At 50.1% G+C, this 143,243-nt stretch overlaps 3 long non-coding RNA genes across 8 annotated transcripts; 2 read left to right on the top strand and 1 right to left on the bottom strand.

Annotated features, from left to right (window-relative positions):
- Positions 1-37,706: 37,706 nt before the first annotated feature.
- On the top strand, positions 37,707-46,522 carry LOC123637938. 4 transcript variants are annotated; one of them, XR_006735100.1, is made up of 3 exons: positions 37,707-38,024; positions 45,092-45,301; positions 45,491-46,522. It is a non-coding gene; the product is annotated as an uncharacterized LOC123637938 (long non-coding RNA). The 4 variants fall into 4 exon arrangements; XR_006735101.1 differs by lacking the exon at positions 37,707-38,024 and adding an exon at positions 41,946-42,061; XR_006735099.1 differs by lacking the exon at positions 37,707-38,024 and adding an exon at positions 41,946-42,239.
- Positions 46,523-58,076: 11,554 nt separating this feature from the next.
- LOC123637937 lies at positions 58,077-107,757 on the bottom strand. 3 transcript variants are annotated; one of them, XR_006735097.1, is made up of 6 exons: positions 107,639-107,757; positions 107,261-107,321; positions 64,316-64,491; positions 63,961-64,073; positions 62,467-62,603; positions 62,331-62,343 (listed from the first exon to the last, which is right to left on the bottom strand). It is a non-coding gene; the product is annotated as an uncharacterized LOC123637937 (long non-coding RNA). The 3 variants fall into 3 exon arrangements; XR_006735096.1 differs by lacking the exon at positions 62,467-62,603 and having other exon boundaries at positions 62,126-62,343; XR_006735098.1 differs by lacking the exons at positions 62,331-62,343; positions 62,467-62,603; positions 63,961-64,073; positions 64,316-64,491 and adding exons at positions 58,077-59,286; positions 59,441-59,612.
- An 8,483-nt stretch (positions 107,758-116,240) lies between these two features.
- Positions 116,241-118,205, top strand: LOC123638870. The gene is made up of 3 exons (XR_006735497.1): positions 116,241-116,369; positions 117,586-117,655; positions 118,176-118,205. It is a non-coding gene; the product is annotated as an uncharacterized LOC123638870 (long non-coding RNA).
- Positions 118,206-143,243: the final 25,038 nt, after the last annotated feature.

Genomic DNA, 143,243 nt, shown 5'->3' with positions numbered 1-143,243 from the left:
TCCCCACTGATCCCTGCGGGCCTGAAAGAGAACATCTTCCTGGCCGGGCTGAGTGGCTGCCTGTCATTAGAGCTGAGACCATGATACACTTGAGGAAACAGTAATGGGCCCAGGAAAAGAGCTCATTAGCTAATGTAGGAAAACATATAAACAGAGAAACCCAACAAATTTTGAGGCTTTCAGGGCTTGTGGAGGTTGAGGTGACCCTGGGGTTTGGTGCCACCAAGGCCCTTTGTGAGGATTTGATGCGCCCAGGCTTCCGCTGCTTGGGTCTCAGTTGGGAAGGGGCTGCAGGGCAGACTTGCTGGTGGCAGCCCTGAGTGGGGACGAGTGCCTTTGGGAGGTGTCTTAGGTTGAGTTTCCCAGGAAGCGGATTCTGAGACAGGCGGTGTTTTGGGGAGCGGGCTGGGAAGCATGCCTGTGGGGAGCAGGGGGGAGGGGCCGAGGGGCAGTTGGGCTGTGATGCAGCTGTGACAGAGCCCGCAGCTGGCCCCCCGGGGAGCTCAGCAGCTGGGCGGCCCTGTGGAGGTGGCATAAACAGAAGCAAAGGGTCTCAGTTTTTTTCCTCCTCCGTGATCAGTCCCTGGTCACCGTCTGGCCCTTGGGCAGGGCCAGAACGTAAGGCCACACAGGGCTCTTCAGCCTAGTGCGAATCCCAGAGAAGGACTCTGCCAGGGCCACTGGCAACTCACACTCGTGGAACACAGAGGATTCCAGGTCCCAAGGCCTGAGTCCCCGTGGGGGATCTGGATGGTGCACCTTAGCGAAGCCCACACAGGGCCATCGGAAGACATCTGAGGATGCAGGGAGAGAGGGATTTGAGTGAAAGCATGAAGGAGCCTAGAGATAGCAGAAGCTTCAAGTTTCATTTTCAAATGCGACAAGTATTGTTTTACTGAAATCAAAGGAAACATAGAGGGCACTCAATGCTTATCTGTTAAATGAATGCTTGAATGAAAGAATCACTAAATAAACGAAGTAGTGTGCGGGAATCCAGTATATACAAAGGATAGAATTGCTCTTGGTCAGGCATTAACCATGCTGTGCCGCAGTTTTCACTCATCTGCAAAATGGGAACAATAACGGCAACATCATCATTAATATTTTTGTGATGATTAAGTACTTTAATGCAGGTAGATGCCTAGGGCAGTGCCTGGCGTGTACGAAGACCTTTCTAAGTGCCGGCTGCTCTGGTGGCTGCTGCTGCTGCTGTGGTGCTTGCCGTCATTACTATTACGCAAAGCGCTCACCCACCATGGCAGCCCCTAGACAACCACAAGTCACAGAGCTTAAGGTCTCCAAAGAGCACAGTGCTATCACCCACAGTGTGACAGGACTACCACCACACATGTAGTTGGCGGTTTGGTCTCAGGTTTTGGCTAGGACTCAGTTTCCCGATTGGGGGAATGCTAGTAGTATCTAGGGTTTCTTTAGGGGGGATGCAGATAAGACATTAAAGAAAGTATTTCTGTTATTTTAGTCCTCTCCCCATCCTTCTCAGGCCGGCGCTGGGGGGTCCCTCACGCCTCGTAACACTGGTGATTTTCTCCGCCAGACGGAGTCCAGGCTGCGCGCTCAGTGTCTCTCTGGGGCGGAGAACCTGGCTGCCTTTCAGTGGCATCATTTCGCTCGCAGTGTTCTTATTTTCATGGAGACCGTCTATATATAGCAAGTGCAACCTGTTTTCCAATTACTGCTGTGAGGCAAAGATTCTTCTTCACATCAATTTTACAAAACAAAAATCGATGAGTTGACTTAAAGAAAATGGTGAAATGAATAAGGGCTCAGGTGTGTGTGAATGTGGCAAGCACCAGGAGGGGTTTATGGCCATGACGGAGGTTCGGCAAGAGCGAGGCTTACATGGGACAGACGGGAAGTGCAGGGACAGAGAACTGGTGGGAGTAACTAGAACCCGCTGCCTTCCTTCACCTCACAGTGTATGTCACAGAGAATGCCTTGACTTGTCATCTCTGGGTGGCGCAGATCTGACACCCCTTTCCCACCCAGCTCCAGGGCTACCTCCTTCACAGGGTTTTCCCCGAATCCTCTCCAGGTGAAGGTCACCTCTTTTCCTGCTCTATTCCCCTGGCACGTTGGGGCAGCAAGCCTCTCTGATTCGATTAGAACAGTGCACACCAAATTCCAGTCATGTGAGCCTTGAACAGTGCAGAGCAGACAGTAGGTATTCAGTGCATGTTCACTCTGAATCTGCACCTCACTAAACCATGGCCAGATGGCGCGTGTGTGCACAGATTGACCCAAATACAGTCAGAGAGATGGAAACCACAGCAAAGTGCGAAGGAGCCCTCAGCTGCCGACAGCACGGGCTCCCTGTGATTTAAGACCTTGCAATTATAATGCCGGACTCACGCTAAACTTGCTGGGCAGGGGGCATGGGGGCTGTAGGGCAAAGGACCATGTTTCTGTGAGGTGCTGTGGGCTCCTCACGGCAGGTGGGAATGCATCAGAGCTGATGTCAGCTGTGGTGGCAGCGGCTCTTGTCCTGTCCCCAGGAGCCGTCCGCTTTTATCAAATCTCTCCCCCTCCCCCTCCCTCAGGACGTTGTGCATCATCTTCCTCCATCACAGAGGACCAGCCACTCCACTCGGCTCCGCGCTGATTGCAGGAGAGAGCAGCTCAGGACCAGGAGTCTGCTGTCAGCGTGATGGTTACCTATCTCCTCTTTCCACTAGCAGAGAGGCAGTTGACTCAGTGGAAACCTTCCCAGGGGGCTCTGCTGTTGCACAGACTGGGGTTTGAACCCCAGCTCCTCCACGGACAGCTTTATGACCTTGGGCAAGTCACCTCCCCTCTTGGAGCCTCAGGCTTCTCATCTGTGAAATGGGTATCGCAACCCCTTCCCTTCAGGTTGTGCAGAGAGAGACAGCTGGCACAGGGGTGGTGAGGTGGCAGGTGCTCCTGTCCCACAAATCTCCGGTCCCCTCGCCTGCTAAGCTCTGAGGTCGTGGAGGGGGTGGCGCTGGGGGTGGGATGGTTGGGGAGAAATGCTAAAGGGTGCTCCCATCCCCATTGTAATGGGTGCAAATGGAGGGTGAGACTCTACTACAATGGGAAGCCTAGGATTTGCAGTTCTCACCTTTCAGTGTGCATAAACATCATCTGAAGGTGCCTTCTAAAATGCAGATTCCTGGGTGCTGCTCCAGAGGTTCTGGCTGGGGCTAGAGAATCTGCATTTTAAATAGCCCCTCAAGCATTCCACTGCAAGTGGTTCCCAGAAAAACCTTTGAGAAGTCCTGCACTGGATTGCAATGTGGAACCACCACCCAAAATTGAGAGATTTTCTCATAAATATCCAAGTTTCTTGTTCTTTAGCAGTCCTAGGCTTGCTCTCCTGCCTGACAGCAAAGGGTAAGAGCTGAGTTGCCCCTGTTCCCTTTAGATGAGGCCGCTGACTCTGGGACCCCATGTCTTTAAAGTCCTAGCACAAACTCTAGTGGTGTTCGAGTTTGCAACCTTTGTCTGTTTCAGTCTTCTAATCCCACAGATTAGGAAACTGAAAACTGGAGCCGGAGTGGTGCTGGCGTGGAGAACTGGCTTTGGATGGCTAGGTCTGAGGCAGCCTCTGGAGAACTTCGCAAACAGCGGTGGAAGCTTGGTAGGCAAGGGCTGCCCTGGGGCAGGGCGGGCTGGGCGCAGAGTGGGATGGCAGGGAGACAGGCAGGGGGGATGTCTCCTGAACATTCAGGAGCAGGGAGCCCCTGACGGCTATTTTTGTCCCCGCAAGGAATGAGCCTCCCTGAGGCTGCAGAAAGCAAAGCCCAGAGACAGGAGTTGGGGAGAGAGAGAGAGAGAATCCTCATCATGTTACTTCAGCTCCTGGGTCCAGCTCATTTCATGAGTTAGTAAGTATCCGCCCATCTAGGGTTGCCAGAGAAAACTCGCTGCCCAGTTAAATTTGAATTTCTAATAATGAGTAATTTTTAGTACAAGTATGCCCCGTGCAATGTTTGGTATATACCTATACTAAAAAATATTATATTGGTTCTTTCTCTGAAATTCAAACTGGGCATCCTATATTTTTATTTGCTGAATCTCGCAACCCTCACCTCACCCCTCCTTTGGGCTAGGGCCAGCCTGCTTGGGTTTCCAAGTCTTGCAACCAAAGCGATCTCAATAGAAGCAGGCAGTTGTGCAACTGGGGCTCAGAGAGGTGAGCCCAAGGTCACAAGGCCACACTTCACAGTGGCCAGACTAGAACTCAGGTCTGTGACTTGGGACCATGTGATCCCCCTGCTACCTGGTCTCCAAGAAGAGAGGCCTTCTGACCCCAGGCAGAGAGGAACTGAAGCTGATGCCACAGACCAGAGTGCGGTCTGAACAGAATATGGGGCAGGGAGGAGAGAAGGGGACTGGGCCTCATAGCTTTGTTGACTAAGAGGTGATGTTATTTTTTGTAATATATTATTTGTTAATTCACTCACTAAATATCATAAAGCACCAGGTGCAAGGCCCTGTGCTCATTACTTTGATATCTGAAACGGGTTGATAGCATCAGTATTTACCCTTCCCATTTTACAGAATGGAAGAGTGAGGCTCTGAGCAGCCACAGGCCTGGGGCCTCGGGCTGGCATTGCATGCCGGGCCTGCTGCCCGGGCTCCAAGCTGCTGCCTGCCAGCCCACACGGAGGCCTGTCTGCTCCAGTGCTTGCTGCATATTCAAACCCAACCCCCCTCCCCCACCTGACTAAGCAATGCAAATTGGAATAGCTCATGAATGTTCAGCCTGTGTCCACCTTTGGCAGGTGTGTCTGTTGTGACACATGTGATGTTTAGCCCTGTGGCCGCCCCTGTGCCCTGCACCCTGGCCATGGCCCTCTTTGCAGTGGCCCAGCCATGTCTCCTTTCCACCATGCAGGATGAAAGATGCTTAGGGGGGGACCTGGGAGGCCATGACAGGAGCTCGGGGCCTCAGCAGAGCCGGAAGTAGGATCCAGGCCTCTGGTGCCATGGTGACGGTTGCTATAGAAACACACCAGCTGCACTCAGCGTGCCTGCTGGGATCTGTGGGGGTTTTTCATAGACTGGAGCCAACAGCGAGGGGGAACTCTGTAGTGGTTACAGCCCTGGCATGAGAGCCAAGTCTCATCTAGGGGTTACCCTTCCATGAGTCTCCACCTTCATCCCCCGCCACTCCCTCTACCATCTCCTCTCCTTACCCCTGCAGCTGCAAGTGCTGTCAGCCTGTGATGCCCTTTCTGGCTTCTTCACTGGGCTAATTCCTATTCACCTCCAAGCCTCCTCTCGATGCCTGCTTTCATTCAGCAAACACTGACTGTCTATGAAGCCAAGCTCACTGTTCTGGCCACTGTGGACACAGTGGTGACCAAAGAAGACCAGGTCCCTGCTCTCATGGAGCTGTCAGTCTAGGTTGGAGGGACATGGCATCACCGGAGCACCCAGGCAAATGAATGAGGACACATTCAGACAGCGCCAAGAGGAAATGAAGGAGGGTGACGGGACAGACACTAGTGGGGATTTATTTGGTGGTCAGGGAAGCTGTGTCCAGGGAGCAGTCTCTGTCCTCCTGAGCCCTCTGGCCCTCCTCACCACTGTATCTGGTCCCACTGCATGGCTTTCACCCCTGACTCACAGCACTGCTGACCCTATAATGTCTCTGCCTGTCTTCCACCCTAAACTGCTTTCTCTTTGAAGGCGGGAGCGCAGTCTGATTTGTCTTTGTGTGCCCAGTGTGGCGGAGAGCAGGAACTTGGTAAGGCACACACACTCATGGGGTGTGTTCTGGGGGTCAGGCAGTGTCACAGATGGGCTCTCATTTCCCATCTGCGTTGATTCCATCACATAACTATGATTTGATCACATTTTGTCACGTAAGAGATTGAGGCACCAGGGCTCAGCCAGGGTAAGTGACTTGCTTCAAATCCCAGAGCTAGTGTGTGGAAGAGCTGAAATTCACACCCTGCACTGTGCTCTCTATGCGCCTGGATGTACCGCGGTCACACCTGTACTGAGTTACCATTCACATACCAGACAATTCAGTCTTTTAAAGTTTACATGTGAATGCCTTTCAGTCTATTCAGAGTTGTGCAAACATCAGAACAATTCATTTTAGAACAATTTCATCCCAAAACAAAACAAACACCCCCCTCATTTCTGTAGCCAAAACCCCGACCTCAGCTTTGTGGGAAGACTTGAAGTTCAGAAGTCGGCTGCAGCTATAAATTCAGAGCTGAAGATTTATGCGTGGGTTGCCTGCCTCTCTCTTGGCATATCGATAATTAGCTTTTTGCTCATTGGCATTTTAAATGTATAAACTCAGCTTCTCTGAATTAAGACCCCAATTCTCCACTATAAATTTCAAAACAACCTACGGGCAAATAATTTGAATTCCAGGAGGGCCTTCAACGGGCTTTCCTAGCGGGAATGGGGCATGCTGACCATGTGGCCTCTCAGAATGTCTGGAATTCCCCTGACCCGGTGTTTGTAAAGCCCAAAGCTTTCTGGAAGCCTGACTTTGTGGCATGTGCTGGCATAGAAGGGGCTGTAGCCAGGGAGCCCTGGGGTGGGGGGTGTCTTTGAACCCCAGTACCACTCTGCCCTCCCCTTCTGCCCAGCCCAGTTTACCCGTACGTTCATAGTTGAGAAAATCACTCAGTCCCAGAAGCAGTGGGTGAAGTTGGCGATTAATGTATCCTCTCCTTAGTGCTGGGGCATGGGCCCCGTTGTCCGAAATTTTCACATCCTCCCACTCCTTGCTTGAATTTCACCTCCGAAAATGTATTTCCTAAAGTGTTGAAGAGTAACTAGAATAACTTTTTCCCCAGCTTGGAACCCAAAAGAGGTCACTTGTCTTTTTAACAGGTGCACTGAAGCCCTCAGTTGCCTAATTTAGCAAAATGTTCAGCATCTCTCTACTGGCCCCGTCCCTCCCTCCATTAGAGTTGTGCAGGAAACTATCCATCTCCAGGGGTCAGGTAGCAGCCAAAGACAGGTGACAGCCCTGGAGAGCCTCATCAGTCTCGCACCCTTTTGCCTGTGTCTGGCTTTGCATTCTCTGTCTTTGTTCAGGATCCTTGTGCACGTGACAGCAGCCAAACCTGGCCAGTGGAAGCAGAAGAATTTCTTAAAGGTTGTTTATTGGGAAGCTTCCAGAGTCTTTGAGAGGGCCAGAGACCTAGGCTTTGAGGTCACCCAGGCAGGAACAACTGCCCAAACTATCCCTCAGAACCATTCTGTGAAGACACAGCTGTCCCTTTGTTGGGCAGAGACACTACCACCTGCACCACCAACAGCACTGGACCCTGATCCAGGGGCTGACACTGCCTCTGCAAACCTGGCTCAGCTCACAGCCACCATCCTTGCCAGAATGAATTCCATGCTGTCCCTGATTCTCTGTGTCACTGGTGCACACATCAGTGTCCTGAGTGGAGCGGGGGGCATGTCTGATTGGAGAAGCCTCACTCACATGCCAGCTCCCAGCTACAAGGGAGTCTGGGAGGTGAATTTCAACTTTTGTAGTAGGAGGAGTCTCTCCCTCCCAGGCCAGCTCATGAAGTAGAGAATTCCCCTCAAATGAGCAGCAGAATCAGTGACCATGATGGCTGCCAGGCAAATTTGCACACCCACTCCCTGGTGCCCTCTGACCTCTGTATGCCATGGGATTTGGAGAGGGACAATCATTGGCTCCCAAATAAATCCTATTCTCTCCTTCCCCCAGGGCAATGGGTGCATACTTGCCTGCATTTCTATAACTAAGATGAGTCACAGGTGGCTCTGTGTAAAATAAAGACACCTGCTCCAAGATGACCACACAGCCTACATGGACACGAGCAGGAGGGGCTGTTCCCCAAGGGAAAACGGGGGTGCTATTTTTAAAAGAAGGGACTCTAAGCAGGAAAAACAACATATGTTCAGCTGGAGCATCCTGAGGCCAAGAGATTAGGAAACAGAAATAGCACAGAGAGGACCCAGTGGGGTTAAGGGTTGGGGTCTTCTCTGAAAGGAGCCCTAATGCAAATGGCCCTCGGCCTGTCCTTGACTCCTGTTCCCCTGGGGCATTCCCTTTGCTCTCCTCTCTGGCTGGCAGGGGAGGCCTTTCCTCCTTCCTTCCTACATGGCCTGGGGAAGGCTCTGACGCCTCATCCTGGACAGATGGTGTGCTCTGGGGACAAGAGGGTATGCTCTAGGGATGGGGGTGTGGCAGATCTGGGTTCTGCTTCGGACTCGGACCCTTTTTTGCACGTTGGGCAACTTTATCTTTCTCAGTCTTGATTTCTTCCCCTTTAGAGTAAATAAAATGAAAGTACTTCTGTCATACAGTTTTTGTGAAATTTGAATGAGATTATCCAGGTAAAGTATATATGAGTACAGGGCCCAGAGTAACTCTTGATAAAAGGCAGCTATTTTAATAATACTGACAACAGTACAAATAATCGTTATTATCATTACCTTTTCTAGCTTTAATAGTTAGGGCAAGTTATTTACTGTTTCTCAACCTCCGTTTCCCCTGCTGTAAAGTTATGCCTGTTCTCAGAAAGTTATTGTAAGAATGTTTTTTAAATGTGTGGAAGCAATCTAGCAGAACACAGTGGGTACACATAACCAACCCCCGCTTCCCGACTCTGTGTCTATTTGGCTGGGAAAAGTGACCTCAGAGCATTTATTCTGTGAGGAGACTCACATCAAAACATCAATGGAGCCCAAAGCCAGGACAGACTTTCCAGTCTAGATGATATGGGGGGAGAACTATTCTCCACACAGATGGAACTTGGGCCCAGGAAGGTGGGGCCACGAGAGGGTATTATTGTTCTAAAATGTTCCCTTGTACTCCTGTCCCGTTAACTTCAGTCTTGGCCGATTGACTTGATATGGCTAATGAAATGTGGGAGGAGCCAAGAGTGTTACTTCTGGGGAAAAGCTTTAAGAATCATCTTGTGGCTTCCTATATTCTTTTTCCCTTTGCCACAAAATTGGCAGATAAAGGCTGCTCCATCATTCTGTGTCCCTGGGTAAGGCAGGCGTGGAGCAGAGCCACAGCCAACTCACAGTGGGTATGTAGCACGGGTGAGCAATGAGCCATTGTTGTCGTAAGCCACTGAGAATTTGGGGTGGCTATTGCAGCATGACCTACACCATCCCAACTTATGCAGGCCACATATCCCAAATAATCTTCTCCCTCCCATACCATCTGTGGCCAGATTCTTTGCTTTTAGTCTTGGATACCGCTTGGGAATGGGAATCTTATCTCATTCCACCCCAGGGGAAGCTTTATGCAGTAAAAACACCATGTCCATGTGTGGAGTTGTGCTCAAGGTTGTGTATGGAATGCGACTTGCTCTCAGCAGGTCGCACCCAGCAGCAATGTTGAAGTGTGGTGTGATGAACACTGTGGGTTGCCTACCCAACTTCCTTTTTGCCTTTCCGCCTTGTCAACAAATCCCTGATTTTCTGTGGTCTCCACCCCAGCTTCATGTGAGTCATGGGAACTGACCTCATCTTAGGTGTAGGAAGAGAGTCTGTGCTACTCAAAATGTGGTCCATTGAGCAGGTTCTGTTCTGCAAATTATTTTCTACTGGTGCATAAGGAGATAAGTACAGAAATGGAGAGTGCTTAGAAACTCTTATAGCCCTTTGACCCTCCTACAGCATCCAAACATGTGAGCGTTGGACTCCTCTTGTTTAACAGGTAGAAACCATTTCAGGTGCTGTCAGAATTGCCTGGTAAGTTTCATGTGATAAAACTCCATGCTAGTCACATGCAAAAAGGAACACATATTGATCCATGGATGATCTCGGCCAATGGTGCTAATCCTCTTCCACTTACCAGTGACTGGTCTAGGCTTGAGCATGTGACCCATATCTGACCAATGAGACATGACAGGAGGTCCGATGGGGGTTCTGAGAAGGGTTTCCTTATTTCTAAGAAAGCAACGCAGAAAAAACCATTTTACATGTTCTCTGGGGCACTTTGAGTGTGGATGAGATGCCGGGAACTGTTGCTGCCTTCCCTCTGGGCGTCCAGTTATGTGAGAATATATTCCCTCCCTGCTTAAACAGGCGAGAGTCTGGCTCTGATGTCATTTGCTGCACTCTGACCGATGCAGTCACTCAAGGCTATTCAGAAGATCAAATCCCTGGACTTTCTAAATCTCTCTTCTATCCAACTGCCATCAGAGAGAGACTTTCTTCCCCCTTCTCAACTAAGAAACATTTATCAGTGACCCATTATGAACAAGGCACTTTGAAGATACCCAGTTATATAAGACAACATTTCTTTTTCTACCCTAGAGCACCTCACAATCAAATCACAAAATATAAAAATCTATGAAGATAAAGCCAGCTAGATAGTGGTGCCTGTTATGGAAAATCTACAAACAAGTGAATATGCAAATATAAGGCAGAAATAAGTTATTTCCAGTGGATTGTAATAATATGTTGTTAGCATAAAAATCACAAGGTACTAGGGCACATATCTGAGATTGTAGCTTTTTTCCTGTATTCTTTATTATAAAACTCTACTAAATAAGGAAAATTCAAGCTAAAAACTATTCACTATCTCATCATCTTTCATTTCTCCATTTTATCTTCAATGTTCATATTCGAGTTTATTTTTTTTTAGAACTCTAAATTTTTTTTTAATTTCAGAACATTACAAGAGTACAAATGTTTTGGATACATGGATTGCTTTTATACTGCTTGAGTCAAAGGTGTAAGTGTGCCCATCACCCACATAGTGATCACTGTTCCTATTAGGTATGATTTCACCCATCCCCTCCCCCCGCCCCTTGCTTGATTTCCACTGAATTTTACTTCCGTCTGTGCACATGAGTGCTGATCAGTTAGTTCTAATTTAATAGTGAGTACACGTGGTGTTAGTTTTTCCATTCTTTAGATATTTTACTTAGGATAATGGTCTGCAGTTACACCCAAATTGTTGCAAAAGGGATTAAGCCATCATTCTTCATGGCTGAGTAGTATTCCATGGCTGAGTAGTAGTAGATTTAGAAAGTGCAGGGATTTGATCTTCTGAATAGCCTTGAGTGAGTGCATTGGTCAGGGTGCAGCAAATGACAACAGAGCCAGACTCTCATGTGTGTGTGTGTGTGTGTGTGTGTGTGTGTGTGTGTGTGTGTTCAGTACCTATAGGCCTGTATCTTAAAGTTGAAATCTCTGGGTTAAATGTTACATGTATTTTAAATTTGAATAGATATTACCAAATTACTTTTCAAAAAGCTGCATAATATATTGTGTGTCCCACCTGGATGCCCCTTTTCTTCTCCCCTGCCTGGTTGGTCCTACTTGGCTTTCAGAACTTAACAAAAATGCCCTTTGCTTCGGGAGGCTTCCCTAATGCACCGTGGCGTCAGCTTGCCTCCATTCCTGCTGCATCTCCTCCCATTGTGGTCCTCCCTGCCAGCCCCATCATGGGGCATCAACAGGATTTGAGTGTCTAGAAGTCTCCCTGCAAGACTCTAAGCTGGTAGAGAGCAAGGGACATGTTACAGTCTTTTCTGAGTGCCCTGTGCCAGTTAATGTTCATTTATTAAGTGACATCATAATGAAGCTTTCCCACAAATATTTGCTGAATGAGCAAAGGGATTTTTTTTAAAAAGGCTTAGGCTTGTACGGTGAGATGGGAAGAGTGTTCAAGTACAGAATCTATGGGCAAAACATCTCAGGGCCGGGAGGGCCCCTGAGGGTGCTGTGTGGGCCTTGATCAGTTTAGCAATTGCTACCATTCTGACATCCTCTCTCTGTCCTTTCCGGACTCGGGCGCCCAAGGTCACCTCGTTATGGCTCTGTGCGAAGACTGCACCCCAAAGGGGCCATCGATTTGGAACATCTGATCGGCTCTCTGAGTCAGATCCACTAGCTCATAAAATACAATAAATGTCAAAGATATGTCAGGCCCATTAACCTCTGGAGGTCTATTAAAAGACTCTGCTTTTGCTAAGGAGATTCTGTTACTGTCATGAGGACACCAGGGCGGCCGATTCTAAAACCCCTGAATTTAGGCAGTTAGAAAGGGGTACGATTTTATATGGAAACTCCTGGTCTCTGCTACTTTTGTGATAAGAAACTGTCATTTCTTCTACTGTTACAGAGCATCTGCTATATCACCAGCTCTATTATAGGTATGTAGGGGGAAACATTCTAGAACTTCTTTACCTGCCTCCCAGAAGATTAACCCAATCCCTCTTTTTGTAAAACCCCATGTACATCTCTGCCTTACGCTCCCTTACGACACTGAAGCATAATTATTCGCTTGCATGTAGGTCTCCTCCAGTAGACTGTAAGTACCTTAAGAACAGAGTGTTTGTCAGGATTCTTTTTGGTAAAAAGCAAGGAAACCTTAACTCAAATTACCCCCAGCAAAAAGAAACTTGCTTGGCACTTGGAACCAAAAAGTCCCAAGGCAAAGGCCAAGAGGAGTCGGACTCAGGAGTCCCACAGGTGTTTTTAGGAGTCTCTCCTCTGTCTGGTGACTCCTCTGTGCTGGCTTCATCTGCGGGCGGGTGATGGCAGATCATGTGATCCAAGCCTGCCTTCAGTGGCTCCATGCACCCTGCTGCCAGCCTAACATTCCTGTGAAAAAGAACTTTTCTTTCCCAATAAAGCCAGCAGATCTCCCAGGATAAGCCTGGGTCCAGTTGCCAATCCCAATGCATCGCTCTTGCAAAGCAGTTATTGCGCTGTCCTGTAATTGCTGCCTTACTTGCCAGTTTTTCACCCAGAACTGTGAGTTCCATGATGGTTGCAACCAACTCCATCTTCCCAGTGCCTACTTTAAGGCCTGGCACACAACAGGTGCTTAATAAATCGGTGTGGAATGAACAAATAAAACTGACATTGTTGCAGTCTCCCGTGTATTAGGCACTGTTGAAGTTCATTTGTGAAACATTGTGTTTCCAAAGTGGTTGCTGGGTTCCTGACTCAGTCTGGAGGGTTGTCCCGTTCTCAGCACACATGTGGCCCCAGGTCACCATCCCAGGCAGTGGTGAGGATAGCAGAAAACAAGCCACTGAATGACTTCACTCGCTGGGCCTGGCCCCCACGGTGGAGACCTCCCCATAGAGACCAAGCCAGGCCTACAGCAGCCACAGAGGCTCTTGGAGAGGCCATGTCCCTGTCCTTGCTTGGTGGCCAGCCTCAAGCACACAGCCTTTGTTTCTCTGTGTTCCCTGTTCTTTCGCACGATGGTAAAAGCATGGGCTGCTGCTCTCTGCCCTGTGCTGCTGCCTGCATGGCCTTTGAGAGCTCCGACAGGTGTCTCCCCTCCACCCACGCATTCCGCGTCTGCTGGGCCCCCCATGTTGTAGCAGCGCCTGACTGAGGCCCAGAGATGGTGAGCGACTTGCTCAAGATCATGTGGTTAGTGAACAACTAGCGTAGACCCAGATATTCCATCGTGATTTATATTTTTCACTCAGCAGATTTTTAAAGGTAATAATGCCTGTTGATCACCAAAATGTCAGGATTAGCCAGGTGCCAGGGCCACCGCTTGACTATCATTGCCCCTCAGAGGGGGCCAGGCCTGTGTGCAGGGGCACCAGCCATGCCCATGCAGAGCCCCTCTCCCAGGTGCTGCCAGAGAATGGACTGGGCAATAGTGGGCCTCCTCTGCTTTTTCGGGAGAAAGAAGAGAGTGTCTACGGAACACACACGAACAGGAAACTGCATTGTAGGCCCTGCCCAGGACTCCGTGCCCTTTCACACGTAATGTCATCAAGGCTCTGGTTGGTGAGTGCTTACTCTTGGCCACCACGGAGCCAGGCACCTTCATGGGCACTGGTCCTCTGAATCTTACACCACCATATTGTCCCCATTGTACAGATGGGACAACCGAGGCTCAGAAGTCAAGTCACTCACCTTTGAACCTAGATCTATCTGACTGCAGAGCAGGCCCTGTGTCCCACTACACTTTTCGTGCCCCAGTAGTCTCCTGTGGCCGTGGGGCCTGCTGCCTTGGGGTGCCATGTTTCCAGCGTTCTTTCCCACCTTCTCCTCTCTCAGAGCCCCAGGGAACCAGCGCCATTGGGTTTAGGTGCCCTGCACTCTCTCTGCCCAAGCTCAGTCACTCCAGCCAAGTGTGGAGGCAGAGATATGGCAGAACAGTGCAGGCCCCTCATGGCAGACACACTCAGCACACTGGGTGTGTGACCCCCAGTCAGTGCATGAGCCTCCCTGGGCCTCAGTTTCCACGCCTACTCAAAGGAAACCAGAATTGCGTCTGGCGCTCAGGTTCCATGGAGGACAAAGCAGTTAGTGCACTGCATTTGCTGGCTCCAAGCCTGACATGGAGTAAGAGCTTCAGGAGTGTTGTGGTCTCTCCTAGAGTTAATGTTCAGGCTGTAAATTTGCTGTAACACCAATTAACCCTTCACTTATTCCATGCCTTACCCTTACCAGGTAGAATAGTGCCTGGTACATGGTAGGCACTCAGTAAGTATTTGTTGCCTAAATGACTTATTTGCTGGAGCTGCTGCTGACAAACTGGGTGACTTTGGGCTGGTCACTTCTCCCCTACTAGCCTCAGTTTCCCCATCTCCAAGAAAGCAGGTCCCTTCCGCCAGGCCTCAGCCCACCCAGCCTGATCTCATCTGAACCAGTCTTCAGGGATCTGTGAGCAGCTCAGAGCAAGTTGCCCTTCTGTTTCCCTGAATATTAACCTGCAAATTAGACAAGTCCATGCTGGAGTGTTCAGCGTTGCCATGGTATCACGACTGCTTCAGCTCCCTCTCCCAGGCGGCAGAGAAGTCCCTTCTTCTTCCCTGCCCCCACCCCTACCGCTCCACCCAAGAGGCAGCCCACTGGCCTTGAAGGGCCAGTTCCGCAGGCCCCGGAGAAAGGCGCTTGCTGGCGTTGCTGCTTCCTGGCAAGGTGCTCATTTGGTTTCGACATCTGGGGAGGCCGACTGCGGCAGGAGCTGCGGAGCCAGGGCTCTCCGAAGAAGCGGAGGCTTCCCCCAGGTTGCAAGTGGTGACTAGCTCTGTGCCTGCAAGGTTGGAACCTCGTGCTACCTGTCCCACTCTCACAACAACATGACCCCAGAAACGGGCCTGCTGGGAAATGCACTGATCTCCAAACGGGCCCACGTTCCAGAGGAACCTGGTTCTACAAGAGGCCCGAGCTCCGCAGCCGTGCGGCCACTCCTGCAGGACATTACTTAATGTTGTTTAAAACTCCAGATTTAAATTTAGTCATGGCTGCCCTCAGAGGCCACTGCCATGGGCTTTGGGGGTAGAAATTTAAAGGCACTGCCATGGTAAGAGGGAAGGGCCAGAAGTTTCCATAAATACTTAAGATTCTGGCAAAGGTTAGTAAATGACAGAGTGCTGGGTGTGGGCTGGGTCCTGAGCTGAGCATTCACGTCTCCATCTTGCGGATGAGGAAACAGAGGCTCAGAGGGGTCACACTTGGCCATGGCGGTTGCGCTGTGTTGACGTGGTTAGGCCAGAGCCGTGTTGTCCAGAGTCCCCTGTCCCATATGGCTCTGGGTCTGAGCTGGCCGAAAGGGGCACGTGTGTGACAATCCGGAGGTGGAAGTGAGCCGCGGCGCCCACATCTGAAGGATGTTGTCGCAGTGAGACACGGAGCCGTCAGCGGGTGCCTGGGGGCCTTCGGTCCCTCTGCCCCGCGTCTCGTGGAGCTCTGCGTCCCTCTGCGTCCCTCTGCATGCTGGCAGCAGACCCTGGAGGCAGAGGCTCCTGCCGGCCCCCCTGGGCCGTCCTACTTGGCTTCCAGACAAACTGACTGTTTTCGACCTTGAACCCTCCACTTCCCAGTTCAGAACTTCCTTCTCCCACACTGTGTGAGGTCAAATTCCAGTAGTAAGTCCCTTATCCCACACGCCCCAGGGGCCTCTTTCCCGAGTGAACCCTGACCATTGCCTTGCCCAAGGCACAGCTACTGAAAGACAGAACCTCAATTTTCTCCACGGCAGTTTCCACTCAGTCTGTCGACTGGTGAGTCTGTATCTTTCCACGACATCCTTTCAGAGTCCAGAAATCAAGAGCAATCGGGCAGCAGGTGCTTAGCGGTCTGGCAGCATGAAAAGAAGCCAGCCTTGCCCTCAGAGAGCTCTTCTCTGTTTAGAGACGGAAAATGAACAGACATGACACTGAGAACATATATATGTCAGGGTTACTTCTAGCAGAGACAATGCCAATTCATAGAGTTCAGTTCCATCAGCTTTTGTCTAAGGCACAATGCCACGCCCTGGAGGGTTGCCGAGGTGGGCAAGGGACGGGCACTGGCAGTGTAAGGGGAGCACGCAGGGATGTGGTTTGAGGGGCCGATGGATGTCAACTCTGCATGACCAGCCAGCATCCAAGGCCTCCTGTTCCAGAACCTTGCTCCTCTGGGGAACCCTCCCCCAGGCTCACTCCATGTGTTCTGGGTGGGGCTGATCCTTCTCACAGCCACAGTGAGTGATTATGAAGTGAACACATGGCCCAAGTCAGCCTGCGGAGGGTCACTTGGAGGACTTTTGCTGGTACCATTGGGAAGAAGGCTTCTCCCTCCATGGGGCCTGCCCTGCTGGCAGGCTGTGGGCCTGGAGAGACACCGCCCAACGGTGAACAGAGACATCTGGACCAGAGACGGGGGGAGAGAGGCGGCCATCCTTACACCAGCCCAGGTGTCTGAGCTTGTCCTCCACACCCTCCATCCCAGATGTGATGGCCGAGCTGGAGGATTATGTGATAACTGTCTGTCTCTCTCCGATGCTGACCGGGGGGTCTACGTTCACCCCCACCCTCCCCCCACCCCAGGGATGCTGTCCTGACCTGCCACACTGGGGCCTGTCTCCTGGTTGTTCCCATTCACAGGATAATGTGCTCACACGCTCCCTGGTAGTGTTCAGTGAGTGACCATCTTACATTTATTTGTGTGTTTATATGGTGTTTTAGTCGATTTAGTGTTGCTCTACCATTACACCTGAGGCTGGGTAATTTGTAAAGAAAGGAAGTTTGTTTGGCTCACTATTCTGGTGGCTGGGAAGTCCAAGAGCATGGCGCCGGCATCTGCAGAGGGCCTGGTGCTGCATCACAGCTTGGCGGAGACGCAGAAAGGTGGGCAAGCGTGTGCAGATAGACACACACGAGAGGCCAGGCTCACTGTATAAAAACCTTCTCTCTCCAGAACGAATCTATTCCCACAAGAGCAAGAACTTATTCCTTCCTGAGAGATGACATCAATCTATTCAAGAGGCATCTGCCCCCATGATCCAAATACCTCCCACTAGGCCCCCTCTCCCCACACTGCCATATTGTGGACCAAATTCCAACTTGAGTTTTGGCGTGGACACACACAAACCATGCCATAGGGTCAAGGTCATCTTTCCCATAAGCTCCAGAAGGGCTGGCGTGGGGTCTGGCTTTGCTCACCAGTGTCTCCTGGTGTCTAGCCTAAGCTGGCACACAGTGGGCGTACAACAAGTATTTATAAGATTGAATCAACCAATGAGTGCAGAATAGTAGTCTCTTCCTCCCCTTCTCTTTCCCTCCCTCTTTCCTCTTTCTTTGACCTTGCCCTGACTTCCACCCCTGCCTCCACCCCCATGAGATCAGGGCTGTCTCATGCTGGGCCTGTGCTGGGCTCACTGTCCTCTCGGGGTGGGATGAAGCTGGGAGCCAGAACCCAGAGGAGAAGCGTGAGGACAGGTCTGAGCCCCCTGAGGCTGTGCAGTATGGCTAGTGTCTGCAAATTGCTGGTGCTTCTTTATTTAACTGATGGCTGCTGTCACTTTTCACACCTCTGAACACCCTTGAGAAATTATACTTTCTTTCTTTTTTATCCCCAATGCTCATTATTATTTTTATGACTTTTAAGATCTCGTTCTTTATTTTAAGCATCCTAAATGAAGCCTACTAATTTACATTCTGCCGTAAAGCAAAGTTTTCTATTAATAACTGGTTAATCATCGTTGGACTTTAACCTGTTAGGAGATTTTATCAGAAAGTATCATTTTGCCTGGAGAAGCTTTAAAACTGTCAAAGAATTTGTTCCTTCCTGTGAGTCCTGTCAAATAAAACACATGCAGGAAACCTGGCTGCCTCTTACATTGTCCTGAACATCCTACTGCTGCTATCTGAGGATTGATATGCATCCTCCGAAATAAAGTCACTCTCTCCCATTATCCTCAGGCACTGAGGCTGAAGATGTTAATACGGCAAACAAGGAGCAGCAAGCAGTTTGATACCCCTTTTTTTTCTTCAGGAAATTGCTCTCTTATGCAAGAGCGATGCAAGTTCACCCACAGTGGATCAGTCATATGATAAGAAATCTGTTTGCAAGAGAGGGAAGCTCATTTCCCCGTTGAGAAGCTGCATTTGTTTGAGGGAGACAAGGAGAGAGGAGGCATTTTTGCTGGGGCACAGGGAAGGGATTAAGGCATCATGACAAGCACATTGCTTAGAAATGAGCCCAATTAAAAAAACATGAACCCATCTGACCCTTATATGAAAAGCCAGGGCTGTCACCGTCCACTCCCTGATTTGAGAGACCAGCACAATTATCCTGGAGATCATTAGGATTCTGGGGGAATGAGTTTTCTGTCTTGCTTGTGATTTCCATTTTCTCATTACTGACAGAAGCTGCATTTATGGATCTTTCTCTTTTAAACAGGAACTTCTTGGTGTGTTTTCTTTCTTTCTTTTTTTAATTGGTCTCCTCAAAAGGCATAAATGTCAAAAACTTAAATGGGCTCATCTGGGCTGGTTCCACAATAACTACAACCCCCCCACCAACTTAAATTTTTTTTTTTTAATTTTCTTTTTTTTGCCTTTGGAGATGGGATTCGCAGCCGTGGGTAGGCAATTAGATTTCAAAGCAGAACGCCATTGCACTTTGCCAGCAACTGCTCAAGCAAGCAGGGGAGCCCGCAAGCTTTGAATGCCTGGCACAGAAGCAGGCCCTCCCAGCGCAGTGCTCCTAGGATGGGCTGGAGGAGCGTGTTTGCCTTTGTTCTGGACAGGGAAATTTAATTTCATCCCCTGAGCACTGTCTGCGTGGTAATTCCACAGCTAGCCGACACCAGCTTTCAAAAGGCTGGGAGATTGCCTGGTTTGTGAAATGTCACCAGTTGGCGTGGTCCAGGGGAGGGTCAGCTTCCAGTGGGCAGGTCAGTCCTCCGGCTCGATGCTGAGCGTTCGTCTGCGGCCTTGTTCCCAGGAGTGCTGCTGTGTCTCTGAAGACCCAAGGACCTTTTGTCCCCAAGCTGGCCTTCTCACATGCTGCCTGCTGAGTCATGGGGCTGTGGGCTGACATCTGATTTCCAAAGCCACCGAGAATGAAATGCCAACACTTGTTCAAGAGACAGCCTGGTGCTGTGGCTAGAACTCTGGACTGGCCGCCTGGAAATGGATTTGGATTGGTGGATCCTCTCTGTGGGTCCCCAGAGAGCGTTGCTGCTCTCACGGAGCTTATCTTCTCACGGGGGAAGGAAAGTACATGATTGAATGACCAGAAAGATACTGAGTAGTGATAAGATGTGATAAACATGAGACTGAGTGATGTGAAAGAGAAAGACCAGAGGGCTTCTCTGCAGAGGTGACGTTCAAGATGAGAAGTGATGAAAAGGAGCCAGACACGCAGAGATCTGAGGGAAGAGCACCCAGGTAGAGGGAACAGCAGGTACAAACCCCTGAGCAGGAGCAAGCCCAGCACATCTTCGGAACAGTGAGGAAGCCAGCGTGGCCCGAGCACCAGGAAGGGCGATGGGATGAGATGAGGTCAGAAAGGAAGGCTCGGTTGCCCGGAGCAGCTTGGCCGAGACGCTGACTATAGTGTCGTGGTTTGGAGGAGGGGAGGGAGGGCGGCCTGATTTGTGTTTCAGGAGGATCACTTTGCTTTCTGCATGGAGAACTGATGGAAGGAGGCGGGGCTAATCACCAGAAAACTGCTGCAGCGCTCCATGTTATCTCCCAGTGACAGAAGCCACCTTCCACTAAAGGTGTCCCTTGTTTAGGACGACGTTTCTAGGGGTTTTGCTTATTCTGGACATTAAGCAGAGAGCCAGCTGGGTGGAGGTTACGAACACTCTTGAAAGTACCGTTTACTAACTGGGCCCTAGAAACTTACCTGTGTGTAGGAGTACGATTTCACCAGCATGGGCAGCCCTGCAATGACAAGCTAGTGGCAGTGGGCTTGAGCACGGGGTATAGTCAAAGCAAACCCCCACTGGAGTACCGAAAAGGTACTGGGGGCACCTGTGACAGGTTGTGATGTGTAAGGCAAAATAACATAACCAACGTCTGATTTTCAGGGACGCCTTCCAGACCAAAGGTCAGATGCCTAGCTGTCCACAGAAATCAACACAAACGAACTCATTTAACACGTGCTACGTACTTGTGCCCTACGTGGTTCATAGCATTCCAAAGTGACCATCAATCACAACTACAAAGTACAAAAGGGAGACAGATTATGCCCATCTCATTGCACGTGGTGCTCTATGCCATGCAGACTTCTTAAATTCTCTTTGATTCTTGACTTTTCATAAGTTAAAAAAATATCACCAATGTCAAATAAGCAAATAAACAAAAAAAAAAAAAACAGAAAAATTTCTTAGGGAAGATTTTGACAGCCATTCTCCCAATGGTTGTGTGACTTTGAGCAAGTTAATCAACCCCTCGGTGCCTTCATTTGCTCCTCTGTGAAATGGGGATGAGATGGTGTCTCCTCCTTGGGGCTGTTGTGAGGACCAAATCAGATCTCGAACACACAGGCTTCTTAGACCACGTTGGGGCCATGGTACCTGCTTGAAACGTGTTACCTACTCCTGATGAGACGGACAGCTTGTCTTCATTTGCGTACGGCTGTGTTGAACATAAAATGCCACTGTTACGAACAGAAAAGGGATATACTGATGACTCTGAAAATCAAAATTCCAGCAAGTCAAGGGCTGTGCCTACAATTTCACACGAGCATATGGACAACAATAGCAATACTAGTAAATAGACTGTGAGTAGAGATGGTGCTACTATTATAAGGTATATCCGTCAGGGTCCTGGTAGAAGCAGAGCTTCACTCCAGTGATTCCATAGGAGAGATTTTAATGAAGGGAATACTTACATAGGTAGGGAAAATTCAGAGAACCATGGAATTTGAGTACCAAAAAGCAATAGTGCTAGATTGCAAGTTTTCATCATAAACTCTTCCCATCCCAGTATCCAGTTCCCTTTGCAGTATGACTTTGCAGCTGCTCCATTAAGAGATGGAGTCAGTTTTCCCACTTCTTAATCTGGTCTGGTCTTGCAACTGGCTTTGGACAGTAGAATGTGCCAGAAGTAGCATTGTGAGGTTTCCAAGGCAAGGCTTCCAGAAGCCTTGCAACTTCTGCCTTACCCTTCTTAGAAGGTGCTCTGCGATTTCCATGTAAAGAAGCCTTAGGTCTAGCCTAGGGGAGGGTGAGAGACCAAGTGGAAGAGAACCAGGAAGGCAGGTGACAGTCAGCTGCCGACCAGTCCCTTCACCCTGGTCAAGCTGTCACTGCAGCCACATGGGTGATTCCCTCAGACCCATGAAAAAACTGCCCAGAGGAGCCCAACCCAACTGCAGAATCATCTGCAAGTAAATGGTTGATTTAAGTCACTAGGCTTGGAGTGGTTTGTTACACAGCAATAGGTAACTGATACAACTAATAATAGGGAAGCCATGACCATCCCTGGGCCTGAAGGGATGCACACCTGCTGGATGCACACTGCCTTAGGAAGGTGGGCACAGGGAAAAGTGCCCTCCTGCCTCCATACTTCTTTTCAGTGCCTCCTTCTGGGCAAACCCAACCAGAAACAGGAAGTTGAGGGAGACTGGGTGACGCAGCCGTAGGAGTCCCGGGTCAGGTGGCGGGTAGGCGCTGCTCTCCCGCCTGCCCCCTCTCCACGACCCTGCACCGCGCCCGGGAGCTCCGCTCTCAGGCCTGGGCGGAGCCAGGGCTTTCCTGCCCGACCCACGCTGTGGCAGGAAAAGCGAATCCACGTTTTCCAGACCGCCCTTTCATACACGGCCGCCAGAAGGGCCATTATGGGTTGGTGATCATTTAAATTTCATTCTGGAAAGCTGTAAGGGACAGCACTTTTCCTGCTCTTTTACCCTGACATGACATGAACAGATGACAGAGCAGTCCGGCTTTGGAGACCAGCGGGACAGCGCTCCGACAAGCGGGTGGGGGAGAAAAAGGCCAGAGAAGATTCAAAGCAGGTCGACTGATTGAGGAGCAGGAGAGTTTGCAGAAAACTGGATGAGAATGAAGACAAAGGGACGCTTTAGCTTCTCACAAGACAGCCCAAAGGGGATGGGGTCAGGATGGCGTGGCGGTGCGGGGACACTTCCTGCTGATGAGAGCTGAGAGGTGCCCCGTGGACACCCCACGCGGGGGAAGCCGTGGAAGGACGGCGACAAGGAGCCGCTGTCCTGGGAGGCGGATCTAGCAGGCCGGTTCATCTCGGGCCCTGTGGAGCGAGGTTCCTGTTCCCAGTGCCGAGTCCCCCCGGGGCAGGGGTGGCCGGCTGCCGTCAGGGGTGTGATCTATCACACAGCCCGTACACAAGGCAGCGACTGTTCCCTGTTCTCTGCGACAGAATCCAGGCTCATCCCTCCTATGTGACCACCCATGTCCAACACCCCGCTTTTCCCATCTACGCCTGGAGGATAACGATGCCGGTTTTCATTGTGCTTTCAGAACTTGGGACACAAAGATAGGCTTTCTTTCCCGCCAGAGATAGGGAAAGGGAGGTTGGGGGGGGGGGCTCCAACAAACGCTTCGTCTTCCTCCAGTTGAATAGAAGTAGGGAGGGACGAGGGAAACGCAGAGAGGCAGCTCCGAAGCTCCTGAAACCAGGCCAGGAGGAGCATTCAGTCGGAGGCTGACATTGCCCAGTGACCTCTTATCGGAGTTGCTAAGTCACTGGGGGCTTTGTGCTGCAGAAGCGGGAAGGAAGGGCTCGCCAGTCCTGCGGGCTCTCTGCCCGGGCGCTCCCCATTAGCATTTACCTGACAGCTGACTGAGATCTTCATTTCACTTCGGTAAACAGGTCACCTCAAGGCCAAGGTGACAGTGACCTCTGGCGCTGCATGCCTACGGGATTCTCCCTGGGGACCCTGGCAAAGCGCTTTCACATGGGCAAGGGCTCTTATTTCCCCTCCCACCACTCTGATTAGTGCTGAGCAAAAAATAGAAAAATAACTATCCAACAGAATAGGCAGCGGACAGAGAGAGAGAAGTGGGGAAGGGTGTGAGGGAGGCTGGGAAAGGCAGGCGGGGAGTCGGGCCATTGCCGCCTCTGCTTCTCTGCCACCAAGAACAATGCGGCTACCCAGGAAACACACCAGAGCTAGAAATAGGCTCGAGCACGCCAGGCTGCCGCATTTCTGATGTTTAGAAAGAATCTCCAGTGTGGAGTTGCTTGGAGGCTCTGATTTTGCAAATGCAATTAAATATAGATTTCTTTGGGGCGAGGGTTGGGAAGACTGTGGGTGGAATGCATGTCCATGCCACGATGCAATTTATCCCTGAATTTTCAGCGGACCTATTCACATGGTGTAAACCAGATGCCCCATATCTCCTCCATGTGTGCTGACTTGGGCTCATCCTGGACTCAGAACTCAACCCCCTTGCTGCTTTTCACAAAAAAATCCATTTGTGTAGGTTTTACCAAAGATTTGTGTGATCACAGGGCAGGCAGGGTCCCACCCCATAGTTCATAGCCTAATCTTAAAGAATCCCACGCCACTACCAAGTAGTTGTGCCCACTCTGCCCTTTCTCCCTTCTGTCAAAGGGAGAAAGGAATACTGCTTCCTACACTGAACTGACATTGCTTCCAGACTCTACTGATAGAGATTCATAAATTTGGGGGGATCTGTCAACTCAGGGCCCTCTGGGAAACAAGGCCTACCTTTGCCAGAGGGCAATGTAGGTACCACATTCTTTACCAAAGTGTGCCATTCAGGGCTCTCCTCAGTACCTCTGTGCCGCACACCTCCAGCGGGCAGTAGTCACAGTGTATTCTGGAGTTGCATGGTAGTAGCCCTGGCAGCCGCACCCCTTACCCACTAGCTCCCCAAGTATTTGTTCCAAATCCTGCAGTGCATTCCCCGAAATAAATCCTGCTGGATTATATCACTTTGTTTTAGCCATAGACATGAGCCTTTCTTCTTTGTCATGGATTTTTATATTGGATGGCATCTGATATCCTTCCAGCAAGGAGTGAATAGCTAATAGCCAGACACTCCCTAAGCAGATGAACCATGAAAAGCACTTTGTGAGAGAGTTGCTCTAAATTCTCAAGAACGGCTAGATTGCGCTGTGGATTTGGCAACATTAGCCAGAGAGCCTCCTGTCTCCAGGTGACTGGGTCCAGCAAGCTGGGACACAGCTTCTCTTAACATCAGCCAAGGTGGATTCACATCCATATGTTGGATTCAGTAACGCCAACCATTTTCCAACTTTTGGAAAAATAAACCAAGAGTCGCAGTATTGTTATCACTGAGTCCAACCTCAAAGTGCCAGCAGATATTGGAGCCACGTGGGATTCAGCCTACCTGGAACAGGGCCATGCCATGTCTCAACTGACCCAAGCTTGAGGGCTCCGGACGTTCCCCAGATCCTCTTTGTGACAGGATTGACTTTATTTAAAACTGTAATATGTGGGTGGTTTTCAAAGTACTTGTGTCCTCTCCTCTTCTAATGGGGGCAGTTTGGGGACTGGACGTAGCGTTTGAGGAAGTGGCATCACAGATGAGTGATGAGGCCCCACCCTCACTCTCACCCAGGGTCCCACTGCTGCTCTAGTGGATCACAGAAATATGCAGGGCCCCAGTCATTTAAACTGCACATGTGAAGCCTTGGAAAGTTCTGAAAAGTTTTGGGGGAAAGAGGAGCAGGTGCCCCACTTAGGTTGGCATAAAATTTAATATGGACCAAATAGTCTGCTGTTAAAAGTTTGAAACCCACTGTAACACACCATACAAATGTTAGGAGGCCCTACATTATCTATCCATATTCTATATTGTGTAAAGTGTTGCATATATAACCACACTGGTGGCCCCCATCCTCCTCTTGAAGCTCCCCCTAAAGAACCCACTCACACAATGTGGAATTTACTGATGGTTTCATGAGGAAGCAAGAAGAGAGAGAAGTTTCTATTGAGCAGTAAAGTTGCTTAGAAACTGCCATTAGAAATAACACTTCTACTAATTCACCAAGCAGCGCTGGCTCTCTCCCTCCTCTCTCATTGACCCGTCCTCATTTCGGCACTCAGCCTTGGCGTCTCCATTCTCCTCCCCTCTGCAGAACAGTTACGCTCTGCCTCACACTTGCACACCCCCAGCCCTTTGCTGCTCAGCTCCGTGGTTAGCACAGTGCCATCTTCTCAGCAGACCGTCCATCTCTCACCTCTAGAGCCCACTCTTTCAGAGGTCTCCTGCACTCGACTGAGGTGGCTTATGAAGTGATTTCTTTCACACATACATAGTTTTTTAAAGAGGGGTTTTGGTAATGAAATTGTCACTATCAAGAACCGACATTTCCTGGGTGTTATGGGCCGAATTGTATCTCCTCAAAATTCCTATGTTCAACTCCTAACCTCCAGTGCCTCAGAATGTGACTGTATTTGGAGATAAGGCCTTTATAGAGGTGATTAAGGTAAAATGGAGCCACATGGGTGGGCCCTAATCCAGTACGACTCATGTCATACAAGAAGAGGAGATTAGGACCCATACACACTCTGAGGGAAGACCACAGGAAGGCTCTGGGGGAAGAGGGCAACCCACATGCCAAGAGAAAGGCCTTAGAAGAACCCAGTCCTGCAGACCCTTGACAATAAATTTCTGTTGTTGAAGCCACTCAGACTCTGACACTTTGTTATGGCAGCCCAAGCAAACGATTATGCCAGGTCTCTGGTGCTCTGCTAGGTCTTGGTAACTCTCTCTGACACCCAAAATGTTCCAGTAGATATGCCAGAGTAATATAAATCACACTTAGAATCCAAACTCCTCCTAGCCTGGCCTCTCCAGCCCTGGAGCTGTTTTCAGGCCATTTCCTGCCTTGTTCTTGCTTGTTTTTTTTTTTTTTTTTGAGACAGAGTCTCACTCTGTTGCCCAGGCTAGAGTGCCCTGGCATCAGCCTAGCTCACAGCAACCTCAGACTCCTGAGCTCAAGCAATCCTTCTGCCTCAGCCTCCCGAGTAGCTGGGACTACAGGCATGTGCCACCATGCCTGGCTAATATTTTCTATATATATTTTTAGCTGTCCACATAATTTCTTTCTATTTTTAGTAGAGACGGGGTCTCACTCTTGCTCAGGCTGCTCTCGAACTCCTGACCTCGAGCGATCCTCCTGCCTCGGCCTCCCAGAGTGCTAGGATTACAGGCGTGAGCCACCTCGCCTGGCCTGTTCTTGCTTGTTATTCAGGTTTTGTAGAAACATCACCTCCTCCAAGAGGCCTTCTTGGGCACTCATTCCCCCAAATTCATTCTTTATCATGTCACCTCTTGTTTTCATGGTGAGTAACCTAATCCTTCCTTGCTCATTTATTTACTCAATTCTTGTCTCTATCCACACTGGAAGTGCAAGTTTTGTGAGAGCGGGACCCTTGTCAGTTGTATTAGTTTCATGTTGCTGCTATAACAAATTAACCCAAATTTAGTGGCTTAAAACAATATAAAAATGGTGCTGGGAAAACTGGATATCCATATGCAGAAGAATGAAACTAGACCCTTATCTCTTGCCATATAAACAGTCAAATCAAAGTGCATTAAATAATTAAATCTAAGGCCTGAAACTATGAAATGACTAAAAGAAAACATTGGAGAAATGCTTCAGGACATTGGTCTGGACGATGATTTCTTGAGTGATAGCTCCAAAGCGCGGGCAACTAAAGCAAAATTGGACAAATGGGATCACATCAAGCTTAGAAGCTTCTGCACAGCAAGGGAAACAACCAACAAAGTGAAAAGACAACTCACAGAATGGGAGAAAATATTTGCAAGCTATCCATTTGACAAGGGATTAATAACTAGAATATATAAGGAGCTCCAACAATTCAATAGGAAAAAATTAAATAATCCAATTAAAAATGGGCAAAAGATCTGAATAGACATTTCTCAAAAGAAGACATACAGGTATGTGAAAAAATGCTCAACATCATTAGTCATCAGAGAAATGCAAGTCAAAACTACAATGATATATCATCTCCCTCCAGTTAAAATGGCTTATACTGAAACAGGCAATTATGAATGCTGGTGAGGATGTAGAGAAAGAAGAACCCTTTTATACTGCTGGTGGGAATATAAATTAGTACAATCACCATGGAGAACATTATGGAGGTTCCTCAAAAGACGACTATAAATAGAACTACCATATGACTCAGCAATCCCACTGCTGGGCATATATCCAAAGGAGTGGAATTCAGTATATAGAAAAGATATCTGCACTCCCATGTTTATTGCAGCACTATTCACAACAGCCCTTTGGAATCAGCCTAAGTGTCCATCAGTGGATGACTGGATAAAGTAATTGTGGTACATATACACAATAGAATATTATATAGCCATAAAAAGAATAAAATCCTGCCATTTGCAACAACATGGATGGAACTGGAGAACATTATGTTAAGTGAAATCAGCCAAGCACAGAAAGACAAATCTCACATGTTCTCATTCACATGTGGGAGCTAAATATTAAAAACAATTGATTTCATGGAGACAGAGTAGAATGATGGTTACCAGAGGCTGGGAAGGGTAGCAGGGAGGGGATAAAGTGGGGATGGTTAATGGGTGCAAAAATATGCTTAGATAGACAGAATGAACAAAATTTGACAGCACAACAAAGTGACTATAATCAACAAGTTAAGATATACTTTAAAATAACTAAAAGTGGATTGGAATGTTTCTAATACAAAGAATGATAAATGCCTGAGGTGACAGATGTCCCAATTACTCTGATTTGATTAATTCACATTGTATGCCTGTATTGAAACATCCCATGTACCCTATAAAGATACACAACTATTATGTACCCATAATAATTAAAAATAAAAAAATACGATATAGATTCATTATCTTTCAGTTCTAGAGGTCTGAAGTCCAACCCTGGTCAAACTGGGCTATGCAGATCTATATTCCTTTCTAGAAACTCTAGGGGAGAATCTACTTTCTTGCATTTTTCAACTTGGAGAGGCTGCTACATTCCTTGGTTTGAGGCCCCACCTCCATCTTCAAAGTCTTTGCATCTCTCTCTGACTATGGCCAGGAACGTTTCTTTGCTTTCACCTCCATGTGAATACACTGGACCTACTTGGATAATCCAGGAGAATCTCCCATTTCAAGGTCCTTAACCTTAATCACATCTGCACAATCCCTTTGCCATATAAGGTAGCATAGTCACAAATTCCAGGGAGTAGGACATGGACATCTTTGGAGGGCATTGTTCTATCATGTCAGGTTTTCCCCTTTCTATTTCTAGTATATAGAACAGACCAGGAAGTTAGTAGGTGCTCATTATATTTGCTGAGTAAATGAATAGCTACCATTTATTGTGCAGGTACTAGGTGCTGGGCAGGTGTGACATGTTCTATGTGTGTTTCCTCATTTGCTCTTTACCATAACCCTGGGTGGCAGATTTTAACCCCACTTTACAGACAAGAAAAGGATGGCTCAGAGGGGTGACATGACTTGCCCAGGGCCATTCAGCTAGTAGGCAGCAGAGCTGGGATTCGAACTTTTATCTTTCCACCTCCAAAGCCAGAGTCTATACTCCCCTCTTTCCTAGCTCGGGGAGGCTGTCTCAAGGCTGGGCATGTCTTGCTCGCAGTTGTCTTGTTTCTGTCTGCCCACCCTGCCATGTCAGCACTGCCTGTCATTTACACAAAAGTGGATTACAGATTGCTTAAGGACTGTCTGCCTCCCTTTTGGAGGGAAAACTCCTCAGCTTCTTTTAATAAAGCCAATTCTGCAAGCAGACATGAGGACTGACTAGATGACATGGGGGTACATGCCTTGCCTCTCGACGTGTGGCCTAGGAACCGGCAGTGCTGGCGTTACGCGGGTGCTGTCAGGAATGCAGATTCTCAGGGCTCCAGAGCTGCTGAACCAGGCGCTGCGTTTCCACAAGAGCCTCGAGTGGTCTGCACACACACCGGCCTTGAGAAGCCCCGGCGTGAGGTTCCCACACAGATCCAGGCACCCACTGATGATGGCGGGAGGTTGGACCTATTGTTTTTATGGTGAGAAAGAACCTCAAACTCTTCTGTTCGTAAATGGTCCCAAAGGCCCTTTGAAGTCACTGCTTTATCTCAATCAGAAATAGGGAGAGAGAGAATAAGACATGGGCAGATTAGAGAGACTCACAGTCTTCTGGGGGAAGAAAAAGAAGAAAGAAAAGAAAAATACATTGAGTGTTTCCTAGGCCATCTGCGTGAAAAAATAACAAAACCAGCCTTGAAATACCAGCGGGGAAGAACACTGGAGAGCTTTACTTGACAGAATCGTTGGAAACGCCTCTTCCTGGTTCAGGGGGAAAAAAATTCAAATAGATTTGTAATATTTTTCTTCCTCAGCATGCTTGCAACTCCTAGTACAGCCAGCAACCAGTTTGCAAACCTTTTGACTCTACTCATCCCGTGGTTAATAATTTCCAGTTTACCCAGCAGGCTACGTAACATCCCCTTTCCTGGGAAAGAATTCTGTGCTCGGGCTGGCAGCGAAGTCCTGCTGCCGCTGACCTCTTCCTCCTCCTCCTCCTCCTCCTCGGCCGCCTCTTCTCCAACAGGGACCCTCCCGGTGGGTGTAAGGAACAGTGACTTAGTGTTCCACACGGGAGAGGGAGAAAGAGAGGGCTGTCTCCCAAAAGGGTGAGCCTCTTCTTTTGTAATCTGGTGATGAGAAGAATTTTCTCCCTGTTTCCTGGGAAAGAGCTGATAAAGGACATTTTGTCTGCTGCTATTTATGTATACCTAGGTGGAACAAGTCCCCAAACTCTACCTTCCCAGCCCCCTCTGAAGCTGGCACTCTGAAAACATGGGACAATAATGAAAGCCAAGAGCAGGCAGCCTGATACAATGGGGCTGGGCCCGCCTCTTCCCTGCTCCCCTGTGCCCACTGCTGAAACCCACGCCAGCGGCCGCACTGTGGAGAGGTTGGCTTCTCCACCCTTCAGGGTCCTGAGAAATGCTTGGCGGGGAGGGGGCAACAGGAGGGGACTTTGGGGACGGTAAGTGTCTCCCTGCAGCCTGTAGCTCCAGCCACCCCCCCCCCAGATCTTCGCCCAGAGGCTTGGCATCACCTACCCTTGCCAGGGCAGGGGTGGCTGTGAACGGCTCAGCGAGTTTCTGACAATTCTCTCCTCAGTTTATCTGAATGAGCTGAGTGGCTGCAAAACAAACCCCCCAAACCCCAGGGTGTTCCTGCAAGTGTACCTGCACTTCCTGTTTACAAGCTCAGGCTGAGAGGCCCCTGGGACCCTTTCTGTGTGTCAGTTTCTTTCTGCTTCCTCTGAGATGCCCCATGTGTGAGGGCAAAGGTTTTCCCTCCTGCCACCTGGAAAAATAATACCCTGGCTGGGAACATGGGAAGGCTGCCTGGACGCAACACGCTTGCAAGTTGGGGGAGTGTGGAGTGGGGGATGGGAGAAGGTGGCTGCAAAGGCATAAATAGCTAAGCCCCCCCATCCTTGCCTCCCCGTCCCCTCCCTCCCTCCCCCGTGTGTCCCTTGCTTACCACGTTTCCCTGGCCTGGATCAAAATGAAACACTGGGCCATTCCAAGCAAAGGGCATCCTATCTTCAGCACAAGAGGTGACATCAAGAAAGAGGTGGGTCCCAAGAAAACCTGAATGACCTGGAAGACATTCTGTCCAGGCAAGCTGAGGTGGTGGCACTGCCTCAGGAGATGGGTGACCTCAGTGCTAGGGCTCTCTATCCTGTTGCAAGGATGTCACAGAGCCTTGCCACTGGAAGCGTGTCCAGGGACCAGCTGCGTCGTCCTCACCTCACCTGGGAGCTCGTGAGGAACGCTGAGTCTCAGCCCCTGCCCTGGAACCCCTGCATCCAAATCTGCGTGTCAGCAGACGCCCCAGGTGACTCCGGCTCTCAGTCAAGTTGGAGAAGCGCTGAGAGGACCCGTCCCTCTGTCCTCGTTATGAGGACGCCTGTGCTGACTTTGGACAGCTTGTGCTTTTTAAAATCTCACGGGCACTATGACTCTTGAAATTAATCTTGTTTCTCTCTTTGCTAAGAAAAGCAGGTTTAATTCAATTTAAGTGTTGGCTTTCCTGGCCTCCTGTACATGGCATGCCACACCTCAGAGACCAGACAAACACACACTTAAATGGAGGGTTTCCCAGATGAATTCTGTGTGTCCTGACACAAGACAATTCAAACCTCGGAGGGGCCAGGCAGGTGGCAGAGCTGAATGAAGTGGGCTGGCGGGGCCTGAGACGGCTGATCAACAGGTGCCTTGGCTGAAGGCACAGCTGCTACTCAATCAGCCTCAGCCTACCCTTGTCATTCGGGGACCGGGCCCAGGGTGGCCAGATCCTGATATTTTTAAGAGAAGCTGAATTTGAATTTTTATGAAATTACCCAATATTAAAATATTGGCAATTAATTAAAACATTACAAAAAGAAAAAAGAAAACACTGGGTAAGCCTAACCAAGCGTGTGGTGCAGCATCTTGGGCCAAGGGTCTGCAACTTCACATTGAATCTCTCCACTCTTAATGAGTTTCTGCCCTACTGAGTTCGACCTAAGGGCTTCTTCAAATTGTCCATCCACTTATTCAGAAGTATTTGTTGGTTCCCTTGTATGAGCCAGGCTTTATGCCGAGGCTAGGGATAAAACATTGGGCAAGACAGACACAGTCCCTGTCCTCAAGGAGTGTGCATGCTGGGAAGGGGGACAGAGAGACCAGGAAGGTGGGAATGGCATTTCCAGCAGGGAGACCTACATGTGCAAAGGCCCTGAGGTGCAAACAACATGTTGTAGGTGGGGAGCAGCAACCAGGTCAGTGCCAGGGGAGCTCAATGCACGATTGAGAGAGGGGTAAAAGCGGGAGGTTGAGGCTGGAAAGCAGGGAAGCAGCCAGGTGACAGTGGCATACACTGTGCATACAATTAAGGAGCTTGAACTGGTTCCTCCAGGCCTGGAAGGTTGAAAAGCAGGGGGATGATATGGCTGGAAACCAGTTTTCCTAAATTCATACCAGCTGTTGAAAGGGGGTGGATTTAGCCAGTAGGAAGTTAGGGAGATATCGGAAGGCCAGAGAGCAGTCAGGGAGGGCTTCGGCGGTGGTCCAGGAGCAAGGTGATGAAGGCTTGAACTGGGGCATCAGGCGGCGAAGGTGTGCCTTTGAGGGCTGTGCAGCAATGATGGGGGCCGGGGGAGGGAGAGCCGGGGTTCCTGGCCTGGCTGCCTGGTGGCAGAATCGACGTGCGTGTGCTCGGTTCTGGGCGGTTGGGCTGGAGGCTCCCTGAGTCCTCCCTGTGGAGATGGGGCGCAGACAGCGGGGCACTCGGGCCCCACTCAGTGCTGGCGCCAGGGCCAAGCCGGAAACCGGGCTGTCCTGAAACACATTTCTTTTTAGTGTTAATAATTCTCTCTGCCTTTGTAGCTTTCGCACCCTATTCTTCTCTCCCTTTGATTTCCTTGCTTTTGTTTGTGGTCATGTTACATTCTATGTACTGTTTTTTTTGTCAGCCTGTCAGTGGGAGTAATGGTAGTATCTACCTTGCAGGGTGCTTGCCAGATTAAATGAGATAGTACGTGGAAGGTACACAGCACAGTGTCTGGCTGTAGGACGCACTCTTATCACACTATATGTTATAATAACATAACCATCGTTAACTGTGATTATTGTGATGATTAACAATGAGCTATCATTATTGTAACTGTGCAAGGATGTCACCTACAAGGCCTTTTGTCACATGTGGCCATTAGTTGTGTCCTCTCCCCCACAACCGCAGGCCTGCCCTTATCTGTGGAAGGCAGCAGATAGCAGTGGTTATGAGCACAGCCTGGGAGGTCAAGGCCTGCCAGAGTGACCTTGGCCAAGTAACTTCATCCCTCTGAGCCTCAGCTTCCCCATCTGAGGAGTACTTGACTTGTAGAGGTGCTGCGAAAATAAAATGAGACAAACTGTAAAGTACTCAGCACATGGCCTGGCACGTAGTAGGTGCTCAATGCTTATGGGCTCTTGGTCTCCAGGCCACCAGGCCACCACCGCCGGCACATCAGGGGGAATGCACTCTGAAATCTGTCGGCCCCCAGCAATAGATTGTGGTTCAAAATACACTAAAACGGTTTGCGTGGTGTCTGTAGTGTGCTGAATGGTGATAATCCTTCCCCAAAATGATCCTAACCCCTGGAACCTGTGACTGTGACCCTCTTTGGAAAAGGGGTCTTTGTAGATGTAATTAAGGATCTCGAGATTATGAAATCATCCTGGTTTATCTGTGCGGTCCCCAAATCCGATGACAGTGTCGTTGTGAGAAACACACAGAGGAGAACAGACAAGAGAGGGGAGAGAAGGATGGGAGGCGGAGACTGGAGAGGTGCAACACAGCCAGGGAGTGCCCACAGCCCACAGCTGACAGCCCACAGCGACAACAGAAGCCAGAAGCCACCAGAAGCCGCTGGGAGAGGCAGAAAGGACTCCCCGCCCCGCCCTCACAGCCCCGCCCACACTTGATTTCGGACCTCTGGTCTCCAAAACTATGAGATAATAAACTGCTGTCTTGAGCCACCCAGTGTGTGGTAACTTGTTACAGCAGCCACGGGACGCACATCAGTGCCCTTCCAGAGCTTTCCACCAGAAACCACGTGAGGGGTAGGTGAACTAGGTGGGCAGGCCTGGCCACCCCCATTTTACGGATGGGAACACGGGCTCAGGAGCGGCTTAGAGCCAAAGAGCCAGTGAGCTTCGCTAGTGGCAAGCTGGGATCCAGCTCTCCCCAGTCCTCCACACACTGTCCCTTCTGGAACATCCCGCCATCGTCCCTGCACCAGGCGCCGGTGGGCTACGAGCTGCAGTTGTGTCTGTGACCAGGATGGGTTCCCAGGGTCCCAAAGCAGCTTCTCCCTGGACCAGGCAAACAGCGGGTGGGGGCGAGGGCCCTTCTGCCGGAGGGCATGAGCCCTGCCCGGCTTCTCAGTGCCCAGCTCCACGGCATGGCTTGAAGAGGAGATGCCCCTTTTAGCAGCGAGGAACCAAGGGGAAGCACTCATGTCTGCTGGCGAAAGGTGCTACTTTGAACAGCTGAAGAAGAGATAGTTGTGATGCAGATACACCTGGCAGTCTTCCATTTTTCCTACAACACAGTGGGGTTGAACCAACACCAACAAGCAAATACAAATAAATAAATACATAAATAAATGTGATGGTCTCGAACATTTGTGGCTGCATTTGCCTTAGCTAAATGCTATCATTGGTTGGAAGGACCCATATGGTAAGCAGCCCTCATTTATTGAGTACTTAGTATGTGCTGAGCCTCACGTGTTTATCTGCCGGCTTATCGGATCTCCACATTGTCCTTGTGAGGATCTATGATTACTCCCCAGGTTTGTTTGTTGTTTTTTTAACAAATGAAAAGATCAAGACCTGGGTGGGTTCAGTGACTCACACAGGGCCACAGTGATGACGGACAGAGACAGGGCTCATCACAGGCCGTCTGTCCCCAGGCTTGTCCTTTCCATTCAAGCAGCTGGTTCTCGAGTGCTCCCCAGTAAACAGGTCCACCTACTCCCGAAGGTTGAGGGAGTGAAGGAGGAGGGCGAAGAAAGGCCGACAATTTCATTTTCTCAGAAAGAAACATTCAACAGGGACTTAGGAACCAAAGCCATGTGTTGGCCGTGCGAGAGGGTGGGTCCCTGCACAGTCAGCCCCAGCCGTGGGGGCTGCTACACCACAGGGAAGGGTGTGTGTGCTTCCCACGGACTCTGCCTAAGGGCAGGGTTTACAGTAAATAGTGAAGTGGAAATCTTAGAGGCATATTATAGCTCTGACAGCAGATGATGAGACAGGTTCAGAGAGGTGGAGGGAGCTGTCCAAGACCCCAGCAGGCAAGTGTCAGAGCTAGACTTTGCAGCCAGGCCTTCCGAGGGAGGGGCAGTGGCTGGGGAGCCAGGCGGGAGGCAGTGCAGGCTTGCTGCAGGAGGGGGCAGGGGCTGCAGTGGCCTTTGGTGGGCTTTGCCTCCATCCTGGGGCGAAGGGTGGAGTCACCGCGCTGGAGTTGGGGGGAGGGGTGGGGGTGGACTGGTGGGTGAAGGGAGGCCATGGAAACATGTGTCCCTGATGTGGGACCACTGGAGGGATGCCCAAGAATCCAAGGAGACCACACTGAGCACCTGCCATCTTCTGAGGAGGCGGTTCCCACCCACTGAAGCATGCCAGGGGTCACATGGCTGAGCACAGCATTTCTTAGGAGTGTCACCAGGTCTGTATCACTGGGCAGGAGCAGGGAGGGGCTGAGACGGGAGGAAGGGTTCAATAGCCTGTTGGTTCACATCTGGCCACTCCTATTCCTCCTAAAGAGTTGATGAATTCACAGCACTGAAGAGTTTACAGTCAGCCCAGATTACTGGGGCAGCATTTCCCAAAGCATGGGGTCTGCAAGCACAGGGAGGCGGTGCCTGTGCCCGGGACGCGAGGGTGCCTGGTGGGGATTGCATTTCCTCTTCACTTCTTCAACCCCTTACGCAGGGAGAGAGTCTCGCCTTGGCGCCTTGGCGCTGGAGTGTCTTTAACACTCCTCCTAACACTTGCCACCCTCCTTCCATCCTCCACCCCCAAGTCTTCAGGGAGTGACAACACCTAAGTAAAGGGGTGGGACCTTGTTTAGTTTTCATTTTATTTGTACTGTTACCTTCTATCCATGGCAAATGGTACTGGCTCTTCAATGATGGCAGCATCATAAAATTTTTCTTTGAATTAGTGATTTAAGTTTTAAGAGAAAGCTGTTTAGGAGACAAGTATGAAGTCACGAATACTGTAGGCTTCTGTGGCTGCAGCAACGTCATGGAGTGGAAAGAAAGTCGCTGCATGCGGGAGGCGATGACCCTCCACTCCACAGAAGGAGCCGTGGGGACGGGCCGGGGAGGGCCCACCCGGCAGCGTGCAGGGAGGCCGGTGCTCCAGGCTGCAGCGGGCACCTGCCACGCCTCCTTGTGTTTCCCGAGCCCCTGCACTGCCTCCCTCGACATCCTCCATCCTCTCCATGCCTGGAGCCAACATTTGCTGATGCAGTTCCCCAGGAGAACCAGCCCCTGCAGCCCAGCCTCTCTGGACAGTGCTGTATGCTCTGGTCTTGCCTCAGACTTGAGAGCCCCCCATCTTTGAGCAGATCACCCCGCTGGTGTGAGCAGGACGGTAAATGCCCTCAGTTTCCACCCCAGGGGACCCCCACATCCCGGTGTGAGCCTGTCTCATGCTCCAGAACGCACCTGTGTCATGGCCTCCTCTAGGACCATCCTGAGGCTGGGGACCCCCACTCTGCTCTCAGCCCCCTGGCTCCAACCACACCTACCACGCAACAGCGTTATTACACCATTGTGCATCCATCGCCCTGTTTTACTTTGCGCTCCTTGAAGGCAAGGACAAAGTCATCCTTCACTCGACATTCCCAGGGCCTGGTGCCCGGCCCGTGGAGGGTCCTCGGTGAAGTTTGCTAAACAATAGTTATAACAACTGCCGATTAGTGAACATTCATTGTGTCAGACAGTATGTGATGGATTTTATGTATACTTTTTCATTGAATCCGCACGGCAGCCTCAAGACTTGAGACCAAACACCGTCTCCATTTTATGAATGAGGACATGGAGCTCGGAGACGTTCAGTGTCCTGCTCAAGGACACACAATAAGCCATGGAACTGAAGCTTGAACCAAAGCAGCCTCTGGAGCTAGGGGAGGTGCACGGGGCTGCTTCTCTCTCCCAGCCCCCACCGGAGAGACGGATGCACAGGTGTGGCCTTCCTGTCCTCCCCCTCTGCTTGCTGTTTGCTGACTTGCCCTCCCTGCCGCCCTTCTCGCCCCGCAGACTTGCCAGGCAGCCCCACCAGGGCCCCCCGCCCACCCGGAGCCCATTAGTCAAGTCATCCTACAGCAGGATTATGCTGCCGCGGTGGTGATATCCAGGCCCAGCTGCTGGGCTCGTGTGCAAATTTGTGCTGATTTGATTAGCTTGTTTAGTCATTGCTGCTGATGAGAGTGGGCCTCGGCCACCAAATGACATTCTGCTGCCTGCGACTCTGTAATCGCTTTTGGAAGGGATATTATGTTAATATCTCACACGAGAGCCTCTGATCACGCTGGACGGTGGGCGGCCAGGCCCAGGCCATATGGTGCATCGAGGCCCTTCTTTGTAATCCTGGGTAATTGAAATCCTCTGCCTTATTCAAACTCGGAAAGTCTCCCATCTGATGGGCAGCAGAGGCCCTTCGGCAATTTACTCGCCAGTCCTTATGGGGATGTTATTTGGGGCATGATGGCAGGATGGGTGGGGATTTATGCCAGAGAAACTTGACCATTTTTAGAAACAAAAATCTCCAGCACCTGACATTTAAGAAGAAAACAATGACCACAACAACAATAGTAACTTTCAGTTACTAAGCAGTTCTGCTATTCCCTGCACTGAAATAAGGGCTTTGGGGCGAGCTGCCGGTCCAGTCCTACCCCCATTGGAAAGATGAGAAAGCTGAGGCCCCCCGGCGGGAAGTGGTGGTGCCAGGACTTCTCCCACGTCTGTCTGACCCAAACCCTGCTGTCATCAGACCCAGCTGGAATGTGTTTTTGAGAATATCAACAACCCCAGACAGCTACCACTTAATGCAGTGCTTGGCAATCTTGAGCAAGTGTCGGGAACCCCAGGAGGTCTCATTAAAACAAATTGCTGGGGCCCACCTCCAGAGTTACTGATTCAGTAGGTCGGGCAGAACTGGAGAACGTGCGTTTCTAACAAGTTGCCAGGTGCTGCCGGCACTGCTGGTCCCAGGACCACCCTGTGAGAACCGCTGGCCTGGCAAGTCCACACTGTACGCCCGGCATTGCCCAAGTATGACAGGTAGGTCTTTCACCCCCATTTTTCTGATGAAGAAACTGAGGCTTGGGTAGGTGAACTTGCTTTCCTAAAATCACCTAGGTAGGATGTAGGATGTGAAAGGAGGTGACTGCGTCCACAGCAGGGAGGTCACAGAGCCAGGATTCAGCCCAGGCCTCCTGATCTGTCATCCAAAGCTGTGGCCCCTGGGAGGTGGAGGTTGCATTTTTATTTTGCCTCCACCAGAAAACGGGAGGGTGTGTCTGTGCCCACTCCTAAAGGGTTTCCTCACCACCCTAGAAGGTTGCTCACGTTCTGCAGGCCTCGGTGTGGCTGGCACGGCTGGGGCCTGTTGAGTGGCAGGTCAGCCTGTCCTTCCTGGGGCTGGCTGGCACCTCGCCTTGAAGTCGCCCCATGCTTGCATGCAGGGACACTAAACTGGGATAGACAGTGTGAAGGGCCTGAACCCTGGGCAGGTGAGGAGCTGGGAGGCTGGGGCAGTGTGCACGGGCTGCTCCAGGTGGCTTGTGCTCTGCGGGGAAGCGGGGGACTGATCATTAGAGGTCCCCCTTCCTTACCTACTGGCCCAGGTCTGCCCAGGCTGGCCAGACACACAGCCATTGTTCGACCTCCCGCCTTTCCCTCCCTCCCTGCCCTCCTCCATATTCCCACCAGGTGAAAGGAAGGGAAAGTCAGCAATTCACTGAGCATCACCCCAGGCGGCCGCAGACCCACGCTGCGACATGCGTAAGTCGTGGTATTTCCTGTCGTTCCCGTTTCAGACGCACAAACTTAGACTCAGATATATCTATATATATATTGGTTTGTTGGTGGCAGATGTTTATATCTCATAGTTCAGCCAGCCAGCCTTGCTCTCTGACCTGGAGAAATAAATGTCTTTTCTGCCAGGCAGCTTGGAGCCCGAGGGTATAGGTGGAAACAAGGGTCTTAGATCTGAGTCCCATGTGGCCCTGAGAGTGGTGGGACCTTGGGAAGGGGGGTTCTCCTCCTGAGCGTCCCTCCATCCCTTCTGGGCTTTTGTGCCAATTCAGGGGGCATTCAAGCCTTGGGACAGTGGGCCATTCTATGGAGGTGAGCTGTTACGGCTGCATTGGAGTAAAAATTTGGACTAAATGTGGAGAGAAGTCGCCCCATCTTAGGGAAACACATAAGTCTGCACTGTCCAAGGCAGTAGCCACTTGCCACATGTGGCTATTTACTTTCAAGCGATGACATGACATGATATGAAATGAAACACAGTCCCTTCAGCATAGTAGCTACCTCTCAGGTGCCCGGCAGCTGTGTGTGGTGAGTGGCTGCCATGTTGGACAGCATAGACGGGGGCGGGTCCGCCATGGCAGAGAGTCCAACTGGATGGCGCTGAGTAGGTTGTGCCATGTTTATTGTTTTCCTGTCCTAACACTGCTAATGACACATAGCTGATTGGGAGTCCTCTTGGACCTGCTTTTAGGAGAAAGAGATAAGCATGCATTTGAAATCACCTGCTACATGATTTAATTAGCTCTTGTTTTAAAAAAAAGATACCTGAAATACTGGAAGAGGCAGCTGAAACAGGTTAGGCATTCTCCGTCCCTCCCTACTCTGTTACTTCCTCTGTAAATCTTCTTTAATGCCCAGAGCAGCCTGGACCTCCGCTCAGCCCAGGTCGGGGAACCATGTCCCACAGCATCAGTGACATCTGGCTGACTGGGGCTTTTACTGTATTTCCTGGGCTGGCCTTTCTCTTTCCAGGTTGTATCAAGATCACAGGTTCCTCACTCTCCTGGAGCACAGCCCCACTACAGAGGTCTCACTGCCATTGTCCCACACATGCCGAGAAGGCAGAGGGTGGCCCACTGACCAGCTGGCTGTGTCCGTGAGTTCCAGTCTCCCAGGGAACGCCCCGCTGTCCGCCAGAGCCCTCTGCGCAACCTATTAGCAATGATGGCTGCTGCATGTGTACGTCTATTGGGGGTTCAAATTCTGCCCCTGCAACTTACTGGCTGTATGACATAAGATGTGACATAAGTGTACTGAGCTTCAGTCGACTCCTCTGGAAAGTGGGAGTCTGTTGTCTTGTTTCCCGTGTGGCAGTGAGTTCACATGGGACAGTACAGTGTTTCTCAAACTTTTCTAACACGTGTCCCTTTTGCTAAACACAAGTCTCCTGCCTTCCTCCTCAAAGTCTTCACTCCCCATGCCCCGAGGATGAGTATTTTATGCACATCTACCAGCCAGGAGCGCTTTGTCCAGCTTTCCCACAATTTATATTATGAAATGAAAGGCTTTTTTGTGTTTTCCAAAAATATAAAATTATATTATTATGCTGGCTCTATTATTCCGAACTATACCCATTCCTCTCTCCTTGCCTTCCGCGTCTAGGTTCTCGAAGATGAATCCCCCATCACAAATGTACCAGGTGGGCAGGGCCTGGTGACGAGCTGCCTGTGACAGGCACTCACTGAATGGCGGTCCCCTCCGCTCTGCCGAGGAGACTCGCCCTGCAGTGAGACCGCGCAACCGAGGCAAGTGGCGGCCAGCGTGCAAGTTCACGCCCCGAGGACCCCCAAGCACAAATCAGGCTCCCTGTGGCAGTTCCTCCTGGTTTTCTTCACTTATTTTTTTAAATTGCCTTAATTTTTGAGAGCAGTTTGAGGTTTGCCGAAAAATTGCACAGAAAATACAGAGTGCCAGTATCGCCCTCCCCTGTTACTCTCTCCCGGCTGCCCTGCTATTAATGGAAACACCTGGCATTGGTGCGGCACGTGTGTTACAACGGGTGGGCACAGACTGATACACTGTTATTAGCTGGAGTCCACAGTTTACACTGGGGCTAATTCTTTGTGTTACAGCTCAATGGGTTTGACACGTGCGCTCTGTCCATATTCCCCATTATGGTGTCATGGGGAGTAGTTTTACTGCCCCCAAATGCCCTCTGCTCACACATTCATCACCCTCTTCCCACCCCCAGGCCAAGTGTTCTTCACTCCTTCCTCAAAGTGCTTGTTGCAGTTGTAATAATAGAGTTGTGGGATTACTTGATTAACGTCCGCCTTCCCTGCTGGACTATAAGAAACTTTTTCAACGTCACATTTCCCGGGGTGCATCAGAGTGCGTGCCATATGCTGGCCGCCTGTAAACGTTACTGAATGAATGAATGGATGCAGGGATGAGAAGTGAAGTGGAGGGAATGGGGGAGGCGCAGGGAGGCAGTGTCAAGGCGAAGAGGAAGTCCCACCCAAATCAGCTTTGCCCGTCCCAGGAACCTCCCTTATAGGACAATACTGTTCCTGAGCAAAGTGGCTGATACACATGTTGGGAGTTATCCTGGCCGTGGGGGTGGCCCTCCCGGCCCCATCAGGATGACAAGGACAGGAGCAGGGAATTGATGTCAGCAGAGCCAGGCCCTGAAATGACTCGACAGGGCTCAATCTGTCACTGTCTTAATCATTGTGACTTTTGGAGTCACCTCCAGATTTTTTGGCCCAGTAAATGATTAAGCAGTTAAATAAAGACAGACTCATTAAGGAAACATGCTTCCCTGCGTATCTGCCCCAGTTACTCCTAAATTTAATCTGTCCATGAGCCAATTTCCAGGACAAACAGGCACTGGCTTTTTTATCTCCAGAGCCTTAACCTTAAAGGCATTCATTGGCTGTGGCTTATCCCCATGTCCCTCTCCCACACCCTGTCTCCTGTGACAGCCGTTGGAGGGGTTCTGCCCCCACGCCCACCCCCAGTCCTGGCGGGGCGGCAGGTCCTGTGGGGCCACTGGAGAGGGGGCAGGGTGCTGCGGGGCCCGTTTTGCCAGCAGGCAGGGCAGGGCCCATGAAAGCGCCCTTTCTTCTCGGTCACACGGCTGCTCCCGGCCATGGAGGGCTCCAGGGCGTAATCGGATTGAGTTTCCTTGGCCAACAGGTTGGCTTTGTTCTCTTGTCTAGATTTCCATCCGCTTGGCTCCCCACGGCACTGCTCGACCGTTCTCTGACCTGGATTCACCGAGGCCGCAGCAGGCCCTTGCCTGTGCCCACGGGGCAGCCAGAGCCCAGCGCCCGCTGACGGTTGGCTGGGTCTGAGGAGACGATGTGCAGTAGGGGCCAGGCCAGCCCATGCAGGACTTTCAGATGTCACATCACCTGTCCCATGTCCGGCTTCTGGTTCCCTCCCCTGTGCCCTCAGCCCCATCGCCCCGGGAGAGTGAGGACATCCACCTCCCTGGGTGTCCCCAGCACGGCCTGAGTGAATGGCTCCCCTGGCACAAGGTTTCTAATCAGTGGGCCAAGAGGAGACCCTCCTGCCCTTCTCCCAAGACTCTACTGCCCCTCTGAGCAGTCCCAGCGAAGCATCCACGCTCTTTATGCCGGTCCCAGGGAAGGAGGTTGTGTTGGTTAAAAATACCGGGTGGAAATCTCTTTTCCCTGAATGTGCAGAATGCTATTAAAGGGATGCCTTTCAGTCTAGCTGGATCCTGGGTGAAGACCCAGGCCTTGCTGAAGAAAAAAGAGAGGCCCATGCATGCCATTGTGAATTTCCAGACAGGGAGCTCGCACCTTCGGTTTCTTCCATTCCTGGGCACAGATGGGGCCTGATCGTGCTTGGAACTTGGGTCAGTTGTCCTGCTCACAACCTCTCATGGTCTCCTGCTGCCCCTGGGGTTGTGTCTGTGATGTCCCTTCCCAGGGACAGATGTAGCTTCCAGGTATGCTGGGGGCGGGGCTCATGGTCCTCCCTGCACCAATACCAGTGCCCAACTTCCCCAGGCCACTGGGGTCGCTCCAGGAATGGTGTTGCAGTCAGCCTGGTCTGCTGACAAAATCCCATAGACTGAGTGGCCTAGGCAGGAGGAATTTATTCCTCACAGCTCTGGATGCTGGAAGTCCAAGATCAAGGATCTGGCCGGTTTGGTTCCCGGTGAGTTCCTCTTCCTGGCTTGCAGACAGCTGCCTTCGCTTGGTGTCCTCAAAAGGTGGAGAGAAAGTACTGGTGTCGCTTCCTTTTCTTACAAGGGCATTAATTCCATCAGGGAACCCTCCCCCTGTGACCTCATCTAAACCTAATCACCTTTCAAAGGCCCCACCTCTCAGTGCCATTGTGTTGGGTGTTAGGCCTTCGACATACACATTTTGGGGGAAGACAAGCATTCCGTCCATGGCAAATGGGCAGGCGGCCCGGGGTAAGCCAAGTCGGCACCCTCCCTAGCATCTGTCAGGATTCTTCTCTGGCTTTTGGTCTGGTTGGTTGGTTGGTTTGTGTTTAACAGGGATTGGCAGACCTGTTAGAAGGTAAGGTGAGAGCTGCAGACGGCCACCTTCTTGCGCAGTGGCAGAAGCCCTTTTGCGACAGGAACAAAGGCCGCACATACAGGGACACCGAGGTGGCAGATGGGGAGGTTTCTGATAGCTTTGGCCTCCCTGGACCCAGTAGGCCCTGAGGTCTGCCTCCTACCTGTCTTTTCTGTTTTATTTTTGTCAGCCAATAAGTCCCCTTTTATGCTCATTCAAGTTCTGTTTCTTTTCCTTGCAAGTAGGAGAATGTTGACTACTTCAGGATCGGGTGACGCGTTGGTTCTTGTCCTCTCGGGAGTTGGGGTAGCAGAGTGGTAGGGGGCGGAGCAGCCAGGCAGCCTGGACCGGAAGCCTGGTCCCCTCACACAGAAGCACGTGCTACTCTGGGCAAGATCCTCAACTTTCTTGCCTCAGTTTCTCATCTGTAAATTGGGGATAATAATAGCACCTACCTAGTGTAGTCGGGTGCGAGGGTTAAGCGAGTGTAGACGTAAGGTGCTTTGAACAGTGCCTGGTGTGCAGCCAGCTGAGTCTGTGTTAGCTGTTGTGATCGCAGTCTCCCCTGGTGAAGACTTGCACGTGAACAGAGCCTGCCTTGCCCCCAGTGCTGCAGGAAATGGAACAAACCCCGAGAGAGAGGGCAACAGTCTCGTGACCTGGTTAGTGGCCAGCAGGCAGATTTCTGGTCTTGCTTGCTGACGAGGGGCCTCTGGGTGCCTGCTGAGTCCTGGGAAATGCCAGGGGTGCTGGCCTAGGTTTGTCTGCTCTGGGGTGCTCTGCCCTGAGCTCCCGGCATGGCAGCACCAAGGCCGATTTGGGGCCAGTTGGGCCCTGCTCGGGACAGAGGAGTGGAAAGAACCCTGGGCCTGCAACCCAGCAGTTCCACCCTAAGGTTTCCTAGAGGAACTCACACACATGTGCCCAGGAGGCGTGCTTGGGAATGCCGAGAACAGCCCCGCTGAGATGCCCACCGGCGATACCACCCAAAGGCCCCCAGTGGGAGAACAGATACACCAATGGGGCATGTGCCTACGGTGGAGCCCAGTATGCACTGGTGAGAGGGAGAAATTACAGGCGCTTGCAACAACAGATGCATCTGAGATGTGTCCTGTTGAATCTAGAATCACAAGTGGCAGAAGGATCAAAGATGCATTTTTAATAAAGCTTGAAAACAAGCAAATCAAGCACTATATTGTTTAGAAACGCGCTCACATTTGGTAAAGACATAAAGCAAAGCAAGGGAACGAGACGAAAATGAAATTCGGATGTGATCAGGTGGTCAGGTCTTGGCGGCGTCAGATTGGTCCCACCTTGGCTTCCACTGCTTTGGCACGTTCTTGTTCTGCGATGGTGGGTCCACAGCTGTTTGATTTATTACTATGCTTTATAACTTAACATAAGCCACATATGTTCCTTAGTATGAAATGTTTCACAATACACACTTTAAAATAAGGACATTAGGCTTATCTTTGTCACCAGAAGTATTTTTGTTTCCATTTCCTATTTCCTTTTCTTTATTTTTTTAATCATTTTGCCTCTGAAAATATAAATTAAATAAAATTTAAGAGCACTGGACTTGGAGTGCAAAGCGCTAGATTTGGAGTAGCCCCTTCCCACAACCGCTGCCATCCCCAGGCGCCTGCAGCAGCCCCTCCTAGCCTCCAGCCTCGCCCTCCTCTTCAGCCTCCACTTGGCCCTGAGGGATCTTTGTAACCATATATGGCATTAGGCCACTTTCCTGCCTAAAACCTCCTGCTTCCTGAGGCCGGAAGCCCTCTGAGCTGTGTCTGTCCCTGTCCTCTGTAGCCAATGGGGAGTTCCGGGAACCGAAAACCTGCCTTCTGCATCTGTGCCTTTGCTCAAGCTGTACCTGGGAGAACAAGCCAGATCTCACCAGCTGTGTCTGCGACTAAGCCCAGCACCCAAAAGAGAACAGGTTTGGGCTCCATCCCCTGCTGTGATTTCTACCTGGAATGACGTTTCTGTCCCTGATTGATCCTTCAGGACTCATTTCAGGTATCACCTCCTCCAGGAAGTCCTCCCTGATGCCCACCCTTTGTTCTCATAGCCCCTCTGCTAACCCCTATCAGAGTACCCAGAACTTTCCATGGTGCTTGGAAATTTTCTGTACATGTGTCTCCTCCACTAGACTACAAACTCCCCGAAGAGAAGAACTGAGTCTTATTTTTTTGTTTGTTTCCATAGCAACTGCACAGGCCCTGGCACACTGGCATTCAAATGGCAGCACCATGAAGGCAGGATTTTGTCTACTTTGCTTATCTATGTATTCTGAGCGCCTAGAATCCTGCCTGGCACAGGGTAGACATGCCGTCAAGGGTTACTGAATGAATGAATAAATGAACGAATGGATGTTAACCTGTACCGAGTGACATTCTACTACTTAGAAGCTTTGTGAGCTTGGGTGAAACACTTAACCTCTCTGAGCTTCCCTTTCTTCCTCGCTAAATGGGGATATTAATAGTGCCATTCTTGAAGGGTCACTATGAGGCTTGGTGAAAAGCTGCATGTGACAGGGCCTAGCAAATGTCACACACGCAGCCCAAGCTGGCTGCATATGAGTCTACGTCTGACCCCAAAGGCCTCAGACAAATTCCCAGGGGGCTTTGAGGTTGTCCATCTGAGCTCAGAGTCCTATTGCTGCCGCCCTGTGTGGTCCATGGGAAACGAGGCTCACAGGTCTGTGCTCCTTCCCCTCGGCCGAGGGATGGTGACCTCTGGGGGTCAGCTCTGACTCTGGGGTCAGCAGATCTATTGTGTAGGGGCTGCTGAAGGCCGGGCAGCTTCATCGAGTCCCTAGAGCCCAGCTGGCCGGTGCAGCCAAGGTCATGGTCCTCATTCCCTGAATGGCTCTTTCTTTAAATAGAGGCAAACTCTTCTTTGGCAGCCACAGGCGGCTCCTAACTCAGCCAGCTGTCTGATGACTCTGTCAGGTCCCTTTGGGTCCTAAAGGCTACAGAGGGGGCAGCACAGAGGTGGGATGACATAGAGCTTGGCCCCGGTGCAGCGTCTTCCCACTTCTGGCTGTGTGACACTGGGAGAGTGACTTCACATCTCTGAGCCTCAATCTCCACATGCGTGAAATGGGGAAACAAAACCTACCTGGGGAGGAAGTTATAAGGAGCCGAGATAATGCATGTAATTCTCCCAGTTAAGTGGCACTCGCTGAAGTATCACTTCATCATTATAATTTTTAAATACATGATAAAATGTAAAAATGTAAGATGGGATAGTTGTATAATTATGGAGTCTGATGGTGGTGACACTGCACTTCAGTGGACTTGCCTTATGTGGGACCAACCGTCAAGGAGGTCTGTGCACGTGTGCTTGTGCGTGTGTGTGCATCTGTGCATCATAAATAGACGTATACACTGTAGAAATAGACACTCTGTATTATATAAGAAAATGATATCACAGGAAAAATGCACAGATATTGAGTATGTTACTATAAATGAGTGAACAAAGAGACACTTGGGATGCCAGATCAGGGGTATAAGTGACCCAAACACAGGCCCCCGCCTTACTGTTGCTAACACATGAAGACAGGGCTCAGGGACTCGGCCCCATGCCCTTCAGTGTCTGCTCGCGTCTACCGCACGCCCCCGCATTCTTGCTGCTGCTGCCATGCTGGGCTTATCTTGTCCCTCACCTCAGGATTAATCTCCCTGTAACAGGCTTCCATAGCACTGCTGATTTCTCCTTCACAGCACTTGTCACAGTTGATACTTTATGTTTATTTGTAATTGTCAGTTTACGTGTGTCTTCCACCAGACGGATGGTTAGCTGCACTGAGGCCAGAGGTCCCATCTGATTTCACTCTCTGTTTTCCCTGCAGCCACCATTAGGGTGTGTGGTGCAGTGTAGGTGCTTGATAAAATAATCAAATAAACGGATGGTTGAATGGTCAGATGGATGGACCATCCATCCATAATAATCAAATACGTGGATAGATGGATGGGTGTTTGACTGGACGAATGGTTGAATGAATGGTTGGATGGATGGATGGTTGGATGGATGGACAGATGGATGGATGGTTGGATAAATATCACAGACGTGCCCTTAAGGAGCTTACTATTCATCTGGAGTCACAAGATCTAGATACAGAAAATGGTCAATGAAGACATTTTGTGGTCAAGGGTCCTGTGCCCTGTGGTGGGAAGACCTGTTCCTGTAGGAGGAATAAAGAGGAGGACGGATCCTGGCAAGGGTGGAGGGAGGCCCATGATCACCTCCTTAAAAAATGGCCCTTGTTTCTATGAAGCAAGAGATACATTTTCAAAAGACCCAAGACCAGCCTTTTCTAATTGTGAACGACCTCTCACGTCTTTGTTGAAATTCAGTACTGTTTCATTTCAATTCCTCAAGCTTTCACTAGGCTGTCCTCACGCTAGGCCCTGTGCTTGGTTCTGAGGACACGGAGATGAGCCAGAGGGTCTCTGTCTGAGAGCCAGAGACTCTAGGGGAGATACATCCATAAACAGGACAATCAGGCAGGCCGCAGAAGAGGCATGAGCAGTGGAGAAACAAAATGACCTAATCACTCAAGTGGGTGCAGTGGTCAGACAAAGAGGGTGGAGGTGGTGTTTAAATGGATTCCTTAAGGCTTACTGGGAGTGTTCCCCCAACCCCATCCTGGTGAGGGACGTGTTCCTGGTAGAGAAAAAAGTACAGGCACAGCAGAGGATCAGGTGAGAGCTTCCTGGCTTCCTGGCCTGAGTGCTGATGGCAGGAAGCTGGGTGGGCCCCACCTGGTCCGCCAAGGGCGTAGGCTTCATTCTGAAGGTGACAGGGGTTCTTGATGGCCTTTAAGCAGGGGGGAGACATGGTCAATCTTGTGGCAGGTGGAAAAGGAACAGAAGGGGTGTGTTGGACCCTTGGCAAGATCCAGAAGAAGGGGGATAGTTGGAACGCAGAGAAAGGACGTGGCTACAACTGCGGGCAGGATTGCTCTTTGCAAGTGAATGTGGGGAGGCAGTTTCATAGGGGATGGATCTGCCAGCAGAATGTTGAGAGAAGTGACTCAGGGTTCCACGGCAACAGCTAATATGGTACAGATGCACTGGAACATGTACATATCTTTATCTCCTAAGACATTTTTTTGAAAAGGTGACACTGGAGGGACAGAATCACAAACTCATGCCTACAGGACAGAGAAGGTTGCAGAAATGAGGGAAGCCGGATCACATGTTCAGAACACAGTAGCTCAAGCATGGTGGTCGACTGCAGGTGACACCAGGTTGTAGCGTCCAGGAGACAATAGAGAAGAGTGGGGTCTGTGGCAAACTGGAGAGCACAGACCCACAAGGGCACAGAAGCAGGTCAGCTCCCACTGCTGCTGCCTTGTGGGACTACAGGGCTGGTACCCATGTTTTCTGCTTTCTTAAAAAAAAATCAGAAATTTGGATTTTTGTAGGAAACCTCCTAATTTATAAATTGTGGCAGCTAGTTCAGGTTTTTTTCAAACCATTGTGCTATCCACCCTGTGCAAACGAACAAAACCCATCCAACCTGTGGCACACCAGTGGGTCCCTCTGCTCCCCGCAGTCCTTGCAATCAGCTGAAAACACAGGTGGAGTAGGGCCCCCCGTCTTCACTAGTGTCCGCAGCGCCTACAGGAGGGCTGGAGAGAGAAGTGGGCTGGGAGTCAGGTGTGGGGTTCATTCCTGGTGGGCTTGCACCTCTAATGTGGGTCCTTGAGCAAACCCGGCCATGTCTGCAGGCCACACTTTACTCCACCTACTAATGGCAGGAAGACTTCTAAGCCAAAATTCTCTTCTTCATCTTCAACTTCCCCAAATCACCACCACCTTCCACTGATAAAGGCCCTGCTCTGTGCCAGGCCCTGAGCTCCTTGCTGTAAGTCCCTTGTCCAAGATCACACAGCTGTTGATGTGGCAAAGCCTGGATTCCAGCCCACACCTGACTTCAAAAGCCGTTGGCTTAGGCACTATATTGTCTCCAGAGAAAGCAAATCATTAAATAATTCAGATAATGCTCAGGGAGAGAGCAGTGTGTTCAGGTCCTCTTAATGCTGCCCCCCCCGACTTCTAGAAGATCTAAATAGCTATTTTTTTGTAGCTCACAGCCAGTACATATTTTTGAGGATTCTCTTTGACCTTGCAAAAAGCAGGGGACTAGAAGACTTAACAGAAGGCAAGAGGAGTTAATAATATTAAGTGCACTGAGGGGTCTCGTCCAAGGCTGCAGACAGGCCCGGGCATGCCCACTGGGCATCCGTTGGCAGAAATGCAGAGGCACTCGGGAAGGTGGGCAAGAGCTCACCGCCCAAGAAAGAGCGCGAGGTGCACACGCATGCCAAGAACGTGGTCTCTGCGGGAGGGCGGTGCCGACTCCCCGTGCAGCTTAGTCACTCCTTCCTCAAGTGCGGGGCTGGTGCGAAACCACAAGGTCTGTCTCATTGTCTGTTAGACTTTGAGAATGCCCATGGCTCTTTTCCCTCAAAATGCTCTTCCTTTGATTATTTCAAATGTCACCACTTTCTACTCAATTGTAGAAGTCAAAAACCTGGGGTTATCCTTGACTCCTTCTTTTACCTGGAGTCTCAAGTTCAACCCATTGCCAAATTCCATGCCATGGCTGCATTAGTGTCCCTCTGCCTGCACCGTCTGACCCACGGCCCTCTGTCGGCTTCCGCCTTCCCTCTTGGTCCTCTCGACAGGGCAGCTAGAGAAATGTCATACCATGCAGATCTGGGCCTGCCACTGCTCTGTTTAAAAACCCTTTGGTGTCTCCCCAGGGCACTGGTAATAAAACACAAGCTTCTCCCCATGACCCACAAATCCTTCCGTTATCTGGTGCTCACACACTGAGCTCCAGCCACCCTGACCTCGTTCCAGTCCCTCAAATACGTCACGTTCTTTCTGGCTTTGGAGTCACACCGACCTAAATTTTAATCCCAGGCGACATTGAGCAAGTGACGTCACCTCTTTGAGCCCCACTCTGCTTATCTCTGAAATGGGTATAATTGTGTAGCTTATTTCAAAGCATAAACAATATAATGTATGTGGAACAATCTTTTGCTTTAAAGCTACAGTCCCATGGAAACAGGAGAGAGAGCAATTAATGTAGGCTACCAACAATTTTACCTTCATTCTCTACTTTAGCGGCAACAAAATGTTGGACATTCATGAATTTTGGCTTCTTGTTAAGTGAGTTGTACAATCAAACATCAATTATTTTCACTTAAAAAAAATTACCAACTCCAGGCCGGGTGCAGTGGGTCACGCCTGTAATCCTAGCCCTCTGGGAGGCCAAGGCGGGTGGATCGCTCGAGGTCAGGAGTTCGAGACCAGCCTGAGCAAGAGCAAGACCCCGTCTCTATTAAAAATAGAAAGAAATTATCTGGACAACTAAAAGTATATATAGAAAAAATTAGCTGGGCATGGTGATGCATGCCTGTAGTCCCAGCTATGCGGGAGGCTGAGGCAGTAGGATCGCTGAAGCCCAGGAGTCTGAGGTTGCTGTGAGCTAGGCTGACGCCACGGTACTCACTCTAGCCTGGGCAACAAAGTGAGACTCTGTCTCAAGAAAAAAAAAAAAAAAATTACCAAGTCTATAGCACCTTATTTTGAACTTGGTGTTAATCATTCTTTTGCTTCTCTTTGTATTTTTATAGCCTGCTTATGGATTCCTAAACAATGTATAGGTAGTTTTGCCTGGTTTGGGACTTTGTATAAATGACTGTGACTTGCTTCTCTTATTCACACTAAGATTTGAGATTTGCCCAAGCCCATGCATGCAGTAATCGTTCATTCATTTTCCCTCCTGGGTTGTATTCCTCTGGAGGCACACAGCCCAGTTTTCCCACACGTTCTGCTCTCTGTAGACATAAGGGTTGCTTCTGCTTTTGCTGTTGTGAATAGTGCTTCTGTGCCCATGCCTGTGTGTGTCTCTTGGCACTGGTGTGGAAGAGCTCGTGGAGGAAACACACCTAAGGGTGCAGTTGTGGACCCTGGGTGTGTGCATGCTCAGCTTAACTAGGTAATGCCAACTGTTTCCAAAGGGATCATTTCACGAGGATTCTCCACCAGCAGTGGATGACAGTGCCCACTGTACCACCTCCAGTGGTACCCCACTGTGGCTTAATTTGCAAGAGTGATCAGAGTGTTGTTCATCACCTTAGTTCCTGCCTAGAGCCCACGAGGACCTCTGCTGAACGTCTGTCTGCTGGACCCTTCAGTACACGCCTAGACTGTCGGCAGTCTTCAACAAGTCCAGGAATGATAAAGCCCACCTTTGTGGGACAAATTCCTTTGAATAAAATTCAAAGTCCTTCCTGTGCCAATATAGTACCATCTCCTGCACCGACCTTCTTGTCCTCTGAACACTTCAGGTGTGTTCTGCCCCAGGGCCTTTGCCCTTGGAGGCGCTCCGCAGAGACACTCTTTCCTGGGTCTTCCCTCCTCCAGCTCCTCTATCCCTCAGTCCACTCAGGGCTGTGCTCAGGGTCTTCTCTGACCGCTCTGTCTAAAAGACAGGCCACCATCCCTCACTCCCTCCCCTCCCCCGCTGTTTTTCTTGCAAACATGACCTCACAACGCCTTGTACATAGATGTGTTTGTGTGTTCTCTGCTTCTCCACTAAAAGGTGAACGCCTCGGGGCAGGGGTGCATCTTGTTTCCTGCTGTGTGGGCTGTGCCTGGGTGTGATCGTGGTCAGGCCCACGTGCATCTGGGCCAGTAGGAAGGTCTCTCTCCGACTCCCCCAGCCTCTGATCTCCGCGCGGCTGGGGCAGGGAGAGCTGACCAAGGGGGCAAGGTGGCTTCTTCCCTGCAGCCGGGTGCCTGGCTTGGGCCCAACTCCGCAGTCATCCTCTGTGGCTGGGAGGCTGGCAGCAGCCAGGGAACACATGGCGAGGCCGTCCCTGTTATGTCTGATGTGACATTCCCAAGCCAAAGCTGGGCTGTCTCCACTACATCTGGAAGTTTACATTTGCATCCTCTGCATGTGTGTGTGCACGTGTGTGTTTGCCTGTGCGTGTGTGAGTTTGCCCATGTGTACTTATCCGACGTGCCACAGTGGGCCTGTAGATGCGCAAGGGGGAAAGTGATCCCCGCGTCTTTGTGTCTCGGTTTGCTTTGTGCATGTGGGGTCTTTCTTTCTCTGTTTGCTTCTGTGTTTGACTGTACAGGCAAATGTGTCTGCACGCATGTCTGTATCTGATTACGTTCATGCTGTGTGTCCATGTGTCCATGTCTGCGTGGGTGACTGAGAGCTGCGGTTGTTGCATCTGTGTGTGTATGAAGGAGTGTGTGTCTATGTGTGTGCACATGTTAATATGTGTCGTGTTTTTACGTATATACATTTTGGGGGCATTGTGTGTGTGTACACATGTCTCTGGTTTGACTGTGTAGTCAGTGTGACTGCACGTGAATGTGAGCTGTGTGTCTTTGTGTACATGTGTATGAGGCGACCAGGTGCAGCGATTGCTCTGTGTGAGAGACGGAGAGAGAGACAGGGGACTCTAGGATGTTGCCAACATGGAAGAAGCTGCAGACATGGCTCTTTATTTGTTCCTTTCCGCATCCAGGGATCTCGGCCCCTCTGTAGGTCGGAAGAGATAAGCACCGGGAGCGAAGCTGGTCCCAGGCTCTCCCTCCCCTCCCTTCGCCCCAGCCTGCCCCCACGGCGCCAGCTGTCAGGGCCTCAGCCCTTGCCAGCCAGTCGCTGAGGCTAAACATTTACCGAGGCCTGAGGCCATGTTTGTTTAAACCTCAGGGGTCAGCGCACGCGGCTGTCCCCGGCGTTTCTCTCCCGTGGCTGAGCAAGCAGGTGCTGCCTGGCGAGGCTGGGCTTGCAGCGTCCCTCCATGCCATGGGCGGGCTCCCTCAACGGTGGCATCACCTCAAGAAGAGCTTAACCTTGGCAGCCTGTTCACTGCCTTATTCTAGACTCGCGTGTCCTAAATGCCAGGCTTCCTGCCAAGCACTGTATACCTCCTGTAACTGTTATTTACTTAGCATTTTTCTGTAAACTGACCCACTTTTAAAAATGGAAATGCCCATTTTAGCGTTATTCAAAGCAATTATATTTTATGTAATCAAGGGTCAGATATGCTAGTTATAAATTCATATTATATATATTTTATATCCTTAACACATAGGAAAATAAAAAGCCTTGATCCCTACACTCCTTAACATCATCCTGCTCGCCCTGTGCGGGAATAAAAATGCTTCAGAAGTTGCCCCGCCTTCTGCTTTAAAGGTAGCAGTCTGTTCCAGATCTCATTTCCATACAACTTGCTCAGGAAGACACCTTTTGCATAAAAGCAGGCAGGTCTGGTGTACCTGGGAGGGAGGGAGGCTTCCAAATCCCTTGGTGGGAAACGCCTGTTTCCTAGAGCAGGGTGGGAGCCCTGGGGGAGCCTCAGGATGCTGAGGTGCTGGAGGCTGGAGCCACCTGGTCAGGATCCTGCCCTGGGGGCCCCGTGGCTCAGTGGTGTCATTGCCTGGGGATCCTGAGCAGAGTCTCAGGCACAGAGCCTCCCCCTTTGCAGGAGGAGAGGATAGGAGGGGAGGGGAGATAAGAGAAGGGGAGGGGAGGCAGATGCCCAGACAGATGGGCCTGGCCATGAGCTCTGCAGGCCTAATGAATTTCCTTCCTCGGCCCTCAGGCGGGTCAGTAAATGAGACCAGCCACAGCATCTGGGATGACTCCAGGACGAGGCTAATAAATCAGGACTAGAATGAATCCTGCTTCCCTGGAGATGGAGGAGGCGGGCGAGGTGCTGGGGAAGCTGGAAGGGTCCCCAGAAGCCAGGCAGGCAGCAGCCAGCCTTCAGATGACACTGGAAGGAGCTCAGCGCTGGCCGTGCAGGGCCGTGTCCCCAGAGCAGACTGGCGGGTGGGGTGAGTTCTCCCAGTGGCCTGGCTTGCTGACCTCTGGGCCTCAACACAGGGACACCCTCCCCCACTGTCACTTTATTCCTTTGAATCTACTGGTCTCGGCACAGGCATCACTGCCTCCTCGGGGAGGCCCTCCTGGACCCCTAGGGGCCCTGTCCACGTGCCCCTAAGTGTCCCTGAACTTCTGCCGTCAGCCCACTGACCACAGGCTGTGTTGGTTTCTCTGCTGGAATGCAGGCTCCTGGGGCAGGGCGGCTGACACCTAGTAGATAGGTGCTCACTAATGCTGGTTGAATGAAAGAAGCGAAGGTGGCAAAGGCTGTTAATTCTCTGGGGCAGCAAACGAAACCCGTGGCTGGATGCAGAAGGCTGGAAGAAGTCTGTGCCACTCTGGCACCCAGGGCCCTGGGGACACTCAGGTGCTCAGGGCCGGCACCACGGCTACTCAGGCACGGCTACTCAGGCGAGGCATCCACCTTCCTGAGCTTAGCTGCCAAAGATCTGAGAGCAAAATCCTGTGGGAATGGGATTAGACTAGATGCCTATGCGATGGCTTTGCAATTTCACTCCAGAACTTGCCAATGTGTGCATGAAATATAAAGAGAAACAGCTCGGGAAAAGCACAGGCTTTGGAACCTGGCAGAGCTGAGATCAAATCTCCACCCAGCTCTTTCCCAGGAGCTGGCTCTGTGGCCTTGGGCGAGTCAGCTCACCTCTCTGAGCCTCTGTAAAACCAACAACTGAAAGCAGCAGGGCTACGACCAGGCATTCCCAGATGAGGCCAGTTTCCTTATCCACAGCTTAGAGGTGGTCACGGAACAGGTGCAGCTGGGCATTTTCTTTAAGTCAGCCTGGGAGGGCCTTTTCCTCTGGTGACCAGATCATGAATCTCGTGAGCTATCCCTAAGCAGGAAATGAGGCTACACATTCCCCTGGGGAAGTGAGCATTCTGCTCTCCCGATTTCCCCTTTATCTTAGAGCGGAGGGCGGCTGGGAGAAGTGGAATAGACGCAGGCTTTGAAGTCAGGCAGAACCGGACTTGTATGCCACTTCTGTCACCAACTGGACATATGACCATGGGCAAGTCACTGCTCTTCTCTCGACTGATGTGTCAAGGATAGGCAATTCTTTCCTCAAAAGCTGCTCAGGAGGATTAAATGCAATAACACGCCGAGCATATGGTGCCCGCTCAATCACTGGTTTTAGAAAACCATGTCGAGCGCCTACTATTCACTCATTTATTCGCTAAGTATTCATGGAGTGCCTCCCATGTGCCAGAACTCTACTGGCTGCTCCCAGCCGCGTGCAAGACAGGCTGACTGCTTCTCATCACGCAGCTCACATTCTTGCCTATGTGATGGAGACAGACAATAAACCCATAGGTAAATCAATACCCCATGTCAAGTAGGGACATGTTCTTTGAGGGAAAACAGGGTGTGGGGATAGTGAGCAACAGGGGGCGTGTGTGGAGCAGAGGATGGGATGTGAGTTCACGTGCCTCACGCCAGCGGTATGCATGCATTGCCAGGGACACAGACAGAGTGCCTTGCTCTAGGAACCGGCACTGCAGTGGGAGACGGAGCAGACGGTGTGACTCTGACGTGGAAGGGCGCACTTCTACCCAGCGTGCGGGGGCTCATCACAGACCCATGGGCTTAGTGTACCCTGGCTCTGTCCAGTGTCCCCTTCCTCTCCTGGGAGGGAGCCAATGCTTGTCACAATCCACATGGGATTCAGAAATCCACTTAGCAGCATCCTGGTCCCCTGAACGCTCCAGGCACTTCTTCAGGTGCCCGGGGGACGGAGACAGTAACCTCCCTGCCCACTCCTCGTCCTCCTGCTACTCCTCCTGCTCCACAGTGCCCTGGGCAGAGGCAAGACCTCACATTCGGTGAGTTCAAAGTCAGACGGGGCTCTGCTCCTCACTCAGTGCACATGGGTGGGTGCTCTTGGCCGGGGCCCTCCACTCGGCTGAGCCTCATGTTCCTTCCTCATCTGTGAAATGGGGACAAGAGTGGCACAGAGTGACCCCTCCCAGGGTCAGACCAACACCAGCTTCTGCTCTCCTGCCCTTCTCCTCTCCTCTGCTGTCAAGTTCTCATGAGCTGGCCCGGCCTGGCTGGCAGGAGCAGGTTCCCCTTCAACATTCCAGAGGGTGTTGAGGACAGGAGAGGGCAGGGCACTCCGAGCGCCCTCTGGGCTCTGTCATTCAGCTGTGTGACCTTGGGCACTCCCTTCCTCTCTCGTCCCTTAACTTCGCCATCTGTCAGTCACGGGGAATAATAACCCCGTCTCCCAGGCAGGTGGTGAGGGTCATCCGGAAGAATGCAGAGGAGGGGCCAGGATCACCTCACGTGCCTGATAAGTGGTGGCTGTTGTCATTCATTTAAGTCCTCCCTACGTCATCTCAAAATGAGTCACATTCATTCAGCCTTCACCGTGTACCAAGTTTTACCTGTGTTATCCCATTTAGTCTGCACAACAACCCTGTGTGGTTGGTATTGTCATTATCTGCTTTTTTTTTTTTTTTTTGAGACAGGATCTTGCTTTGTTGCCCAGGCTGGAGTGCAGTGGCGTCATCATAGCTCACAGCAACCTCAAAGTCCTGGGCTCAAGCGATCCTCCTGCCCCAGCCTCCTGAGTAGCTGGGACTACAGGAGCGCACCACCATGCCTGGTGGTTTATTAAGAGGTTAACTAAGCTGTTTATTAAGAGGTTTATTAAGCACCTACTAAGTGCCTCATGTTTAGCAACTGTAATCTCATCTGATCTTTACAGTGATTGTGGCAATTACTACCCATAATTTACAGATAAAAAGCTTCAGCTTAGAGAAGTGAAGTCATCAGCCAAGGTCAAGGAGCTCAGGCTCAGTTCACTGCACTCCACATCCCTCTAAGGAGAGGGGGGTTCTTAAGAATGAACCTCTGCTCCTTGGTGGCCCCTACATGACACTGCCCATGCAAACCCTTTCCTTCACCTCGCTGGCTCCTTGTCTCTCACCTCCCAGGGCTGGGGCCCCAGGCACCTATCCAGGCCTCTGCTCCTCTCTCAGGGGAGCTTGTCTCTCTCAGAGCTTCCTTTAGGACCCCCCCACCCCTTATATCAGGTTCCATGTTCCTCGCTGTGATCAGCCCATTTCCCCCCAGGTGCCCAGCGACTAAGTACAATCAGGCAGGATCCCATTAAGAATTGATCGTTGTTCACTGGAGCCTTCCCCCTCTATGGGCTGCTCCTGTTTGTGTTCCTCAGGGCCACAGCCCAGCTGCTTAGCCGACTGCTTCTCTGCTACCTCCTGCGTTCCCCCCATGCAGCCAGTTCCAGCTGGTTCTAGTTAGAGTTGCTCTAAGAGTCAGACCCTCACCCCCACCTCACTCACCCAGGCCCACCCACATTATGGGGCAATCTACTTTATGGGGGTCTGAGAGAAAGCCGTCTCTCCCTTTGGTGTCAACATTCCAGCATCTCCAATATCTTACAGCAAGAAGGATCCTCACCAAATGCCGTTTTGAGCTTGCCACTTTCCTTCCTTACACACTGTATTTCTTCCTGACTCCTACAGAAAACATAAATTCATTTTTCTCCTACTTATCCAAGAAGTAGCTAATGAAAATCTGCTGTATTAATCAGGGTTCTGCAGAGAGACGGAACCAATAGGATGTGCATATATACATACATACATATATATATATATATATATATATAGAGAGAGAGAGAGAGAGAGAGAGAGATTTACTTTAGGGAATGGGCTCACGTGATTAAGGAGGCCGGCAAGTCCAAAAGCTGCAGTGCAGGCTGGAGGCCAGGAGAGCCGACGGTGCAGACGACGTCCGAGGCATCTGTGGGAGAATTCCCTCTTGCTCAGAGGCCAACCTTTCCGTTCCACTCAGGTCTCCCCTGACGGAGGAGGCCCACCCACGTTACGGAGTGCAGTCTGCTTTACTCAGAGTTCACTGAGTTAATGTTCATCTCATCCAAAACACCCTCCAGGTCGACATATAAAATTAACCATCGCACCTACTACCTTCCCAGTGCCCTGCTCCATGCTAAGGAGAGTGCAAAGGAAAAGAAAATGAGATTGCTGCCATCCAAAGCTTAAGGCTTAGTGAGGAGACCTGTAGCCAGTCTCACCCTGGGGTTTGAGCTCCTGACCTGCTCCATCTCACCTAGTACACTTGTGGGGAGGAAGGTCAGTCTAACGCTGCGTCCCACACAATCCTCCCTCTCCCGAGTCCTGGGCCTTCTGCGGCCACCGCAGGGATGGCTGTTGCTTTATCTTCCCAGCCTCCACCTCTTCACCCGAGCTCCTCCTGCTCCTACCCCATGGTCCCGGGATCCTGCCTGGCTCTGGCCCAGGAGTGACCGTGTGACCCAGGATGGGCCAATCATAGCCCTGCCCTGAGAGTTTTAAAATGAATACTAATGGGAAGGAGGCAGAGTCCCTTGCTGTGGGGCACCTGAGACCTGTGTGCTCGGGGCCCATTAGAGCCCTGGTTCCAGCCTCAGAGTAGAATGAGCTTGATGGAGAAGCAACAATACGCAATGAAGAGAGAATGTTCTGGTAATATTCTCATAACAGATTCCACTTGTCCTTGAGGCCCAACCTCATCTCTACGTTTCCCACCCTTTGGTTACATGAGCCAACACCACACCTGCCCGGCCTGCCCCACTCCTCTCTGTCTGACCCTAGCACAGTGATCTCAAAGCGGGGGCGGGGGGGTTTGGTCCAGGGGACACCTTGGCAATGTCTGGAGACATCTGTGGTTGTAATGATTCCGCGGATGCTAACGGCATCTAGTGAGTAGAAACCAAGGATGCTGTAGACATCCAACGATGCACAGCTGCCTACGACAGGAATCATCTGGCCCAAAACGTCCACAGAGGCGGATAAGCCTCTGCAGCAGACCTGCCTGCCAGGACCACACCTGCTGCCGAGCCCCTGGCCGCAGGCGCGGTCCTGCGCTGGATCCTCCGGAGCGCAGGGCTGGCCGGCCAGAAGCAAAGCGCGTCACTCAGCCACACCCCCGCCTCCCTCGTCCAGAGCCACGGCACCCAGCTGGCAGCCACCCGCTACATGTGGCCACAGAGTACTTCAGATGTGCAAGTCCACACTGAGATGTGCTGTAAAGATAAAAGACACCGGAGATTTCTGAGATTTAGGAAGAAAGAGCATATAAAACATCATATTAATCATTTGTATATTGATTCCATGGTGAAATGATAAACTTTTACATGTATTAGATTAAATAAAATACATGATTAAAATGAATTTTACCTGTTTATTCTCACTTTTACCGATGTGGCTGCTAGAGATGTTAACTGAATCGTGCGACTGCCTGGGCAGTGGCGAGGCCAGACCGGGACGACCGTGAGGCAGGTGGGATGATAAATACGGAGCCACCTTCCTGTTGCCGGGCACAGGCCCACGTGAAAAGCGCTCAACAAACCTGGGAACCGGAATTTTTATTTTATTTTAGTCTGCTGAAGACCTCCCTTCCACGAAGCCCTCCCACTCTGCGTGCCAGGGACTCCCATCTTGCTGACAGCGGGTCCCTTCTTTCTTCCCACGTCCCGGCATCTGAGCCAGAGCCGGACAGATCACGGCCGCGCGTTTGTACATATGGGAACAGTGTCCCTGTCCTCTCCATCTCAACACACACAAGTCTTGCCAATGTTTCTTTCTCTCGGGCTGGAAGCTGGGTTAGTCCTCTGCCTTTTTGCTACATTCGTGATTAACCAAGGAGGCAGGAAATATGACCACCTTCCTTATCAGCTCCCCACAGTTCCCTGGCGGAATTTTCTGCTCGTGGCTCTCACTTTGCAAACACGTTTTCAGGGGCTTTGCTGTTGTTATAGAAAATGCAGAGGTGAGCTGGAAGTTGATGCTGCCTAGTCACCATGGCAACGCCAGCTGCTTCTGCCTTCACAGCAAGGCAAAAGTGGCCACGGGGCTGACCAGATACGGTCAGAGACTCTAAGAACAAAACACACGGGGTCCTTTCCAGTCTCTGTTGACACCAACGTTCTCCTGGCCCCTCAATGCCACCCTGTGTCCCTGGCGGTGCCTACCCTACAGCCAGTCTCCCAGTATATCACAAGAGCCCCTCTCTGCCCTTGCCAGCCACCCCTGGGGTGAGGAAGACCTGCTAGGTGACATTTGCAGAGTCGTTAGTCAGTCAGCTCCTACACCTTCAAGACACTGGCAGAGAGCCCCGCCCGGCGGGCCTAGGTTTCCTTAGCTACTATCACCGGAAATTTCCCATTTTGGAGAGAGAGCGGTTTGGGAGCTAATGTGACAACATCTTTCCTCATTCGTGGATGATGAAAGAAAACTGCCTGAGTGGCTTGTGTTCTTAGAAAAGAGTAAAAGGTCGGTAGCTTGAGATCTTCAGGGCAGCTCCAGGCCGTGCCAGGTGCTTGGTGGAGGGCCGTGACACAGCTGCCCGAGCACTTCAGGTGGCACCTGGCTCATCTCGTTTTATCTTCACCACAATATTGTGAGTTAGATAGGATCACTATCCCCATTTCATAGATGAGGAAACTGAGGTTTCATGAGGCCAAATAAGGCACCCAGGGCGGCACTGCTGGCATCAACAGAGCCAGGGTTTGGAGGGACAGCCCCAGGTCTTACTCAGCTTATGAACAGTGAGGGGTGGTGGTCATTCCCGATTTACAAATGAGGAAATGTAGGCTCCCAGTGGGGACAGCAAACACCCAAGTTCACGTAGCTAATAAGTGGCAAGGCCAGGATTTGCAACTCAGCCTGTCACGCTCTCAACTTTGCTCACCTGCTTCGGACACAAGGTGCTGTCTGCTTGTGAGTGGGCATTTCGCAATTAGGAAGCCTGCTCGTGAGTCCTAAAGCATGCCCAGAATGCAATGTGAGCGCCCCTGCCAGGCTGGGAGACCTGGCCTCCAGCCAGGGCTTGGGGCGGAGGCCGTGACATGAGCACAGGAGAGGCAGCTGCACCCACAGCCCCCTGGGCAGGCCCCACGGTGAATCAGAAGCAGGTGATGCTGCCGAGGGGCTGGGAATGCGCAGCCTGCCACGGTGGCAGCTCCGTCTGTGGCACGAGGGCCCCAGCAGTTGCTCAAGGAGGTTAGTCATGGCTTCTCGGCCCACACAGAGGTATCCAAGCCACTGCTGACTGCCATCTCTTCTGAACAGGCGCCAAAGCCCAGGGGAAAAAGCATGGCTTTCTTCCTAGGGAACCACTTTCCAATGAGGAAGACGCATGGGGGAGAGGTTTTCCGAGGACTATCAGAGGGAGGTGATCTGAGACACAGTCTGGTGGGGCAGGGGTGGTTCACTTTCCTAGGGATTTAGACCTCAAAGAGAAGCAAAGAAAGGCAAAAACAAAGAAAGGAAAAATCAAGCGTCCAAACTCATACTCCTGATGTCCCTAAGCCACTCAGGTTTCTGACATGACCCTGTGCTTTAATATCCTAAATAATGCCTCAGGTTCCCGTCCCGCCCCCACGCTTGGTAGGGCCACTTCCCGTTTCTCCTGATCTCTCTCTCAGCCCCAGGACGGACCCACCTCTCCCTTCATCTCCCCCGGCAGGAAAACAGGCTACAGATTCCCCCAGACCTGAGTGTGAATCCCCCTCCATCGTTCTTAGGTATGTGAACTTTGGGCACTTTCTGGAAGCCTCCGTCTTCCCCAAATTACACCTGCTTCTCCTGGCTGGCGGGAGAATTACATGAGATAGAGGTAGGGTCCCAGCTTAGCTCTGGTGCTCGGCCAGCGTGGCGCATGTTTCTCTTTCCCGTCTCCCCTCACCCCTCTAGGGCCAACACGTGTGGTCTGGAGACAGCTAGATGCTGAGCTGGTGGCCCCACCGGAGCCCTCCTGCGGCCCAAGCGCTGACTGCCCCCTCCACCCACAGCCAGCCCACGCTTCTCATTACAGAGCCGGCCTGTAATTACGCTCTGCCTGGCGCTGGAGAATGTGCCCATCAGCACCCTGGCTCCTCTGCGTTTGTGGAGGCCCCTTTGCTTGTCGACAAGGTGTCATCTCCGTGCACAGGGACATCCATGGAAATGAGGCAATGTCTGTTGTCCCCAGGGCCCTCTTTAACTTGGGATCAGCTGAGACAAGGCCCACGTCACATGGATGGCTGGAGAGAGGGGTTCCAGAGGTGGCTCCAGCCACGCCAGGGCCTAAGACTTCAGTCCTGGCAGGGAGGGCAAGGAAAGGAACCTAGATGAGAACTTGGAAATGTCCTCCACCAGGCTGCCAGGCCACCGCATTGCAGGTTCTGAGACAGGTTAGAGTTTCTTGGCATGACTGTCCTCACCCTAATATTTTGGCCTGAGAGGCAGGAGTGGCGGGGACAAGTGTCACGGAGACCTGGTCTGAATCCTGGCTTTTCCTCTAACTAGCTGTGTAGCCTTTGGCAAGTGGCTTCCCTGTTCTGAGCCTCAAATTGTCCATCTGTAAAATGGGAAAAATGACACTTCAGAAGCTTGTTGTGAAGATTAAATGGATGCCAAACACTTGGACACACTATCACAAACGATAACTGATAGCTGTTGTTATTTCCTTTAGCTGGTTCTGCCGTTTCCTTCCTAAATAGTCTTGCATATGGCTGCGCTTTTGACAATGTAGGTCCCTCCACCCAGAATATCAATCGCCTGCATGATTTGTTTAGCAAACTATTGGCTCTCCAAGGTCCCGCTCAAATGTCACCTCCTCTGTGAAGCCTTCCTTGACTCTCCCAGCAGTTAGTTATTATACTTGGTCACCTGTTCTTCAATAGTAATTTGCTTATGCTTTTGATACAATCCAATCACATTGTGTGGTAACTATCGTAACTGTTCCCACTGTCCCCTACCGCACCGTGGCACTTGGCCAGGCTGTGAGCTCATGGAAGACTGGGCCTCTACTTCCTGGTAACTCACAGAGTGGCTGCTTTGTATTCTTTAATAGAATGACCAAATGACTGCATGAAACAAATAAGTGGATGGGTGGATGATTACAGGGAAGACTAAACATTAATAAGAGAAAAACACAGAGAGGTCCAAGAAAACCTTGTTCTTTTCATCAAATATTTCTTTATTCCAGCCCAGGCTGGGTTAAAAGTTCAGGAATTGAAAGAAAGATGTGCTTTGCCTAGCAAGAGACCACCTAGGACGGAGGATCATGGGCAGAAACTGGAGACAAAGGATGAATTCTAGACCCATCTGCCCTGGGGACCTGCTGAGTGACCTCAGGCCAGTCTCTTAACCTCTCTCTGCTGCAGCACAGAAGGCTTCATAAAGCCTCTAGCCCTGCGCTGGGAGAAGAAACATACGGTCTAAAGAATGTGAAGGCCCAGCTAAGCTTGGTCATGGCTTCTGTCCTCTCGGGGAGGCCCCAGTTGGTGACAGCAGGGACTGGTGACACGTGCTGGCTCCACCCTGAAGAGGAAAGGGCCTGGACTACAGTCACAGCTGTCTGTGAGCTGGAATGTTTCCAAGAGAGCAAGAGAGGCCCCTGGGGAAGGAGCTGGGCACGGGCTGGGCTGCTGGAGTGAGCTCCAAAACCCCTCTTCGTGGACACGGAGTGGCGGGACTCCACGCTTGGTACCACGCCGACAGGCTGCGGGTCTCCTCAAGTCCATCCGGACGGCTGGGGCTGTGCTGAGACCTCAGAGCCCCTCCCTGAGCTCGGGGGGGTCTGATTCCTGGCTGTACCCCAGCTCCCAGCACAGGGCTGGGCACAGAGAGGCTGCCCAGAGAATACGCAAGCCCGTGTCCGGCAGGGGGACAGGGTCGGATTTCCGAGGCAGGTGCTATGGGGAGGTACTTACAAGCATGACTCGGGAGTCAGGAGGTGACAGCATGGGTTCGAATCTCTGCTGTGCCACTTTCTCACTCTGTGACACCCAGAGCACGTTTCTTGCCCTCTCTGGGCCCCCATTGCCTTAAACACAAAACAGACAATAATGGTAGCTGCCCCGTGGGGATGTGTGAAGACAGAGTGGGAGGATGCCTAGAAAGTGCCGGCACACGGTAAGCACTACACACACCGACATCAGCAGCAGCCCGGCCCCTGCTGAGGGGGGCCCACCACGGTGGGCGCGGGGCGGGCGCTTGTTAAGTGAGTGGATGGACTTGGGTGACATGCGATGCCACATCCCACCTCCCTCCCAGGCCCTCCGGTACCTTCCGCAGTTGGGCCGAGAGGCCTCCCGCACCTCCCTCTCCTGCTCCTGCGCTGCCGTCTGTCCTGGGGCACAGTCACTTCCAGGACCAACCGGCTGAGGAGCACGGCGGGGACCATGTTTATCCAGTTCCCTCGGCCAGGGGTCCCCTTGGCAAGCACGGTCCAGCTGCCTACTCTGTGAGCAGCAGAAATGGGGAAAGGCACAAAATAAGTCAAAAGTGGGGAAACCGAGGCCCAGCTTGGCAAACAGACTTGCCAGCCCGCGGCAGAGCAGGAACTCGCTCCGTGACTTCTTAGCTTCCAGAGCTACAGTCCTAAAGTTGGTGCTCAGCTCAGAGAGGAGAGCTTTCAGTGTCCTGAGAGAAAGCTGGTTGTACCTGGAGACTTTTCATTTGTTTTAAAAACACTATAACTACCTTCCAGACAATCTTAAAAATAAAAACGAAAAAAGGAAGTACAAAGTCCCCAACTGGCTTGAACAAGGAAATGGAAGCTTGAGAATCGGCTGAATCCTGTGTCCACCTGTCCTTCGGTCCTTCTCCTTTCTCTTCTGCAGGGTCATTCCTGCTCTTTCTTTAGGTGCAGACCAGACCCCTCGGGGAAGGTCTGAGACCCCTCCTCCGGGCTCCACAGGCTCCTGTACAAAATCCCTTTTCCTAGCACTCAGCATTTTGGGCTGTAATTATATCTCGTTTCCCCGCTAGGCTGTCAGCCTGGTGAGGGGAACAGCTGGGTGTTTTTCTCGGTACTCTCAATGCCTAGCCCGGCGGTGCTGCAGAGAAGGCTCAGGAAACGTTAAGTGAACAAATACGTTACTTAAAGACTGATTAACTATAGCAATCAATATAAAACAAGCCTTTAAAAATCCAACTTTTACAAATTAGGATGGCTCTTATAAACACACCAGAGAAGATGTTGCCTCTGTCTTGAGAAAGGAGCCTGGTAGAATGGTTCAGCCCTGTCGCTGGACTCATGGTCTTCCTTTCGGAAACCTAAACTTTATAAGGAAGCTGGCCATAGGCCCCTGGATAACACAGCACGTGCTCTATCAAGTGTGAATGTCTGTCTGTCCTACTCTGGCCCTAACCCAGGCCAAGCCCCAGCCACCCCCACGGTTGTGTCCACCTAAGTTCTGTCCAACCTTCAGGCAGCTAAGGCAACCAGAAGCCCAGCCCAAAAGACAAAATGACACTCTAGCCAATGCCTGAAGGATGAACCAGAATTATTCAGAATATTAGTCAAGGTAGGGCAATTACTGTCACAACCCTAAATCTTAGCAGCCTAACGTTAATACAAGTTTGTTTCTTGTTCATGTCATAGTCTGCTGAAAGGTGGTGTGACTCTGCTCCACACCGTCATGCAGGGACCCAGGTTCCTTCTGTCTGGACCTTCCTCCAGATCTTCGAAGTCTCTTCCCTTCAGAGTGGATGGGGAAATAGAGCAGGACTGTGCGTGGGAGGTTTTAATGGGCTGAGCCTGAATATGGCAACACTTCACTCTCTTCCATCGTCCTGAACCCAGTCTTTCCGTCACACCTAACCGCAAGGGAGCCTGGGAAATGCAGTCCAGCCATGTGCTCGGGAAGAAGAGGCGAACGTGTCCATTGTTGTTGAAAGGGGTGCAAGAAGAGGGAGGGTACCCCACATAGATGGACCATTGTGTGCAAGGGCCCGGAGGAATGCAGCAAGGTGTGCTGGGAAAGTGCCACATGCGCAGCCTGGCCGGCCCTGGGTGTAGAAGGAGGGAAGTGACTGTCCTTGGGCATCAAGATTCTCTGGCCTTTAAAGGGGCATGGGCAGGAGCTCAGGCTCAAGACCATCACTCAGAGCCAACTTGGATCAAATGGCTAAAGTTTCTTCCAACTTAGACAATCGAATATTCTGTGAGCAGATGGTGTCAAAGGATTTTTTAAAAGAATGTTTTAAGTGTTCATGTATTGATAGGTAACACGGTCATATGACTCAACATGTTAAAAGCGAAAGAGGGTCAATCATGACAAATCTCCCTCCCATCTGACAGTGGGTGTCTCTCACACCCACCTTTCCCTGGGGGCAGCCAATGCCATCGGTTTCTTATATATTCTTTCAGTGATGTTTTACGCATGCCTAAATAATATGTATATCTATAGCCTTCCCTTCGCCCATTTTTGCACTAGTTGTAGCATGCTAAACATAATATCCTGAACCTGACTTTAGTCTGAGAGATTTTTTCATAGCAATTTACAAAGAAAACTTCACCTTGTAGATGACTGCATTCATTATACAACTGTACCACTAAGACATTCTCCTAGCGACGGATTGTTAGGTTGTTTCCAATTTACAAATAAACTTGCACGAATTAAGTTTGTACATGTTATTTCACACACGAATGGGTCTTTTTGCAGGATAAACTCACATGAATGAAACTTTGGGTGAAAGGATAACAGTCTTCTAACATGACCAGCCATGAACCACCAGGTCTCTGTACCAGTCCTCCTATCTCTGCTCCTCCCTCCTCCCACCCAGTGACGCAGACCCAGTGACACTGCTGAGGGGTGCTGTGCCCAGCCAGTAGCCTCTGGCCTGGGTCAGTGGGCGGGAACCCCCCTTCAGAAGACGGCAGCGCCCAGTGTGTTCTCCTCGAATTCTTGGACACAGACCTCTCAGGGAGGCCGTCCCACAATCCCTTTAGTGGTCCCACACCAGGGACACTGTTTCCATGGCCTCCCTTCACCCAGCAGCCCAGGCCCACCCCCACCCCCAACTCCAGCCCAGTGACTTCACCCCTCACCCCCAGGACAGAGGCAAAGCCCACCGAAGGCCGGGGCAGCTGTGGCAGCCAGAACAATGCCCCCTCCAAAGACAGCCACGTCCTGATCCCCCAAACCTGCGACTATGTTGCCTTACATAGCAAAAGGGGCTTTATGATGTAAAGTTAAGGATCTTGCCATGGGGGGTTACCCTGCATTAGCTGGGTGAGCCCAAGGCAATTACAAGGGTCCCTAAAAAGTGGGAGGCAGAAAGTGAGAGCCGAGATGGGAAGATGATACGCTGCTGGCTTTGGAGACGAGGAGAGGGCCGCGAGCCAAGGTGTGTAGGTGGCTTCTAGAACCCGGGAAAGGCCAGGGAATGGCACCTCCCCTAAAGCCTCGAGAAGGAACACAACCCTGCTGACACATTGATTTTAGCCCAGGGAGACCTATTTTGGACTTCTGACCTTCAGAGGTGCAAGATAACAAATTCGTGTTGTTTTAAGCCACTAAGCTTGTAGTACCCTCTTACAGCAGAATGGAAAACTAGTACAACAGCCCCTGACCCGCCCACCCAGGAGCCCCGCACTGCCTCTCTCCTGCGTCCCCAGCCGCCTCCCTCCACTCAGAGAGCCTGGCTCCAAGTCCCTGGCCTGTTTACCAATGGGGGGCTCTGGGGCACACATTGTCTCTGTGAGCATCAGTTCTCTCATCTGCAAAATGCAGCTCACGACCACACTGATGTCACAGGGCTGCTGTGAGGACGAAATGAGATGATGTTTGCAGAGTCTCTTAGCAACTGTGCCCGGCACCAAACTGGTGCTTGATGATATTTTTAGTTGTTGAGCATCATTCTGAAATTTTCATTTTTCCTCCCAGAACCCTCTCCTGCTCTGGCCCTGGCGAGGGTCCCGGCTCTCCCTGAGGGGTCCGCCCCGTCCTGCAGTACGTGGGCCAGCGGGGACCCTCGGGAAGCAGACTTTCTCCTTGTCACCAGCCCTGTGACATCAGTGGTGCCTTCACGGCAGAGGGAACTCCACCCAGGTTCAAATCCTTTTGTTGCCACTTCCCAGCGGGGGGCACTGGAGGAGTTGTCCTCGTTGGTGGAATGCCCACAGTGGGCCCAGCCCGGCTGTTGGTGTGAGGGTGACAGTGCTCGTGGCTGGGCACGTGGCAGTTTGGGAGACTGCTTGTCTCCCAGATTGAGCAGGTGCCACCCTCTCATCCAGGGCTGGAACCAGGTTTGGTGCACGCAGGAGCCCAGGTGACGCACAGCCCCTCTTTAGGAAACAGCATCCACACTTGCCGACGTACAGGAGGGCTTTAGGTGGGGCCTGTGCCCGACAGGCATCCCGAGGCCTGAACTCCAGTAGCTTCCCCTTCTGCTCGCAACCCCTTCTCCTCTGTGGTGTCCAGGGCAAAGAAATCCCAGGAAGGTCCCTCCCAACCACTCCGAGTCAGCCCCAGGAGCCTGCGATGTTCTGGAACTGTCAGAGGCAAGCGGCCGCCTCGGCCTTCCAGCTCCCGTGGTAAGTGAGCAAGACTTTCGACTGAACAAATGCAAACTGTCTCTCGGGTGAGGCCTGCACCTTGGAACAGAGCAAACAGTCCATCTCCCCCTTGCTTTGACACGAGGGTTGCTGGATTTAGCAAGTAAAAATCCTGACACCAAATTTAATTTGAATTTCAGATCTCCACAAGTAATTTTTTAGTATTAATTATGTCTCAAATATTGTGTGGTACATCTAACTGGCTGTCCTGAATTTTATGTGGCAGACCCGCCTGTCAGGGACAGGCAAAGTCAGGCTCAGTGCAGGAAATGAAACGTACCTTAGCAGTGGGACCTCTGGCCCCTTTTTTCCAAGCAAGGATGTGGCTGTCCAAACTCTGGGTGTGTTTTTCAGAGGTGTCCCTACTTTGGGAAGTAGCTGGGGCCCATGATCTTCAGCAGAAGAATAACGGGTGGCAGAGGAGGGGATATGGGACAGTTGCCCCTAGCAGGTTAGTGAAGTGACCAACAGCCGCGCCCGAACTCAGACGGTCAGGGTGGAAATCAAAGCTCTGGAGTTGCGGGAATCCTGCTTCTCCTCTCTGAGCCTCTGTTTCGCCACCTGTAAAATGACAGTGCCTGTACCCTGGGGTGGTGTGAGCATTAAATAGGAGAACACATGTGTAAAATACATGTGTGGAGGTAGCTATCCCCATGTTAGGTTTTTATTGACAGCCGTTTAGGAAAACAGACATTTTCCGAGACAGGCTGGGAGTCTCAGGTGCAGCCACGTGGTCCCCAGCCGGGCACGCCTCTGTGTGGAACCCGCTGCTCTGGGCTGGACACGCCGGTGTTCGTCATCCCGCAGCAGGTGCTGGCCCATGGCCGGCTGGGCTGTTTTCCAGGACTACCTTGGAGCCCCAGCCTCCTCCTGCCTCCGACAGCCGCAGGCTCCGTGGCCTCGGCGTGCAGCGAGCGGCTGCTGCCCACTGCCCACTTCCGCTCCCCCCTGCTCAGGCAGGGCTGCCGCCCGTGCCCTCAGATGCACGGGGCCCGTCCCTGCGGCTGCCTCTGCCAGCCCCTGCGCAGTGACCACGACCCCTTAGACCCGACAGCACACGGCAACACGGCTCATCACATCTTAAGCGAGCCCGGCGGCCAGCCCAGAGCAGGCACCGGCACACCCGTCTCAGATGATGCAAAAGCCAAACTCAGCCAGGGAGGGAACCCTTGGTGAACCTGCACTGTGTGCGGGCGGGTTGCGTGCATTGCACTGCAGCTTAGAGCAGGCAGATTTTGTTGTTGTGGTTGCTATTCATGAACAACCGTCAAACACCAGAAAAGCTGGATATTAAAGGTGTCTTCTTTCCCACATCCAAGAGCTCTGACCTCTCCAGGGGTGTCTCAACCTCTGCCCTGCGGGCATCTTGAGCCAGATAATCGTCGTCCGGTCCAGACTATGCATTGCGGGATGTTCAGAAGCCCCCTTGGGCCCAGCCGCTAGATGCTGTGGTAGCCCCCACTTGTGACACACACACGAAATGTCTCTAGACATTACCAAATGTCCCCCGGGGCTGGGGGTGGAGGGTGCGGGGCAAAATCACCCCTGCAAGAGCCACTGCTCTAGAATGATCACTGTTAATATTTTCTTGAGAATTTTTTAGAATATTTCTACCTTTAAAAAAAGACAGTTTCATATATATGACTCTTCCACCACTTGTTTTTTTAACTTACCTGTCTACCTTGGACATCTCTCTGTATGCCCACCCACAGGTCTGCGTTGCTCCTTTGAACACCTGTGTGGTTTTTCTCTGCGGTGCTGCTGCAGTTGATGTAACCAGTTCCCTCCCACGGGGCATATAAGTGGGTTCCAGTGTCCTGCTGTTACAGCAGCACTCCCGTCAGCGTTCTTACACACATCTCTTGATATTTCCACAGGATAAACTCCCCAAAGTGGCATTGCTGGGCCAGAGGTATGCACATTTTCAATTTTATCTGCCACATAGTTATCCAAAATAGTTTACACCAGTTCACTCCATTGGCACTCATATCTTGAGGAAGAGTACCAAGTATTTAGTGAGCATTTGCTGTGTTTCAGGCACTGTGCTAAGTAATTTGCAAATGCCATCTTATTTAATTCTCCCTACAATTCCATTTGGTGGGAACTGATATTTTCCCGCTTACAAGTGAAAGAACTTTGGCTTAGAGAGATTGAGTCTTTTCTAAGCTTGTCAGTGGAGGTACTGGAACCCAGAGCCATCTCAGACTAAAACCTATTCTCTTAACCAATACATTTAGTCTTCATAACAATCCTGTAAGGTAGGCCCATTATTCCCATGCTCTAATGGGATTGCGGAAGCCCTGGGCAGTTAAAGTGACTTGCCCAGAGCTACAGAACCCAATTACAAATCTGAGCCTGACTCCAGAATCTTTGTTTTTCCATTGAGGCTCCATTGCCACCTCCTCCAGGAAGCTCTCTGGGATTATTCCAGCCATCTTCATCACCTAACCTCCACTAGCATCTCCCAGGAGCCCTAGGAATCTGCAGCAGGCATTTTAGCCCAGAGTGGGTAGGTGTGTGGTGGGTAGGACCTCACAGGTACTATAGTCAGACCTAGATAGAAAGCTCTCTGCCATCTACCCTCTGAAGTAAACCCGGGCAAGAGACCACCCTCTTGGGGGCCTCAGTCATTCCTCATCACAATCCTTGTCACCACTGTTGTTAATGGTAGTCATGATAACAGTGGTCACCATTTATGCAACGCCTTCTCTGTACCATGCTTTACAGTGGGCAGTGTCTCCGTTTGGTCCCCCCAGAAGGAGACACTGAGACAAGGAACTGGGGCAAGGTGTTAATTTGGGAGGTGACCCCAGGAAGCTTGGTGAGGGAGTGGGGAAGTGACACAGGGAAGGGAACCAAGGCTTTGGATGGTGTATAATGAGCAGGGAGTCGCTGCCCCCAGCCCAGCAGGGCTCCATCCACTGAGGACCTGCCCCTCCGTGGTTGGAGGTGGCTCTTGCTCGATGGACTGGGAGGCCTTCCTGCAGCCTTGGAGGGGGGGGGGAACTGTCTGCAGGTGACCGATAGCACAGCCTGCCTCCGGGAAGTTTACAGTCGCTTTAGAATGAATTAATTACCACTCACATTGTGCCTACCCCTGACCTTGTGTTTTAACTACCACTGACCTGATTACCATTGACCTTGTGTTTTCTTCTGCTAGTTCCATAACCCTTCTGAGGGTCTGTGCCTTGTGCCTCATCTAGGTTTTCACATCACCATGCAGGGCATGGAGGAAACCTCTGGTTGAGGCTGACCAGTTGCTTCCTTCAGTCATTAGCAAATATTTACTAGGTGCCTGCTATGTGCCTGGTGCTTTTCTTTAAACTAGTAGACTTTTTTTTTAAACAGCTTAAGGTTTGCAGAAAAATGAACAGAAAGTACAGAGAGTTCTCAATATACCTTCTAACCCCCCCACTCCCTTTCCTCGATTATTAACATCTTGTATTCCTGTGGTACATTCGTTACAATTGATGAGCCAATACTGATGCATTGTTATCAACTGAAGTCCATAGCTTGCATTAAGATTTCACTTTTTGTGTTATACATTCTGTGCGTTTTTTTATTGTTTTATTTTTATTTTTTTAAGACAGGGTCTTGCTCTGTCACCCAGGCTAGAGTAGTGTGGCATCATCATAGTTCACTGCAACCTTGAATTCCTGGGCTCAATCAATCCTCTTGTCTCAGGCTTCTGAGTAGTTGGGACTACAGGAGTGTGGCACCACACTCTGCTAATTTTTAAATTTTTTTGTAGAGATGGGGTCTTGCTATGTTGCCCAGGCTGGTCTTGAACTCTGGGGCTCAAGCAATCCTCCCTCCTCAGCCTCCCAAAGCACTGGGATTATTGGCATGAGCCACCATGTCTAGCCCATTCTATGGTTTTTGAACAAAGACATAATGGCACGTCTCCACCATTACAGTGTCATACGAGTAGTTTTACTGTCCTAAAAATCCCCTGTGCTCTGCCTCTTCAACCTGCCCTCCTCCCCTACCCCTACCCCCAGCCTGAAACCCAGGTGACATTTTTTTTAAGTGCTGGGAATAAAGTTTGGACAAAATAGAATTTCCGTCTTCATGGAGCTGACATTTCGGGGAGAGAGGGGTAATACCCAAGCAAGCGGATAATACACAGCAAGTTCCGTGATGATAAACACTATGAAGAGAATCTGTGGGGTAGGGGAAGGGGGCTCTTTAGACAGGACAGTCAGGAAAGGCCTCTTTGAGGAGATGACACTTGAGCAGAGCCCTGCCTGGCTGGAGAGCCAAAGAAGCCAGTCTGTGACCAGCCACAGAAGCTGCCGGGGGCCTGGACCCAGAAAGGTACCCTGATCCCTCATGGTCAGGGGAGGTGTTACAGGCTGAATCATGTGCCCCCCAAATTCCTAACCCCTAGTCTCTCAGAATGTGACTGTATTTGGATCTTTAAAGAGATAAAAGAGTTAAATGAAGTCGCTAGGGTGGGTCCTAATCCAGCACGACTGGTGTCCTACAGAGAGGAAATTAGGACCCAGACACACACAGGGAAGACCATGTGAGCACACGGTGACACAGCGAGATGACAGCCATCTAGAAGCCAAGGAGAGAAGACTCAGGGGAAGCCAAGCCTGCGGGCACCTTGATCTCGGGCCTCCAGCCTCCAGAACGGAGAGGCAATAAGCGTCCGCTGTTTAGCCACCCGGTCTGTGGCACTTTGTCACGGCGGCCTGAGCAGACCAGTGTAAGAGGCAAGAAACCGCCCTTCCGTTCTCCCCTTCTGAGCAGAGGTGCTGGGGAGCGTGACCTGCTACAACCCAAACAGTTGGGGCCTAGAGTCTGCCCTGCAGTGTCCGTCCTTTGTTTCTGGGGGTGGCAGAGCTGTCCTCTCTGGCCTGGTCTATGAGCTGCTGCTGGCGTGGCGGCCCCTGGGCAGAGCAGCAGCGTGGCCGAGAGCGCAGCAACCCGCAGTCCCCCAGACGGACCGAAGTCGAGCCCCCACCCTTCCCTCCACATAGCAGTTCTGTGATCTTGAGGGGCTTACGTCACCTCCCCAAGCCTCAGTTTCCGTATCTGTCAGATGACGGATGCGAGAGCTCTGCCTGCGGAGGCTGCGGGAGAGGCGCTCGGCCCAGTCCCGCGCACAGACAGCGCCTCTTTGTCCACACGTGTTTGTCTTCGCCACAAGCCTGGAAAGGAGACATTGTTCTCATTTCACAGCAAGAAACCTGACCCAAGGACACCTCTGCCAGCCGGCCAGTCAGCCCACAGCCTTGAGGACAGGACCAGCCGCCCCTGGTTTGCTCTGCCAAAAATCCTCTGGTGGACCAGGTGGCACAGCTGGCTGGGGCCAAGGTTGTGGGCCATGGCTTGTAAATAAGTATCAAAAATCCTGACCCTACTGTCTGTCCCTCCCAAGGCCTGAAAGAGCTCAAGAACAGACTTTCTGTGACATTTCCAGCCTTTTATTTTCCTATGTCTATTCTAATTCACCTCTCTGAGCCTCAGTTTCCTTATCTGGAAAATGGAGTGGAAGAGTCCAGTGCTTTCTCAGGACTCTCTTCAGTAGCAGAACCATCCAGGGCTTGTGCCTTAAATGCCACTGGGGGATGTCACCCCATGGTGACAGTCACAGCTAATGACAGCTCTTATTGATTGCACATCTCCTGTGTCACGTACTTTGCATACATTTCATATCTGACAAAAAGCCTACGGGGTGCCTGGTATTGTCCCTATTTGACAGATGAGAAGACAGAAGCCCAGAGATGCTCAGTGATGTCTTAAAGCTCTCAGGGCCACTGCATGGCAGAGCTGGGACTTGGACTCTGGTCTGTCTGGGTGTAAAGCCTGAGTCTCCTACACCCCTCCCCTGACCTTACCCTGTGTCTCTTGCCTTGTAGTTTTAGGGTTTTGTTGTTTTGTTTGTAGGCAAAACACTGCTTGATCTGAATTACAATTCAGTTCAGGTTTATGAAACAATTCATAACAACACAGGTGACCTTCATGTCTTAGCACCAAGCTCAGTGCCTGGAGCGTGATTTTTAGAAGCCTAGCTCGTTCTTTTCTCTTCCTTGTGAGGGGAAAACCCCTATGCCACGAGCATTTGCTCTAACTTTCACTCACTCACACACACACACTCACACATCACCCAGAGACAGATAGGTTTCTCCAGCTCTCCTTTGAAATGGAGGGGGCGAAGAACCAAGATATTGTTGAAGTTTGGGGCTGAAATTAACCGGCAAACTGAAACCCCTGGAGAGGTGCCTGTGCTGATTTCCTTTGGATGTTAAAAAGCTACCAGAAGGATGCTAATTGCCCAGGCTTCCCAGGGCTCAGAGAGGCTTCCCAGGATGCACTGTAGCAGCAGAGCGCAAAGGCAAACCCGGCCAGGCCGGGTGGACCCCGTTCTCTCTGTTCTGCATGTGGGCTGCAGCAGCCTGGCATGGTGGGGACACGTACACGTGAAAACACTTCGTGCACCGGATAGGACCAGGAGGAGGAGGAGGAGGAGGAGGAGGATGTGACTCAGAAGATTGGATTCAGGCTCAGCTTTGCCACCACCAGCTAACTGTGTGGTCTGGGGGAAGTGGCTTATCTGGGCCCCAAAGTCATCCCTAAAAAATGGCTGGACACTATCTCATTGTTCCATTTGAGTCTAACAAAGATGACCCCAGCCAATACAGCGCAAAATTCTGTTTCCTAAGGTTGTACCTTAACCAGCAGCAATGATGATAAATTATAAAAGTAGCTGATATTTAGTAAGCACTTAGTATGAGCCAAGCACTGAGCACAATATCTTGTATGGCTTACCTCACTATGTCTCCTAATAAGTGCAAGAGCTGGGTACTTCTGTTATCCTCACACTAAAGATCAGAAAGCTGAGGCTCAGAGAGGCTAAGTGATTTGCTCAAGTCCCCAAGCTAGAAAGTGGCCGATCTAAGATTCAGACCAAATCTGCCTATCACCATGGCCTCCCTCCTAAGCAAAGTTTCAGGTAGCAGCAATAAGTCTGGATGAAGCAGTGGGCACTGTCAGGGCTAGTAGACAGGCCCTCACTTTGGGGTCACCAACAAGCCCGCTGTGTCCCTGACGTAGGCAGGCATGGCAGGAGTGTAATGGAATCTGCTTAGAGAGGCCTCAGCTTGCGCCATTCACTGGGCCAGAAATCCGAGCTGCTCCTGAGAGGGGCTGGGAGACAGCTTGGGGCTTGGGGACTGGTTCCCACTCTTCCAGCTCTTTCGTTGCAGGCTAAGTGGCTTTTGGCCTTCGTTAATGGAGCCATCTCAGATCGCGGGCGGGGAGGTGGTGGGTGATTAGTGCCTCTTCCTCCTCAAGAGCCCCTTGGTCCCTTTAGTTGGCCCACCATCTGCTCCAAGTTGCAACAGAAATTCCAGGTGGAACAGATTCCCCGGTCTGGAGTCCACTTCATTCCTGCATGTTCATTACTTGCAAGCCCAAACACAGCCTGCCTGAAAATTCCAGACCACGCTCTGGGAACCCAACCTGATCAAATATTCACAGAAGCCAATGTGTTGTCATTGTGATGAATCCCACGTTCTGCCTGCATTGCTTGAGCAGTATTTTATAGGAGTTAACGTCCCTCCTCTGCCCTGCACTGCGTTTTCACCACTCGCCCGCAACAAAGCCAGCTTAGAGCAATTTATAAGTCTGTGGCTTATCGAAGTTGTGCTCAGGCCTCAGCTTGGGAGAAGAAAACTAACCGAAAATTAATTTATATATCAGGCATTGATTACAGTGATAGACTTTCTTAAATATTTGTTTGTAGAGGTATATGGTGTGGTAAAAAGAATCTTTCCATCAAATAGACTAGGCTTCACGTCCCAAGGCTGCCCTTTATAATGTGATGATAATAACTCGCATGGTGTCAGGGTTCATCACGTGCCAGAGTACTTGCACAACAGATCTGCAGGCTAGATGTTATTGTTATCACCTCCATTTTCAGATGAGATGCACACGGAGGTTAAGTCATCTGCCCAAGGTCGCGTAAATTGCAAAAGGCAAATTGCTAAGCCCAGTTTCTGCTTATTTAGAAAATGAAGGATGATAATTCCTGATTTACCAGGTACTTGGGAAGATCAAATTCTGTAAGGGAGAAGAATGTTCTCCCTCCTTCCTTCCTCCCTCCTTCTTTCCCTCGTTCTTTCCAATATTGGTCAAAGGCTGCCATCACGTCAGGTCTGGCCCTAGGTCCTGGAGAGATGGCCCGAGTCAGGCAAATACCACCCTCATCCTTACTCTCTTTCAGGAACCTGTCATCCTGCAAGGGGCACAGGTGACAAATCATGACCTTCCCATTGTTATATGTTCCCTGGTACCAAGAGGGTCAATATTACCCCTCATTTGGCTTCTGCTCCTCCCTGGCTCTGGGGGAGGAATGATTCTTACTGGCAGGCCAAATCAGAGAATCTTTGCCATCCGTTACCCCTTCCTTAGTGTTTAATGTGATCAAAGCTCTGACCCAGACTGAGGTCCTGAGAAGTGGGTGTTTGTCCAAGGCCACACAAGGAGTGGGCAGCTAAGGCAGGATTTGAACCAGGCGTGTCTGCCCCAAGCCCATGATAAGGCAGTGTGCTCCAAACCCGGCAGCTGTGATGAGTTCAAAGTCTTTCCCTCCGTTGAGCCCAAAATCCCAGCCTTCCATTGGCATCTGATAGTACTCCACATGTTCAAAATGAAGTCACTCCTTTCAACAGCACTCTGGCAGATATTTGGCTTCATATTTCTGTCTTCTCGAAGGAAGCCCTATTCCTTTAACTTTCTTATTAGGAAGGATGTTGAGTTCCTTTTCCTTTCCTGTGGCTCTCACTGGACATGCTAGCCTTTGTCAAAGTCCACCTTTAAGCAAGATGCCTGAAGGTGGATGGGCTACTTCGGACGGGGGCTGACCTGCAGGAAGGAGCCTGCTTCCATCGCCCGCAGGGAACTCCTGCTACATCAGTTTCTCTGTTGGGGATACCCAGCAAGGCATGGTCTTTTAGTCAACAGGAACCACTAGTGATGGCACATCTCCTGCTATGGGTGTGTGGGCACCAGCATGCATTGAGCAGCTCATGGGTTCCAGGCTTGATTCACACACAGTGTTCTTTGAAACATCACCACATGTCTCTGAGGCAGGTCTTCTTAGCCCTATTTTGCAGATGAGGCAGCTGAGGCTCAAAGATAAGCTATAATTAGAAGCACAGAACTAAGCAAAGTCTCCTGATCATGTGGACCCCTGTGGTCAGGTGCTGAACCCCAATGGGCAGAACCTACAACTACCACAGTGTAAACCATGAGATTGGATGCAGTCTCTCATACTTGCCAGTCATAATCTTTTGGGGTTCCAGGTGTTTCAGGACCCAGAGTTGGGCTATGACCCCCAACTTTGTCATTTTCCTAAATTTGATCATCATGTCATTCATAAATGTCATAAATAGGACACTGTCCTGAAGTCTCCACCAAGGACCTGTCCCACCCCCAGCTGCTGCCATCTTGCTGACCAGCACTCTTCAAGTCTGGACCCAAGGACAACGGGAATCCCGCAAATACACCCTCACCCCATCCCCACTGCCAACTTCCTCAGCTCATCCAAATGGATACTGTGCAAAACCACTGTGGTGGGCACTGGTCCTTTTTAACTTACATGTATTTCTCCTTTGGTGCTAACGTTTTATTTTCCTTTGGGGAATATGGCATATTGGAAGATTGCTTCCAATTCTTCTTTCCCCTGTAACAGGATTATATATCCATGCCCTTTAACACGTGACTTTTCAGTGTCTCTCTGTTGATGGGGACAACTTCTATCTCCGAGGCATTAATATTGAACTTGGCCATGCAACTCTCACTGACCAGTGGAAAGTGAATGGGTATGAGGTGAGCAAAGGCTCCAAATATGCTTGTGTGGTTTGGTCTTCTACACTCCTGTTATCCACAATGAGAAAATATGTCTGCTGGTCCATACAGGATAAGGAGCATGTGGTATAGACCCAAACTAACTTTAGTCTGGAGCCAAGCCCAGTCCACCCCAGCAGGGGCACAAATTATCCTCAGATTCATGAGCAAGGAATAGAAATGCTTGTTAGCATAAACCACTGAGTCTTGTAGCTGTCACCCAGAATTAGCGCAGTTACAGCCCATTCATTCCTACGGGGAAGCGTCGCCCGTCCCCTGCATTCACCACCCAGCAGGGAGACCATGACCCAGGCTTGGTCAGGAAGCACATCTGTGCTGGTGACACTGCTTTGCCTTCCCAGCCACCTTCCACTCTCTGCCCACGCTGGCCTGGCCCAAGCCCAGGGCCCCTTCCTTGGCTGCAGCCCCCACCTGGCTCTGGGAATACTATTTCCTTTCCTCGACCCTCAAGGCAATGGGAGATAGAAGACTCTCCCTGAGGCTAGTCCCAGCTGCCTCAACACCTTGTTTGGCTCCTTAACCCATGCTCAGCCTCTGCGAATAGACACTTCATGGATTTATATTCGGAATCTCCCTGCACGTACTGTCTATTTCCAGTGGGGACTCGGCCTGGTCTCGACCACACCCCTCATTCCAAATTCTTCGTGCACTTGGGCAAGTCAGTTACACCTCGTTCCCCCACCCCCAGTTGACAGAGGAGGGATCATACTCTTGCTTTTTCCAGGCTGTCGTGAGGGAGAAGTCTGCCCATGGATGGACAGTGGCCTTGCGCCAGCCTCACGGGGGGCTGCAGCACAGGCTGCCTCCCCAGGCCCGTCTCACTATTGCTAGCATCTAAGGTGCTGCCAGGCACACACCAAAGCCTTCCTAAACATCTGTAGATTGAAAAACCCTACGGTGGCTTTTCTCCCTTTGACCTTTCGATTATTTTTTGTCTTGAAGTGGCAGAATAAGACATCTAGTACCATGGCGACGGCCTCTATAGAAACCCGTGGCTTGTTCTCAGCACACCCACGGACCAGTGGGAGGCTGGCATAGATTTGGACCAATAGATTTGGCTGGCGTGTTTAGCCTTGTCCTGGTTACAAAGAACACTCTTTTTTTCCCCCTTTCAAATGGATCTTCCTGTCCCCAATTCAGGAACACCTAGCTCTCTGTTAATGTGGGTTAATTTTCCATCAGCTCCTAGAAAGAGTGTATTTCCAGTCCCTCCCGGGACAGACAGAGGAGTTTCAAACGAGGTAAAGCAAGCGTCGGTGGAGAAGGTTTGCAGCCTGCAGGGAGTCAGGCTGCTCTGCTTGCTTTTCTGCCAGAGGGTGGGAATGTGTTTGTTTGGAACAGGTAATCCTCTCGGATACTCGAATCTGAGGTTAGAAATAGACTTGTGTCGCTACCAGAAATCCCTGTTGTTTGGCCTTTTCTTTGTTAGGCTTGCCCTGGTAGGTTGGGAATGTGTCAGCTTGGGAGTGGAGGTCCTTTACGGAAGCCAAACAGGGACCCTGCCCCTTTAAGAGGGACCTTGAGAAGGGACAGTCAGAGACTCATGGTGATGAGGGGCAGATGGCCAGTAAACAGGATGGCAGCGGGTTCAGGAGGGGGTGGCCAGCTGGGCCGCCTGCTTTATCACCTTGCAATGGAGAAGACTTTGGTCAGTGGCTGCAGGTGGAAGATTTGGAGGGTAGGGATGTGTACCCCGAGCCAGCGCCCTCCAAACGGTCCCACTGGCCCCACCTTCCGCCTCAACTGGAGCTCAGAGCTCTAGGCCTGGGAGACAGAAATAGCACGGGCTGTGGAGTCAGACAGGGCTGGGCTCACATTCCAGCTATGTCTCCCTGAACAGTGCTATCATCTGTCTGAGCTTCCATGTTCTCATCTGTAAAATGGGATGATATCCTGTCTCACAAACCCACTGTGAGGCAAGAATAGACAATTCGCATCGGGTGCAGTGCATGGGGTAAAGTAGGTGGTCAGGACATTTTAGGCCCCCTCTCCTCTGGAGAGCACACTAATAACTATTTAACTAAGAAGAGTATAAAGGAAAATCTTTTTTGAGGGCCTGGGCTCTTGGCAATTCAAAAATGAAATCTCCAAATCCTGCTTAAATAGCTTAGTAAGAACGCAAGTATCTTACTCAGGACTGGTATCAGCTACCTACAACAGAAAACCCAGACAGCAATGGCTTAAATAAAAAAAGGATTTACTTTTCTCTCATATAAAGAAATCCTGATACAAATAAATTGCCAATGGCTAGAATGGTGACTCCCCAGTCATCCCCTCTGAGAAGCCAAGGCTGCTTCTATCTTTTTGTTCTGCTGTCCTTAGAGTGTGGCTTCCATGGTCAAGGTCATCACATGGTCCATAAAAGGCTGCTGCAACTCCAGCCATCATGTCCACATTCCAGGCACCAGGGCGTTCTTGGTAGAGTTTCTTGACTGCACCCCTCAGGGAGATACTTAACATCCAGCAACACATCCAGCAAGGGCCCAGAGCTTAGTCCCTTGTCCCCTCTGACCTCCCACGGCCCACCTACCACTTGGATGTTTGTAAGTCAAACAAATACCAGTTTACATCCAACTCCATATGTTTGATTTACTTCATCTACTTCTACATATGTAGATTTTATGAATTAGGAAGGTTCAGAACCAGAAGCTCAGATGGATTACATGTGGGTACCAGGCTGAGAACCTACATGGCACCGTCTGAAACCCTAAGGGTAGCCACTGAAATCTCAAGCATTCTGCACTGTCTCCCACCTGCCTGTGTTACTGGCTGTATTAGTTATCTATTGCTGTGTGACTAATGACCCCCAAATTTAGTGGCTTAAAAAAACAGCTCAGGTTTATTATCCCACAGTGTCTGTGAGTCAGGAATCTTGGGGTCACAGGGGTGCTTTGGGTTGAGGCTTCTCACAAGGCCACAGTCAAGGCACCAGGAGGGCTGCAGTGACCCCGAGGTTTCACTGGGGGTGGCTTTGCTGCCACGCTCACGTGCGTGGCTGCTGGCAGGATTCAGGCCCCTCGGCTTCCTGCCACAGAGGGTCTCCATGGCGTAGCGCACAGCATGGCAGCCTGCTTAGTCAGGACGAGTGAGTGAGAAAGGGAGGGAGGGAGAGTGAGCAACATGGAGTCTTTGATGACCTAATCTTGGAAGTGGCATCCGTCACTATTTTTTTCTCCTCATCAGAAGCAAGTCACTAGGTCCAGCCCAAACTCAGGGGAGGGGATTACACATGGGCACGAACCAGGAGTGGGGTCCCTGGGGCTGGGGGTCCATTTTAGAAGCACCAGCTGATGTCCTACTTCCACAGACTGTGCCTCTGGGGACTTGGCCTTTGTCCCCACACCTGGCCCAGAGCAGAGGACACAGGACTTCTTCTCAAGACATTGCCATTCTCATCACTCCTCTAATTCCCTTTGCACGCTGACCTGCGAACATTCTCCCCATCTGCAGGCAGATGGGGAGAGCCTTTGCTTATAAACTCTTCCTCCAAAATTTTCTGGCTAAGCCACGCATTCTTTTCAATCTCCTGAGCACCTCATCTTGCAAGCGTAAAAGCCAAGGAAGGCTCCTTTTCTTCTCCTCTGTGCTGTCACCCGGAACAGCCTCACTGACGTGGGGGGAAGGGCCAGGCAGGAAATCGGGGAATAAAATACCAGAGGAAACCAGCAACCTTCTCAGCGCCATGTGCCCCTCACGTTCACGCCATGTGCATGTGTTAGGACGTGCCAGGGGTCAGTCACTGTGCTGGGTGCTGAGGATAAAAACGTTAAAAGACTCAGTGCCAGTCCTCAGGAATCCCAGCTGGATGTGTGTGTGAGTGTGTCGGTGTGTGGCGGGGTTGGGGGGTGGCCTATAAACAGATCGACTGGCACAGTGTGACAAGGGACTCCAGAGGGTGTGGGGGCCCAGAAGACGCACCCCGTGCAGGCTGGGCTTGAAGGACGGGCTGGAGTTAAGGGCCCGTCCAAAGGTAGGGAGGCAGGAGGAGGGCCTGGGAGCCACCGGTGGCCTGCTGGAAGGGGACGCAGCCGTGTCCCAGGAGTAGCTGCAGAGAAGGCTGGAGCGGCGGCAGGAGTCAGGTGACAAAGGTCTGGGATGTCAGGCGGAGGCGTTTGGATTTTATCGTCAGGAAATGTAGACTCATGGGAGGATTTTTGAGCACGCTGCGATATGGCTGGCTTTGTGCTTTAGAAAGTTCTTCCTGGGCCAGGGTGGAGGATGGGCTGGAGATAGGACGCCAGCGAGGAGCCTGGTGCAGCCCCCCGGGCAAGGCGAGATGAGGCCTGTCCTGGGAAGACGGAGGGGGCATCAGGGGATGGACCCCCAGACTGGAGGGTGGGGCGGCGGGACTGGGTGTCTGAAGGGATGACTCTGAGACCTCTAACGGTCCTGTTTACCAAGTTGGCACAACGGCCACTTTGAGGGAAAGGTTGGAGAGGAGGAGAGAGTTAGTTTGGTCTAAAGTCTGGTTTAGAGTCAGGATCCTGTGGACTGGGAACCTCTCGCTTCTGTAGTTCGGAACCTCAGCAGAAGCTTCCGGAACAGAAAAGCCCACATCAGAAGTAAGTGAAAGAGGCAGCCTCGGGACTGTAATACTTTTCAATAATTGCTATGGAGTGTGGCCAACTAGGAAGTTTTCAACAGCAGATGACCAAAAAAAAACAAAAAACAAAAAACAAAAAAAAAACCCCACATGACAGTGGCCCAAATAAATAAGGCCTAGGACTCGCTGAAGCGGAGAGTTCCAGGGTGGGAGTCAGCGGCTCCATATCCCATCTGGGACCCGGATTCTTTCTTTGTTTCTGCTCCACTATCCTTAGCTGTGGGCTCGTGGTCCTCTTGCTAGCAAGATAGATGCTGTGTCCGAAATTTCAATGTTTCCACGAAATAGACCAGTTTTCTCTGAAACATTACACTTTTCCTGGTTCCACCAGTGGATTAGCTTTGGCGCTTGAGAGGACACGCATTTGCAATCCCAGTGTGGGCAAAGCGCGGTGTGTCTGGCAGGACCGTAACGCACCGGGAGGCAACAGGGACTCGCGGAAAGAGCACAGCCTTTGGGGCCATACTGAGCTGTGTTTGAATCCTGTCCTTTCTGCGAATGTTGAGGAGGTCACTATCTCCTTCTGAAATGTCCCTTTCAGCATTTCTGAAATGGAGACAGTCGGGATTCCGAGTGTTCCAGGAGATGGCTTTTGTAAGGTGCCTGGCCCACACCAGCTGTCCTCTCTGTTAACGCTGACACCTCCCCCTTCCATGTCACCATACTCCACAGGAGGGTGTGTTTTAAAGAACAACCCCAGGAGAGGACCAAGTTCCATCCCAGGAAATGAACTGCTAAGGTAGAATTTCAGGGAGGTGCTGGGAGTGGCGGGGGGGGGCAGGGAGGGATTTGAGACAGTGATAATAGGGACAGTACAGATTACTTGGCTACTACATGTTTTTTAAAACTCTGCCCTGTTCACACGGGGCTACCTAGTGAATAGCGTTTGAAATTGGGAAGCAACAGAGTGATTTTATTTTATTTTATTTTAGAGACAGAGTCTCGCTTTGTTGCCCAGGCTAGAGTGAGTGCCGTGGCGTCAGCCTAGCTCTCAAACTCCTGGGCTTAAGCGATCCTCCTGCCTCAGCCTCCCGAGTAGCTGGGACTACAGGCATGCACCACCATGCCCGGCTAATTTTTTTTTCTATATATATACTTTGTTGGCCAGAGAATTTCTTTCTATTTTTAGTAGAGACGGGGTCTCGCTCTTGCTCAGGCTGGTCTCGAACTCCTGACCTCGAGCAATCCTCCCCCCTCGGCCTCCCAGAGTGCTAGGATTACAGGCGTGAGCCACCGGCCCAGAGTGATTTTAAAAAGTCTCAGATGCCACCTACGTCGTCTCTGGGCTCGAGCTACCAGAAATAGAGCCTCCCTTGCCCTCAGATGCCTCCGCTCTGCTCCTGGGGCTGGCAAGGCCGTGAGCAAGCGCGAGCCACTAGCAGGACCAGGGGACGCTCCCCTGCTCTGCCCTGAGTCAGGCGGCCTGGCCTGCGATGAGTCACTGCCGCCTGCCTTGGCCCCACGCCTACCAGGAGGCCACTATCTTGGGACATTTTTATTTTCCTTTGTGGGGAAGAATTGTGACCTCTGTGCCCTGTGTCTATATCCATTCTGCCTGCCCAGGACAAAGGCAAAGATTCTCTGTTAAACCTTCCTTTTTTTAGGGAAATGAGGGAGGGGTGGGGGAATTCGAGCAGGTCTGAGGTGTGCAGAAGCGTGGATACTGCACTTGTAGGAGGCTTTCAGGATTTGCAAGATGCTCAACCGTGCACCATCAATCACTGCCAAAAGCGGTTGTTATGCAAAATAGCTTAATTGGCCTACAGGTTGGTTGAGTTTTAAACCCACGGATTGTACCAATGCAAAAGAAATGAAAACATCTGAAGGGTTCTGGATGGGGCTGTGTGGTTTATACAAACATAGAAAAAAACATCTGGGGACAGAATGGGCCTCAAATGGAAAATGGTGTATACACACACACACACATATATATACACGGGTGTGTATACATATATATTATCTGAGAGGGAGCAGGGAAAAGTGCAGACATCGGGAGCTTTTGGATTGTGATATAAATTAAAAGACAACACCGTTGAAGGCTCCAGACAGAGACTGGAGCCTGAAAAGTCAACATGGGATTGAAGACAATGTGACAATTCACTCTCAAGAGTGACTCCACACCTGCACGAGGTGACACAGTCGGCTGTGGAAGTCATCCATTGAATTGTACCATTTTGGGAAAATATTTACTCATCCATGTGTTTGTGGAGTCCACGGTTGTTATGTTTCGAGTGTGGGTTTAGCAATCAGAGGCCTGGTTTGGAACTGCCACCCCAGGAAGCTGGGGAAGCTCGGGCAACTTATTTAACTTCCTTGGATCTCTGTTTCCTCATCTACAAGTGAGTACCCCCTTTACGGTCTGGAGGGCATGAAACGAGGTAACAGATGTGCTCGGTATATAATCAGAGCTGAGTCCGGGGTTGTGATCATAATTTTATGTATTAGTTTCTTTAACAAACTTTATTTGAGCAAATGTTTTGTGCCAAGCCTCGTGCTAGACACTAAGGATACAGACTTGCTTGATTTATTCATTTCATGAATATTTGCTGAGCACTTACTATGTGCCTGAGAGACACTGTGCTAGGCTCCCCGGCTGGCAAGGGAGACAGGCATCAAATAACTGAAAATAGGTAGGGTAGGCAGTTCCTTGGAGAATGTCAGAGCTTTGAAGGGTTCCAGTCCCACGGGCTCATCACAGGGATTACCAACTCCTTCTACAGATAAGAAGACTGAGGCTCAGAAAAGTAAAGAGACTTGCCCAATGCCTCTGAGCTGGTGAGTGGCAGAGCTGCAACTGGGACACAAACCAGCCTCACTCCCAAGTCTGTGTCCTTTCTCAACAAGGCACATCTGCCAGGGCGCGACATCTAAGCCTCAGGATGAAGACCTCAGGCAAGAAAGGGTCAAGAAAATGCCCAGGAATACCTAGAGGTATTCATTTTCCAGTCTCCAGTTTGGGAAGCATGTAATTTCAGGGATGCTGAGGACGGGGTTTGCGGAGACTCAGCACCTCCTGGCAGTAAGGGGTGGTGGGTATGTCTTGTGTACATGTTTGTGTGTGAGTCTGTGTGTGTCTGTGCCTATTTCTGTGAGTGTGTGTGTATCTCCGTGTCTGTGAGTTTACATATCTGCACACTCGAGAGGCAGGTGCACGTGTGTGCCTGTGTATTTGTGTGCTTCTCTCTGCATGTCTGAGGGTCTGCGTGTGTGTCTATACTTACATGTGTTCTTTGTGTATCTATGTGTGTGTGTGCACACAAGTGACCGTGTGAATGTCTGCGTTGGGCGTGTGTGGCTGTATTTGTGTGTGTGTCTATACGTGTGTGCCTTTTGGTGTGTCTTTCCGTGTGTTTTGCTGTTTCTCTGTGTCGGTGTGTCTGTGAGTGCCTGTGTGTGTGAGCCTCTGTGGGTGTGTGGCATGACGGGTGCCCTTCCCTGCCCCCCAGTTGTTCCCACGGAGCTGATCTAACTTGTCCTTCAGCACGAGGGGAACTGACAACGTCAGTGGCATTAGCCTTATCTCCCAGCCTGCCACTCTGTCAGAGGAAATTAAATTCACTTGGCACAACCTGCTCCTTATGATGTCACTTTGGCTGTGATCTGCCCGTTCCGCTCTCCTAGGTGTTTGTCTTTTGATTGCTTGATGAATACCTGCCAATGTGGAGATTAAGAGAACACGAGTTTGGGGGTTTTGTAAAGAATCTTACGGAGTGGAGCGTTAGCTGTCCTTCTTTGCTGTGAACTTGGGAGCTGTGATGAAGGAGGCGGGGCTTGGGCTTTGCAGTGGCGAGACCTTGGTTCAGGTCTCCAGTCTACCCTTTCAAAAGCTGTGTGACCTTGGGGAGGACACTTTAGCTCCCTGAGCCGAGGGTCTTTACCTTTTGAGAAGGTCCCTTGGATGGGCAAATACAATAATAGATGGAAATGTTCTCCGAAATCCATAAAGCCCTTAAATCATGTGCTGTCAAGACAAGGCAGCCCAGCAGGAGGACTCTGGGCTCAGATGCCGGGCAGACGTGGGTTTGGGTCCTGGCTTCTTTCTTTTTTCCAGCATACGACCCCAAGCAAGTTATTGCACCTCTCTGAACCTCAGATTACTCCTCTGTTAAATAGGACAATGTCTATAAAGCACGAAGCCCATTGCCGGCCAATGTGAGGGCCTCCAAAATGGAAGCTGTTCGTGTTTTTCTTAATACAACAGGGGAGAAGGCAATATTAATGTCTGCCCACTTGCACATTTCCAGCGAGTGTCGCAAGTCAAACCTCTGGAAGTGCAGGGTGAGATGGACGCACGGTGAGATAGAAGTGATTTACTATCATTCGCTTTTACTATTTCAAGATGCAGCCTCAGCAGACTGTTCTTGGCATTACCACATTCTTGGCAAGCACTTTGCATTTCATCTAGAACTCAGATGCTGTCCTAGTTGCAGAGAGGCGCTGAGAACGAGGTGGCCGGCAGCCCTGAGTGGTGCAGGCCAACTGGCTGGGGGGCAGACTTTCCCGGTACCCGCCCCGGTTCCTCCAACCTCGTCCTTTCCACAGGGTCCCTGTACCTCCAGCATGACCTCAGATCCCCCTGATCTTTAAGATGCTGTTCCCTCTGCCTGGAATACCCTTGACCACCACTCTGCCCACCCTCCAGACAATCTGGGCTCGGCCCCAGGCCCCTCTGCCCAGGCTAGGGCAGATGTCCCTGCTCCGTGTCCCAGCACACCCTGGATTCACCCTGCTGAGCATGACACCCAGGGCCTTTGAACTCTCGGTTTCTGTGCCTGGCTCCCGCCTGGACGGTGTCCTCTAGGAGGTCAGGGACAGGACACCCAAGAGTCCTTGGCCATTTGCAGAGTGAACACACAGAAATCATTTGTCTCCTCTCATTTGTGGCCCCCACCCCCTCAGATGGGAGCACCTTCACCTACAAATATACTCACTTCATCTGAACTCACTTCTGACAACCAGGTTGCTTAATAAAAGGTTTTGGAGAGATGTGCCTCCCTTGTGGCTTTTGATGTTGGTTTTGAAGAGATGGGCTTGTCTCCCCTGTATCTGCTGGTGTTCAGTAAAAGCGCCATGCCGACCAGAGGATGGACGATTCCTGAGTGCTTGCCCGCTTCAGTCTGTGTTTCGGGGCTGACATGTGGGTTTGCTGCGATGACTGGGAGGGTAGTTGGTGGTCCAGGTTTTCGGATTGGACAGCCCGAGTTCTAAGCCTCACTTTTGCCACTTGCTAGCCATATGGCTGTGGGCAAGGTATTCAACCTCTTTGTGCCTCAGTCTCCTTGTCTGCAAAATGGGGATATGTAACAGTACATATTTGCCTCACTGTTTTTTTTGTTGGGATTAAATAAGATCAGTTCCTGGTGTAGAGAGGGTGTTCCATGAAGGCTAGTGTTACCGTGGTGTTGCATCTGTTCCCAACGGCAGCATCAGACCAGGGCCTCTGCTCTGACTGTAACCGACTGAGCACCCGGCTGGCACTTTCACCTCCATCCTGCCAGAGCTGGCTTGCTGGGACTAGATGTTGGAATTACTCTGCAACTCCAGATGAGGCTTTTTATGGTCAGGTGGGCATCTTCAAAGAGAGATGGATAATCCCTCTGTGCCTGATAAGGTATGAGCCCCATGGGGTTCCTGCCTTTCTCTCACGTCACAGCAACCTGGCAAACCCAGCAGGAAGTCTACTTGGCACTTTGCCCACCTCATGGTATAGTGCAAGGGTCAGCAAATGATGGCCCTTGGGCCAAATCTGGCCCTGCACCTGTTTTGTTAAATAAAGTTTTGTCGGAACACAGCTCGTTTATGTGTCTATGGCTGCATTAGCAACAGAATGGCAGAGTTGAGTGGTTGTGACAGGGCTTGAAAAGCCTAAAATATTTTCTATCTGGCCCTTTCTAGAAAAAGTTTGCCAACCCCTGGTGTTAGATTAAAGGATAAAAGGCTGAAACCTAAGCTCCATCCCCACCTCTTCGGTCTCGCTTAGCCCTGGTGGTGGCTGATCACCAACACCAGATTCCTTTGCCCCTTCTGTCTCATATGTCTAATGCCCCATCTTTTCCTCAGATGTCACTGCTGGGCTCAGCTCTGTCCCAACACCTGTTGACTAGCACACACCAGGGCCACCACCAACCTGCAAGGTGTCTGTGGGTGAATTAGACAAACCCACCCCTTCTGGGTAGACGGAGCTCCGTGACACACATCATGAGTACAAGTGGACCTCCGTGCTGGGCAAAGACCACCTAACCCTGTGGACTATACCCAGTCACTGAGAGCCAATATATCCACTGATTCTTTTAACTGATTATTCTGTCTCCTTGCCTTGAGCTTCTTCCTGTCCAGGTGACCCTCACACTAGAGCTAGAGTGACATGTGAGCTAACAGGCCAGGTCCCTCTCCTGCTCAAATGCTGCCATGGCTGCCCACTGCCCTCAGGACAAAGCCCAGGCTCCTGTATGTGACACTCAAAGGCTGTCATGGTCTGGCCTTTGCCAGTCTTCCAGCCCCGTGTCTCACCATCTGCGTCACACCTGAGAACTGCCATACAATTTGGGGCTCCCTGGACCCAGACCCCCAGGCTCATTCATCCAGGACAGGTGCATGCTTGTCCTTTATGAAATTCTCTGCTGCTCTATCTGTCTAGCAAACTCCAAGTCACCCTTCAAGCCCCAACACAAGCATCTCCTCCCTGTGAGACCCTCCCCCGATTCTCCAGGCAGACACGGGCACTCCGTCCGTGGCTCATTTCAGTCTTCACAACATGGCTCACAGCCCATAAACGGGTCAGAAAAGGCATGTAGTGGATCTTGGCATGTAGTGGATTTTGAAATAAGGACTAAACTAGAAAATGCAAGAGTGCATGACTCCTTATCGGGTGTGGTTGGTTACACCATAGGACGAACAGCACAGGTTCTGGAGCCGGACTGCCTGGGTTCAAGTCTGGCTCTATAGTTAACAGCAATGACCTTGGCAAGTGACTTAGTCTCTGTGCCTCAGTTTCTCATCTGTAAAACAATAATGATAGCACTTTCCTCATGGCTTGTCATGAAGATTACATGAATAATATATATTATATCAATATCTAAACACATAATTATATCATATGTATATGTGTACACAAATATATCTTAGAAGAGTACATGTCCACATAGGCAGTGCTGTAAACATGTTAGCTAGTGTGTGCCCAGGCATGTGCTTGGTGTGTGTGCATGTATGTACACATGTGCATGTGCGTGTGTGAAACGTGGTTCACGATGAGCACCACCTGAAAGCTTCCAGTCTGGCTGGAATCTATTCTGACGTTTACTAAAGCAATTATTGTAATATATTATGATCTATTAAAATTTTGCTTTTCTCCCTGCTTGACTAGACAGGGAGCTCCCGGAGGGCAGCGAGGGTGTCTTATTTACTTCTGCATTCCAAGCACCCAGCAGCATGCTTCATAGATGTTTCTGGAATAAATGAGAAAATGAGTCCTAGATTCTGAATCTGAACCCCCACCACGATGGGGTCTCCTTCCTGCAATAGCAGGGGCCAGGATCCTCTGGTCACCTCCCCCACCCCTCCCCCTCCCCCTGTGAGAAACTCTGCTTGTGTGGGATGTGGGCGACTTTCTCAGGCTATCTGGTCTCCACAGTGAGAAAGCGTGATCACATCTCACTGTCAGTGAGAGGAAGGCACAAGGGACCTTCAAGCGAGAAATGGAGCCTCCAAACTGACTCGGAGGAAAATGGAAACTCCAGCTGACCTAAGAGATTTCTATAATGAGAGAAAACCAATTTAAATGCAAATAGCCCACAGTGTCGTTGGGAAAAGGCTTCTTGCTGCAGAGAAAGGCTGGGAAAACAAACACAGCCTTCATCACGAGGCCAGTTCACCGTTGGACAGGAGGGTTGCTTTATCCACTTAGGATTAGAGTCTAAACGAGTGACAAGGAGTCACATGCATTGCTGGCAGCATTCCCTGGCGCTTCATGGTGCTGACTGAGAAATGAGTGTCCCCGAGAGGGCCAGCCATCAGCCACTACCATTTACTGAGTCCCTAGCAGGTGTCAGGTGCTGTGCAAGGCACAGAGAACAAAAGATGTACTATACGCAGCTGCTTTGAGGGGCTCACAGCCTAGTGGATGGTTAGATCCTGAAGTCAATTCTGGACTGCAATATGAGCTGCCATTTTATTGAGCATTTACTATGTGCCAAGCCCAGGACTAAAAACTTTACGTGATGGCAACTCATTAAATTCTCACAGAAGCTCTGTGAGGAAGAGCCTATTATTCTCCTATTATTTTCCAATTTTACAGATAAGGAAACTGAGGTTCCAGGAGGGTAAGCAACTTATTTATGGTTGCTGGGATTCCAGACAGAATGGCCCTGGGGCCGTGGCTCTTTCCCTCCCTGCTGTGCTGGGAGGAGAGTTGCTGCAGAGGAGATGCTGGGACATCTGCCTGACCCTGAGTCTTCTCCGGACACTGGGTGCATGTCTGGAGGCATCCTCTGCAGAACAGAGCTACCCAAAGCCAGGATGCCATGGAACAGGGTTTGCCGCTGACCTTGGCCTGGGTAAGGAATCAAAATAATAATACTGTTCAAGGAATCAGGACATGTGGGTTGCTCTGCCACTAACTGGCTGTGTGATTTGGGGGAGTCACTTTCCCTCTCTGGGCCGCATTTGCCTATATAAGATGAAGAGCCTAAAATTATTTTGGGCTATAAAATGGTATTATTCTGGGACTCCGGCTACCCTCAAGGATAGCCACTGCCCAGTTGACACAGCCCCTCCTTCCTGCCCTCCCCCTGCCCTCGACCCTTGCTGGCCCATACCTGCTGCAATGAAGCACTTTAATTTCTTCCTTTGGTTTCATAATTCAAGGACAGCACCATCTGCCACATTAAATCCACGTGCTCTGCTTGCCTCCTTCTCAAAACAAGGGCTGGATAAAGGCTTCATCCGGTTTATTTCGTGGCTTGGGCAAGCTCTGGCAAACCAGATGGGAACAGCTTTGGCCCTGCAAGCGGCACTGACCCCCTGATCTTCTGGTAGGCCCAGAGCTCGTTCTGTTGTCCCCACTACCCCGCAGCCAAAATATGAGGCTGACGCTGACGATAGATGACGTTTACTGAGGATTTTCTGAGTCGGGCATTTTCTTAAGTGTTTGTGGATTCACTTAGCTGCTCCCCACTGCATCTCGGTGATGTGGGGGCTCATGGTAATAGCCCCACTGTAGAGATACAGAAACCAAGGCCATCCAGCCAGCAAACAGCAGAGACTGAACTTGAACTGGCTGGGGAAACACACACGCAAAGACAGCTGGCCTGAGAGAAGCTGGGCTTCCCAGCAGAGCTCTCTGACCTCTGATCTTCCAAAAGTTGAGGCCACGTCCCTTCATTCGTGTGACACGTTTTGCCAGCAGCCTGCTGGGTGCCAGGTGCTGGTCTCCATGTAGGGGAGCCTGCTCAGAGCAAGGCCCTCGGGGTCCCACTTTTGTGGGACAGGTCTTCTCATCCAAGCAAGCAACTGAACAAGCAGACATAATCATTTCAGGCGGAGACAATGTGCCTCGAGGAAGATACAGATGGGGCGTGAGAGAAAGAAACAGGTGCCGGTCAGGGAAGGCCCCGAGTGGAGGTCTCTGAACTGCGCGTGGGGCTTCGGTCCCGATGGAGGCTTTCCTGACCTTGGCACCGTGGACATCTTGGGTCCCACAACTTCACCATGCGGGCTGTCCTGTGCGTTATAGGATGTTTAGCAGCATCCTTGGCTTCTACTCATGAGATGCCAGTAGCACTCTCCTCTCCAATATGACAACCAAAAAATATCTCCAGACATTGCTGAACATTCCCCTGGAGAGCAAAATCACCCCCAGCTGAGAACCACTGAGTCATGAGACCAGCAACGCAGGCGACATGGGAGGAAGGAATAGTAAGATGGGCTGAGACGTTGCTCAGAGTGTCTGAGAAGTGGGAAGAAGACGGGTTTAGCCGGCAGGCAGTGGGCCAGGGAAGGAGGGCAGGATCATCGTGGCCATGTGCGTGGCAACACTCTCTAGGAAGTGCTCAGTGACATTCACCAAGTCTCTGCTCTGTGGCAGGCATTGTACTAGCTGCGCCAAGGACACGGCACACACTCCCAGGTGGTAACGGTCAGGGTGGCCAGATAAGACGCACAGCTGTCAGCATGGAGCTATCCCTGGTCACGGAATATTCTGGACTGAAGGCAAGCAGAGCAGTACTCCAAGGGCAATGGCCATGGTGGGGGAGACCCTGGAGAAGGCAATGTCTGCACCACTTCTTGAAGAGGGAGCAGGCAGCTGAGGCTCCCACTCTCCCTGAACTCCACCCTCTGCTTCCCAGCAGCCACTGCCCCACCCCCATGCCCACGGTTTTGGTGGAATTTCTAATTATGGTGCCCCTTAGCTAGGCTGGCATGAGACCTAAGCTTGGCCATCAGTCACTCTCTTCCTGGAATTAGAATACTGGGCAGAGAAACCCAAGGGCACTCAATGGCTAGAGTCAATTTTTCTAATGGAAGTAGAACAAAGCATGTTCTTTTTTTCTGGCATTATTTTCTGACTATCTCAACTCCCTAAGAAGCAATCGTTTCTCTCTCTTCCAAGGCCGATTTTTCAGCTTTTCCTTCTAATGCCCTTTCAACAGACATCTATGTAATTCACCAGAGTGGGTTTCTGATGCTTGAACCCCTAATTAAAATAGAAAACAGAGCAACTGAACAGGGACAAGAGAGTGTAGGTTTCTGATTCATTGCACTCACCGCTGTGTTAAACAAGCTGTGTGTCCCTCTCTCTTCTAGTGACAACCAGGGAGCTTCTCCAAGGCTGGAACTGTGTGTTTTCTTTTTCATACCCACGGTGCCCAGCTCAGGGTTGATTTCTCCCTTGCACTTGCCATGGTGTGTAATTACACATTTCTTTGTGCAATAATTTCGTGAATGTCATCCTCTCTGCTATGTTGGAAGTCCCATGAAAATAGAACACATGGAGCCTAACCTAGCAGGATGGCCAACTGTCTAGATTGCCTTGGGCTGGGGACGGGTGAGGGGTCCCTAAGACACAGACTTCTAGTCCTAAAATCACAAAGTCCAGGGCAAATCAGGACAGTGGTCACATAACCAGAGTCTGGCATATATATATAGGAAGCCTTCAAGCACCATTTGTCTCGGGCACTCAAGAAATATATGTCGAGATGAGCAAAGGTAAGCTGCGGAGGCAGCCCGGCACGAGGCATATTCTTTCATGCAGAAAACACTTCTTCATGCCTCCTGTGTGCCAGGTAATGAGCTTGTCAGAAGCAGAAGATTCAAAGAAGGAAATACTGGAGATTGGAATTGCATGGTGCAAGGTGTTGAGCGTCACGCCAAGAAACCCCGATGTGACACACAAGTGAGGCAGACCCGGCCATTTGGGAGCAGGAAGGAGACAGGAACACAGCAGTGATTTAGGAGCAATGCATTGGCGACTCCCCCCAGGCTCTCTGATAAAGGAAACATCTGCGGGAGAAATCTGCAAGGGCTGCCGAAGCGGGGACGGAACCCAAAGTCAGCAAGCTCCCGGGTTGTTTCTGTCTAAATTCTACACTGGGCAGAGAGAGGGGTTTAGCAATTTCCCTTTTCATCTCAAGCACAGCCATCTGCTCAGTTCAACAAGCAGAAAATCCACCCCCAGGAAACGTGAATTTATTTGTGGGTATGTGATGAATCCCACGTCTCTACTCCTCATGGAGATCCAGGGACACAGACCATTCCAGAGTCATCCTCTTTATGGATTTCAACCCTGCACCATCAGCGGGTGGGAAAACATTGATGTGCAGCTGCTGTAGACATGTTGGTGCCCCCCCAAATCCTTACATTGAGACCTAACTCCAAGGCGGTGTTATAAGGAGGCGATGAGGTCATGAGGGTGGAGCCCTGTTAACGGGATTAGTGCCATTATAGAAGAGGCCCCAGAGAGTGCCCTACCTCTTCTGCCAAGTGTGCCACAGCAAGAAAAAGCCACCTGTGAACCAGAAAACAGACCCTCACCAGACATTCAATCTGCTGACACCTTGACCTTCCACTCCCAGCCCCCAAAACTACAAGAAATAAACTTCTGTTGTGTATAAGCCACCCAGTCTATGGCATTCTGTCACAGCAGCCCAAATGGACTAAGACAGCAGCCAAACGAACTTTTGGATGGAGCCACACAGACTCAGGGCCTGGAAATCCTCAGAGAAGATTTCTCTAGTTCAGCTCCCCCATTGCAAAGCAGGGAAGGCGTCTGCTCAAAATGATATAATCTGCAAGAAGCATAGGCTGGGCTGTTCTCTCTTTAGCATGTCTCAATAAAGAACTGAATCACATAAAAGGGGGTCCCTTGCCTCTGGCAAGCAAGAGAAGGTTCTAGAAAGTGAAAAGACAAGGAAATAAAAACATTGAATCATGTGGGTAAGAGAGGGTTTTTTTCCTGTTAAAATTCTCTTTCAATCCTCATTATACCCAGAAGAAAATCTTACTTTGGTGCCAATAGGTCTTTAACACCTCTCTGAAACTTTAACACCTCTCTGAAACTTTAACACCTCTGCAAATCTCCCTTTTAAATTGGAATCAAACAGGCCTCAAGCCCAGAGTCTTCCATGGGCAAACCTACTCCTCAGAATTTAATAATATTGCTTTATTTTTATGGTATTTCTTTTTATGGGTAGCTTCTATTTGTGGCAGGTGGTATTGGCTTTCCATTTATGGTAGTAAGTTTTCCTTTTGAAGAAATGTATTTTAAGTTTTAAATGAGAGACAAGTTAAAGAAAAATAATGAGGGGAAGAGCAAAGCACATGGTGGGCAGCTATAGTGAAATTATTGGTGGTCTTCAAACAATTGAAGTTTTGAAAAGAGGGATGAAGGTCAGAGGGACAGTGACCCCAGGGCCGCTCACCAGAGCAGGCTCCATTCATGTCATTAAACAAATGTCAAGGCTGAAATTTAAAAGGTGGCTCCTTAAATGAATTAGAAATAGGGATGCTGGAAAATGCCAGGAAATGCTTCACGTGACCTTGAGCAGACGGACACCTCCCGAGATGAGAGAGTGCAGATGTATCGTTGACTCGGCAAAGGACCCTCCTGGAGGGTGAGGGTCTCCCCCCTCTAAAGCACGACGTGCAGTGCTCCTGTGTATGTTCCTGTGAATAGCCACTGAGGCGGTAGCAACGGCCGTCACGGGGGGGAACAGCAGCAGACGCAGCTACTGCTTACTGCGGCTCTGCTGAGCCCTGCGTGTGCTGCTGACCTTCTGCAGGCCACAGCGCTAACACGGGTAACATCTGACACGCATGGAGCACGCACTGCATGCCAACACCTATTCAAAACACTCATTCTTCTGTTTAGTCCTAACACCAACCCAGGGAGGCAAGTATTATTACTCCCACTTTACAGATGAGAAAACTGAGGTAGAAAGAATAGGTCAGAGCTAGTCGTAGGTGGTAGAGGCAGACTCAAGCCCACACGTTCTTGTTCCAGAGCCTGCACCCGACCATTACATTTCATGAAGGCGAGTGAGCACAGAACTTATCTCATTCATTACCCCACTGCTCACTGATAATCTCTCCTAGTCTGCTGGTGTATTTCCTTCTGCATAATAAGTATGAGTACAGTTGACCTTTGAACAATGTGGGGCTTAGGGGTGCTGACCCCCCACGCAGTTGAAAATCCACATGTGACTTTTGACTCCCCCAAAACTTAACTACTCATAGCCTACTGGTGGCCAGAAGCCCTACTGAGGACACAGCGTATTAATACCTATTTTTTATGTGTATTATATTCTGTATTTTTATAATAAACTAGAGAAAAGGAAATGTTAGGAAGCAAATCATAAGGAAGAGAAAATATATTCAGTATTCATGAAGTGGGTGTGGGTCACCATAAAGGTCTTCATCCTCCTCATCTTCACATTGACTAGGCTGAGGAGGAGGAGGAGGGAGAGGAGGGCCGGTCTTGCTGTCTCACGGGTGGCAGAGGCGGAAGAAGATCCACGTGTAAGTGGACCCACGCGGTTCGAGCCCACGTTGTGCGAGGCTCAGCTGTGTGATCTTTGCCTCCTTAAGACCCAGCAGCTTCCACAGCACTGGGGATGGAATTCCGGCTCCTCACCTGGGCTCTGTGGGATCTGGCCCCGCCTCTCCACCCCTTCTCTCCCCACTCACACGCTATTTCTCTTTCTTTTCCCCCTAATACTACAATTGGGTCACCCCTCACGGCCTTTGCCCCTCTGTCTGAAATGCTCTTCCCCAGATCTTCATGACGGGGACTTTTCAGCATGTAAGTCACAATCGAAATGTCACCTCCTTGGATAACGCCTCCTTCTTCACACACTCTGAACTATTGGATTAATGTACTTGCAAACTGGAATCATACTATGTTTAATGTTTTATGACTTGATTTTTTTCATCTGCTATGATGTAACCATACTGACTTATAGTGGCAGTAGAGCATTCTGTTGTATGGATGTATCATAATTTTTAACTAAGCCCCTGTGATTGGCTAGGTGGGGCATTTCTGATTCTTGTGTTTGTATGTTTTTTTGTTTTTTTGTTTGTTTGTTTTGTTTTGAGACAGGGTTTTGCTCTGTCTTCCAGGCTAGAATGTGGAATGCAGTGGCATCATCACAGGTCACTGCAGCCTCAAACTCCCGCATAGCTGGGACTACAGGTGCGCACCACCACGCCCAGCTAATTTTTTCTATTTTTAGTAGAAATGAGGTCTTGCTGTTGCTCAGGCTGGCCTCGAACTCCTGGACTCAAGCAATCCTCCTGCCTCGGCCTCCCAAGTAGCTGGGATCACAGGTGTCAGCCACCATGCCCGGCCTAATTCTTGTTTGTGAGAAAATACCATAATACATACTACAGCGACCACCCTTGTCCATACACACATTTTTTCCTCTCTTTGTGACCATTTCCCTAGGATTAATTCCTAGCAGTAAAATTGTGGGATCAAAGGGTTATGTAGTTTTAATCCTCTTCATAAACATTGCCAAACTGACCTGCACAAAGGTTGTGCTGTCTCTGAGTTTGCTTTACTGATCCTTAGCTTGTGGAATCCTCTGTCATGGAAAAGCCATTACCTCCTCTTACCCAGGAGAACTATGGTTGAAGCCATTGGGTAAAACGGATCATGCCCACATGCTCTGCAGAGACTTCCTTCCTTTCCAGTAGCAGGGACAACTTTTAGCACCGCCGATCAGGCCCAGCCTGTGCTATGTGGGACTCCTCTGAGCAGTGATGTACTGAGGCTAGAATCACTTCAACCAGGCTGACGAGCTTCTCATTCCGGGAACTAATAACAACCTGTCTCAGCCAGACATTGCTGGCTCAATCTGCCGCCTTCACCGCTCCAGAGCACACCTGGGCTGCCTCTCATTCAGCCCTGTCCACACCTGGCCAAGCTCGCGGGGGCCTCTGCTCACCCTGCCTTCTGTCTGCATCCTGCTCCATCTCATTTCTCATCCTCAGCCTCACCCGCACCTTCCATAGGAAGCCCCTTCCATGGCACAGCCCCCAGGGACCCCCTCCCCGCCCAGAGCTGCCAGAACTCTGATTACCAGCCTCTCTTCCGGCATGACCTTTGCGCATGAATAGGTTTAAATTTCCAACTGAGTGTTTTTCTCCCTCTGGGAACCCACCCATACTGTGATCGTCAGGACGTTTGGGTGACTCAGGGCTGGGACTGAGCCTCAACTCGGCCGCCTGCTAGCTCTGTGCATTTGGACAACATAGTCAACTCTTGTGAGCTTCAGTTTCCCAGCTATAAAATGGGGGTTATGATAGTACTAATTTGAAAGGATCACTCTGAGAATTCAATGCATGTAAAGTATTTAGCATCGTGCCCGGCACAGAACAATTGTTAAAAACAGTAATGACAAAATTAGAGCATTTATCTTAATTTTGTTTTTCTGTGACTGTACTACAAAGGCTGAGCCAGTCACATGCACAATGTTGCAGGTAATATGTGTGGAATGGAATGACCGATGTTGTGCAAACATCCACCGTGCCTGTGCGTATTTAGCCTTCCCAACCCTGGAGCACCAGAACCAGTCACCCCAGTACCTAGGGCAGGAGAGAAGAAAGAAATCTCTCTCCTTAGCTGAAACCTTATTAAGAGCCAGGTCCAGAGCTCAGCTGGCAGTGAAGATATGTCATCCGATTTAATCCTCATACCAGCCTCACAAAAAATATCCTTATGCTAGTAAGATCTACCATTGTTGACCACCTACTCTGTGCCAGATCTATGATGCTTTTATAAAATGTGCTTTCCTTTAAACCCTCACCCTACCTCAATGAGACGAGGATTATTATCACGGAAGAGGAAACAGGGTCAGAAAGTCTTAGTGAACTGCCCAGCGGCAAACAGGTAGTAAGAGGAGAAGAGGATGAGTCAGGGTTTGAACAGAGGTCCACTAAAAAAATAATATAAAATGAAAACCAAGAGGCTGCCCCTTCACCAACTGACTCACTGACATTCACATATGCATTCAGTTGGTGTTTAATAGGAGCTGGATTGAAACCTCGTGATGATCTCTTAGAGGTTTGGACCTTCTCACAGATGCCTCAAAGGGAGCAGTTTCTGTTTCTATTTCCAGTGCCCACTGCGATCTCGAGGGAGGCTTCTCTCCACCCCTGCGCGGGCGTCACGATGTTCTTGTTTTTCTCTGGGCCCTGTGACTCAGCACGAGGCTCCAGATGGCTTCCTGCCTCTCCAGCCTTGTTAGCTGGGCTGCCCAGGCCCTGGTACACTACACGAACAAAAACAAGTCTCAGCAACAGTCAACGCCCGCCCCCCCCCATTATGAAGACCTGTCGTCCACTGCTCATGGTGGCCGGTCCTTCTGCGGCAGCCCTTCCTCTACACTCCGCTCTCCCTTCCAGCCCCGAGGTCCACCCGGGGCTCCAGATCAGCTGTGATGCCTTGAAGGTGAGATCCAGGAGTGAGCATTCTCTCGGCAAAGGGCCCAGTTCTGTCACCTCGTGACCTATTATTGACTTTAGGCAATTTACTTTCCAAGCCTCGGTGATTACATGGGGACGCTAGTATTGCCTACCTCTGAGAATTATAGAGAATGCCCAGCTAAATCCGAATGTCACATAAGTGATGACTTCTTTTCCCAGTGTAAGTATGGCTCAAATACTGGATGCAGGTTCAACTGGGTATCCTGTAGCTTTATTTGCTAAATCTGGCAACCTTGTGTGGAGTATGGAGTGAGATAAATGCAAAAGTGATTTGTCACCTACCAAGAACTCTGCACCTAGTGCTATCTTTGCCATGAGACGAATGCGTAGGTACCCATGGCAATCAGCACCGTGTGGGGCACAGAACAGGTAGTCTTGCCGGCAGGTGATGGAGAATGTGTGCACCTCAGCCCGTGAGTTGGGATCCTTCTGTCTTTTGTTTGTCCATTGACTGATATTTGGACCTTTCACCTCTGAGCCTTCAATGTTTTCATCTTTAATTCCTGCAAATGCTTGCATGAGAAATATTGGGGTAACAGATGCCCCAAACTTTGCCTATTGCTGATTGACTGGCAGGTGTCTGGACCAAGTCTCCTTTTGGCTTTATGGCTAAAGGAGCAGCAAGTGGCCTGATTTATAAGTGAATTATGCAAGGAAGGCTGTATGAGCACAACATTTAACTCTAAGATGTTCGAAGAGCACTGCTTAACATAGAAAAACGAAAGGAAACAACTGGAAGACCATAAGTAGACTACTTGTTTATTTGGCACTTGGGGTGCCTCCTCCTACTAGAAATCCAAGTTCTGTGAGGGGAGGGATTGCTGTTTGTTTTGTTCCCCAGTGCTTAGAACAGTGCCTGGCCCAGGAAGGGTAGAATATTTGATTAACGGAAACCAGTTTCACTAGCTACATTAAAGAAAAATAAATACATTCCTAATCAATTCAAATAAGGGATTCATAATCCTTTCCTTGCTGAGGAATAGTCGTAGCCTTAAGTTGTACAGAGCAGTTTACGCCACCTCCACAGGGTCTCCACCAACCACTGTGGCACTCAAGTGTCCAGTGACTACGGCCCAAGGCCTGGGCTGCTTGGTCGGCCTTCCCCCAAATTCCCTAAAGATCTGCTGCCGTGCTTTTATTTTTTAATGGAAGTGCCGCTGACTCCCAAGGCACTAATGAATGCCAGTACTCGGTGAGTATTGGGATTCCGCAATTGTCTGGCATCACCAACAAAGCAAGGGCAGGCCGACTTCGGGAACTCCTGGGATGATTCTTTGGGCGACTCTGATGTGGGAGCCTGGCGTGGGTGGTAACTTGGGAGTGGCTCGCCAATTCCTGCTGCTGCATTTGGGTCCCCCCACTGTGCCCCTGCATTTGGGTCTGCATTAACTGTCACTGTTCAGCATTCTCCCGCGATTCTCCAAGCTGCCGCCCTCCAGCCCCATCACGGCCCTAGTCAAGGCCTCCCCACCTCTCCCAGGACTATTTTGCTTCCCGGTTTCCAGACTTTCCTTCCCTAATCCATCTCCCCCACTGCCCCAGAGCGATCCTTTTGTAAAGCCAGTGCCAGCTGCAGTCAGCTTGTCCCACCGCTCTCCTTCTGTGAGATTTAGGAAGCCTGATGTCCTTCCTCAAAATGTTTCTAAGTTTCTTTGTGGGAGATGGGTGACAGTCTCATGACCATTTCTGGCTTTGAATGCCTGCCTCCACTGAATTAGCACAGTACAGGAAGCAGTCACCTTGTGTGCACCCCCCACCCCCAGGGGGCCATCAGATCGTACTGCACATCAACCCAAATGTGGCTTTGGCTCCTTTCCCAATGCTCCACGTCAGAAAACTCCTGCCAGTTATTTTTGTGAGCATCAGACTTCCCTGAATATTTCTGGATGGAGAAATTTACATATCAGCAAGACATCAGCCTCAGTGTTTTTAATTATGTTCTTTTTAAATAAATATGAAATGCACAGATTCATTTTCTTCATTAAAAATAATAGGGAGAAGGGAGGGATATGGAGAGATTAAAGGATACAAAGTTAGAGCTAGATAGGAGGACTAAGTTCTAGTGTTCCATACCACTGCAGGACGACTATAGTTATCAATAATACATTATACAGTTCCAACTAGCTGGGAGGATATCAGATGTTCCCCAAAAAAGAAATGATACATTTTTGAGATGACAGATATGCTGCTTGCCCTGATCTGATCACAATGAATTACCTGTATTGACACATCACTGCATACCCTATGAATATGTCCAATTGTTGTTTGTCCATTGAAAAAAGTTACAGCATCAGAGATAATACTAAGGAGGTGGAACAGGAAGGAGGAACCTGTTTCTTGACAACACCATGGAGTCTCCAGCCAGCCCTAGACTGCTTACCTCTTGGACTTGCTGTTACAAGATATAAATAAACTCCTGCATGTTGGGCTACTGTGAGTCAGGTTTTCTGCTCCCCACACTGAACACAATCCCATCTGACACACTCCCACCTACCACTGAGCCTCCTCCTTCTTCCACCGTCACTTTCTAGCTTCTTACCCATCTTCATTTTTCTACCTAGCACTTCATCCCTGGCTGGAAATTGCTTACAAATTCGCTCTCCATTTTCCCATGGGAATGTAGGCTCCACTTGGAGAAGAAGTTGGTCTTGTTCCCATGGCAACCCTAGGGCCCGACATAATACTTGGCACATAACAGGTGCTTGATAAATATTTGTCAGATAAATGAATGAATGCAAATTTGATCACCTCCCTCCCCTTTTAGGAGATAAAATCCAAACTACTCAGTTGGGCAATCAAGGCCATTCCTGCCCTGGACTCTGCCCGCCCCACCCACCTCGTACCAAGCCACACTGTGCTTCTGCCTGTGTCTGCACCCTCCGCTGGGCTGTTCTCAGGTGCATTACTGAGCGCCCGCCCTGTGCCAGGCACTCTTTTAGGCATAGGAGAGAACTCATGGAACCAGGGTCTCCGCCCCTGTGGAGCTCAGCAGAAAGGGGAGACATTGGCCAAGCAGTACAGCGTGGTCAGTCTTTACAGCAGGCGGGGAACAGGGAACTAAGAGAGTCCCTCGGTCTCTAGGTAGCAAATTCCTAGTTATCCTTTAAGGCCCAGACATCCAATGTCACCTCGTCCAGGAAACCTTCTCTGAGCCCCTGAGCTGGGGCAGGTGCTCCTCGTGCCCCCACAGCGCCTTGGCCTTCTGCTGCCACAGATCTCAGCCCACACGATTGTCTTTGCCCATCTCCTGCGTGTCTCTGCAGCCAGCCTGTGAGCCTGTAGGGCCAGGAGTCCTGCCTTATTGATCTCTGTGACCCCAAGGTGCAGAGCAGGGCTCAACATGGCAGTTCTTACTGAGTTCAGCTACTGACCTGTTCCTTGCTTGGCGTGGTCCCCTCCTCCCAGCCCCTTCCCTTACTCAAGTTCCAGGCTGCCTCATCTCTCCCTTCACACTCAGCTCCCCAGAAATTTCTTCATCTGGTTCTGAATTAACCCTTCCGCTCCCGAGGGAGGCTGCAGAGTGGGGAAGTACCGACTTCCTCCTGGGCTGACTAGCAAAGCCTAGATAAAAGGCCAGAATAAGCGATCCAAATTATTTGCAATGGCTTTCCTGCTTTTATTCTTCTTTATTCCTCCGAGTAGGTCCCTCCCCACCTCCTCCTCTTCCCTGTCTTGCATTGCCACCCAGCCGTACTCTCTTCCCAGGACACGCCGGATTTCGCGTGCCTCGGCCCCCCCTGCACGTACTGTTTCCCTCTGCCAGAGGTGCTGTTCCTGCACCATCTCTTCCTGATGACAGCTGCCACACTCTCTGAAGCCCTCCTAGGACCCATGTTTCTTCCTCAGTATGGCTTCTCCCGTGTCCTCTCCCCCATCCCTAAGCAAAATGAATTGCTCCCACACTGCTCTGTGCTTCCTTGGCTGGGGCCTGATCCCATGGCTTTCTGGTGGCTCGTCCATGGTCCACTTCCTCCCAGAGGTGAGCTCCTCACTACCCGGATCACTGACGAGTCTGTGCCCAATCTCTCTTTGTCCTTCCAGTGCTCTGCCCAGAGCTTGACACACTATGGAACCAAACAGGTGACTATTGCTTTGGGTGGCTGAGGTCTTAAGCGAGGGGGTGGGACGGCGTGGCCACCCTTTCTGGGAATGGCACCTTGATCTATCTCTGAGGAACTGTCTTCCCTCCTTTCCACCCATCTGGCTTGAGTGGGGCTGAGCAAGGTGCAGGGCAGAGCACATGGCCCGGGGAAACCCGATCAGACTATGGGTGCCCCGACCTCACAAGGCTCAGCCATGGGCGTGTGACCCATGCCTGGTCAATGAGATCACGGCAACAAGATTATAGGTGAGTTTGGAAATTCTGGGGAAGGAAGATGAGGGCAGGAGAAAAATGATGAACCAAATTCAGAGTTAGTGCCCCTAAAGTGTGTGCATGATGTCCAGGATAGTTGACAGAGTCTGGCTATACACCTGGCTCTCTGTTTCCAAGGGATCAAAGTGTTCCCACCTCAGAATCTGCTATTGCTGTGGCAGGAACATGATCAGGCCTTGTTGGCGACAGTACCTAGAGTCAGATGAAGCAGAGCAAGGCTGCAAGCTGTGGAAAAAAACTGTTCAATTTGGAACCAGACAACCAGAGTTTGAATCTTAGCTCCACTGCTTGTTATAATAACTGCCCACAAGTTCCTTCTCTCCTTGACCCTCCGTACGGAGAGTCTTATCAGTAAGATGTGACCATCTTATCAGTAAGATGTGAACATCAACTTGCAAGGCCACTGTAATAAATATGAAGTGCACGTAAGTCGCAGTTAGTCATCTACTGCTGCTACTCTGTCTTAATTACAAGTTGGTGGTTTGGTACCATAACCCAGAGCAGGAGATCTCAAGGAGGATGATGAGGCTTAAACTAGGGTACAGAGAGTGAGAGCAGAGAGGAAGACAGAATAAATATTATCCAGGTGGTGTTAATCAGAAATTTTTGTTAGCATATGGCTGAAGCCCAACTTTAAAACATGCTTAAGCAAAGAAGAAAGTTGTAGTCCATGCAGCTGAAAAGTTCAGACATAAGTGGCTGGAAGGCTGAGTCGCTGCCTTGTACCCTCCTTGGTCCCGCTTTGCTGGGGGGGTGGCCTCATTATCAGGCACCACTGTGCCCCTGGAGGCCCCAGCTGCTCCAGGCTGACGTGCCCCCGCAGTTAGCAATCCCTGTAGGAAAGGAGAGCGCCTCTCCCCCAACATTTCTTACAATGTTTCTATCCTGTTCCCATGCTACCACCAATGATGATCACATGGCTAAGCCTGGGCCACGTGATCATCCTTGGTGCTGGGGGTGGGGCAGGAGAGAATCTAACCTCACCTTAACTGCATGGGCTGAGAGTGTGGACGGGGCTCTCTAAGGAAAACTGGGGTGCTGTCACTTTAAGCAGGGGGGCATGCCGGGCAAATAAAGACACCAAGTGTGCCCTCCGGAAGGGGATCAGCCTTCCAAGGAAGGCTTGACATGGAAAGCCAGGAGATCACTAACTCCCAGAGGTGGTGTTGAGCTTGCAGCCCCTGACTTTCGTCCCCAGCAGGCCTCGCCGGCATGACTCAGCAGTGAGGCTGTAACACATGCTGTTTTGCAACCAACCTTTCCCCTCAGCCCTGGGGCTGTGTTGGCGTGTCCCTGGGGCTGGCCCCCGCCACTGCCTGGAAGTGTCCCCGGCCTGGCCCCTGCCAGTCTCTGGGAGAGTCTTTGGTCTCCTCACTCCAGCCTCTCCTATTACCATCTTCCTCCTCGCCCTGGGGCAAAGTCTGGTGATTGTTAAGAAAGAGGTCAAATGCCACCTTGCACTCTGGCAGGTCATTCTGGAACACATGCTGCTGGGGCCCCCCTGTCCCCACCCAAGCCGTAAAGTCCAGGACAATGGACAGATGCCCTAGCCCCCAAAGACAAGCAACCCAGGAGGCTGGGCCCAAGGTGCCAGCTGAATCCCCTTGGACACCCGGGTCCCATTCACAGTGATAAACAGGGGGAGTAATAGCTGTCCAGGTCAGCCCTCCTCGGGCATGTAAGTAGCAATTAAGTTCATGATTAGAGAATATCTTTCCAGAGAGGAGACTCAGGAACTCAGCAGACCTTCCTGGAGACCCTCCTGCACTCCGGGTCCAGGCTGGACACTGGCACAGTGAGATGAATGAAGTGGGACCTCCAGGAGACAGGTAGGTAGCAACGAGTCCACAGTATACAGAGTCCTCTCACAGCAGGAAACTCGGGCCTTGGGGAGCGTAGAGGGAGCACAGAGGGTACAGCCTGGGGACACGTGGGCAGGACCAGGGCGCTGAGGACTGAGCTGGCTCCTGAAGGAAAAAGAACTGGTGGGTGAAAGAAGGAGGGAAGAGCAACATCCAGGGCCGAAGCAGCGTGTGCAAAAGCGCAGTGGTTGCTTAGGGAGTGTGGAGAGAGGTGACGTGCAGAGGTGAGACTGCAGCGGCAGATGGGACCAGCGTTTACAAGTTCTAAACGGGGGAGTGTCAAGCTCTGATAGAGCCCTGTGGTGCAGATGAACAGAAGCTCCTGGAGGTGAGGGTCGCACTCGCACCAGAAATCATCTTAGAGAGGACTCAGGGCTTCCTGGGCAAGAGAAAGGGAATTCTGACGTTCTGGGAAGCCATATCCCAGTATTTCTTGCATTGTCACCCCCCACCAGCCCTAATCAAACTCCTTTCTGAGAAGTCAGGTCAACAGTGGATGCTTGGACTGTAGCAGTAGCCAGGTGGACAGGTACACAGCCCCTGTACACTTGGGCTGACAGGAAAGCCTGCAGGTGCTGAACAGACCCCCCAAGAAAGCCAAGACCATCTCTCCCTGTCCCTTTCTTTCGTCATTTCAAACTTATCATCTGGGGGAAGGTGAAAGCCCTTTGGTCATATATTCCTAGCTGCGTGGCCTTGGCCAGCCTTAGGAGTCTGAGTTTCCTCAGCTGCCAAGGCGTGAGGCTGAGCCCAGACCCGGCACGCCAAGCACCTATGCTAGGAGGAGCCACACTCACTCCCTCCCCCCAAAACCCTCCTCAGCCAAGCTGAAGGTCTCCTTTCTCCCCACCAGCCCAAGGTGTGCTCTGGACAGCAGGCTCAACCCGGCAGGGTCACAAACAATATGGCCAAATATTTCAAAAGTTCTAAAGCAAAAAGGCAAACTGTTAAATAAACTATGTCTTACCTCCTAATGTGACGACAGAGCTTCCTGATGACCCGGACGGCCAGATCAGAATGGGTAGACCCTGTGGAGTTTCACACCAGCATGCGGCAGCTACTTTCCCCACTCCCTGCTTCTCCCTGCCCTGGGAGGGGCTCCGGGCAGATACTTGGTACCCAGCCCACAAGTCTGAGCTCTACCCACATCCCCCACAACCGGCTGCCCCTTGGCCAGTCTTAGGGACCACAATGGGAAGTGGAAGAGAGAGGCCTGGGAGGGCTCCGCGGGGGGCCAGGACACTCAGGCAGGGAATCCTGGGACCTGGGGTCCTGGAATGCCCCCTGGAGGGGAGGTGTGTAGGTTCTAACTGGGCACATCCCCTTGTTCCCCAAGACTCCTCACTTCTGGAGAGGGGTGGGGTCCAAGCAGGGCCTTCTGAAATGCAGGGGCCAGGGCTAGATCTCCTCTTGCCCTGGTCAGAGAGTGCTGGACAGAGCTGGGGGAAAAAAACAGGTTCTCAGTTTTGCTGTTTCCAAGTGGGATCTGACGTAAGTGCCAAAGCTCTCTGGCCCTCAGCCTGCCCCGGAGTTGATCTATTTAAGTCTCTGAACTTCCTTGTGGCACCAGCCCAGGGTCTTGAAGCTGGACCTGCCTTCCTGACACCAGTGAGGATCAGTCGTCAGCTTCTCCAGGCCTCTCTGCCCGGCACCAGCACCTCGAAAGCCACGATTCTCCGTAGAATTTAGCACTTGGACTTCCCTAAACAGCAACTCTGGAACTGAAAAGCAAACAAACCACGAAACCTCCCATTTCTTTTGTGTGTGACCTGGGATCATGAAAGCAACCGGGTCCTGAGCAGGCCCGCCCGCACAGGTTCCAGTCCCCTGCACGGCAGAGTCCCGCGCTGGGCCAGTCCCGCACTGGGCCTGTTCACGGGTCTCGCTGGTTCTTCATCAGGATCTTTACAGAAAAGAAGCGAATTAGGCAAACTGAGAGGCCAGAGGGCTCCTGACCCAGTGTAGGGAAAAGCTGGCGTGGGCCTGTGAGCTCTGCGGGGCTGGGGGCCAGCCCTGGTGGGGACAGAGCAGGCCCGCCGTGGAGCGGGGCAGGGGAGCGGGAAGGCAACTCACTATTACCACTTAGTGAGTGTGACCAGGTGTCATGTGTGGGCCGAAGTTTTACCTATGCTTTCTCAGTGATTTAAGGATTTCATAAACCAGTGCAATCTGCTCCTTCCAATGCCCCGCTTTTGGGAGCTGACATAGGGCTGCTTATTTTTCATTTTACCAAGGCAAGGTATTAAAAAACAAATATCCACTCAAGTATTTATTCAGTCAACACATATTTGTGGAGGGCCCAGTCTGTGCCAGGCTCCCTCTCAGGCCCTGGGGTGCAGATGTGAGTGAGACAGAAGTCCCTGTCCTCCCAGGAAGAGCGGGCCACCGGCCAAAACAGGAAATAAAGCACAGGTCAAGTGGGGTAAGCGCCAGGGAGGAAAAACAGGTCAGCGTACTGGGGGTGGGTGACAGTTTTCAGTAGGGTGGTCAGGGCAGGTGTCCTTGGGAAGGAGACATTTGAGTGAAGTTCTGACGCTGGTGCATGGGGGTGGGAGCCTGGCAGAGAGGCCGCCACAGAGGAAAGGAACGAAGGGGCTGCGACCTCAGAGTAAAGGACAGTCCTTTCTAAGGGAGTTGGCAGCCTATCATGGTGAGAGACATGTATATAAAACACACATATATAAAATACCTATATAGACATATCTATGCTGACATATTGTTCTTTTATGCTGTACAAGGGTAAGAACCTGTCTGGGTCAGTTTTTGTCTGCAGATAACATGCAGCCACTTACTGTCACTGCATTTTATAGATGTAGAGTCTGAGGCTCAGGGAGGGGCCAAGCCTGCCAGGGTCATGGCCGCTCGGCCCGTGAGGCTGGGGCTGGAGCCCGGGGCCTGCAGGTGCCAGGGCCTTTGGCCCTGTGGGCTCACCGTTCCAGCCGCTCCCCTGCCCCCGGCCCCCAGGCTCCACAGGTGCTTTGCCATCTGCTTTCACCTGATTTTTCCTCCTCCTTTTTCTTCCCTGAACTGTGGGCCCAGGAGGCCGGGGCTGCGTGGACAGTATCTGAGCTGTCAGGACAGGTGGGCAGGTGGGACCACAGACTTTGCTCCTTTCTGGTGATCTGTGGGCAGCTGTTTGGTGCCAGGCCTGCTGGCCTTTGCGCTGGCATTTGGCCCACTCAGGAAGCCTGGCTGTGCCGGCCGGGGGTGCCCTGGAAGACAGCCTTGCTCTAGCCACTTCATGCCTGTGAGCACGCCATGGCCACCCGCTGTGTGCCCAGCTCTGTGCTGGGAGCTTTGTAGGTTACCTCCCTGAAATGAGTCCTCTCAACAGCAGTGAAAGGTAGGCGGGAGACCCATTCATTTATTCACTCATTCACACCTTCATTTCACCAAAATTCGCTGAGCTCCATTTCATCCAGAGACATTGAGGCGCTACGATGTGCCAGGCACTTGTGCTCCCATTTTAAAAGGTATTAAATCAGAGTATGACACAGGGAGAGATTCTTTGGGGTGGACCATGGGATTGATGCAAATTAGAGGAGTTTGGAGAGGAGGGGACGTGGCATCTGGGCTGGGTTCTGCAAAGCCGGGGGCCTTGCTGAGTTTGGGGTGGGGAAAGGGCCTGCGGGCAGGGTGGCAGCCCGGGCAAAGGCAAGGCAGCCAGACACAGAAGCGTGTGTCTGGGAGCTGAGAGCTGACCCTCTGGAACGGCTTTCCCGCAGGACAGTGGAGACAGAGGTGGTTAGTCAGAAAGGAGGCTGGCAAAGTAGATTCCCCAGCTGGTCTCTCAGTGGCCTTGGCCAGTCACCTCCCCGTGTGGCCCTCTGTTTGCTGTCCTATAAGTCCAGTTTAATGATCCTCATCCTGCCTCCCTCATAGGGAAGTTTTGAATGTCAAAGGGACCACAAGGACTTTGCTATGCTGTGACAAAGGTCATTTGCTTCCTTTAGTTTAGGGCCCCTCCTTTACGTGCCAACAGCCTTGTTTAGCCTGTCAGGTGAGTGGCGGGACCTGGGGTCGCAGTGGGTTCTTCAGGGCTGGCCTCCAGCCACGCCCCACCCTGAGGTTAAGGGTGTGTCCTGCTCAACTGTGTCCCTGGGCCCAGCCCACACATGGCCTGTGCTCAGAGCACACTGGCCCTGTGGCCCCCAGCAGAGCCAGCTGTCTCTGAGCCTCGGTGTCCTCGTTGCTGAAATGGCAGTGATCACGGGGCGGCTGTGAGGCCTGGTGAGAGACAGTCGAGACGGAGCTTGCCTCCAGCTCTGTGACCAGCTGCTGTGACTGGCCTAACCTAGGTCTGCACCACCTTCCTCAGGAAATCCCGGGGACAGGAAGGCTCCTGCTGGTCCAACTCACAGGCTTCTGAGGGGCAGGAGGGGTCCCAGCTGACAGCCACTCACTCACTTGCACACTCTCTCCTTCAGCGCGTGTTTACTGACCACCCTCCAAGCACCCAGCACAGCGCTGAGTGCTTGTTGCACGGTGTTTAAGACAAGGTTTCTAATATCAAGAGAGAATTTACAGTTGAATTAAAATTAGCAGGCAATATATAACCGTGTGCCCCACAGATGGGGCAGGGGGGAGTCAACTGAGTTCAGATGGAGAAACAGGCAGAAATGGGGAAGTAGGGGTGTGGGAGGGGCGTTCACCAGGGATGACCTCTCAGAGGGTGTGGCCCCGAGCAGAGTCTGCGGAACTCAGGTGGGCGGTGAGGGGAAGGCAGGAACTCCAGGCAAAGGGAACTGCCTGAGCAAAGGCGTTCATGCCGCCACCAGACCTGCTTAGCTGGAAGGAGTGGGTGGGGCCCGTTGTACAGGTGGCTGGGGCTGGCCGGACAGGGCCAGGAGGCTGAGCCCTACCTGCAGCCTGGATTCCAGGGTGTTGTCAGGATGCAGCTGTGACATTGTCGAACTCAGAGGTGCTCAGGAAGGCCAGAAGGTGGTAAGGTGGGAGGATCAGTGGTGGGTGCACCTCCTGCCCGGCAGGTCTCCTGCCCGGCAGGTCTCCCGCCCCTTTGGATAGGACACGGGTTGGGAATAGAACAGCCTGTGCCTCCAATTCACTGTGTAGGTCAGTACTCAAGTAGGTCACTGTGTTTCTCAGAGCCTTGGTGTCTAAACATGTAAAATTGGAGCCACTGGGCCAGATGGTCCCAATTGCCTTTCCAGCCCTGAGACTCTAGAATCTTCTCATTGTTGATTCCGGACATATCTGCCATTGCAAACCTGCCCATTCCAACATCTTGGCAACCCCCGCCCCCCACCAGCCCATGGTTAGCCTATGCAGCCATGTGATCCCTTGCCTCCAGCCAACCTGATTCTGGAAGATTCCTGACCCTGGAGGGACATACTTCACAGCCAATCAGATGAATCCTTTGGAGCATTTAAACCGAGAGCCCTGGGCCCTGGGTCGATTAGATAGTGTTAGCTGTCTAGCTGCAAGTTTATAAGAAGAACTAGTATTTGCTGAGCTTTACTTCATTCTTACGTCGGCCCTGCAAAGTGAGCGCTGTTAGTATCTCATTTCACAGACGAGGAAACTGAGCTCAGCGAGGGACCATATTTGTCAGATGATGGTACACAGCTCATTGTGATGCATCCCAATTCTCCAAGAAAAAAAAAATTGGACCAAAAATCAAAATATTTATTATCTTATATATATAAAGATAGAAAATAATTATAAGGTATCTATAGAAGAAGCTATATGATTTTTGTTCATGGAAATGCCACATACTGTGGACTTATAGTCCAATAGGAAATCCCAAATAAGTTCTACTAACTCTGAAGTAAAATGTTTCTTGGAATTGACACACCAGATAAAGAACCTAAGAAGGGACGCTAACGTGGGTTTTGTGTACTGAAAGGGACCTTCCTGAGACCACATGAGCTTACATCTGCCTTCACGGCTGTTGTCTGAAGTTTTCAGCACAGGCCTCTTATTAAGGATATGGACACACTGGATATATTTAGAGGGGGAGGAGGGGTGTGGATGTAGAATTTGTCTAAATTTCTGCAATTTGGCTCCAGTGTCACTTACTGGCACATGCGGTAACAAAGTCCCGGCGATGGGACCTGCCCGGGGACGTGCTTCACTCTCCTGCAGGTGGTGAAGAGCTGGACCACATCTGTGCCCTGCACGTTAAAATCCCAGGCGGGCTGACGTCCTGGGGGGAGCAGGAGGGGAAAACCTGCGACAGTGCTGGTCTGCAGAGAGGGGACTGGAGCATGTGATCGCAGAGAAGCAGGACAGAGACCCTGGAGCTCTCGAGAGACACAGAGAGGCGCTTTGGCTCCCCAGAAGCCCAGCGCACTTCCCGCAGCCTGGATCTGTGAGATTGCTTTTCATCTGGATGGCCGGCTGCTCTTCGAGTGAACTTTTCCGAGTAAAAGGCTATTCCTAGCAATCAGACAATCCCTGATGGAGACCTCGGTGTTATGATGATGTCCTATTAATACATGTCCTACTTTTATTATGAATCCTACTCCATGAAATTGACTGTGCAAGAAATGCTACATTATTTTTTTTTTCCTTGAAGTCTAATTAACTCTGACCCTAAGTCCACATTCTTGCTGAGGTAGTAGGAACTTGGATCTCAGTTGTTGGTGAGATGAGACTAGGGGGACCCCTCTTTTATTAGGGCAGTGCACTATCTGGGAGGCTCCCACCCAAAAGGGGTCTTCAGTCCAACCTTGCAGCCGTGGCTACTGCTGCCCTCCTCCCTGTGCCTGCTGCATGGCCCCTGTGGGCAGGCGTCCCGGTACTGCTGTGCCAGGGTCTGGCCTCCCTGAGTTCAATGTGCCACTCAGCCACCTCTGCTAGACATTGCACCCTCCACCCCCTTCCCAGTCTCGGGAAATCTCCCCTCCGTCTCAAGGCACTAAAAAGACACTTGGCTCTCTCTTCCCTGCAGCATCAGAGCCAGGGAGGCAGCCTGTCACTGAGTACCCTCCGAGGAGCATGGGGCTGGTTTGCACTGGTGGAAGGAAAAGTGAGTTATGGGAGCACAAAACACAACGGCAACTCCCCACCGGCTGTCGTGACACCCAGCTCGGGTGTTCCTAATGGCCATGGCAACCTCTGCTTCTGGCAGCCTCTCTTTTCCAGGAGGGCCCTGTGGCCACGGAACTTAGGTCGCCCACTGACATCCATGTGGCTTCCCAGAGTTATTGCCCGGAGCACAAGACTCGTTTGCTCCAGGCAACAGAGATGGAGAGGGAGCAACTGGGTCCCCGTCGCCCAGACCACCTCCTAGAGACCGGTGGCTGGTGGGACACCAGCAGGTGCCCAGCAGGTGTTGCTTCCTCAGACACTTCTCAGAGTGTAGCAGCCCAGCCCGGAGTCTGCCTTCCCAGGTTCATTTTTATTGGATGTGCCAAAATCCCTTTGCTTAAGCTCCAGTCTGATCTTGTTTCCCTGTTTAAAGTCCCCAACCGTGGGATGAATCCCAAACTCCAGACTCCTCCGCGTGGCCTTCAAGGCCCTGCGTGACCTCGTCCTACTGATCCTCTTGGCCTCAAGCCTCGCCCTCACCCTCTGCACATGCCCTCTGGGCGCTGGAGTCTCACACGTACTTTTTCCCCGTTCCTCCGGCCCGTGGTTGTGCTGTGTCCCCGCCTGGCACATGCGTCCCCCGCAGGCTCTTCCACTGCCTCTGCAGCCGCCCTTCAGTGTCAGAGAGTGGAGGGAACAGCGACTTGGAGGTGCCTAGGCCCGGAGCCAAACGGCTGCTCTACTGCTTGCTGGATGTGTGACCTGTTATCCTCCAAGCCTCGAGCTTCCCGTCTGTCACCTGGGCATCACTGAACTGACTGCGCAGGGCTGAGGTGAGGATTCAGCGAGAAAACGGACATAAAACACAAAGCGGGGCTGGCAGATGTGCGCTCTGCTGTGCTCTCAGGACAGAAAACTGTCCCTTCCACCCCTTCAGGGACAGCTCCTCTTTGCAGCTACCAGCTGAGTAAGAGCAGAGGACAGTTTATGTAGGTTAAGAGGTGCCGGACAACTAGATTCTGGGTCAGGAGTTTGGTGATAAAGCAGAGAGGACGGAAGTGACAACTGTCGTTGATTAGCACTTACCATGTACCAGGAGCCATGCAAAGTGCCTAGAGATGCTGTCACACTTAACTCACAAGTCCCCTAGCAGGGAGGAGTTTTTGTTTATTTGTCTGTTTTAATGGACCACAAAACAGAAGCTCAGAGAGTCAAAGTGACTTATCCGATGTCCCTATAGTTACACACACATCCACACGTGTACATATACACACTTATATATGTGCCCTTCTACCGCACATCCATACCCATATACACACATGCTCTTACATACACACACATGCACACATGCGGACCCATATATACACACGCATACACATACTCTCTCATGCGCACACATACACACACATTTAGGGGGGCGATGGGGGAGAAGATATATAGGAGATGGGACCTTGGTTGGCTTGGCAAGAGGGAGAGGACATGAATGGCAAAGGGGACGAGTCACACCCATCCGGTCCCTAGCAAGGATGGCAAAGCAGGCTGAATTTAGGAATCCTGGCCTCTGTTCCTAACCTTGCTACACTGAGCAGATAGCTTTGTGTGTGATGACACTGTCGTTCCCCTGTGGCTTAAAGGGGCTGCTTTCTCTCCTGAACCACTCCTGCTCCTCACAACAGTCCCAGGTGATCAGGGCCTGGCAAAGAACACGTGCTGGAAACATGACAGTCCTTACGGGAGAGAGTGGTGCAGGACCCTTGTCCCAGGACATCCAAACCTTCACCTTCCCTGACGTAGGCAGCACAGACGGGCTCTGATTTCTCCAGTGAGCCTGCCCTCCAGTCCCCGCTTTGTTGACTGCACATGCACCTTTCATTTCCATGGACCCTGGTGCACATGCTACTTTTATAAATTTTGTATTAAACTTGACAAATAAAAACATTAAAAAAACAATATCTGTGGATGCCTATGAGCATTTTAGTGTTTTAGGCGTGTCCTCATTTAGAGGTGGAGACTAGTCTTGTGCCCAGTGCAGGAGGCCCATCTGCAGTGTTACTGATTCATTAGCTTAACAAATGTTTACTGAGACCTTAGCATGAGCTGGACACTATTGCAGTCTCTGTGCTAACAGTGGCGTACCGAACAGGCAAGGAGACTACAGGAGGGAGACAGAAGACAAGTTATCAAACAAAGGATGAGGCAAAATAATTTCAGGTAGTGGTGCATTATAGAGACAATACAAAAGATTGTGTAATACCCAAAAGAACTGCAAGCAGGGACTCAAACAGATAATTGTGCACAAATGTTCATAGCAGCACTATTCACAACAGCCAAAAGGTGGAAACGACCCAAATGTTCATCAACAGGTGACTGGATAAACAAAATGTGGTCTATCCATACAATGGGATATTATTCAGCCTTAAAAAGGGAGGAAATTCTAACACAAGCTACAACATGGATGAACTTTGGGAATATTATGCTAAGTGAAATAAGCCAATCACAAAAGGACAAAAACAGTATGATTCCCCTTCTATAAGTTACCTAGAATAGTCAAATATGCAGAGACAGAAAGTAGAATAGAGGTTTTTGGGGGCTGGGGAATTATTGTTTAATAAGTACAGAGTTTCTCTTTGGGAGGACGAAAAGGTTTGGAGACAAACGGTGGTGATGGTCACACAACAATGTGAGTGTACTTAACGCCACTGAAGTATACACTTAACAAGGTTAAAAAGGTAAATTTTATTATGTATGTACACTTTACCCCAATAAAAAATATATTGATTTTTCTTAAAAGTTATGTGATAGAGAGGAACTGGAGAGGGGGGAGGCGTGCTGATGACCTGAGATGGCTGTGGAAGGGACCGTGGGGCAGGGTGGGCGGGGTCAGCCCTGTGTGGGGCCTCGTGGGCGGGGGCAGGGTACGCAACGTCTATTCTAAGAACAGTGGGAAACGAAAAGATCGTAGCTGTGGGGTGACAAAATCAAACTCACACTTTGAAAAGCTCACTCAGGCTGCTGCGTAGCTGGGCAAGACGCTGGACACCAAGGGAGCCGTGGGGACGCGATCGTGGGAGTCCAGGCAAGAGGTAAGGTCTGTCCCCTTCCATATCTCAGTGGCTCGTCCCTGGCCCCCGCCTGTTCCTGCATCATTCAGTGGGTCACATGTTGGGCCAACAGGTCACATGTTGGGAAAGGAAGATGAGGAAATCAAAAGTGTTGAAATCCGCTGGTGCCTGTGTCTCGGCAAAGGCTCTGTCCTCTTGGGGAGCGGGACATGGCCCACGCTGCCCCTTGGACCTAGGCCTGCTTCACTCAGCTTGCCAGAGGAGGTGCCGGCCCAGGGATGGCAGGGCAGGGGCCAAGGGTGGGCGTGGCAGAGGTTTACAAGAGGACCAGCCTCTTGTAAAGAGTGAGAGTCAGGCCCAGCTAGCTTGAGCCCGGCTCTGTCATCAGTTGCACACTTCAAGCAAAGGAGCTCACCTTCCTCAGACTCAGTTTCCTCATGTGCAAATGGAGGGTAATAACAGCACTTACACTGCCAGGTGATTGTACGGATTCAATGAGATAATGCGTGTTACGCTCTTTATGCTTTATCCTGTTCAGGGTACACACTCAGTAAAGGATAGTTATCATCATCATCATTATTATTTTGCTATTATAAATCTAAAACACTGATTTCCTCTGCTCTGGGCACATTAAGACCATCAGACCTTCCCATGTGAGCATGAGTTTGAGTCTGTTTGGTTATTAGGGTTGGCTGCTGCCTAGTACTACGTGAGCATCTCAGGGGGAGGGGTTTGGAAGGTCTTCTCTTTCTTCCTCCTTTGGGTCACACAGTGCGCATCCCCGTCCATGGTCCCCTAACAGCCTGGTTTTTATGCACAGCACTCAGAACACCTGAAGTTACCTGTTCGGTGTCTGTGTTCCCTTCCAGAGTTGCTTGATTTAGGCAGGACCACCCTTCCCTTGGCCACTGCTGTGCTAATACCGAACAAGGTAAGAATCCAGACTTCCAGTGTGCAGTCGTCCCTCAGTTTCCGTGGGAGACTGGTTCCAGCGTCTCCCTTGGATACCAAAATCCGCAGATGCCCAAGTCCCTGATATAACAGGGTGCACTATTTGCATATAACTTATACACATCCACCTGTATACTTTAAATCATCTCTGAATTACTTACAATACTTAATACAACATAAATGCTACTTATTAATAAATAGTTATACTGTATTTTTTGGAATAATGACAAGAAATATGTCTGTATATATTAATTACAATTTTTTTCTGAATGTTTTCTACCCTCAGTGGGCTGAATCCGCAGAAACAGAGCCCACAGAGAGGGAGGGCTGCCGGTGTACCCGACAGAGTTGCAGAGGTATTTGGACACCCTGTTCACAGTGGCCTTTCTCACGGCAGCCAGAAGGTGGAAGCAACTCAAGTGTCCACTGATGGATGAATGGATAAGCAAATGTGGTCTATCCACACTGTAGAATAGTATTCAGACTTAAAAAGGAAGGAAATTCTGACACAGGCTACAACATGGATGGAATTTGAGCACATTGTGCTAAATAAAGTAATCCAGTCACAAGAGGACAAATATTATATAATTCCACTTACATAAGATATCTGAAGTAGTCGAACTCGTAGACACAGAAAGAGAATAGTGGTTGCCAGGGACTGAGGGGAAGGGGAAAATGAAGTTGCTGTTTAATAGTTACGGAGTTTCAGTTTTGCAAGATGAAAAAGTTTTGGAGATTGGTTGTGCAATGATGTGAATACAACTAATACTACTGATCTGTACACTTAAAAAATTGTTAAAATGGTAAATTTCATGTTATGTGGTTTTTTATCACCATTTTTTATTAATTAATTTTTTTTTTTTTTTTTTGAGACAGAGTCTCACTCTGTTGCCTGGCTAGAGTGCAGTGGCATCATCATAGCTCGCTGCAACCTCCAACTCCTGACCTCAAGCAATCCTCCCACCTTGACTTCGACTACCCGGAGTGCTAGGATTACAGGTGTGAGCCACCGTGCCCAGCCTTTTCACCACAATTAAAAAAAAAAGAATCTGGACTTCCGAGGAAAGAGGTCTGGGTTGTGACCTGGGCTCTGATGTAAATGGGAACAACGATTTTACCCATCGCTTAGGGTGGCCGTGAGTACTGCATGAGGTATTCATGTAAAATCCGGTGTACTTAACAGTGTACTTAATCCACTGTGATGTTATACCTTTGCTTTTATTACCATAAGTGCTCAGTAAACATCTGTTGACATAAATGAATAAAGCAAATGTTTGAGGAGGTAACAACTTTCACTCTGCAAAGAAGGCCATGTGCTGGGAGCTGTTGCTGGGCCTCCCCAGTGCTAAATACAACGGTCCCATCTTGACTGTCAGTGGCATTTGTCACAGTTGATCCTTCCTTCCTTCCCTCCTGAAACCTTTTCTCCACCTGGCTTCAGGGACATCACTCTCTTGAGTCCCCTCTACCTCCCTGGCCTCAATGTCTTAGTCTCCTGTGCTGGGTCCTCCTCACCTTCCTGACCTCTGGATGCTGGTGTGCTTAGGCCGTAGTGATTGTTTCTCTTCCCCTTCTGTCTCTGCTCACTCCCTAGGAGGCCTCAGCCAGACTCCAGGCTTCACATGCCGTTAATGTAAACATGGTACAGCTCTCCACCTGGGACCTCGCCACCGAAATCCAGACTCCCACAACCCCTCCCTGCCCGGTGCCTTCATTTAGATGTCTAACTCGACATTTTAATGCACAAGCAGAAGAGATCTGACTTAATACATTCAAAATAAATGTTCCATCTCAGTAAACAGCATCCCCCTTCCAATTGTTCAGACCAAAAATCTTTGAGTCATCCTTAACCTCTCTCTTTCTCTCATGTCCCACATTCAATCTATCAGTAAATTCCATCTGTTCAGCCTTCACAGTGTAGCCAGAATCTACCCACTTCGTTCCATTGCCATCATCTCACTCCAAGCCCCAGCACCCCTTTCCTGGGTTGTTGCTATTTCAGTGTGAGTGGTCTCTCTGCCTCCATCTTGAACAATTTATTCCCAAAACAGAAACCAAGATGATCCTTTAAACATTTAAGTAAGATCACGTTCCTCCTCTGATCAAAACCCCTCATGGCCTCTTCTTTAACTCAGGATCAAAGCAAAGTCCTTACAGTGCCCCCAGAGCCCACATAATTTGGCACAGTTGCCTCTGTGACCTTAACTCTTACCTGCTCCTGCTTCTCTGGCCTTCCTGCAGCTCTTTGAACATGCTGAGGAGGCTCCTGCCCCAGGGCCTTTGCACTCCCTTTCCTGGACCCCTCTTCCTGCTGGTATACCCATGGTGTGCTTCCTTCATGTTTTCAGCTCCCTATTCATAGGTCATCTTATTAGAGAGAACTTTCTGCCCCTGTATGAGGAGCACTGTCCCTCCACTGATCTCCCACCCCCCTCTCCACCTTTTACCTTGCTGTATTTGTCTGTCCATCCGACACACCATAGATCTCACTTTCTGGTATTCTTCATTGTCTAATTACCCCCTGAAATGTCAGCTCTATGAGTGTAGGGACCTTGCCTGACTCATTCACTGATGTTTCTCAAGAACCCAGGGTCAAGCACATGGTAGGTCCTCGGTAAATATGCGTCCAGTGAGTGCACAAGTGGATTCAGTGTAAAGACGCTGTCACCTGTGGGGGTCCCAAGCCCTAAGAGTCTACAAATGGCTGAGACTCTGCTGTGTCTTTCCTAGAGGAAAGGGCATCGCTATTGCAATTGCCTCGAAATCAGCTGCGCTGGGTGGGTTTGTGGGATAATCTCATGACCCTAGTCCCTGCTGGAGAACTAGGTCTTTTCCCCATTTCTTTAACAATGTCCTGAAAAGCCTGTCCAAAAGCCAGCCCCTCTAGCTGGTGCCTTTACTAACAGGGATGCTGTTTGTCCAGGGGACCAGGATGGGCTTCCAGATCCCCTGAGAAAAGGTCAGTAGAAGTGCAAATGCCTGTCCCTGACAGGCTGGGTTTGCTGGTCGTATGCAGCAGAATGAACAGCAAATTCTTTGCACGCAGAGAACAACCCTCCCCACTTGAGCCGGGGTATTTTCTTCCTTCTCTAAAGTGAGCCGGCCCTGGCCATGGCATCTGGCAACATTTCACCGATTCCCTGGCTTTCTCTGCACGTTGCCACGGAAATGGGCCTCTGGCACTCCAGAAAGACACATTCCAGTGACATTCATTCACCCACCCGATTGCCCTCACTGAGGGCCCGGACGCGCGTGCACACGTGCGCGCACACACACGCATACACGCACACCATGACCTCGGTGCCATGGCTCCAATTGCCTGCCCTGTGACACCACAGACATGAGAATGAGTGAGTCACATGGCAGGTACTTAAGGCTCACATGGGTTGCTCGTGTGGCTCATGTGCACAGATGAGGGGAATAACCTCGCTTCACAAATGCGATAATCTTGGCAGGAATTTCTCTTCCCCGTCACGTTCAGCTTAGAGGAAAAACCAAAAGAGAGGCTTGCTGCTTTGAGGCAAAGTCAAATCCTTGTTCTAGTTCTACTTAATGGGGAGGGGAAAGAGAAATACCTTGCCCTGCTTCAGAGCTGGCTGTCATCACTTGTCCCTCTCGGCGCGCCTGCTGCTTCCCGTGCCCGGCTGTGTCTGGCGTCCAGGCTGGCGGGGGCGCAAGCTCCTCGTGTGGGAATGGGCAGAGGACACGTCCGTTGTTTATTTTCAGCTTCTTGGGATCTCCACAAAATTATTGCAATGTTTTATTTTGCAATCATTGTAGTGCCATGTAAATGTGCTGCACATGCAAACGTGCGCTTGGTGGGTGTGGTATATAGCGCACGAAGGTACTTGTGTGTGGGTCTGTTTGCACCTGTGGCAAGGATGTGGTGTGTGAAAATGATCTCTGCAGGTGTCCGCACAGTGTGTGCAACACCCATGTGTGCACGGATGCGCAGCGTGGACTTGCGCTATGCATACACACACACAGCTCATGTGTAAATGCCAAACCCTTCCTGGTCCCGTAACTCCACTTGCTGCACTGCACGGTGCTCCCTCCACAGCCTGGCGGCCTCTATGGAGGACTTGTTATTTAGGATGAGTGACCAGAGACATCATGGCTGAGTCTCTGCCCCTCAGAGATTTCATCCCAGGCGGCAGGGAGAAAGGAGTCAAGGTAGCAGTGTGCAAGGGCAGTCATAAGAAAAAAATGAAGTGTCCTGGTTCCTGGAACCCAAGGAGTTCTGCTTTTCTATGAAAGGCTACACCTACATACGCAGTCAGCCTGACTGAGAAATCCAACAGTGAGACTGTGAGATTTCTGTTCCCAACCCGTACTGCCACCAATGCACATGCTCTGGCTCTTTGTCCTGTGGGTGATGCAATAATTTGATTTCTTCACTGAAAACACACACACATTCACCATTAAATTAACACCATGGTTTTGCTGCAAATTGACCACAGCCAACCTAGGAAAGAGGACTCCAGCAACCACTACAAAAATACATACTCTTTTCCTTTTAGATTCAAGGATAACACATGAAAACACAGCACATTCAAGGCGCCGGATGATAATGACTTATCTTTTAACAATTTGTATGTTTGGCCAAAAGAGTTGCAGTATGACCTTGAGCTGTATATTACGTTGAACCATTGAAATTGCTGGCATTCCACCATCTCTGACCTGCAAAACTATTTCATGTGGTTCAATCTAATATCATTCCTTTTTGAGACTCTGTGTGAAAAATGAGGGTAATGAGCCATACCTAGCAGGATTGCTTCAGAGAGTAAACATACAACAAATGCCAGGACCTATCCTTGTGGCCAAACCTACTTTTTCTCAAATGTATCCCTCTGCCACAGATCGAAGGCAATGAGGTTCTCTGCTGTCCAAAGCTTGCTGCTTAGTTTTCCAATGCGTTACCCTCCCTAGACTCTGGAAGGGTCAAAATGCCTTTAGAATCCCTCCTTTTTTTTTTTTGAGACAGAGTCTCACTCTGTTGCCCAGGTTGGAGTGAGTGCCGTGGCATCAGCCTAGCTCACAGCAACCTCAAACTCCTGGGCTTAAGTGATCCTACTGCCTCAGCCTCCCAAGTTAGCTGGGACTACAGGCATGCACCACCATGCCCGGTTAATTTTTTCTATATATTTTTTCTCTATATATTTTTAGTTGGCCAGAGAATTTCTTTCTATTTTTAGTAGAGACGGGGTCTCGCTCTTGCTCAGGCTGGTCTCGAACTCCTGACCTCGAGCGATGCACCTGCCTCGGCCTCCCAGAGTGCTAGGATTACAGGCGTGAGCCACGGCGCCTGGCCCTAGAATCCCTCTTTTTTATTCTCTTTTTTTCTCAAGAGCTCTTTCTTAGTCTCTGACCTTTCATTTTTATAACTTCTTGTTCTTATCAAAGGGATATAATGTCCATGCTTCTCTTCCTGAGCGTATTATTGTTGTTGTTGTTCTGTTCATGGTTTGCAGTTTTCTGCTCCCAGTATTGACTCTGTCACCTATGGGTTCCTTCTTCTGTTTTATTCCAGGGCCTTTGTTTGATCATCCAGTGTTCATATTTAAGACCTGGAAAGCTGTTTAGAAGCTCATGGATGAGGCTTGTTGACTGGTGAGCTTCACTACGTGTGGAAAAGCAGTGAACTGAGTTTGCTCTCAGACTGGTCAGCTTCCCTAGAAGGGACTTCTCCAATCTCCTGCTTGGGAGCTATTACCTGGCAGCCAGTGTGAATCTCAATATTTAAAATGAAATTTTCATTTAGTAGCCCTATAAAATAAAGTCTTTTGCCCCTATCCTGAGTAGAGCCTAGTGTCTTCTCTGGTTTGTCTTCACCCAGAGAAAAACATCCAGTGTTTTATTGTGATAGAAGAATAATTGGATTTACTGGCTGGGGGAAGGAGTGGTGGTCATGATGGTGATGGTGATGATGGTGGTGGCAGTAGTAGTGATGGTAGAGGTGGCGATATGGTGATGATTGTGGTAATGGTAATGGTGGTGATGGTGGTGGTGATATGATGATGGTAGTGATGATGGTGGTGATGGTGGCAGTGATAGTGGTGATTGATGGTGGTGGTGGTGGTGATGGTGGTGGTGGGGGCCATAGTGGTGATGGTGGTGGCAGTGGTGATTGATGGTGGTGGTGGTGGTGATGGTGATGGTGATAGTGGTGGTGGTGGTGGTGATGGTGGTGCTAGTGGTGATGGTGATGGTGCTGGTGGTGATGATGGTGGAGATGGTGGTGCTGGTGGTAGTGGTGGTGGTGGTGGTGGTGGTGATGGTGATGGTGGTGACGATGGTAGTGATGGTAGTGGTGGTGATGGTGGTGGTGGTGATGGTGGTGGTGGTGACGATGGTAGTGATGGTAGTGGTGGTGATGGTGGTGGTGGTGATGGTGGTGGTGGTGACGATGGTAGTGATGGAAGTGGTGGTGGTGGTGGTGGTGGTGGTGGTGGTGCTTTTCTAACCACTTCTACTGGTTTTAGCCCTACTCCGCATCCCACCTCAGGGATACCTGGTGTCTACAATTCCCAAGATGTTCTAGGGTCCTCTGGCTTCTCTCTTATAAGCTTAGACTTAAGCTTTCTCCAGTTAGCAAAAGGGTTACTAATCACCCATCTGATTTCCTTTTTCTAAAAATTAGTAGACATAATAAAACTCGTTTTCTCTTTGTCTTTGTAAATTTAAATATTTTTTATTCCATTTTCATTTTAATGGGGTTTGGGGAAGAAGCAGATATAAATGAATGGGTGTGATTTCCATTTCAAAATGGAGTTCCCCACCGCCCTTTTAAAGACCTAGATTTTGCTTCTTTTCATTTTATTTTCTGCTTTTGCCCTATTTAGTTTATTTTCAATATAAATAATAAGTTCTGTGTCCAAGCACATTGAGCACTCCATAAGGTGGTGGGACTGAGCAGCTTGTCTCTGTCCCCCATGAGCTCAGACTCCAGGGGCCTGGGTTTCTCAGGGAGTGAAAGGGGCCAGGGTCACCTCAAGTTTTTGAGGTTTTTGGAGTGTATTTTTTTTTTAAATGAAGACATCCTGGAACAAAATTTAGGAAAATTAAGGTATATTTAAACATTTGCATTTACCAAATTCATGCTTTCAACACTGAAAAAAAAATTACAGAGCAATATAATTATGTGCTATTCACAAGATAATTATAGGATTTATTAAAAATATTAATTCATAACACACAGGCAGAGTGGTATAGTAATGAGACTGAAGCTTAACCCAGTGTGATGAATATCTTTTTTGAATTCTATCTCAGTTCACTTAGAGATAACATCAGCCTTCTAAATCTTAGGATTTTCATGGATGTGGTGGCCACGGCATTTGCTCCTACCCACTCCTGCGTGTACCCCTGCCTCAAGGGAGCTCCCGCACCCCTGCAGTGAGACGGGAGCTGGAACAGCAGCTGTGCAGCTTCTGCAAAGGCAGTGAGAGCAGAACGGCAGGAATGGGGAGCAATGATTGTCCCTGCGCTGGGGGCCGAAGGGCCAGGCTGCTCAGCAGCACACCACGCTGTAGCAGACACCTTCCGCTCCCCCAGCCCGGGTCTTGCACAGGACTGCGTCTCTGAGCCCTGACAGGTAGACAGCAAAGGAGTGAGCTGACCGATGTGGTTTGCCTCCCCGTAAGAGAACACTCAACCCCAGAAGGACTTGGAACCCAGGGAACTCCTCTTTTTTTCAACCTGCCTTAGCAGTTAAAAAAATATAAGACAGGAAAAAATAAATCACCCCCCACCATCTTACCCTTACCAGCTAAACAAATCATCCATTTTTATTTTTCCATGTTTTCTTCCTGCCTATCTGTATCATCTTGGGCAGAATCTCTCTCTCTCTTTCTCTCTCTCTCTCAGACACACACACGTGTACCTTGAAATGAACAGAACATTGGATCTGAAGTCAGACAGACTTGGATTCAAATCCTGTCTCCCCTCCCTCGCTTAACAAATGCCTGGCCTTGGGTGTGAGACAACTTCTCTGAGCTCCAGTTTTCATCTGTCCAAAGAGGATAATAGTAGTATCAACTCTGTAGAATTCAGAATAAAAAATATGTTAAATAACCTATGGGAAATGATAATGACAATGCCTGCTGCGTAGTAGGTGCTCAATGAACAGTAGCCAAAATTATTGTCATTGATTCTCTAATTCAACAAATGTTTAGTAAGCCTTTATTAAGTGCCAGCCAGCAAGGGCTACGATAGGGTGCCTGTCCTCCAAAAATGCATCCTCTAGGGCTTGAGGTGGGCATGTAACAGACAAGTGTGCTGTGTATGAAGGACTTGCACCACGTGTGCGCTAGCAACGGTGAGGCCTGCACTGGGCTGGACCAGGAGGGTAGGGGGAATGAGCAGACAGGTCAGGATTTGCTTAACAAGGCCATGGAGTGCTTGGGAGAACTTGCAGAGAGACAATTAGATATTCTGCCTTTTTAAACTGAACATCAAATTACAAGCACTTTTGATGCTGCTACATAATCTTCCTGTCATTTTTAATGGCTGCATAATATTACACTGCTTCAAGGTACTATATTTTCCTTCCCCTTCCCCCTGTTATTTGATTTGCAGGTTACCAATTTGGAGCTATTATAGATATAGCTACAATGAACATGCATGTGACAGTTTTTGCTTTCAGGAATTATTTCTGTAGGATAAATTCTAGGTCAAAGGGTATGAACATTTTTCAATAGCTCTTGCAACTCACTGCCAACTTGTTGTCAAAGGGTTTGTATGCTGAATGTTATCATAATTTTCATGTATTTTGTCAGAATGCATAAAACTGGTGCTTCAACGTTGTTTTAATTTCCATTTCTTTGACGAGTTGTTTGGCAGGGGAAATTGAATTAAAATGACTATCTTGGATGGATACAAGGGCAGGAGAGAGCAGGAAGTTGTGCCTGCAGCAGGTCTAGGGCTTGGGAGGGGTTTGTCTCCCTCAGATTCAGGAAGAGGAGGAGGCCTACGTGCTGACACTAATTGCATTTCTTAATTGCGTTGTTTATATTTTACCTCTCTTCCCTGACTGACTACATAAATAATTAACATCATAATAACCACCACTGAATGTATGTAACAGGAGAGAAGTTGGCATCTCTAGCCCTGACTGCCTTTTCGGGAGGGTGGTGACTATTAAACAGGGACCGTATGTTCTGCTGAGCATTTTTTCCAAGCTTTGAAGGGTTTGGAAAAGCAACTGAAGCTGGAGTAGCATTTGTGGATCTTCCATTGTTGACTGGCAGGTTGCTGGTTGCTGTTGCTGTTTGCCTGAGCTTGCCTATCCCAGCCTCGGGGCAGGGGCAGGGCGCAGGCCCCCAGGATGGAGGAGAGGATCGCACTTGGAGGATGTCCTGAGCTGAGAGGAGGTGAGGAAGGGGTGCCCTGCTGCTCCGGCTCCTCCTGCTCCCCTGACATTGTTCTGCGGACAATAAGATGGAGGTGGAAGGAAGAGACCCACCACATGTGATGCTGGGTTTCCCAGATCAGGGAGGAGTCCTGGAGGACGGCATAGTGGGGACATCCAGGGAAAGAGGGTCCTGAGAACATGAGTCAAGGCAAGGCGTGGGGGGAGCACGGTGAGCAGGCTGTGCAGCTGAAGGGGAGTGCTGCACAAGGCCATGGCCAGACGGTGCAGGGACAACATGCAACCTTTGCAGAAGGGAGCAGCTGGATAAACGAGCCCGAGGCAGCATGCAGTGTGCTAGTTTGCTGCAGGTTCCCAGGGGCCCCAGTGAGGGACACTGAGACACCGAGAAGGGACAGTGGTAAGTAGACTTTAGAGCCAGAGACCACCAACAGCTGGGACCATAGACTTTAGCAATGGCTGGTCACATGGTGCCCTAAAGGCTAGTTGAGGCCAGTCACCCTCAGCAGGCACAAGTCGAGGCACTGGACTAGAACAGGTGGCCCACAGCAGGGTGGACCCCAGCAAGAACGCAGAGGGCTCATGCTCTCATAAGCTCCCACCTGCCCTGACACCAACAGCTACTTCATGCCACCCACACTTGGGAAAAGATGCCCAACTACTTTGCATCGCAGAGGGAAAAGAATTTGGAATTCTTGAGGAGTTCTGGGAAGGGAGGAGGCAATAACAGATATTTAGAAGGGAGGAGACAACCTAAGAGCCAGCAAGACAAGAGAAGGCTGTGTGCTTTGTGGCGACCCTCCTTCCTCTGAAACCTAAATGTCCAGTAAGAGCTGCTCAGTAACTAACTGCTTGATGTCAGTTAATGTTCTGTGGAAACTAAGACTGAGGCTCAGTTTCCAGTTCACATGGATGTGAAATAGGTATCAGACCAGTGTGGAGGAGGTGGGGACACTGGACACAGCCCTGGAGAAATTACAAACACAGGTGTAGAGGGGCTATGGGTTTTCAAGCCTGTGACATTAGGTCGCTCCAGTGCAGAAATGCCCATCTCCATATCTCTGGGGACAGTCTCTTGAAGTAGTAACTGAGAGGGGCTCCGGCAACACAGAGCCTGGATCCAAATCCCATTTTTCCCACTTAGGGCCTGAGTGGCACTGGGCAGGTCACTTGACTTCTCTTAATCTCCTTCTTTTTTATCTAAGATGGAGTAATAAGAGCACTAACTTCCTAGGATTGTTCTGAGGATTCCATGAGGAAATACCTGTAAAACACTGTTGAGACCCACACATGGCAAATAGCATGAAATATTAGCTGTGATGGCGACAGGGAGGATAAAGACAACAATAGTGGAGATGGTGCTCATGACTGTAGTACACACTGTTAGTTTCCTGCCTATTGTCCCTTCTCCCCCTTTCTTGCCAACAGAACCGTGCCCAGCCTCAGTGAGAAACCACTATGAGCCTGAGCCAGTTGTGACAAGTATTTCTCCAGCATCCCTTGAGGCCATGTGACATAGTTGTGACCAGTAGGGCTTAAGAAGGAGCCTTTTGTGGGGGCTTCTAGAAAAGCTTTTCCTTACCTGGTGTGTTAGTCTGCTTCCTGCTGCTATATCAGAGTGCCACATACTGGGTAACTTATAAAGAAAAGAAGTTTATTTAGCCCATGATTCTGCAGGCTGGAAAGCCTAAGCGCATGGTACCAGCATCCGGTGAGGGCCTTCTTTCTGAGTCAAAACATGATGGAGGGCATCTCATGGCGAGAGGAAAAAAGCTTGTGTGTGTGTTCAGGTCGCTCTTCCTTTTCTTATAAAACCCCAGTGCCATGATGAGGATGTTTGCTAAACAGACACCAGGCCTGGGCCCACTTACTCGGCCCCAGGCTGAAAGTCCCTGCTGACTTTTCTGTTGATGTTGATTTGAGAGTCTCAGGTATGATCTGACCCCCAGAGAGAACAACTCCCAAACTTGGATAATCATCTAGCCCTGGCCAAAAGTCAGGTCTCCCACCCACCCTGACACCAACAGCTACCGTTAGGATTAGACTTTATCAATCCTAATTACCTCCAAAAGGCCCCACCTCCAACCAACATATGCATTTGAGGAATAAGTTTCCAACACAAGAACTCTGAGGAACGTATTCAAGCCATAGCACCTGAAAAAAAAAAAAAAAAGAAAAGACAGACCTGGCTGTAACAATCCCTTCCCTTGCCTCACTCTACCTTAGACACAGACGTTGCATCTGGAGCTATGGCAGCATGATGTCATTCTGAGCGACAAATGTGAGGGAAGAGGCCAGGAGAACTGGGGTCATTAGCAAGCCCTGTCATGAGGAAGTTGCTACACCAAAGCTATCATCTATCTGCTCATTCCAGACTTCTTGTAAGAAATAAGGAGATTAAACCACTGGATCATGTTTTCAGTTGTTTGCATCCAAAGGCATTTCTAACAGATACAATGCTGACCTATCCCCAGTGAGCAGAGACACCAAGTGGACTGCTAGGTTGCATGTATGTCCTGACCCACAAACCTGTGATATATAATCACTTCCTGTTTCCCACGGCGTCATAACATCCTCACCCCAAAAAGGTGGTTCCAGGAAAATTGCCCCACTTTGCCCCATCATAACTCAGCTGATAAGTAAAGAAAGTGAGGCCAAGTTAGAATCTACAACAATGAAATGAAAGTTTTTCTTTCAGAGAAGTCAATGGTGAAGAAATGGTTACAAGCTGAAGAGGGGAGTTGAACCATAATCAACACCATCCTGAAAATCCAAACGCACAGGATCCTACCAAGAAACCCCACCACTACCAAATTCCCAATCGTTCTGTTGCCTTCAGCTCACCTCAATCCAAACTGTCCCGGGTTTGTCCTGCCTCCCTGCGGCCCAAGTCGGCTGTCCCATGAGCTCCTATGACTCAAGACCAAATGTTAATAATCTCTGTAGCTCCAGTGCCCAGGATGGGAACTGGCGCAGATTAGGAGTTCAATCTAGCATGAATGAATGAATCAATGAATGAATGAGAGAGAGATTATGACAGGCTACTTCAAAGCCAAAGTCTTCAAGCCCTCAGTAGGGCTGAAGTGGAAAAGACAGTTTCATGCTGAGCAGTTACGACCATGGGCTCCAGAGTCAAGAGCACTCAGCTCACGTCCTGTCTCTGTACTGCCATGTGCCAGCTGTGTGGCCTGGCCACGTCACTGGGCTCCACACCTCAGTCTCCTCCTCTGCAATACGGGGCAGTATGGCACCCTTGTAGGACTGGCTATGAGGGTTGCAGTCATTTAGTCAGTGACTGTTCACAGAAAGCCCCCTATGAAGGGGACAGTGGTGGTGGCATTACTACAGTATTTCTTTATGCCCAGAGCACGTCAGGATCAGCGCAATGGCTGTCACACACAGACCACTGGGCCCACCCCACAGTTCCTGATTCAGTAGGTCTGGGGTGGGGCCTGAGATTGTGCATTTCTAACAGGCACCAGGCGCTGCCGCTGCTGTTCTGGGAACTGCATTTGAGAACCACTGGCCTAACATTTTGCTCATGAGGCCACAGGGCAGGCTGTGCCTGGCAGAAGGCAGTAAAGGGGAGCAAGGAAGAGAAGGAAGAAAGGCAAAAAAAAAAAAAAAACCTTGGAAATTCCAGCACAGAACTTCCTAGTATATACACTGGGGCCAGATATGAGTGTGCCCAGAAATTGATCCCTCATCCCTTGGCAGGCCTCTGAGATAGTTGTACAGGATGTGCACTGAACAAGGGCATCTTGCTTTAGCTTCAAGGGCGATGGGGCTGAAATCCCCAGACAGGATGCCTTTTCCTAACATGAAAAAAGCCTCTGAATGCCCAGCCCCTAAGGGGGTTTGTTTGGGAGGATGAGGGATGGGAAACTGGGGTATCTGTCCTGTGGCTCTGGCCTCTAGCAGACTCAACTATTTACCCCAGGATACCATACAAATATGGTCACTTCCTATGTGTGCTGTGACCTGAAAAACTTGGTGAAGCCTTGCTCTAAAGCTGCACCGTTCAATACTGCAGCCACTAGAAACATGCAGCTATTACAAATTGAGATGACCCATACACCTAAAATGCATACCAGATTGCTAAAGCTTAGAACAAAAATAAGAAACACAATTTATACTGATTACATGTTAACTGTTAATATTGTAAATATATTGAACATGCTACTAAAATGATTTTCGACAGTTTCTTTTTACTTTTTAATGTGGCTATTAGAAAATTTAAACTGGCGTGTGCGGCCTGCAGTATATGCATGCACCGTGCTGCCCTAGAAAGCTGACATGTTGCAGAAACGATAAGTGGCTTGGTCTGTCTGCATGGATGGGTCTGGGTGCATGTGTGTGTGCGCGTGAGTGTGCACATGAGTGCGTGTAGCTGAGCGGCTTGAGGGGTGGCCGAGAGGACCCAGGAATAGACCAAGTACTTGAACTTGAACCTGAAGGAGACAGAGACTGATTCAGAAGTTATGAGAAGGAGATTGGCCCTATTAGATTGTTTAAATGACACCTAGAAGCAGAGTGGAGGAGGGACTGGAGGTGTCATAAGAGAAGAAGATAGGTGGTATGGTGGGACAGAAGGAGAGGCCATGGCCAGCTCAGGCCAGCCCCGGGGTCGAGAGTGTGGGCTCTGGAGCCAGATTGCTCAGTCTGTATCCCAGCCCTTCCACTGACTACCTGTGAGCGCTCCCCCAGGTTACCTAACTCAACCCTCAGTTTGTTCATCTGTAAAGTAGGGATCTGTGTCAATGTGTTCCCACATGGTGGGAAGAGGGTGAGACGGCTCTCTGGAGTCCCTTTTGTAAGGGCACTAATCCCATTCATGATGGCTCTGCCCTCATGACCTCATCACCTCCCAAAGGCCCCGTATCCAAAAACCATCACTTGGGTGTTAGGATTTCAACATACGCATTTTTGGGGGACACAAACATTGAGACTGTTGCACAAGGCATAAATGTATTTATAGATGTCTAAAGCAGTGTCTGACTTGCCCTGCCGGGTGGGTCACATGCTCCTCTCTGACTTTGCCAGGAGGGTGTGGTCTCATGAGTGGATTAGCCTGGATCTTGTGCCCAGCCCCCACGGACAGGCAGCTGGGGCTGTTATCCCAAGAAAGGGGAGAGGAGGGGAAGTGTGCCGGCCAACACAAACAGCAGCTGCCCCTGTCTACGCCACCTTCCCAGCTCTGTGACCTTGGGCAAGTGACTCAATCGATCAGAAGCCCAACTTACGCTTCTGTAAAACCTTCCTAGGGAAATGACGAAGATTACACAATCCCTGCCCACAGAAGGTGCCCAGCAAATGTCAATCCCTCCATAGGGCAATAATGGAAGGCAATGTGGCCGTCATTGGCAGCAGAGACCTGACTTTTGGCCAGGGCTGGATGATTATCCGAGTTTGGGAGTTGTTCTCTCTGGGGGTCAGATCATACCTGAGACTGTCAAATCAACATCAACAGGAAAGTCAGCTGGGACTTTCAGCCTGGGGCCGGGTAAGTGGGCCTGGCCCTGGTGTCTGTTTAGCAAACATCCCCCAGCCATCCTGTTGGAAATCTTTCTTCACTCACCAAGCAGTTTTGGTCCAACCTGTTCTCCTTTTGTAGCTGGATTTTGTAAGAGGCCAAATTCCAGGCTGGGGCAGGATAAACAAGAGTGCATGGCTAATGATTGGTGAGTCTGCCTGGAATGCAATTTGCTGCAGATTTCCGTGAAGGAGGCTTTACCACCCCCTGGACTGTTTACAGGGAGGTTGTTAAAACAGGAAGGAGGTTCCAGGCTCTGCAGGATGGCTGCCTGGCATTTTTTTCCTCTACCCCATTTTAAGGAACAGGGACACCTGCTACTAACTGAGAATTCTCTGTTAAAATTCTCAAATAAAATCCTCTCAGTCAAAGCTTTCCATTCATCTAACAGGTTACAGTTTACAAAAGATTCTTGATTCTACCACCACCCCAGTTTTGCCGGTGGGGATACGGGAGCTAAGTGTGGGGAAGTAACTTACCCAAAGACACACAGCCCGGAAATGGCAGGGCCAGGACTAGAAAAATGTCCACAAAGCACACCAGGCAAAAACAGTGTCTGTGCTCAATGTTCTGGACTCACAGCTAACCCCTCCCTCTGGGTGGGGATGATACTTCACTTGAATAAAGTCTAGAGGTAAAGGCAATGGGAGGGTCCCTCGTTCCAGTGTGGGGGTATTATCATAGTGGGGAAAGATTTTTCTTTTAACCTAGCTCAGAATCTTAGACATTTACTTCCTTGACCTCACACTGTCCCTTCTCTGTTCAAACATAGCTCCAGCCTCTCCAACGCCAGTGTCGACCCCAATTCTGAAGGGATGTCAAAGTAGACAGGTCGGTAAAAAGAGATCTGAGTACAGTTCCTACCCTGGCCACAATCCTGCCGTCTCCATGAGCTTAAGCAAATCATTAATCATCTGTTCCTGGGCCTCAGTTTTCGTATCTGAAAAAAGGGGGTGTAAAGTCTAGACGAGCTCAGAGATTCCATCCATGCTTCTAGAATTTTGCTTGCAGCTCTGCAGCTGAGTTGCTGGAGCTGGGTGCAACGCCTGGCCCTGCTCTGCACCCTGCTGCCCTGCCTTGCCGGCAACACCCACAGGTCTCCCCAGGCCTCTGACACTGGCCCCGGCTGCCTGCTCTGGTGAGCGCAGTGCAGCATTCGTGAGAACTGATGGCGGAGATAAAGATAGGCGGCCCTGCCCCCGCAGCCCTCCTCCCTCGAGGCAGCTGGGGACCAGCCCGGGGGAGGACCGGTTGCCATCCCAGAATGAACAGGCTTGGGGTGGGCAGGTTCCATTAGCTCATTCTCCTAATTGTTCTGGCTGGTCATTGCTTCTTCTGATTAATTCCCAATTAGCACTGGAGAGCACAGCTTGGGTTTGATTCTGCCAGTTTTCCAGAGCCAGTTCTCAGCTATTTCTGGCTTGGCCAGACCTAAGGCCTTTCTGCTTCCATGCTAGCTGCAATCCAGGAAGGGCCTTGGGGGCACCTACACGTTGCCACCCTCATGACAGCACTGTGAAATTGGCCTCATTGTCACCATTGCGCACACACAGAGACGGAGGCTGGGTGAGACGAAGCGGCTTGCCCAGCTTCCCACAGCCAGTCAGTAATTGGTGTGATGAATGCCGCCTTACAGACTTCCAAACATATGTGCTTTGTAGTCAAATCATGGTCTTCATGTGCTCCTTGTATCACCCCTAACTCATTGCTTTGCCATTGCAGAACTTAGATCATTTGGAAATAAATTATTAATTTAATAAAATAAATAAACAAACCCCAGGCCTTGTCTTTCCAATTGGAGCCCCAGATTCTGTGACATTCAGGCAATTTCTAAGCCAGCCCCGGGGAATCTCCTAGTCATGTTGGGAATAAGCAAAGCCATTTGGGTTTTAATAACATGGTGAGAAAATAGTGTGACTTTAAAGTCTTTATTAGCCCTGGAATGCATTTTCCAAAGCAGGAATTAGCTGACACAGGCAGAGTGTCAGCTGGAAAAACAAGGTCTGGGTTAGGTGGCCCAGAAAAAAACCTGCTTTGGTGCCCAGAGCCTCCCATTGATTTCAATTGCTGGTTAGCAGAGGCCAGCAGAACAATTGTCCCATCGGTGAATGTGCCATTAGAAATGACCCCACACAGCTAATGGGGGTTTAATAGTGGCTTGCTTAGTTCTTGGTATGGTTCCTGTTGTCATTTTTAGTAAGAAAATTACCTGTCTGTCATTCCCTTTAAACTTGCACAGTAATAATTAGCCAGGCCCCAAAGAGAAGCTGGTTACCCTTAACCTCAGCTAGATGAAAGCTCAGTGACCCATTAGAGTCTGTGAGATCATTTAACTCTGACTAACTAGGGAGGTAATGTTGTAGCAGATACTTGGTAGAAAATGGATATAATAACTCACATTTGTTCATCATTTCACAACTTTCAAAGCACAGGGTAACCTTGAGGTCATAAGCAAGGACTCTCATCTAGGGATCAGCAAACCATGGCCCACCAGCCAAATCTGTCCCACCTCATATTTTTGTAAATAGAGTTTTATGGGAGCACAGCCATGCCTGTTCGTTTACATGTTGTCTGTGGCTACTTTTGTGCTACAGAAGTAGAGTCGAATCATTGTGACAGAGATCATATGGCCTATAAAACCTAAAATATCTGCTCTCTGATCCTTTCCAGAAAAAGTTGGATGACCTCTGCCCTATAGCACAAAGGCCAAGTTTAAATCCTGCATCAACCACTTACCAGCTACGTGACCTTGAGCAAATTACTTTACCCCCATGCTGGTCCAGTTTCTTCACCTGTTAAGTAAAGCTAATAAGAGCATTTATGTGATAGGTACTATCAGAGCTCACCAGCAACTTCTTCAGTCACACATGCTCTTTTGAACTTTGGCATGACTATGTGACTTGCCTTGAGCCAGGAAACATAAGGGGAAGTGACGTGCATCACTTCTAGACAGAAGCATGCGTTCTCCATGCTCCATGATGACCAAGGGGATAGGCCATGTGCCTTGGATATTACAACTACAGGATGGTCAACTTGGGTTCCCAAGTGATCACAATAAATAGAGATCCCCTTAATTCACAAAGGACATTGAGCATGAGTGGGAAATAAATCTTTGGTATTTAACATATTGACTGCTGCACAAATAAATCAGAAATTTTCCTTGGGGCCATAGTGTTTTGTTAAAAAAATAGAATAAAAACTCCAAGTGTAATTTAAAGGTAAACATAAATAGAAAAATGAAATTTATTGACTTTTATTCATTTAATCCATGTTTTTAGAATTAAATTGTCAATATTAATTGTAACAATAAGAAGATCAACAAGTAAGATTTTATATATGCTGCATGCAGCCCTGGCATCAAAACCAGAGTGAGTTAAATACAACTCTCATGGAAGTTAATGTGTTTAACCACTGAGATTTGAGCATTGCTACTTCAGCAAAGCCTAGCTTATGCTAACTAATTGGCCTACTTCATAAGGTTTTTGTTAGGATTCGATGAATTAGGATTTTAAGATGTTTAAAATAATGGCTGGCACATAATAAGTACACAATGAATGCCAGGTGAAATTATTAATATCATTATGTCAGTTATTATTAACAAAATGTATATTTTGTATACATCATCTAATTTTCAACTTCACAATAACTGTGAGGTAGTGACTTATCTTCCTTTATTTATTCAATGAACATTTAATGAATACTTGTTTTATATGGTTATGTGCTAGACTCTAGGATACAGACTTAAATAAGAGACACTTTCTTTCCATAGGAGGGAGGTCCATCTAACCCAGACTTGAGAGCAGAAGTGATATTAAACAAAGGCATCCCAGAGCCGAATCTTAGAAGTTAAGCAGGGGTTTACCAGATGACGAAGGGAAGGAAGGGCATTCAAGACAGAGGGAGTTAGTATATAAAATGATATAGAAACCTGAAATTATATGTTCATTTTGGGGAACATTAAACAGATTGGTGTGATAGAGGGATAGGATTTTGGTTAGAAGACGTAGCAATGTTGCTTGGCCACTTGACAGACATTTGCAATCCAAGTCTCCCTCACCAGCCTTATACTACAGAAGAAAAGCAAGATGTGTGCTTTACCTGCCTCCCTTGCAGCTAGAGTAGCCATGTGACACAGTCTCTTTGAAAAAGATGTCAGAAGAGGTCTCCCAGGAAACTTCAGATTAAATGAAAGAAGCGCATGAAGAGAGCTCATCACTGTCACATATGGGTGTAATGCCTGGAGCTGTGACAGCCGTCTTGCAACAACAAGGGGAAAGCCAAGAGAACTGGACAGACATGGACCCAATATCTGGACATCAAGTCACTGCTGGAGCAGCCCTGGAATTGTATACCCCCAGTCTCCTCAGTAAGTAAACAGCAGACATCCTTGTGATTTAAGCCACTGCTCATCTGTTATTTGCTCCATTAATGTATTAACTAATGGAGGAGTTGTGAGAAATGAGGACGGGGACATTAGCAGGGCCTAGATCATGCAGAGACCCTAAAGGCAATCAGGGTAAGTGAAGGATTTTATGTAGGGAAAGGAAACTCAGGTTTAAAGAGGGTAAGTCACTACTCAGAACCCCAGTGCTAATAGGTGTCAGAGCTGACATTTGCACAACTAAGTCTCTTTCCACTGCTGTGTAGGGCACTCTGCCTCTTAAACTGAAAAGTTCTAGCCAAATATCTGCAGAAGGATTGTTTTGGCTCATGGGTCACTTCTAACCACATGCCAGAGAAGTTGAGATTTGGCCAAAAGCTTCCTTCTAATTTGGAACGAGATCCGTGATCTTCATAAACAAGGGGACTTGAGGAGGTGTGTGGAGACGTGGGAGGTGAGAAGGTGAGGCCGCTTAGGGCCAACCTGGACTAGAGGAAAAGATTTGCAAAGACACAAGGCACGCAGGCAGTTAGAAATGGAAGGACGGTGCCAAGTCTTCCACCACCTTGGTTTTGTTGGCTGAGAAGAAAGTGGCAACCCAAGCATCTGCTCCTGCCTCTCCAGGGCTTGCGCCTGTCTGACCTACGCTGCTCCAGCGGACATGTAGGAGACCCTGAGCTCCTCAGGGCCACTGCAGTGCCTTAGCTCTCTGTGTCTCTGAGAGTCCAGCTCGCTATGTGACACAGAATGGGCACGCCAGCAGTGTCTGTCCTATGTGGACTGAAACTTGAGACAAAGTGAAACTGGGATGAGCTCACCTCTGGGGTGGGCACCTCCTCAAAAGACAGGGTCACAGGTCATCCCAATTTTTGCTCCTCCAGTTTCTTTTAAGCCAAATAGACCCACTTGCACATCACTTCCCACCCCCCAAAACAGATCAAAGAGCAGCTGATATTCAATCTAGTTTAACAGTTCAGAGCGCTAGTTCTGAGAACCAAATGGCCTGGCTCTGCCCCTTACTAGCTGTGTGATGGTGGGAAAATAGTTTACTGTCTCTATGTCTCAGTCTTCTCATCTGTAGGATAGTTCCAACTTCATGCACTATGCTTGTGAGGGTGAAGTGAGTTACTCCATGGAAATGCTGGTATACACCACGCACTTGGTGAGTGTTCCTCTTCTTGTCGTGACTCGGGGCCTGCCCCTCACTCGGACCCCCCTCCAGCTTGTAGCACTCATCCTACACGGATCTCAGAGAGTCCTCGCCGGATTTGGAATCATTTTTCTTGCCCCTAGGAACTTGGAGCCCAGCATTCCCCTACAGGTGCTGACTTAGCCAGCGCCACAGGCCCCGGGTAGGACCAGCCTGAGCCCACACTACGCCATCACCCCCAGCCTGCCACCCTCTCTGCTCTCTCATGGGTGGGGGGCTGAGGGAGGGCCGTGCGCCCGGCAGGCCTGTCCGCCTGAGCCTTGTTTATTTCCACCTTCACGCTTCGGTTGTTGTCGCCTGACTCATCAGTTAGTTTACAAGCTCCAGAACCATTCCTCCTCCTGCGACACCACATCCAACAGCCCATCTAGCCGGGGGGGTGTAGGCTCCGCGGGATGTGTCTGCGGGAGAAGTTGTCTGTTATTCTGAGCTTCTGTCCTCCCTTCCTCGCTGCTCCGACAGCAACTCAAGGGCAAAGGCATTGCGTGTGTGAGTGTGTATGCCTGTGTATGTCTGTGTGCGCAGAATTTTGCATTTCACAGAAAGAAATCGTGGCCATCTGGCTGGCTGATCAAGAAGGTTATTATTATTAACAATAATAGCAGCAGCTCACATTTACTGAGCACTTACTATAAGCCAGGCAGTCTGCTAAGCACTTTATGTGAAATAACTTGAAGAATGTTCACAGTAACCTTGGGAAAGGAGTGTTTTCTAAATCACTGTTTTATAGACAAAGAGACTGCAGCTTAGAGAATAACTTGCTCAAGTCATGTAACTACTAGCGAGTGACACTGACAGGATTTGACTGCAGCCTGTCTCGCTCCAAAACTGTGCCCTCCAACTTTTTGGTATGTACAAATCACTGCGAGACCTTGTTAAAATGCACGTGCTGATTCAGTAGCTTTGAGCGGGGGGGCCTAAGATTTAGCGTTTTCTGAGAAGCTGTCACATGATGTCGATGTTGCTGGTCTGGGCACACACTTTAAGTCACATAGATCTAAATCACACTATAGTTCCTCCTGACCTGTTAGGTTGACTGTAGGATGTTTGATTCAATTCTTTCCTGGAAGGAATTTCCCGAAATAGAATCATGGAAAAGCTTTGCAGCTGGAAGTCCGGGGTTTGAATTCCAGCAGCTCTTTAGTTGTTATGCCCTCCGGCAACTTCCACTCTTAGAAACTCAGTTTCCCCATCTGCAGGATGAGGATAATAGTCCCACCTGAAAGGCGATTCCAAAGGATTGGATATGATAATGCCCCCGAAAAAGGGCTCTGTAGACTGCACCAAAAGTACCGCTCTTAAAGGAGTTTGTCATTAAAGTAATAAAAACCAAAATAATATTACTAATAACAACCCCCAATTGAATGGGCCATGGGTTGGGTCCTGTGTTGCAGTCGCTCCATTTTTCATTCATTCCCAAACCTTTATTTCTTAACCATCTGCCTGATGATCAAGGGAAAAGAGATTCATGGCAGTGTTTTATTGCACTAATTAGAGACCTTCACTACCTCAGCATCTGAGCCCTATGGCACTCTCTGTGAAGTGTGATTCTCTCAAGCCCCTTCCATCTTTAGAAAAATAGATGAAACAGGAGGAAAGCCTAGATTTTCCCCCATCATCAGGAAAACAGAGAGAGAGAGAGGTCACAAAGAGAGCAGGAACACCCGGCAAAGCCGACGCCACCACTGGGTTCCCAGCTATGGAAGTTCAGCACGGAGAGCAACAGATAGCTGCAGCAAGTATTGCTAATCTAACCAAATGACAGATTAGTGGAGTTTAGGTGTTTCTCATTAGCTCCCTTAATTTTTGCTTTGTAGTAAACTCAATTTGTGGGCTATAAATTATTTGCTTCTCCTCTCATTAAGAGGTGAACTCTATCTCCTTTCCCCTGAATCTTAACTTGGCCTTTCGACTTGGTTTGTACCAATAGGATGTGGCAAAGTGACATTCTGGGGCCTCCCAGCCCAGGCCTTAAAATGACCAGCAGCCTCTGCTTTCTCCCACTTGGAAGCCAGCTGTGCACTCTGAAGAAGTTTGGGCCAGACTGCTGAGAGGTAAGAGGAAATGGTACGGCATGGAAACCCGCGGTGTGGAAAGAGGCCTTGAGTATGAAGGGCCATCCTCGGCATTGTAGCTCCAGACAAGCTTCCAGTGGAAGGCAGCCTCATGAGTGCCCTTGGCTACCTCATGTGGAACGAAAGAACCACCCAGCTGAGCCCAGGCAACACACAAGTTTGTGAGCTATAATGTGCTATCATTTTAAGCCCCTGTGTTTTGCAATGGCTAGTTATGCTGCGATTGATAACTAAAACACTACACATTTCTTGAATCTAAATATTTTTTTCTCATCTTCTCTTCCACTTATATATGCAACAGATATTTCCTACATGCTAAACCAATGGCTCATACATGGTCCCCAAACGAGCAACATAAGCATCACCTGATAATGTATTAGAAATACAAATTCTAAGCCCCACCTAGACCTACTCATTCAGAAACTCAGGGATGGGGCCCAGCAATGTGTATTAACAAGCCTTCTGGGTGAATCCGATATAACACTCAAATTTAAAAATAACACTCCATGGGTCTCTATCCTGCCACCTTAATCACCTGTGGTCTTTAAAAATACATTTTCTCAGGGCTTACCCCAGATCTATTGAATCCGGTAAGGCCTGGGTGGGTGTGATATTGGACACGTTCCATGTGGATTGTGCTGCGCAGCCATGTACTATGGAGGAATTACAGGTGATCCTCACACTATCTGGCCCCTCTAGACCAGTGCTTCTCAAACTCTAATGCACAAAGGATTCACCTGGGCATCTAGTGAAAATGCACATTGTGATTGCATAGCTCTCTGCTGGGGCCTGAGATTCTGCATTTCTCATATATGTCCAGGTGAAGCTGATGCCACCAACCTCACTTGGAGTAGCAAAGCTCTGGGGAGTCACCATCTTTTCTGAAGGGTAGATGTTCTAAAAGGTGGTTTATATTACAGATACAGAAACACACAGGCCATCTATAAATGCTTTAGCCGGGGGTAGCTATACAAAGTGTTGCTGAGGCAGCTTCAATGTCCCTACCACACACACTTTAAGGAAGACTTCCTACAGGAGGTGTCCTTTGAGCTTTGCCTCAAAAGTCGAAAAGGAGTTTGTCCAACAGACGTGGAGGACGATGTTCTAAAGCAAAGAGAAGAGCCTATGTTAAGGAAGCCCAAAAGAGCCACGCGGTGTGGCTGTCTAGCAAGGCGGGATGGGGCAAGAGAGATGAAGCCAGAAACGGTTTGTGGCCAGATTATGAACAGCCTTGAACATTAGCCTAAAAAGTCCCAATTTTTCCCACACACAGACCATGGGGAACAATGGAAGTTTCTTCAGCAGAGGAATGATGCCTATGTGCCATCAGAACCCAGTTCCCACAATAGGTGGAAGGGTTGCTCTGATTGCCACATTGTCATGACCACAAGATTTATATCACAAACCAGAGAGATGCCAGGAAGGTTTAGGGGGAGGGGCGGTATCAAACACAACAGAACAAGATTTTCAAAGTGGTGGCTCATCTTCTTTGAAAGAGGACAATTCTCCAACCTCTTTGAGGAATTGTCCCAAGGAAGAGGAACAGCAAGATTCCCATTCCCGGAGAACAAAGCTCTGCTCACATGTTCCAGTAAGAAATGTTCTCTGTACCACAATGAACAGAAAAATGTGCGTGATGGAATGAAAATCCCCCTGCCCGGCTACCCGTGGGCAGCCTTGGTTACTATGGAAAATTCCTGATTAAAGTCAGCAGAAGAATTTCCTAGCTAGTGACTATTATTAACAGGAGCTTCAGTCTTGTGCTGACATTCAAGAATGGATTCTTTAATATGTCATTGCACAAGCCAGGTGATTAAACCCCTATGTTTTTTAAAAGCAAACAGAATGCACCCACCTTCACCGGGCTGACTACCCTTTTTAATAACCCACGCTGTCCTGCTCAGTTAGTATGAGAACAAAACTGCAACCATGAAATTATTTTAACAAGACCATAAAAAAAACAATTTGCTTGAGTGATGTTTAGGAAGAAGGGGGGGGACCCACCCTCTCTCTAAACTAATTAAACTGTACTATATGTCCTTGTGTAGTTCCTGACATTTTTCTGGTTCACTCATTTTGAATTGTTACACAAGGATCGGAGCCAAGCTCCCAAATGGCTAACTCGAAACAAAAGCAGGGTCTCTGGAATGTTCCTGAGCTTTCAGCAAGTTAATCAATGTACTTCAATTACAAGCACATCTTGCCTCATAGAAAAGGTGGTAAACAGAGAATTGCTGTTTGAAACCCAACTCAGGATGAGCTAGGAAGCGACGTTGGCCTTATGTCTTTTTATCTTATTTTATTTTTTCTTAGAATCATATCCTGCTTTGGATGAAACCAATAATAACAGCCCCTTGTTTTCCATCCCCCCAACCCCGTGATAATTAACATCTTTCCCACTCACACTAGCTATTACCAGAAGCTACTGTCAGTTTCCTTGAACATCTTCACAGGCAAGTGGTCTGTTCTCAGCCTGGTTGGGACTAGACATTAATGGCTGGCAACTTTGGTTTCTGGCAAGACAAGCCTTAGTTTAAGCCTGGGAAGCCTTTGGGTGTTGGTCAGGATCTTGTCAAAGTCAAACTGGAAAGATAATGAGTGTCTTGGCCACAGCACGGTTGTGTATGTGTTAGACATGAAACTCCCTTCTGAGAAATGTGCCCCTGTGTATTGAACCTGAATATCGTGGCCCTACACTCCTTTAAACTAATGTTTACCAACCCCTTTGCAGTTTAAAGAAAATGTTCCCTTTTGAAAAGCTCTTTCACATTGATGAAGCCATCCTTTCAATTCCGAAGAACTGTGGAGCACAGATAAAATGTATAATTCAATTCATTTCCAGTTAAAGTAATACACAGGGAGCACCTGCCGTGTTGAGATACTGATAGGGTACCATCCTTTGGGCGAACAAGATGAAACCGATAGAGGTGCTTCCTGACTTCAAGAAAATGAGACTGCCCTAATTTAAGAGAGGAATTGGTATGATGAATGGTAGCGCTGCTCATAGTGATAAGCCCTAACATCTTCATCACCCTCTGCAATATGCAAAGTGCACACATGTATGTGTATGTGTGTACACAGCCACAAGGCTATTCTTATCTCCTGCCAGTGGGTGCTGGTGGTCTCTGACTCCTCTCCCACTGGTTCATCCTACTCAGTGTGGAGAAAAATCAGCTGAAGTCATGGGGTTTTATGAAGTTAAACCACCAGGCATTTGACTAAGAAAATGTGGGCTTTTGGAGTCAGAGATGTGAATCCTGGTTGTGCTCACTCGGAGCCTGTCAAATGAGAGACAAAAGGCCCACTTCTCAGGGTCATTGAGAGGTATCTGCAAGACAAGATATCTTAGCCCGACGTCTGGGCCATGGCCTGTTTATG

The sequence above is a fragment of the Lemur catta genome, chromosome 5, assembly GCF_020740605.2.
Source record: "Lemur catta isolate mLemCat1 chromosome 5, mLemCat1.pri, whole genome shotgun sequence".
Classification (NCBI taxonomy): Eukaryota; Metazoa; Chordata; class Mammalia; order Primates; family Lemuridae; genus Lemur; species Lemur catta.
Note: the sequence above shows the minus strand (reverse complement) of the source record. Positions and strands in the feature narration are given on the sequence as shown.